Genomic DNA, 144,179 nt, shown 5'->3' on the forward strand with positions numbered 1-144,179 from the left:
CAACAAATATAAACAAATTACCGGCAAATCTTATAAAAAAAATACTGGGTTTCGCAAGGAGAATTACTTGAACATTTTTTTTCCTCGTTTACCAAAATGACTATCTTACAGGGAATTAAAATTAGACGATATTATTTGACGATACACAATTACTTTAAAAATAAAAATAACATACATAAATAACATACGATACATGACAGAAATGTTTGCAAAGACATAATCATTTTTAACTTTTTAACTTGTGGTCTCACTGGCTTTTTTATTACAGACACTTAGTTTTATATGTATTGTTGTTATCATATATATTTTTTTTAATTTTCCTTTTCTCAGTCTCTTTAATGTTATACGTGAGAACTGTTATTGGGCTAATAGTTATTAAGTATTTGTTATTTTTGTTTAACAACGGCTGTATGTTCTCCAATTAAATAACTAAATAATTTGACTAGATTAAGAATGTTATCTGTAACAATAACATTTATTTGATTAAAATACTCAACATTTAAACAATAAGAAAACACCAGTCGTCAATTTAAGAGTAAAACATTTAAAAGCTAATATACTTACCAATTGGAATGTGAGAGATCCAGATGATAGGCGAGTGAACTCAGCATTACTTACAGTTATTCCTATTGTGTGTTCAAATAATCTAAACAAAAAAAATATTCTGTCGTATAACCCATAACCTGTCATCATAGCCCATTTTCGTGTTATAATTTTTTTTTGTTGAATAATTATTTTTACAATTTTATAACAATAAAGAAATTTTGGACTAATTGTCATCCAAGATACTTTCCTGAAAATATTTGGACTTGTTAATATTTATAACATTTTGTAATTGACCTCCTAATTGTAATGTCTTTTTTAAACTAGAAAATTGCCAACATGATACTAATTTGCCGATGACTACGTTTGTACAAGACGATGTTTGTGTGGATAGAATACTGATTGCTGGTTCAAAATACGGGTAAGAGTCACGAATTTTTTCAAAGGATAAATTTGTGTTTACAATTGATCACGTGCTTGGTAGAAAAAGTAAATATCGTGAAAATACCTGAATATATTGGAAATAAAATCCGACAAATGTATATCTGCTAATATACAAGGAAGGAATAAATTAAAACAGAAATTTGTAATATAGGCTGTCTGAATCTGGCTGAATTAGTAAAATCAACGTGTCGGACGACAATATTGATCATTTAGATATATATATAAGATTATTGATATCCATAGGTATGCATAAAAAACTTTTTTTATATGACATTGGTATAATGGCAAATGGAACTCATTAGTTCCATCGTAAGTAGTCACCGCGCAATTGGTCTTTAAGAAATATTAACCATTGCAAATATATGTGTAACCCGTTATATAAGAACTGTAGTATTGCTTATATAAGTTCATCTAGTTAAAGCGTAATAAAATGCTGTTTTGCTGTTAGAAAAAAATATATAATTAAAATTAAATTATGGAAAAAATAAGAAAATAAAACGATGACGCCTTGAAACATAATGATGAAACTTTATTTGAAACGAAATAATGCATAATTATTTATTATTAATTTCTACAAGTAAGCAAATAAAATTCACCTATTTATAATATTAGTATAGACTAAATAGGTATATACTATACCACTCCGGAATAACTTAACTTTTCCTTAGTTCTGGAGCTAAAACCGAGTATACAACAATGATTAAGGCAGGTTTTGTCTGACTGATATTTATTTCAAGTAAAATATGTAAACTTTCTCAAACAAAATATACTAATAAAAATGAACAAAATAATGAGAATGAACTTTATTACACACAAAATGAGGAAACAAAGAAAACATCGAAATAATGAAATCGTCCGATTCGCTAAAGAGCAATCTCGTTCAGGCAATCTTGGGACTGATGAGATACTCAAGTGGCGGTAAGTTTTATTCGATACGTTCAAGATATATAGATATTAATCTTATCGCATATGTATGCGTAACTACGTATGTACACGTAACACAAACATGCGTGATAAGATTATGATCAAGTTAAATTTGACTACTGCAAATAAATAAAGATTGAATTAAAGAAAATATTTATATCATAACAAACTTGTGTCTGACATCAACAGTCTCTGACTGCGGCCGGCTAAACCTAGTCTAATTCAACCCACAAAAAGACACAAGTTTGCGGGTTAAAAGCTAAAAAATCACCATTTGTGGTATCTCCACGATTTGAGAACATTCCCATTGCCGTTACAGTTAGTATCGGAATACTTGTCGTTGATGTTTCAAATCGAAGGCAAAACCAAATTGGCATCAAAAAAGATTGGTGTGCTCGGCAAGGCAAAACGGTACTTTACGTCGGACCATCGCCTAAAACTTTACGAGACGCAAATTCGGCCTCACATGGAGTACTGCTCTCACCTCTGGATGGGTGCTCTCTAGTACCAGCTTCTTCTATTTGACCGTATTCAATGTAGAGCTGCTCGAAATATCGACGATCAAGCCCTAACCGATTGATCCTTTGACATGGCGTAGATATGTTGGATACCTCTGCATCTTCTAACGCATTTTTCAAGGGAAATGTTTTAGTTAATCCCTGCTGCTGAATTTCACCGGTGAACATCTCGTCAAAATTCCAAGTTCCATCCGAACCATCTAGCTCTCCGAATATCCACAACAATGCGATTTCTAAGGCAATTTCTACCTTGCACATTCACTCTTTAGAACCAGCTTTCGCCGGTGGTTTTTTCTAACTGATACGACGTGGGAACCTTCAAAAAAAATAGTCTATGCCTTCCTTAAAGGCGGCAACTCATCTGCAATCCACTGGTGTTGCAGATGTCCAGGTAGAATGGTAAATATTTCTTACAGCGCCAATATTTATTAGACGATCATGACCCTTTACCATCAGATGGCAATGTCCGTCCACAAACCTATTTCATTCTATGTACTTATGTATTTAAAACTCCTAAAAGTACGAAGCAACTTACCACAAATGGCGAGATACAAACTCAAGTGCGTTTTAATTGACAACGAATGTAATTTATTGTTATACAATAAATATGAAAAATTTTAGAATTACACTATTTTAAAAAATATAGCTTACTAATTGACACCCACGGCTTTACTCCAGTTTTAGATTTTGGTCGTCAAGTGGTAAGTATCAAAAAGTAACCTAAGTAATTCTTTGGGTTTTAAGCTGTCTTCATATAAAATTTTATCGTATTCGATCCAGTTCAGCGGTTTGGCGATGAAAGCGTATTAGGCGTATGCCTAAATGTTTGTATAAACAGAAACATTATAGATTTTACATATTATACAAATAATTGTAGATTATTGTTAAATATTAATACAAAAAAGTATGATAACTATCATTAATGACAATTCCGACTGTTACCTAACTTCAACCAAAGGTCATCTATAAGAGAAAAAGTCGCCGTGCGAAAAAATGTATTTACCTATTTACTCTATTGTAATATTTTCTTTGTATTATATTTAGACAATAAATAATTGAAATACATTTTTCAATAGCCGAGATGGCCCAGTGGTTAGAACGCGTTCATCTTAACCGATGACTTCGGGTTCAAACCCAGGCAGGCACCACTGAATTTTCATGTGCTTAATTTGTGTTTATAATTCATTTCGTGCTCGGCGGTGAAGGAAAACATCGTGAGGAAACCTGCATGTGTCTAATTTCAACGAAATTTTGCCACATGTGTATTCCGCCAACCCGCATTGGAGCAGCGTGGTGGAATATGCTCCAAACCTTCTCCTCAAAGGGAGAGGAGGCCTTTAGCCCAGCAGTGGAAAAATTTACAGGCTGCTAATGCTAATGCTAAATTTTTCATAGATACACCAAACACCCACACACACTATATATTATTTAATATACTCGAAATCAAGAATCCCCGAAGAACGTACATTTTTACATTTGTTCCATATTCACGCCCCCAAGTAATGATCTGACTCGCTATGAATATCTCATAAAAGAATTCCCTTACAAAAGAATACATTTTAAGGATTGTCGAGCTCCATTTACAAGAACTTCGTTGTAAGATGAGGTGGAATCTTATTCGATACGCCTAAGATTAAATTCCAAACTACGCAAACGGTAAAGCCTTACCGAGTAATTAAAATTTCTATTGCAGGTTGATGATCACTTAGAATTGGGTCCAGAATAAAATCATACTACCGTTGAAAATTAATTAAAATATTTTATAAATAAAAGTTTAAACAATACGAAAAATTGTAGCAAGAAAATTAAAACTTTATTAACACAACGGGAAGGTCTCCGACGATGAGGACGAGGTCGGACTTCTAATAAAAATGTTAAAATATACTTTCATAAATTTTATTTCGTTCGACTGCCCTCTGGGGGGGTATTAATGCTTTTTGTAAGTTTTTATTAAAACCATTAGCGTGAAAGTTGATCTTTCTACTTCATCTGTTGAAAAAAATATTGTTGATAACATTTTGCGTTCCCACGTCTGCAATTTTCTTTTGAAAATATATATATTTTTTTATATCAACAATCAAAGCATGCACGTGAAGGATTCGGCATATTTTTCTGCTAAGCACTAAATTAATTACGAGCACATGTATGGTCCAGTGGTTAGATGATTACGCGTTCAAACCCAGGCCAGCACCACTAAATTTTCATGTGCTTAAAATGTGTTTATAATTCATCTCGAGCTAGGCAGTGAAGGAAAACATCGTGATGAAACCTGTATGTGTCTAATTTCAACGAAATTCTGTCACGTGTGAATCGACCAACCCGCATTGGAGCAGCGTGGTGGAATATGACCTTAATCTTCTTCTCAAAGGGAGAGGAGGCCTTAGCTCAGCAGTGGGAAATTTACAGGTCGTCACTATATACATGTATAGTCAGTGAAGCTCCCCGAATTAGAACCTACGACCTTCTTTAAATATCTATTAAGCTAATATATTATATTAAATATTATTCTATCATTTAATATTTCAATAAAAATAAACACTTATTTCTATATTTCCGAGTTTTGATCATTTACAGAAAATGTTAATATGTTACCGGAAACTGGGAGCCAAAATATATTTTTATTGAAAATGTTTCTTACGAGAAAATGATCACAACATAAAATTTCCTTCTTAAGTCCCCAGATTAATATTTTTAGTGCCTAATAGACTTAAAACCCTGTCATATTGACTCGATTAAATTTAACACTGCGTTTGTAACGTTTAAAAAATACTTTTATCGGTAGGCGGACGAGCAAATGGGCCACCTGATCGTAAGTGGTCACCACCGTCCATAGATAATGGCGCTATAAGAAATATTAACCATTCCTTACATCACCAATGCGTGGACAACCTTGGGAACTCAGATGTTATATCCCTTGTGCTTGTAGTTACACTGGCTCACTCACCCTTCGAACCGGACAACACCAATACTGAGTACTGCTGCTTGGAAGAGTATCTGATGAGTGGGTTGTACGTACCCAGACGGGCTTGCATAAAGCCCTACCACCAAGTATTTCCTGGTTCCCGTATTATCCGTATGCGACTGGTTGTTTGATTTATTTCCTTGCTTTTATTCTCCTCTATCCTGAGTTTTCCACTGGCCACCACATTAACTATACGCTAGCTTTATATTTTTGTTGAGTTAAAATGTGGTCAATTTTGCAATTAACCTACCACCAAAAAATTTGGAAAGTATGTCTATTTTATAACGTTATAAACATTCGTTAAAAAGGGATTTTTGGTTAATGCTACTCACTGCTTTCAATATGAGAAGTAATAAAATAGGTATAGATATCACAAACACGATTCGAATCGCCTTTAGAATTTGAAATTCGAAAGTAACTCAAACAATGTCAATTTACACCGATTATCACCAAAGGTAATTAAAAAAAAAAATTCAACCCTCTACAGTCAGATTTCTATAAGATGTTTATTACCGACCTATTAAATCTGTAGAGTCTGTCTATACACTCATGTTTTTTTATGACAATATAAATATTCGTTTTATGACTCACTGACATCAGTGTTACCATTTTTGAAATTTTATCTATTTGTCCGTCTGTATGTACCGCTATAACTCAAGAACGGTTGAACCGATCTTTATAAAAATTGGTACACAATAAGAAAATGTGATTGCGCGAATAATACCTATAATTTTAAATAAATTTTAAAACGCCTAGCTATGCGGGCAGGTGTAAACTAGGTATATTATATTAAGGCAGAATCAACGATTACAATTATTGGCACTATAAGAAATATTGATTATTCCTTAAATCACTATCGCACCACCAACACTGGGAGCCAAGATTTTATGCTCCTTGTGCCTGTAGTTACTCAGCCTGACTCACAATTCTTATATTATTATATTTATTATTCATACGACACTTTCTTATTGATAATCAAAATTCGGAAAAAATAACTCAAACCTAAGAAGAACCGCCGGACGAAACTCAGCGGGATACATTTTTTGTCACATATTCAAATCACAATCATAAAATTATTTATTTTTGAAACGGCCGAACTGAACGATACTAATAAGTACTACAGTTAAACAATAGAATATACACGATTGCACAAAGCCCTACCACTAATTCAATGTCCCATAAGACTTTATTACATATCTCATTCGTATCGCATCTAAATTAAAATTCGTTCCTGTAGCATATGTTCAAATATGGAAAACTGACGTTCTGAATTCAAAATACTTACTAAACAACGGAAATAAAAGAAAACAAAGTTTGATTTGTAAATGTTTTATTATAAAATTCTTATATCACAATATTACATTAGTAATCTTCATAGATTCAACACACTCGCGCGTCCAAGCGATTGAAGAATCATTTGTAAAGTAACACCCATACTAGTCGGGACTCAGCGAAGCAGTCGCGCGAGTGTGTCGCAATCCTCAGTAACCGTACAGTCAACAAAAGCACCGATATGTAATTTTTATTTAATTAATAATAAATATTACAACTGAACTATTGTAAATCTAACATGTAAATCTAATTTAATATCTCTACATCTATATTACTTACATATTTTAAATCAAGGCACACAAATAAAATATAACATAATTTTTTTTTTATTACAAACATCAATATTTAAATTTGATATAATATCAAAATTTAATAATCCAACACGAATCTACCAATTATATATAAGTGCATTATTTTTATTTTACAATTTCGAAGTGCTTATATAGGATTCGTTATATATATTAAATAATTTTTAGATTTAATTATACCTGATGTGAACGAGAACTCGAAGTAACTTTTCACTTAGAATCGTATTGAAATGAAATTCTTAGGCGAACTTTTCTAAATAACGTGAAGAACACAACCAATTTAAATTTCCACAATGTATAAAACACAATAACAATTTCACGAGTTTGTACATATTGCTTGCTTGAAGTTAGTGATATTGTTACGAAGATTGTAATACTTTCTCGAATGTACGAGAACATTCTAGAAAGCGATATGTTTTGATGTATTTCGTTATGGTAATAAGACGTAACCGAAGGCAACGCTTAATTGTTTGCCGTTCTCAGAATTATTCATTCTTAAAAATACAAGAGCAGGGCTAAAATTAGTAATTTTGAACTTAAGCCGCGTAGCGTTAGGAATACAAAATGAAGAATGACTTCGTGCCAAGTCTTCAATTGTTAAATGAGCTCTGCTCAAAGATTTATATTACACTAATTCCTCACATAAACTGCTTTTCGATTGCAGAATAAACATTCGCAAGATGCAATTGTACTTGGCCTGCTATCAAAGTCTTGATACAAGTAGCGAAGAACAAATAAGTCCTAATATAATGTAAAACAATAAAATATAAAAAAAATAACAATATTTTATTTTGTTTCTAACTGTACAATTAATCTGATTAGTAAAATTTTAAAATGGCTGATTGTCATATCACCTGAACCGGTGCAATTAACAGGATGATATTTTGCACAGGAATTGGTAATTAAACATTAGTGGGCACTGATGAAGGATTTTTCACAATTTACCTCCAAGGGGGGTAATAGAAGATAAATTTTGTATGGAAATTTCTTATAAGTATCAGATGTTAGAATTATGAAGATTGGTTCGTATTTAAATATAAACCGTTCGGAATATGGTGAGCAAAAACTTCTGTATAAATTCTATTAATAGAATTATTATAAGAGATATGTAGAGAATATATTACAACTATTATTTTAATTTATTACATTAAAAAATAAAACTCTTTTTAAAACATATTTGTTGACCAAGTTACAGAACTAATTTTATTAATGTCCATGTCACTGTTCTCTCTGGTCATACTCAAATGTTTGGCATAATGTTATCGTAAAAAAAAATACTTAGATATAACATAACTAGTGTCCAGACTTCGTATGGATTAAATAAGAATTTATATACTTTGTTTGTTTGTTAAAAAATAACCTGGTATCGCTGCGCCACCTATCGGGTTCAATCTAATTCAAGTACCAGGAAACCAATTAACCACACATACATATATACATACGTACCACTGGGTCAATTAGACCCTGGCCCACTTGGACAAAACTACCGTTAGAAGCTACCGTTGAGGAGGAAGACCTCGAGGCCCGTACGCGGCTTGACCAGCAGGACAAGCAGGAAGAACTCACTCTCTTTTTCTCAATCATACACAAAAAAAAACATGAAAATCTGTCCGTCCATTTAGAAGTTCAGTGTCATACAACATAAGAATTGTATATATGAAAATAAGAAACTAGTATGTTAAAAAGAAAAATGCATAAAATGTATATCAAAACATTGCTGCGTTACCGAGCTTTAATTCAAAATGTCCGTCATACACGTTGCGAGATTTTATATCCAACAAGTGAAATAAAAAAGCAATAAAGTTCTTAACGTGCATTCATTGCAGGGCGATATTCTGAAATATATATTTATCTCTTTCTATCATACTAGAATTGGTATCTTATTATAAATGTCAGATTTGAATGTCATTTTATTTGAACATATTATCTTTTACATTTAACATGACATTGAATTTTCATTGCAATAGATGTAATTTTTAAAGAGTGTTCGATGAAATGTACATTTTTACGTGTTCATGGATGTAATGTCTGATATGTTATATTACACACGACTGATTTTGTCAATATTCTTATTTACAGACTTAAGTCCAGTTAATACGAATGATATGTTTCGAATGAAATATATAGATCATCCTTTTAAACTTACTGGTGGTAAGGAAGATGGTAGGGGGGCAATGTAGTCACGGATTTGAGAAGCGAAGAGACTAGTGGACAGACTACGCAGAAATGGATTATACTTAATGGGTTGGCGCATCAGAGTGGAAGGATATTTATATCCAGGGCGGCCATTCAAATAACATATAATGGCTATGGTAAGTTCGACTATTCCTCACAGAAATAAAACTCATTTAAATCTTAACTGGTGGCCAATTCTACTTATTTATATCGTTAATAACACGATGCCGATCATATTACGATCAAACTTCGACCTATCTAGGATAAAGTGATAATTTTTTAATAGAATTGGCACCCTAGAACTGGCTGCTAATCCCGACTTCAGTCGGATTTATTACAGATTCTGTCATAGACGATTTCCTCCGTTTTTGCAACATTGTTCATTGATACTCTACTCTTATGGGTTCTTCCTTCTTCCTCGATAAATGACCTATCTAACAATGAAACGTTCTTTAAAATCGGACCAGAAGTTTCTGAATAAAGCTCGTACCTATACCTGACAACCACCCCTAAAACGCAAGCAAAACCGCGAACGAAAAGTAGTAAAACATAATTACCTTAACCCTAACATTAAATACCTTAAATTCCATGGTTGTATGTATCGACGATGAAAAGCCTGATTTCGAACATAATGGTCAATTTACTAATCTAATCAAATTTAAATAAATTTAAAAAATAATAAGTAATTTTTTCAACATCCTTCTTTATAACAAAGTATAAAAATGTATATACGTTTTCATTATTAGATTTCTCTTTTGTTTTATTTTAACAAAACCCCAAAGGATATTTGTTGTACTAAAATAAACAGCCTTTGTAAGCAGCTCAGCGAAATTCAGATCAAAAATTAAATTATATGTGCCTCGCCTAGGACGTGTGTGTCATGTATTAACTCGGCTTGGCTTGTCTTCAATAACACAGCCCAAATCGAATTAACACAGTTTCACAAAATGTTATCTTACTTAAAATAATGTTATCAATATCTTTGTTACTAATAAACTTAAGGTGTATTTTTAAATTGGGTGGATTATTTATTTTCAATCATCAAGTAAAACCAACCTATTATAATTTGATGAAGATTTCTTATAATTATTGATTATGTGTGTTTCTGTTACTTAAACAAAAATGATATCAAGTTCTATAAATATAAGACAAATAATTTTATCTAAAGAAATATTTATAACCATTTTTTAATTTAACAAGTATGATATGCGAGTTTATTTAATTACAATTTAACATTACAATTGATATTTTTCTAATAAATCTTTTCTAAATACATAACAATGTAAGATATTATACATTTAACTTCTAGTTTAAATTTTAAAAGCATTTATTTAACTTCGTGTAAGTTAAGATAAGAAGTGATATTATTACACAGCATTTGATAAATGAAGGGAGATATCTACTTAAAATATTTTTATACAAAATACTTCACTAGCGATATGCTAGAACTGTACAATTTTTACAATTTCAATTCAAGGTCCTTGGACGGTAAGCCGGTAACGGCTTTCTAAGGATCATTACTTCTGAAACACTGGACAAGCGAATCTCTTATAATTTTTTTATTCATAATAAATTTTGGTAAATCTAGATTTTATATTCGTAACTTATATTAATAAAAACATTTATATTTAGCTCAATAACAGAAACGTATTTGAAAATAAAAGCGAGAAAAGTAACCTCTTTGAATTTGTATACCTACTTCCGTACTCTTTATATAAATTAACAAATTTCATTAAAGTTTTAAAAGCCGAGATGGTCTAAAAAGCCGATGTGGCCACTGAATGTTCATGTACTTAATTTATGTTTGTAAGTCATTTCGTGCTTGGCGGCGAAGGAAAACATCTTTGATGTGTCTACTTTCAAACTCTGCCACTTGTCTATCCAACGTGCATTGGAACAGCGTGGTAATAGATTCCAAATCTGCTCCTCAAAAGGGAGAGTTACTTATTACTTTATTAAAATTTTCGTTAAAAGTTAATACGTCACTATTACGTCACAAGTGTATTAGTTACATCGTCAAAGTAAACATGCGAAGGGTCGTTCAAACTCCACAGCCTCGAAGTTAGCCACTTTATGTGTTTACATTTACCTCACCAACCTAATTAACTACTGCATTTTAATTATAGGTTTACTAACAAATTTTCCCACGTAATTAAATTTCATTAATTTAATAAACGACAAGATAAAGTCTGAAAACAAAACTTTATCCAAATAAGAACAAAAATGCAAGGTCGAATTTGAGTGCAGGGTAAAATGTGTTGCTTTTAAGTAGAACTCTTTTGCTAATAAGGTTTATAATTGTTTAAAAATGTCTCAACTTTTTCGACTAATTCATTCTGTTTCTATGTAATGTAATAGCGAGATCTAAATAACTAAATAATTAAGCCATTTTATTTGGAATATCAAGTGTAGTCATTATCTTTCTTCTTGGATACCCGGATTATCCTTTAAGACAATAATATCTAAATCCCTCAACAAAACATCATAATTACGTCTTTATATAAATATCAAAAAGAAAAATGTTTCGTAATAAAAGAGGTCTTAATTCTTAAAACTAGACGAATAACAAAAATAAAAAAAATCTCGTTTATAATTTTAGTTGAAATTACTTATATACTTTTGAATTGTTGCGAATAAGTATTTTTTAAATACGTCTATTTAAATGATTTATATTACAAAGATAAATGCTTAAGCCTTTATTTAACTTCGTCTAAGTTGTATTCGTAGATCAGATATACGACGTTTTAGAAATTATCATACGTTATAATAATTCAAGTATTTTGCTTTGCTACAAATGCTTTTCTGTATTTGAACCCGCGATATCCGTTCGTCCTTTATCCAATATGGTTCATTGGACCTCTAACAAATGCGAAATATAACGAACACATATTCCAATTTCACTGTTAATTAAATATTATCAATTCTGATAATAGTATTCATAGTTGAATAAGTAAGAATTATTTCATTGTATCCAATAAAGCCTTATTCCATATATTTTAATAAAATAATATTTTACAATTTACTATTGCACAACATTGGCTTCGTATTTAATAAAACAGAAATTAAAAAAAAAACAAAAGTTTTCTGAACAAAAGTATCCGATTATGTTCTCAATTTAATATTCTAAGAGCGTCCAAACTTGAACCATCAAGTGGCGCCCATGAAAATATTCATTAAAACTTCAAATGACCTCCATTTGATAAATTTGCCGTCATTCGGTATTGTTTATAATACTAATATTTCGTTCATCAAGCTGAAATATGATCGTCAGAATAAATTTCGACGACGCTTTATTAATATTAATTTGTTCCCAAAGAAATTCTTGCGTTATCCAGCCTTTCTTAATTGTGTGTCCGATCTAAGGAGGTCACCTTACGTCACCGTGCCAAGTTCCGAGGATGAAAAGAAGGGATGTGAAGAGGAGACTCATGTAGCTTGTCGTGGTTTTAACTCCGCTCTGCAGCTCCGCAAGACTTGACCCTGTGTGACAAAATTAAGGTATCTTAGTGTTTTGTTATAGTCATTTAATTGTTAAAAACTTTTTTATATGTAAACGTACTTTATGTACGTATTATTATCTCGTAACTTTTATGTGATACTCACGAAACTTTATATATATATCACTATATATGATTTCACCATTTTGTAGTATACATATATATATATATATCAACGTAAAATTAAATAAATACCGTTAGGTTATAATCTATATATCTATCTTCAACTTACAATAAAACATATACAATTTTATTAGTTCATAATATTTCGGTTAGACAATCGATAAATAATGCATTAAATTATAAACACTATGTTACGGTTCACAATATTTCGACATGAAAGAAAGTTACATGTATATACTATCAGTCATGGCATCATAAAAGTCGGATATACGTAGTAGACCTCACTCGATTGGGCGTTAGCGATAAATATGTCACGCGGAAAACTCACACACCCCGTATGTTGTAATCGAGGTGTAAAGTGTCAGAGGTTCATTAAGCATAGTGTCTCTTCTCGCTCTAAATTATAAGGTTCTTATTGTGTTAATTAATATTCCGATTGTTAATAAAAAAGCCTTAAAAGATAAATTTATGTAAGTTGCTTATTTATTTCCATTAATTTTAACTATTTAGAAGTGAAGAAGAAATTGTACATGGCAACATTTTTAAAAAGATTTTTCTGTAATTATTACTGAGAAAAAAGGAGGCAACGTAACAGTACGTAACGTATTTTGCTAATTGACATAGATAAACACTATTAATAGTATTGAAATTGTTTTGCTTGAAACACCACGCAAACGATTCAATATAAATAAGGAACCGATATTATAATATACAAAAGGGTGTGTGGTATAAAAACGTTCCGTATGACAAAGTACATACACAAGTTTCAACATCTAAAATGTGTAGAAATCTATGAATTTCAACAGATTTACCAACAATCATTTTAATCTTATTAAATGTGGTCATTGCTTAATTCTTATAAATTTACTAGTTTTCGCCCGTGGCTTTTTCTATAGGAGTACATCAGGTATTAGGCTTAAAAAGTAGCAAATATCCTTTCCATGATTAAAGCTTTTATCATAGCAAACTTCATAAAATTCGGTTCATTAGTTTGGCCGTGAAAGAGAAACAGGCAGACACTACAGAACATACTTAATTTATTTGTCAACCCTATTTTACCCCCTTGAGGAGCGAATAAAAAAAAAGAACTTATGTCACTATCGAGACTCAAACCATACGAAATTTTATCTAAGTTGTTTTACCGGCTTAAATGTGAAGAGGTATTCCATTTTTTTTTCTTATTCTTAAATTAAAAAAATCTTCGAGCAGATGTTTTTTTTAAAATTCCTTAACTCCAACAGAACTTAACATTTAAGATTTGTACAGCATCGTCTCGAAGCTTAAAGTTTAGTCTCGCCTTGTTTTCTACTTCTCTAATCTTAAACTTAACATATTTGGTTCATCCTGTTTACAGTCCAGCTTGTTCTGTATCTCGAATAGCAAGTTTGAGTCGACTATTTAGAATTTGCTTGGTGTATCTTAATGACATTTAGATTAGCTAGTTTATATGTAACGTTATAATGGAGTACCCTATTTAGTTTAGCTTCATCAACATCGAATTTAGGTTGATCATATTGTGCACATATAGTTATATAAGAATCTCTATTGTATGCTTAGAATTTTCATTTCCTGTATATATATCTATACATAGACAATTTTTCTTAATATGTATTTTTTTAATTTCGATATAGTTTTAGGACAATTATAATAAAAATGTTAAATATTTTTAAAGATCGTATTCTATTAAATTCTTTTCTCACCATTGTGAGATCACTTATATATTTTAAAGTTCAAAGGAAAATTGGGAAAGTAATACATTTCCTACTAACATTTGTCAAATTAAAAAAAAAAAAAGAAAAAAAAATATCCATCCTATACAATTTTTCTTTCTACTTGAATAAAGGTAAAAGTCCCATTGAATATGAAACTTTTATAAATTATTGTTATTAGCTTGCTCGAGGCTCTACTAACTTTACCCGACAAAATCGTGGGATACTTGAGACGCTCACATTTGCATGGCTTTAAATTTTGCCTCGCTTGTCATATTATAACATTTAATTACAAAATAGCACGAAGACCTACCAAGTAAATATGTACTTGGTTGGTCTGTGTGCTAGCCACCCTGGTTTGATACTAGAGGTGTTAAGATCATCCGCAAATGCGGAATATTCGCATTGATTTAGCTATCTTCATCCGGATTTACAGTTACATTAAATTAATGCAAAGTTTTGACGAATGCAACAATGAAAAGTAGTTAGATATTTAAAGACAGCGATTCGTTCGCAATGATCAGTCAAGATAACAGTCATCAGCAGACAGCCTACACAAAAATTTCAAGTTTCTTCAAACGATTTTCTACTAAATTTCAAGCGATTTCAATTTCTACAGTTTTGTAATACTGTCCACCATACTGAAAATTAAAATTATAGCCCAAAAATAAAGTCTCATGTTTCAATCTTAAAAAATGACGGACCTTTATACAAACTTTCAACCTCTATTTCACACCCTTAGGGGTAGAGTTTACCAAATTTTGCCCCAACTTTAATAGTTTACGCTCGGCGATGATGAATCAATCAGTCAGGATTTGTTATTTTATAATTATAGAAAGATTGAATTAAATTAATATTTTTATCATTGGAAACAAATGCTTGTTAAAAAGTTTCATGAATGTTATGAACCGTTTCTTTTTTTTTGTCAATCACGCGTGATGCGCGGTAATCATTATTGGTACCGTTCTTGATTATGGCAACTTCCTCCCGAAACAAGTAAAGTATATCTCAAAAGGTTATTTTTTTTAATTCAGTCATAAAAAAATCTGTAACACCGAGTTGATTAAGCATAAATATTCCTTTATGTTTCAGATTTTACGATTCAATGCTATTTCCAGTGACAACTAAATATTTAATGAACCCGGCCGTTCCGAATGAATTGACTGCAAAATACGAAGTTACAAAAAATAAAATTCCATTAGAAAGATATTTTTTTTTAATTATAGTTAAATACACGTCCCGGCACGTCGCACGGGTAGGATAAAATGAATAACGATTAAAAAAGAAAAAGATTAATTCTAGTTTTTTGGGCAGTATCCTCCCTAAGACACGATATAGGTAGTCGGACGAGCCACCTGTTGGTAAGTGGTCACAGCCGCCCATATATAATAGCGCTGTAAGAAATATTAACCATTGTTTACATAGCCAATTCACCAACAACCATAACGCATTCAGCAATGCATAACGCATTCCATATACCAAGATTATGTCCGTAGTTATACTGGCTCCGTGACCCTACGAATCGGAAATACTGCTTTTTGGCGGTTGAATTTCCGATGTGTGGATGGTATCTACCCAGAACAATAAAATCAATCAAACCAGAATAATCAAACACGTATTTAATTTATGTTTTAAAATTTCAACTCAGACTTTAACAAAGTTATTATTTATTGTAACGGAATTCCTACTGTCACTTTTATTGTTATTTTCTATTTGTTTTATTATTTTAATATACCCTGTACAAGTTAGCTTGATCTTTTTGACAGATGTAAATTTTTCCGATCGACATAACTTTGCAATGACGAACATATTATTTTAATGATTTTAAAAATTGTAAAAATATTTAAAAAAATACATATAATGCAAAAATTCCTAAAGATTCAAGCGTTATCCGAAAAATTTAAGACTTTTTCTATTATATATTATTGCTTCAAAGTAAAATTTAAATAGAAACACTGAAAATAACAGACGTTTGTACAATGTTATATCGGTCGGACGGTAGGGACGCGACAGGCAGTAACTGCTACAAATATCGATTACAAAAATCCATATTAAAGATCATTGTATAGTTATTGTTACGAACGGGGGTCCTTTTGGTTGGGGTCTCTTTGGCTAGTGGTAGGGGCCTCTAAAAAATTGAACTCTAATTTGAATTAAGCATTCCATCGTTCCCTCGGCTGTTATATATGTTATATTTTCTGTTTCTCATCACTGGCCTGTCTGTCAAAAATATCAAGTTAACTTGAACAAGGTATGATGCGTTTTTTCCTAAGTATATATATATGTGTATACATACATATCCGTGGAAAAGTTTTTGTATTTTTTATGTGATGTTGTTATTTAGGAATTGGGTAACTTGACTTTGAGACAAACAAACAGACAGAGTTACTTTCGCATTTATAACATTAGAATTGATGATAATAAATAATAAATATAAAATAATTAAGCTTTTGTAATGCCTTCTATTGAAATGAGTATTTTATGATATAATTCGACAATGATAGGCTTGTGTATCTAACTTGAGGGTTACACACGCTTTAATGCTGATTTTTTGGAGGAAACATTATATGTAGTTTTTGGTATTATTAAAGCCTCTTACTTTTCATGATTTGCTTGTTTTCATTGCTGTTCCTCGATTTTTTATTTTTCACTTAATTTTATTGTCATCTTAATTAATTTTAATTTTCTTTTTTATAAAGTATTAATATAAAAAATATATATATTAATTTTAATTTATATGTTGATATGCCGTAAGTATATTCTAAATCGCACTCACGTTGTAAACGACATTTAAAAACACTTTTTGTCTTTAAATATACCCTATATTTGTAATATATTTATAATGTTTTTAAGTAGCTTTATAGTATGTATATTAATATATATGTATTTACGTATATGTATTATATAATATAGGCCTGTGTGTTTATGTTTTGTGATCTAATCGATACTGTGGAGTCCTTTAGGCAAAGGTCGTCTGGGAGAGATTGTTTTATCAGCGATATGACCGTCCATGACGCTTTGTGCTTTGTGCTTAAACTTGATTTAAATATGGTATAAAATTGATAGACTAGTTAAGTCAATTTTGAAATATAGAATATGATTGGTAATAAGAAATTTATTTTATAGCCTCCGGTCCTCCCGGAAAAGAAGGACGTTTTTACGATTAAGGCAGATGCCTTATGAATTTTAAATATTACTTCAAAGAGTATCTAGTGTCTAATATCTTAAACACGTCTTGTATCCCAGATACCTTTTAATATGGTATCTTGTACATAGCCGAGCCGTTAAAACTAATACTGCCTCATTATATAGTTTTATTTCAGATGTAATATTTATCATAATGAAACTTAACAAAAGAATACTCAGCATCGTTAACGAAGCGAACACAGTCACAGTGCATAAATGTACGATCCAATTGTAACAAGTTTCATGAAATTCATATCGGTAACTTCATTTAAATAACATGCAGATTTCAAGCTACTTGCAGCGCTGCAATAATTGTTGATCCTTGATATTGTATAAACGATGTAATTTATGCAGCGTTAAATCGTGTGTCGAATGATATCGTGAGACAATATCCATCGCTATCAATAAACAGAATTTTCGATTGTATTCCATTTTTAAATTTTTTATTTTAATACTAACCAAATTTTACTTTAAAAAATATAATCTTTAGCACAAAGCGTAAAGCGATCTAGTCTTAATATAGATTTTTTATTGGTAAACTTCTATTAAAATCAAAGTATCTTCCGGATGAAGACTGACCTAATTTCGTTCATAATAAACTTCAAAAACTAGCTAACTACAAATAGACATATTATATTGCTAAGAAAATTATGCTACGAAATTATTCCTAATGTAAATTTAAAGGAAAAAATATCAGCCACTAGACCAGATACTACTTAACTGCTGTCTTCGAATAGGTAAATATTGCTAGAATTTTTGACTCAGAATTTACATGCTAAGTAGTAATACGGCAAATACATGTATTTAGTTTTATTACTTCCTTTAAATAATTGTAAACAAGTAGAGACTATATTAAATTACATTACATTAGCATCCTGTAAATTTCCCACTGCTGGGCTTAAACCTCCTCTCCCTTTGAGGAGACTATATACATAAGCAGCCCGTAAATGTCCCACTGCTGGGATAAAGGCCTCCTCTCCCTTTGAGGAGAAGGTTTGGAGCATATTCCACCACGCTGCTCCAATGCGGGTTGGCGGAATACACATGTGGCTGAATTTCGTTGAAATTAGACACATGCAGGTTTCCTCACGATGTTTTCCTTCACCGCCGAGCACGAGATGAATTATAAACACAAATTAAGCATATGAAATTTCAGTGGTGCCTGCCTGGGTTTGAACCCGAAATCATCGGTTAAGATATATAACAAAGAGTAATTGATGATGTTAAGGAAAAATTGTGCAAACCTTGTAAAACATGAACTCTCGCGACTGTCCTTATCGATAAAGGTGCTTCCAGAGCGCAGGTGTAGTTACCCGCATCTTCTACTTTAAGATGTGCCACCTGCGAAAAGGAATACATTTAAAATGTTGCTCGCCATGAATTTATAATGATGATAGGAACTGAATCAATCATGTCATATTATCGATTAATCAGCACGTGGTGTTCCAATTTTATTTAGAAAATTTTCTTACTACAATAAATATAATTTTAGAAACAGTTGTTTTTAAAGAACCAATATATATGTTACTTTAAAAGTTCGAACTAAGGTAAATCTTAAAATTTTCCAGTAAAACCTAAGATTTACCGACATGAGTTGGTTAATGTAAGTATTTATTATAAAAGGACGACTTTTTCTAATTTTTACCATTCCAATTCAGTACATGCTATAGTAATTAAATAACTAACCTATTTAAATTATTTTCATTTCGCATATTACTTTATAACACGTTATGACATGATTTTTTTCAACGTTTACCGTGCATTAAATGTAAATCCAAAGATTTTACTAAGTGAATGGTGGCAAAAGTTCGAATCGCAAACCGTTTTGGGCATTTACCGTTAAGAATTGGTAAATCTTAGGTTTTACTGGAAAATCTTAAGATTTACCGTAGTTTAAGCTTTTACAGTAACATATACACTTTCAAATTACTTAAATTTAGTATTAAAATGGGTACGATAACAAAATCAAATACGGTAACAGCCATTCACCAGCCATCAGATCGCTGCAAGCGACTCGTTTTTCTTTGTAGAGACACATTACTCACCAGTACGACACCAAACATCAATACGTTTTACTGTTGTATTTCGATTTAAATGCTGAGTGAGTTTTAACGGCAGACACAGATTCACATCTTAGATTGCAGTACAGTGATAATGTAACTGGTCTGCTCGCGCTACCAATGTCTATAGGCACGTATTGTCTGTCTACCTTCTCACCATTCCTAATATTGATTAGGAATAGAAAGATTAAAGGTAAAAGATTTTTTTCTCTTTCATCTTTAGTATAATGCCTCGTTTTAATGCCTCTGGTGATTAGAGATATAGTTAATTTTTTGCTCAAATCGAAGTTGTGATTCAACGGGGAAATGCTGTTAGCATTCTTGCCACCAATTCACATGGTCATGATTTGTACCGTAACTGTTTTTTTATTTTTATTTTTATTTGTATATATTATGTAATTAAAGCCTTAATATTAATTCAATGAAATACTTTATAAATCAAATTAAGTGGAAATAAGTAAAATAAGTGAATTTTTGTTATGTTTTGTAATGTTATTGATATTTTCAATTCATAATTAAGACCTAAATGTAATTAATTCTTTTGTAAAATATATTCTTATTTATAATATTTTCTTATATATAATATCTAAGTAATAGATAAAAATAATAGAAGATATGTCAAATTCATGTTAAACATAAATTAAACTTCTATAAGTTGCAAAACAAATCGGAAACTTTTGTGACCAAGAGAGTTGGTAATAAAAATGTCTTTAATCGTCAAAATGACCAACACACTTTGAAAAATTGTTGGTGATTTTCTAAACAACACATCGCAAATATGGTATTATGATTTTGATTTAATCTTGAGTGGCAACATCTAACAATAACTAAGTCTCAAATAAAGTCGAGTGTTAGCTCCAGTTAATAATGATTAAGAAAGAGACTGATTAAGGCAATCAGTACACCTCGGTTGAAAATGTTCATTGCACCTGTGCGGAGAGGTTCAGCATAATATTGTATAAAAAAATTCACCCACAGCCGAATAAATTTCAGTAATTTCGAAGCTCGTTCTTAGTATTTTTTGTCTACGACACTTATGTTTTATACATTCACGCATTCAATTTAGTCAGCGAAATGAGACGTAAGAAAATTTTATCCTTACACCGCAGGAAGTTTCATAATCGGTATTATGTATAAATTTTGTTAACCATGTCTAAATTTTCGTCCAATAAGTATAAGAAAATCCAATTCTGTGTCAGGATTATATGGTAAATTTACTTTATTAATTTAAAGGCAGATAATAGTAATAATTAATACTAGTTGTGGTCTGAGACTTCGCTGTCGTTTTATGGGTTGACTGTTTAGTGTTAGGCATAAAAAATAGCTTAGTTTTAGTTTTCATCATACCAAATGTTTTAGATTGGGATTTGTTACTTAGCTATGAACGAGCAACAGACAGACAGAGTTACTTTCGCATTTATAATATTAGAATAGATTATGTGACTGCCTTATAAAACCTCGCATTGGAGCGGCGTGGTGGAATATGTTCCAAAACTTCTTCTCAAAGGGAGAGGATACCTTGGTCCAGCAGCAGGAAATTAACAGGCTGTTAATGTATGTGTAGTGAAAGCATCTTCGTTACATTTGGGTGTTCTACGACACCAGTCGTTTTTTCTTTTACAACTGAGAGATATTGAACCATATTAGGGTTCCATGGTAGACCACATATTTGGGCGTGATACACCATTGATACGTTCTATTGGACATAGTAATCCCGTGCTTTTTTCCGTACCTGACAAGTTCATGGCACAGTCATGGTACGAGACTGTAGTGAGCATACTTTAATCATATATCTTGTAGTCTAGTTCCATTTCACTTTAAATCTTTCATAAAATAATGATTTTTACAAAACAAACAACCGGTGTATGATATTTTTTAGAGTATCTTCATCATGATACTACATGCCTTAATATAAAAAAAATCTAAATTTGCGTCTGTAGAAATAGTGACCATTAGTATGTTGAATTCTCAATTCTCTAGTATCCGAGTAGGAACTGATATATCAAATGCTAAGCGTTTCGAATGAAATGGTCGAATGTCGCTGCATTTGAATATTCTTAAGATATATTCTCATATAAATGTTATCTGTTCATTTTACAAGAATCATATTTAAAATGAGATTCAATTGCTTTTAACACTACGTAATATATATAAGTTACTGCATGTAATCTTTAAAAAACCGCTGGAATGTTGGTAAGAACATATGAATATAATAATAGGCCAAGATAAAAATACCCGTGGAATCGTAGTACAGAAATGAATACAGTGCTAGGAAGGACGTATTAGTTAACTTTGCGAAATTAGGTGTTAAGTTTATCTTTATTGAGTTGTGCTGCTGTGTTAGTCTTCTTGGGATACTAGATTCCTCAGCTGGTCTGGATGGTATTTATTCAGTTTAGCCTCAATTCCAAAATTCCAAAATAGCGATCTATAATTAAAATGACCAGATTTCAATTATAGATCACCATTTTGGAATGTCAATGATCTCCTTAGAGCTTGCTTGCCAGATTTCGATATCGCAATCTCACATACAAAGTCACTTCAGTTCTGGTCAACAATTTGTTTGGTTCAACTAGTGGCTCCCCAAGGCATGATCTTATCATATCATTGGATAGGAAGAAAAGCGTAAGCGCCAATGTTATTAATTTTTGAAACAAATTGCCGAAATGGCGAAGCATAATTATATTTCGTCCGCTTGTCATCGCCTCATGTTTTATTCATTGCTTGTCCGAATATCCGACGGCACCTTCGTAATTTTCGTCTCGCAGAGTTCGACGGCTCTCGAGAAAAATAGACGTTAATGAGCGAATGACTCTGCAATGTTATGGAAATTGTTCAAGAACTTCGCGGAAATTATTTAATTTCGCGGGATTCTCGAAGCGGTCAACTAATAAAAATACTTTTGGGTTTTTTTAATAGGAAAACTACTAAAGCAATGAATCAAACGCAGCTCCAATACGGGTAGGTAAATAGGATACTCATTGAAATTAGACACATGCAGGTGTCCTAAGGATGTTTTCCTTCACCGCCGAGCACGAGATGAATTATAAACACTAATTAAACACATGAAAATTCAGTGATGCTGGGTTAGGTTTGAACCGGCAATCATCGGATAAGATGCACGCGTTTTAACCACTGGGCAATCTCGGCTTCAACTAAGAATAGAGCACGTGAAAATTGTATGAAACGTTTCCCCCAAAATCCCCCCGATTCCCAATGGATATCAGTCTGGTAATAAGTTTAGTTGTTAGTTTCTGAGGTAAAATATAACAATAAAACAATTGTAATCATCCTTCTTTTTGGAAGTCGGTTATGAAAAAGTTAATTCGACTTCCCATCGTATCTCATCTGAGGAAATGACTCGTGTTAGATTTTGTATTCGCTTTTGTTGCTAAACAATAATATTGCCTGTTGTTATAAACTCTGAGTACTTACGGTGATTTGCTATTATGATGCATGGTACACGCTGAATATTAACTATGGTTAATGTTGCATTATGACAATTTTTGGGTTCCGTAACCAACCGTACAGGGTAAAACGATACCCTGTTACCAAGACTCCACAGTCAGTCCGTCTGTCACTAAGCTGTATCTCATGAACCGTGCTAAGTAAGACAGATGAAATTTCACAGATGATGTATTTGTGTTGCCGCTATAATAAACAATAAAATAGGGGTGTTTTTTTGTTTATTATTGCTCGATATTGATAGCGGCAGCAGAGAGACGCTTGAAATATTCACAAAATATTTAGTTACATTTTCACTTTAAAAATAAATAGTTAAAATAAAACAAATATTTAAGTGGGGCTCCCATTCAGATTTTTTTCCGTTTTTATAGATAATGGTACGGAAACCATCGTGCGCGAGTCCGACTCGTACTTGACAGGCTTTCTGGTACAACGAGAACGGGTTTTTAGTATAGAACAAACTCGAAACTCAAAATAGAATCAGTAGAGTCACCAGTTATTACCAGCCCGTTAAATGATTTACAGTTGTTCTGTTTTTTTATTAAATCAAAATTAAACTCTCTTCATCATCAGTTTCGTCAAACATATCACGCTTAAATAAAAGGACTATTCTCTGAACAAAAATATTTCAACATTGGTATTATTAATCACTAACCAACTGACAATATTTCATACAACAGGTCTAAAAATAAAAACATATACCTCTATACCGTACAAATTTGTTAGTCTAACATAATTTATTTCGCAGTTCCTTAGGGATCATTAATTATAATTAAAAACCTTTCATTGACGTCACTACGTTCACCGTTGGTTTTTTGTGTATTTACGTAATGAACAGTTACGAATCATTTTTATAATATACGTAAGTGGACGAGCGAATGGGTCCGGATGGGTAACGATCATCACCGGTCATTGACATTGGCGCTGTAAGAAATATAGAACTAAGATGTTGTGTCCCTTGCGCCTGTAGTTCAACTGGCTCACACACCCTTCATCTCAACAATATTGAGTACTGCTGTTTAATGGTAGAATATCTGATGAGTAGGTGGTACCGACCCAGATGGGTTTGCACAATGCCCTACCACCAAGTAAAATTTTAATTTTTTTTTAATTAAAAAAATATGACAACCATGAATTTATGAATGGATTCATTTATAGCCAATGTCACTCGGGATGATAAGGATTGTAACGATACGACTTATGACCTGAACATCAAATCTGTTCAGATCACCAACCTTGGGACCTCAGATGTTATGTTCCTTATGCCTGTAGTTACACTGGTTCAGTTAACCTTGAATACAACAATTCTAAGTATTACTGTTACACACCAGTGCCCAGAACGTCTAGTGCACCCTAGTACACCGGAATACCCACTAAAAAACCAGCAGTTGCTCTCCGTCTTTCCGGAGGCATCACGGGCTTGCACAGAGCAACATAAAAAATTGCATAGTTTTTCATTTATTTCGTCTATATTAATAATTTATCACGTCTTTTGTATTTGTATTTAAAAAATAAAATATTCGAATACATTAATGGTATACAATAATTGAATTAACTCGCTAAAAGCGAGTTTTAACAAACAAACAATAGGGGCGACTGCCAGTGACGTTGCACTGACAGTTTATTTTTTATATTTTTAAAGTGAAACAAAGGCGCACGTTACTTCAGTATATTTCATTCGATGTCATTTGTCGCTTATGTTTATTTAGAACTAGCTGAAACTGCGGCTTTTCTTGTGCTATAAATATAAATTTCCATTGCACACAAATCATAATCCCTATTTTACCTCCTCAAGAGTTGAAGCTGAGCTGCTTACTTTCGCATTTCTAATATTACACTCTCGTAAAAAGATGGGAAGGCAAATCCGATCCAACTGGAAAAAGTTCAGGAGCATGACCAACGGCATTACGTGCTTTCCGAGGCACGGGACTGTATAACCTCCAGGTTGTTACTGATATTTTTTGAAAACCCAAAAAATGTTTTTATAGGTATCTCATATCTAGCCACTAGACCAAAGAGGCAGTCAAAGCAGGAAAGGACATAAGGTACCTACGTACACTCCCTCATATGTGTGTGAAGTCACAGGCGGAACTAGTGGTTTCCTATTTTGATTTATAATAGTAATGTCTATATTAAATAATTTGAGCCGTTAATTAGGGCAGGTTCGATAATCGTGGGTGGATATTCGTTTATTAGATACAAATAGATTAATAATAAATTACCGCGCTTGCTGGTTACGAATGTAAAATTACATTCGTAACCAGCAAGCGCAGTATATAATTAATTTGATAATTTAAAGATAATTGTTATAACTATTTATAGTTTTCTCTGAAGTAAACACAAGTAATTTTAATTTTTTTAATGTTATATCGTCAATGTTGTTTTTTTTTGCAAAAGGAACTATCAGAAAAAACTTACAAAGTATAACAAGATTTTTAGTTCGAACAAAACCTCTATACAACCCGTTTAAATAACTATTGCCAAACTTCTAAAAAAGTGATAGAGGTGACGCCCAGTGACACTGCACTGACATTTTAATTTTTACTATATTCTCAAATTAAAGCAAAGGCCTATCGTCAAAAGCAACGACAAAAACAATCTGTAGAAAATTAATAGATTTTTTTAAACGTGTTCTTTGTCTAGGAAATCAGGCAATTGAAGTAACAAGTTTATACTTGTTCCTAGTATTAATGTTTGTACGTCACAATTTCTGAAAAAAAATGCATAACATTATAAAAAACAATTAAGAATTATCAGTTTTTTTTTTTTTCAATTAAATCTTAACGAATCTTTTGGCCTAAGGTTATAGACTGCACGAATAACCCTTTTCTGCAATACAAAAATTGTATTAATATCGGCTTCATTTCCCCAGAGTAGAATGCCATAAGACATTATACTGTGGAAATAACTAAAACAGTCGAGTCGCGTCAACATCAGTCAATAGTCAAATTTTTTTTCAGCTTCAGAGCTGAGTCTATTCGCCAATCTATTCATATGGGGACCCCACAGGGCAGTCTATGTTAAGCTATTCTGTAGTTTATAGAACATATTAGCATTAAAATAGATTCTACGGAGTATATTATGCTTAAATTATGACGTTTGGTTTAGTAGTTGCGAAACGTTGGTTTTTTTGTGTCGCGATTGGTGCATTTAAACGAAAGTGTATTTCAGGCTGTTTTTCAAAGGCGGCCAATCTTCAAGACCAGACGATTCTTAACTGTGCACGATCTATAAAGGTGCACCAGTGTACGTCTGTATATTTATTTTTAATGTTTCATAGTCAGCCACGACTAAAAAATTGCCCGAGATTATAGCTTGACGAAATTGTACCCGGAAAACAGACGGACAAATTGGTTATTTGATAAGGGTCTGACGCCGCTCATATTGGCACTGTGAAAAATATTAACCATCCCTTACACCGTCAATGCGATGCCAGTGTCGTGGGAACAAAAATATTATTTCCCATGAGCCTGCAATAACAGTGACTCGGCCTTCAACACACACGACAATACCAAGTTAATTTATTTTTTATTTCTAGTTAGCGGTAGACGTGGTGATGAGTGATCTTACAAGGGTTCAAAGTTTTATATTGTTTTTGATGAGTTCTTTTTTTTTTTTTTTTTAATCTATTGTTTAATGTTTTTAGGGTTCCGTACCTTCAAAGAAAAAAGGGAACCCTATAAGATCACACCGTTATCCGAAACTGTTTTTTTTTGTTTCATTAGTGTCTGTTTATATCTGTCTGGTGGTAAAGAACCCTCAGTACTCGAGTCAAAATTGCCTCGTTTTTATTTTTATTTAATTGGCATGAATCCATTGTAATGTTTCACTGTTACATGTGTTCAAGAAAATATTTAAGTCACCACATACGGTTTACCGCCATAATATATTACGGCAATTTGGAAGGAACAGAGCTAAATTACAAAGCCTAGGGTAGATAAGGTATGGTTCATGTGCGAGCGGAACGAAAATTAACCAAGAATATTTATTTAATTTGTACTTTACTGTATTAACAATAAATTTTAAAAAGTGCAGTCATCGTGAATTGGGATTGCATATCCGATGAGACGCGACACTCTTGCCCTCAGAGTAAGTACGAACAATGAACAAAAACTCTATAACGGTCTATTGATTTGCTCCGGGTTTTAAGGTTGCGGCTCTGATTAATACTGGCTGCCTGTATGGATTTCAAATTGTATATAAATAAGCCCTAATAATATAGGGCATATTTACAATTATTAAATGCACCATTGCAAAAAGGAAAAAAAAGGTCTAAGGTCTTCTGTCTCTTTGAGGAGAAGGTTAGAGCTAATTCCGCCTTGCTCCAAAGCGAGTTAGTGAATTCCGATGTTGCAGAATTTCTTTGAAATCAGGCACACGCGGGTTTCCTCACGAGATTTGCCTTCACCACTGAATACGAGATGAATTATAAACACAAATTAAGCACATGAAAATTCATTGGTGCTTGCCTGGGTTTGAACCCGCAATCATCAGTTAAGATGCGTTCTGGGCCATCATGGCTTAAAATATTAAACAAATATGTTATTTTGGACTAAGCGTTATTTCCGCCTGTACACAGACTACCCTAAGTTAATACATCTTACGGTACTCGCCACGCCTTTTTTCTCATGGGTCCTGTAAGAGTCTTTTAATATCCACGAAACTAATGGTCTAAATACTAAAAACTAAATGGTCTTTTATTATGATGGGGGTTAATGATGCTCAAGGAAAAGTAATGGATTTGTTACTTAATACATGTGATGTAACCGAAATGTTACATTGGATGTAAACGGCTTTACATATAAATGTTGTGTAGAGGTTGATTGGTGAAACAATGCTCTGTCTTCTTCTTTCGAATATCAAATGAATGATGGAAGAATGAGAGAGATACATGCTTAAACAATGTTTATAAGTTGGATCGACTGAGTACAATTCGACATTGAATATTACCTGGTGGTAGGGTTTTGTGCAAGGTACCACCCAATCATTAGATGTTCTACCGAGAAATAGCAGTATTGTTGTACTGTTGAAACACAACAATTTGACGGAACGTTTTGATGGGTGAGTGAGCCAATGTAGCTACGGGCACAAGAGACGTCACATCCTAGTTCCTAAGGTTGATGTGGCGATGTAAGGAATGATTAATATTTCATACAGCGCCATTGTCTATGTGTGGTGGTGACCACTTACCATCAGCTGGCCCATTCGCTCGCCTACCTTTATCATAAAAAAAAATTATTTATCTACTACAGAAATATATCTCTTAAAGATAAATCACAGTACATTAAAATTGTCATACGGAACTTTAGTAAATAAATCATAGTTTTGTTAGTTAAATACACCCAGCCCGAATGCAACATGAATATTATTTAAGGTAAAATATAGCAAATGGATTCTACGTGTCACTATCCATAGACCTGCTTCAAATATCACTTACATTTTATACTAGGAAAGAAAACAGTTAGCACTTTACCGCGGTGCTTCAATGCTTGCACTGCTAACGCAAGGCCGGCTTAATGGTCTAATCGTTACGCGTGTTAGTTTTGTCTCTATCCCCATTTCTCTGTAACGTAAACTATTATTACGAACGTAATTACTAGTTAACTTGACTGTATAATAAGCAAAATCCAACAGTAAATGTTTATTGAGTTGTTGGCCGCGGCGTCACTCTTGTTCCAGAGGCTTGTCAAACATAAAAAGTAGCCTTTGTAATGAATCGGGGCTCAAACATGCTTCATTCCAAATTTCATCAAATTCTTTTTAGAGGTTTGGCTGTGAAAGAGACAGACAGACAGAGTTACTTTCGAATTTATACTATTGGTATAGATGAAATATTTTCATACAAAACCATGTCGACTTTTTAAAAAGTTATGGTTAATTTTTTTTTTTAAATATAAATATATTTTTTTTTAAATATTGGACAACATCACATACATTACTCTGATCCCAATGTAAGTAGCTAAAGCACTTGTGTTATGGAAATCAGAAGTAACGACGGTACCACAGACACACAGACCCAAGACAACATAGAAAACTAATGAACTTTTTCTACATCGACTCGGCCGGGAATCGAACCCGGGACCTCAGAGTGGCGTACCCATGAAAACCGGTGTACACACTACTCGACCACGGAGGTATTTTCATTAATCATTATTTTATTTTTATTTAATCATTTATTTATACAGGACAAGAGACATTTGTATAAAAGTCGTCAACTGATGCAGTTTTTAGGCGGTTTGCTCTCCTAAAGTAAAGATTTACTTCAAATTAACTTTCAGTGAATAATCTTGAAATAAAGTCACTTAAGTGTCCCTTGTTTAAGAAAGATATCCTCGAAGACACCTTGATTGGGGGTCCATGGTTATTTCAATAACAGCATATCATTAAAAGAAATAATGTAACAATAGTAGACTTACCATCAGGTGTCATATAAAGAATGTGCTACCTGATGGTAAGTGGTCACCACTGTCTTTAGACATTGTTACTGTAAGAAATATTTTCTGCATTTCATTCATATGCTACCAATCTTGTGAAGATTTTTGTTCTTAAGTTTATATCTCTGGCTTATGAACTCTTCAAATCGGAACAGAATAATACAAATGATTGCTGTTTAGTAGAATATATTAAGATGAATGAGTGGTACCTATCCGGATGAGATTGCACTATGTCCTACCACCAAGTATTCAAGCCCCACTGTTATTTATATAATTTAACAGGATTGCAAACAAAAACGTACATTTAGGTTTATCTTAATCAACCTTGGGCTATATATTAGAGAGGAGAATTAAAGTTAGTAATCTATGGATTGGAATGACAAAAGTTTTGAGCAGTGGAGGTTATGAGTGCCCACGTTCATAGTTATCTCGCCCGAGGTGATATCCCAACTATTTGAACAATGACGTGTCGAAATATGAAATAAATTCCTGATTAAATTTTGCATTCTGCTAATGACATACCCCGCTTTACAAATGGTCATTGGTCATTGGTTATCCACAGATTATAAATATTTTATATATTTAAATTTTCAGTATAAACATTTAAATAAAAAGGTTTGTGGTCTGTGAACATTGTCCGAATAATTTCACATTTGTATTCGTTGTGATAGACCGCTAACATAACTAGGACAACCTCATACTGATAATATAAATATAATAATAATAACCACAGTTGTCCCGGCTTAACCCGGTCTACCTAAAAAAAATATCAGGTTTACTTTTGTTAGTTCAAGCCTAAAAAGGTAACCCAAATCAATTTCAAAATAAGTCTAATAGAGATCTGCTAATGTATTAGTTATTTTAATAGTGCATTAATGTTTGAAATACTTTTGTCTAGTTCAATGATGCTTAAAATATCGATATTGAATTGGTTTCTATTACAAATTAAGTTATCGATCGTTTTTATAACGAATTTATCGATAGTCGACTAATTAGCCTTTCAGGTCTTATATTCATACAAATAAATTTAATGAAATAATATGTTCATTGGCAGACATAATATTAAATAAGTCAGGAATATCGGAAATACTACGGAACAGAATTAAACGATATAACCGTTTTCAAATCAAGCGTAATATAAATAACCTCATAACGGTCTTTGAATAAGGGTTCCTTTACTTAAGTCTAACAATTAATGTAGATACGTATGACTCGTAATATGTTCACAATAAGAGTGAAATTACAATAACAATATTTCTTTTTGTATAAAAATCTGAACCAGTTTATAGACTCATTGATTTTAATGCTTACTTATGTAATTGGACGAAAAGAAAATGGGATATTATTTATAGTACAATCTTTTGTAGTCCAGGATCAATTGGGCCTTATGATACCAATTCTTGTGACTTAAAAGATACCAACGGATAAGTCGGGAAGCTCGCTTTATTTGATCGTATACCATTTAACTTTGATTGTTATCTGATTTTTGGGATTCCGTTTTATTAAAAATAATAATAATCTAATAATAAATGAATTAAAATTAAAAGCGTTTATTTAACTAAATAAAAAGCGTTTGATACTAATAATTAAATGATGTTCAATTAATTTATATATCTTGTATTACTAAATACCAAATTACGTTAGTGATAAAAAAGCGTGGTCTTTGTATTTGTTGATTTCTAGTAAGTATATATATATATATATATATATATATATATATATATAACTGTAATTTATTGACATACTCTGTATTTAAGACTGTGGAAAAGAGTACCTAATTACTGAGGCTTTATTCCGATTCTTCTCGGTAGAATTTACTTTCCAAATTTTCCAAACAGTGTTAGCTTTACCTTTAATTCAACAGTGTAACATAGCGATTCAATACTGCTTTTCAGAGTCTACTTGAATAAAGAATATTTTGGTTTTAATTATTATATATGAATAATAGAACCGATAATCTGTCTATCTTGTTTTGATATGACTACCATTTGCCAAGGATTTGGATTATAACGTTAAGGAACATCGTTCAGGCACAAGGGTCAAAACATTTCGGTGACCAAGATTGGTGACGCATTGATATTTGGGATGATGAATATTTTTTACAATGCAGAAGTGACCACTCATAATCTGATTCTAAAAGAAATCTTTGAATAATAAAAAGTAGTGATTGACATAAGTGAAACGTCCGAAGCGACAACCCTGGAATTAGTTATCACGTCCAATGAAGTTTCACTTAATGACGTCATTAACTGAGTCCATTTAATTTAACGTTCTAAAATTAAATATGTCATAAAACAATTTTTTTTAAGCTTTATCTTCTTTTTTAATAGTATTCGTGTTTCGAATTTAAATTCGTTTCTTTATAAATGTAATAAAATATGCTACGTACGTCTTAGTTAGGGAACGTAACGGAAACGTGATCACGTTTATAAGATTAGTCTGACAAAGGATTCAATTAGGTACGAAAACGTATAGAGATATTTATTTTTTTCTTACAAGAAAAATATTGTTAGTATGAAAAATATTATATTATATTGAACCCGCGGCATAGCTTCCTTAAAACTTTGCAGTACACACACTTTCGTCTCACATTTTGTAGTAACCTGTCCTTCTTCATCTAAATCGGTTCAGTCTTAACGAAGCATAACAGAATAAGTTACTTTCACACTTATAACATTAGTAGGTATTACTACTGAGTATTGTCGTGTCGTATTGACGACTGAGCCATTGGAACAAGAAGCACAAGATAACATCTTAGTTTCTATGGTTGGTAGCGCGTCGAGAGTGTATGAGATTTCTATTATTTCTATCAATAAATGTCATTTATTAATGATCATTTATTTCTAATAGGCGGTGAACAGGTGGCCCAGTTCCCTTATTTAAAAAGATATGTATATATATTCGAAGCGACTGCTCCTTTATTATCAGAACTGGCTTTTTGAAATATATCAGGCATTCCTTTCCGAACCAAGAGGGCCCACTGGTCAGAATATATGAATCATAGCTGATGATTTTGGATTTATATTCAAATCAAAAAATATAATATATCCCGTCCCGTATATCTATAAATTCTGCCCTATGTAAAAAGTATCCTCCTCCCTGTTTGAGGAGAGGGTATGAAGCATATTCCACTTAATATAGGCATGTGGGAGAATTTCATCAGATACATATACGTATACCACCAAAAGAAATAAAACTTGTATAGGATAAGCGTTGGGATTAAAAAAATTCAGATGAAAAATTTGCGATCATATTAAAATTTGACTCTCTTTCAACGAAGTTTCACTTTTAAAAAAAGGTCGGTATGTTTTAATTTACGCCTTACGAAGCGAGCGGGTAGGAGCTGGTGAACAATACATTCTTGAACTATTTTTTTTTTTTACAACGTTTTGTTTTAATTATGCGCTCATTTCGTTTATAGCTCTTTTAGTATATTTGTTAGTGGAATATTATTATTGCTTTTACAAAATTTCTCATATAGAGTTACGTTTTTTATGCTTTCGGGTGTATTGAATTCATATTGTGTCGAGCCTAGATGGTACAGTCGTTAGAAATGTCTTTGAATCAAACATTGCAAGCTTACTTGGTGATAGGGCTTTGTACGTGCCCAGCTCGGTAGATACTTACTGATCACAGATTCGAATCACAAGGAGTAATTTTTAGTATTGTTGTGTTTCAGTTTGAAGAGTGAGCAAGCCAGAGTTACTATATAAGGGACCAAATATATTAGAGTCCAAGGTTGGCGGCGTATTGGCGATGTAAGGAATGGTTAATATTTCTTAAAGCGCCAATATCCTACCCCATCCCTACCCATCAATCCCGATGCCTACTATCACACACACCATTTACCATCAGATGGTACATTTGCTCGTCCGCCTATACATTATTGGGAACCGAGGTGGCCCACTTGTTAGAACACATACGTCATGTTAACTGAAGATAGCAGGTTCGAATCAAATTGTATGTGCTTAATTTGTGTTTTTAATTTATCTCACGGTGAAGGAAATCAATGTGAGGAAACTTGGAGTTGTCTAATTACTTAATGGAGTTACGCTACATGTGTCTCCAGCAAACCCAAAAAAGCATGGCCGAAGCAGTCGGCCTTCTCCTCAAAAAGAGAGGCATTTGTCCAACACGAGGTCATATAAAGAATGTTCATTTTTACTATATACTAAAAAATTAACTCCGGACAAGCTCTACTTAGTTTTAACCCTGTCCTGACAAATATGATTCGTGCTTATTATTTAAATATTGTCTCGGCTATTTTGACAAGGAATCTGTCAGTTTGCTTCAATTGTATATATAAACTTATTTGATGCACTGAATTTATTACTAATATCGTCTGAAAAAATACAATTTAGAAAAGGAAATAAGATTTTCTATCCCTTTCTTGGCTCGTAGTGTTGCCTTATTAGGTATTGTATAAACGGTTGTTGATGGGACCGCGAGTCGGAATTTACGCCAATTACCTCGATAGACGGCTTGTATACGGTTGTGCATATATATTGTCACAGCCCGTCACAACCACACAGGGTACCATTGAAAATCAGCGTTGGGTTCTTGAACCCAACTTGGAAGCCAAATGGTACACCTTTAGGACACGTTAACTGTCATTGTTTTGTTGTTGTTTTTTTTTGTAGATTGTTTGGAACGTAGTTATAATTAGTTAATATGTTTTTTTTTTTTTAATTTTTATGCTTTTTATAATTGCGTCCTGTCCTAATAAACATTTCTTTTTTTCTTTCATATAACTTCATGATATCTCAATTAATTAAAAAATATATAATTCATTCGATAGCTACGAAAACACTAAAACTTTTTTTTTATCATGTCGATAGCTCACTGTTCATAGACTTTGGGATTTTATGAAATTTTAATCATTTTTTAAACTGAGATGTTATGCGGCACATCCATGCTAAGTATAACTGCTTGGTAGTGGGTGGTATATACTTAGATGGCCTTGCATAAAGCCCACCAAATAATATGATCAGGCTACCGTGGAATACAGAGGATATTTTATACGAGGATATCATATTAAAAGAATATGATTATAATACGTTATGTTTGTGGACACTAGGTCTGTCTGAATACACGTCGAAACTCACGGATACATTTTGTTATATTGGGGAGATTTGTAAAGCACTAAATATATATATATATTAATTTAAATTACACGCTGTACCTATATTAAATGCACAATTTATTTAAGGTACTTAATTGGATAAGGATTAACGCTGTTTTAAATCGCTTCGATTCGAAAATAAGCCAATATTTCTCGTAAAAAGTTAAGGATATAAATGGTTGTTATGCGCTATCCGTAAGATATAGACATTTACCATTGCGGACTTTTTTGAAGACCTTTTTAAGTTGTACAATATTGTACCACATTATTTTCATCTATCTCGTTGGGTTCAGCCAGTGTTTGCGATGTAAGCGCTATAAAAGTGTTTATTTACGAAATCACTTTAGAAACCTCTAAAATTATCACTGTTTCTCTACTATATTGTGTATATATTATACATATAAACCTTCCTTTTCATTCAATCTATCTAATAACAAAAACCACATCAAAATCTGTTGAAAGATCTAAGCACAGGGACAGACAGCGGTAAGCGACTTTGATTTATACTATGTAATTATGAACGACTTTAAGAAGAAAGTCGACTATAAGAAAAAGGTTGACTATCTTGGTTGACTGTCATTGACTATCTTAAGTGAGATACGAAGTGAATTCTTACAGAATCGCACTGCTAGATCCTGTGATCTTATATAATGAATTAATTGAATCACGTTGAATTTAATTTAATTTTTGTAAATATATCTATCTATTTAATTTTCAGTAATTAAATTCACACTTCGAACAAACGTAATTAAAACGAGCCAGTACGTTTTATAGAATTTTTCAATTTAGTTTATTTACAGTATGAATCAACTCTGAGCGAAATCTATCAAAATGAAAATAGTTTTTTTATTCTATATTTCGAAACTCGTATATTATTTTGATGTTTAATTTGATTGTATTAATTATCATTGTCAAAAATTATTATAATTATATTTAATAGTTAGTTTATTAAAAAAAAATCATATACATACTATAGATAGACCACGCGGGAACGCCGGGAAATGTTATTGTATTGATTTTGTATTCGCCTCTTGTTTTATGATCAGACCATTTTGTGACAAAAAGTCTTGTTCAGTTATTTTTAAAAATGACATATTCAAGTCAATTTAAATTATATAGAATTGTCCTTTATTCATTATGGGGAAGCACTCTGGTATGGAGGTTGTTGGACTGCTAGGTAAACATGTAATCCTACGACACGAACGTCTGGTAAGTCGCCGTCATGTCAATATTAATTAGTGTTTTTCCAACGTTGAAAGAAGATATCGCGGGAAAGCCTGCGTGTCTAAGTACTCTAAGATGTGTGAAGTTTGCGTTCGGAAACTTTTACCCTCGTCATCGCATATACAACTTTATGTTAACCCCTTATATTGGGGAGAAGTAGACAGCTTGTATTCAACAGTCCAGCAACTTTAAAACGGGGCTGATAATATCATAAAAGGTATCGCTTTTGCATTCGACTTTGTCTAAGTGCACATTTAAGTTTTAATTCAGAAGAATATATAAAGTGTGTGTGTATATATAATGATAAAAAAGTATAAAATTATTGGTATTTTCCAGTTCTTCTCAGGTCCGCGTTTAATTCCGAACAGGTTGTGGAGTTTTAACATTCAATAAGCAAGTTTAACGCTTCTATAATATATAAAGATTTTGACTTTTTAATTTGTTTTTGATAAAACTTCGTTTTGATGTTAAAAACTTCCCTCTAAAGATTTTGAAAACCATATTCACGCACGACCGATGATATCGGTTGGGTACTCTTTAGGATTCAGTTTCACGAAGGGACGGGTCTTATGGTATCAAATAATTATATAACATAAAAGAATAGAATAATAGTATTAAAATGTTCCATGAGGAATTACAAATATTCATATTGACCCTTAAGAATAAAGCTTGTGCAAGGTGTGAGTTAGGATCGAATCTTCGACATTTTACATCGCTAAGAGACCTGTAAACCATTGCGCTATTGACGCTCCAAATATTATATTATTTAAATTTCAATTCATTGCGTTTAGTAAATATATTTCACAGGGAAATTTTACGTAATTTGTCTAATGAAATTATCCTTTAAAGAAATTGAGTTTCATAAATCTAAATGGAAAAGTAAATCCTCTGTAAACGACGGAAGTCGTATTGTTTTCCGATGCTAATACAATTCCAGCGAGTTTCCGTAGCGCATAAATACTATAATTTTGCATATAGAAAAGCCGAGCGAAGATGCCGGAGTGGATAGAAATCTTAATCGAGAATTGCAGTTTCTAGATCTATAAAGCTCTATATTTTTAACTGACTTAAAAAATAATTAGGTTATCAATTCAGTTGTATTTATTATCCTTGTTACTTCAGAAGCGATTGGGAAAGTTTCTTGTTGGAACGAAGTTCTTTTACGCGGGTTACAGTGGAGTGAACTAGCAGATATCTTCACGTAAGGAGGGTGATGCCCTTTCCATACTCTCTTTCTCTCTTTTTGTCTTTGTCTCTTTCTGTGTAATGTACTGCTTAAAATAATATTATATACATAACCCACGAGGGATTTCCAGTAACAATTTTATTTCTTATCATTGAATTATTCGCAAGCATTTATTAAATTAATTGTGTCTGTCGTTTAATAAATAATAATTATTGAAATCAACTTCGTTCCAACCGGTTGTCCCACGACACCTCTTTTTTATGCCTTTAATCTCATTGAAAAATTTTAAAGTCACTTTTTTTCTGAACATTTTATATTATCGCGTGCCTAAGTAAGTAAGTAAGTAGTAAGTTCTAGTTGTGCCAGCCAGAGAGCTTTCTACTCAAAAAAAGAGGCCCCACAGGGAAACATAAATTGTTACTTTTTTACTTGACTATAGCTTCATTGAAAAGCTTTATAATATTTTTTGTTGTTGTTTTGTAGAGTTGGTAGGTGGGCGAGTGAAACGGGTACGTGATGGTAAGCGGTGACTAGCGCGTAACAAATGTTTACATCGCCCATTCGTCACCAACCTTCTGAGCTGAAATTTAATTGCCATTGTGCCTGTAGTTTCACTGCCATACATATCAAATTAAAACACAACAATACTAAGTGTTGGTTCGGTGTTAAAATATCTCCAAGAACCTTAATAATCGTCGTTACAACTGTATGAAACTCTTAAAAAAAAAATAGAAAAAAAGCAAGCAATTTTTTTTAATCATAATTTATACGTAAATATATTTATTTTCGACATATTTTCTATTTGAAGTAGTTTGTACCTACATAACATCACACAAATACAGGCATCCAGATCACAAAACTCGAAACGAATATTTGTCATTAACGGGAATCCATCCCACATGGCAATTTGCTTCAGTCACAGCGCTAATGAACCCGATATAAAATAAAAAAGTATTAACACGCATTATAAAAAAAAAAACATTGATATTCACATTGAAATTTAATTTAAAGCGAAACTACGTCATGTTATTATTTAGTGATGAGCTTTTATGATGTATTCAATCGAATCCCAAATCTGTATTAAATATAATATTCAAATCAAAATATACTCAATTAAGTAAGCGCTAATGATCAAAATTGCACGTCCATTTTTGATCATTTCGCATACAGGATTGTGTTAAATGTAAAAACTACTGGGAAGCACCGACCAGAAATTCAGTAGTAACTATTTTTTTTTTTTTTTATTATTCTTTATTGTACAAATAAAACATGTACAGAGGGCGGACTTAACGCTATAACAGCATTTTCTGCCAGCCAACCCAGAATAGTGTAGGAGAGTAGTCAGTAGGGTGTGCACAGAAGTTAAAGAATAATTTAAAAAAATATATACATAGCAATACATGCCTATAAATATATATAATAATAATACAGTACATTTCGATATTATACATAATATATAATACATAAATATACATATACATAATATACATAAATATGCACAAACATATACATATATAAGTACATAAATATTTAACATATATACATAAATAAAGTTAACATGAAAAATACGAAATGCATTAAATGGAGTGAGCCAAACTAGATCTGTCTAATTGCATGATTAGTTAACCAATAATTGCGATGTACGGTGTTGCAAGTTAGTAGAGCAACAAATGTTTAATAATTTAAAATCGATATTTTTAAAAGACCTATAGATACATTGTACATTAAATTGGCTTCCTATTCAGTAAAATACAATTGAAATAAATCTAATAATAATTTACTCTAAGTGTATTTACCGGAGAAGCTGCATTAATAAGTAAATAAATATTGGACAACATCACATACATTACTCTGATCCCAATGTAAGTAGCTAAAGCATTTGGGTTATGTCAAATAAGAAGTAACGACGGTACCACAAACACCCAGACCCAAGACGACATAGAAAACTAATGAACGTTTTGTACATCGACTCGGCCGGGAATCGAACCCGAGACCTCACAGTGGAGTACTTACCCATGAAAACCGGTGTACACACTAGTCGATCACGGAGGTCGTCATTAGACCATTCAAGGGATATCAGTGCCTATGTCTACAAAAATCCAGATGCAATCTGATCTAAGGAAGATCAGGCACAGGACCGAAATCATTACACGTTTTCCGTGCGGGATTGTAACACTCTCCTAACTCAGGTCAATTGTTGCCAGAATAACTCAATAATCGTTAGTAACCTGACTTTGAATCCGAATACCGGATCCTATGATCTACAGAAGTAGAAGCTAGTCAATAGAATAAGATTAAGTTAGTAAATTCAATTAGTCAGCGTCAGGAGACTGTTGGATATCAAGTAGAAATGAATTGTTTTTTAATTATACGAAACTAAGTTTTTCGGAAATGAATAATCAGTTTTCCCAAATCAATCCTTCCTTTTTTATAGTTTAAGTAGACAGACAAGCAAATGTAGAGCCCGTAGAGCATTTCTTGGCTCACTCACTCAAACCGGAACACAACAACACTAAGTTGTACTGTTTGCCAGTCGAATATCTGATTAATGGATGATATCTACACAGACTGGTCTGCATAAAACTCTACCACCAAGTGATATAATATTTAAAAGTAATATTGTATATAATGGAACTTGAAAAATGTTTTATAATATTATGTATAATGAAACTCTAAGAAAGTAAGGTAGGGTAAGTGAAAACTCGTTTTAATGACATTGCTATCGATATAAAAGAGTTTGAAACGGGTCTTGAACTTAGTAAATAATTGAAAGAAAATATTTTCGTTAAAAGCGTTTCGCTTGAAAGTATATTCTCAAATATAACCTTAAAAATAATCTCATCGGTCCTATAGAAGTTACGCTTCAAGAAACAAAACAATTTCTACCTTTTTTTTTTGTTAGGTATAGGTTGGCGGACGAGCGTTGGCCACCTGATGGTAAGCGGTCACCACTGCCTATAGACAATAGCGCTGTAAGAAATATTAAACATTCCTTACATCGCGAATGCGCCACCCACCTTGGGAACTAACATGTTATGTCCTTTTTGGCTCTAGTTACACTGACTCACTCACCCTTCAAGCCGGAACACAACAATAGTGCATACTATTTAGCGGTAGAATATCTGATGAGTAACCTACCCAGGCGGGCTTGAACATAGTCCTACAGCCAAGTATATAATCTGTATATATATAGTTTTAAATAAACCTTCATCATATATACAAGCTTATATATTTATTTGCTTATATAATTATAATAGAAACATTTTACTCATAAAAATCTTAGAATTCTTAAAGGGTAATCATACAAAGTTTCTCCATATAACGGTTGAAAGTAATTAAGTAACAAAGAATAACAAAAGTAGGAAAATGAAAGACGAAAATTCATTTCAGGATGGCTCCATCGGGTTTTTAATAACATTTCTTTTACAGTTTCTGTCACAGCGCAATTCTCAAAGCTAATCATTATTAAAAAATAATATTTCATACCAAACGTATTCTTCGAGAAAATTAATACCTTCTGTCAGTCATAATTATTGTATTTTTTTTTTAAATAATTACGCGGAAAATGTTATAAGTAAAGGACTTTAAGCTTCTCGAAAACTTGGCATAAGTGTTAGAAACGTAAATAAAGTTTTTTTTTTAGAGATTTAGATCTTGAGATTTTATTGAAATCGGTGATATTTAATTGACCAATCTACGTCACAATAAAAAAATAAGTCAAAAACACACACACTGAGTACATCTACAGATCTAAATAATAGTATCATACTTTACATAGTGCCGCATACAGCTGTTATTTTTAACAAATGTCTGAACTCGATTTTATTGCCTAATTTATTAATATGTAATAAAGTCATACCAATACTTATAATTTTTATCAGGAGTAATATTAGTAAAAATATTATTTTAAGCCTATTAATATACATCACAGTATCGCTCTAAAATAGGCGTTCCAATAGGATGTATTTTAGGTACAATTCTTTTTTTAGTATATATAACTGATCTCCAACTCGATGTGACTAGTATGTGAGATGATAATTCAATGATAAAAATTACTAATACAAATTGGGTTAATACAAGTAATTTGGTTTCGAATTATAATAAAACTATAACTTTTTTAAACCTTTGATTATTTATATGCTTAGATAGACACTTAAAGTTGAGATCAGGTTAAAAAAAATGTGGCGGATTGGTGGCCACTAAGTTTAAGCACACTCGTAAAGTGGTATGTAAGTAAGTATATATATATATATGTAAGTAGTATGTTTGGAGTGTTAAGTGTTTGTTACAATTATTTATACGGTTACAACAGGAACCGTAGAGATGGTTCCTGTCAATATCAATAATATAACAATATGTGTTAAACGAACATCTATGATGAATCCGATCTTATGATCTTTATGACTATATTTTTTTTATTTTGATGCTCGAAAGCATCAACTTTTTGATTGTGTTGATTTAGATCAGAATTAAGTTTTGCTTGTTGTATGATTATATTTCTTTCATTCTGAGCTGGACTCATGTCTCATTAATCATCATAATTAAGGGCTTTCTTAAAATAAATTAAATCTTCAAATTTCAAATGTATCAATTAGTTTGGACTGAACGTTGGCTTAGTGAATAATTAGTCAGTCTGGATATATTTTCTGGATATAATGTAATATAATACCCAAAATTACAAGCGAAAATAAGAATTTTTCCAGTGAATTTTTAAAAATGAGACAATTGAAAATGTTTGCTAACCGTCTGCTCTGTGCTAATGCATCGCTCACGCCCTTCGTATTTTACACGCGTTTACTTAAGTATCTCGTGTTCTTTTTTTAAACTAATTGCTCCAATTGCAAATTATAAGAAATAATGTTTATTTGCAGAAATATGTATTAATACTTTGTGTCTTTGTATAAATTAATATAAAGTTGATATTTTTTTCCCATTTTACACAAAATCGTTATTGATTGGATATTATTTTTTAGAATAAATATATTATATTGTCACTTTTTTGCTCAGATATGCTCTTTTTCTCTTCCAAATATTGTTATAAATAAATTACCAACCTCATCATTTTGCGAGCGTCTATTATAGTCCTATTTGGACAATGTGCCTATAGGAGTTTCTTTTGTATTAATAATATTTGAAAAATTTAATTACATACCTTAAATTATTTAAATTTTTTATTGTTCCGAGAAGTATTTCCAAAACTTATTTTGAATCTTAATAATTCACGGATAAACATCGTTTTCATTTAAAAGCAATTCCTATATTAAATTGCAAATAAAATAAAATACAAATTTATTTGGTTAACTTACTTGAAGGTGGCTTGTAAGGGTTAAGAGGTCTGTTTCAACGAGCACTCCTCCCCGAATCTCATCAAGAGGCGTAGTATTGTTGCCTCTATACCAGTGCAATTCCGGCGTTATATCACCGGGACTTAAATGCAATACCGCGCATTTAAGCGATAGAGTTTCTCCGCTTTCAAGAAAAGCCTCTTTGTTCATTTTCATTTCTGGCGCTGGAAAAAACACGCTGTATAATATACAAATAATATTTCACAATATAAAAGGATTGTGTTATAGGGCTTAGTTTTGTTTTTTATCATTCAAGATATTGTATGATATTTTGTTTAGTCTTAGATCTCAGATAGAAGATTATAGTATGACGAATTTTTTTGGAAAGTCAGATTAAGTTAAACGAATTTCTTTATCTAGAACGGTATAAATAATTATAATAACATTTGTATATTTTTCTACGTAATAGCCTAGTGATTTCAATACATGAATCTTAACGAGTTAGCGGATTCAAACCAGGGTAAGTACCTCTGAATTTTCATTTGCTTAGTTAGCGTTTCTAATTAATCCCGGCAAGAGGATACCTGCATATGTAACGTGATAATTCCATGGTGCCTGTTCTAGTACGAAGCCAGTACGAACTATTCTGCCATCTCGGCCATTTAATTGAATACTCCTTCAAAGGCTTACAATAACGCTATTTTGTATTATAATTAAGGGTACTTACCATTATACTCGTTACATTACATTGCATACATTAACAGCCTGTAAATTTCCCTAAGGGCTAAGGCCTCCTCTCCATTTGAGGAGAAGGTTTGGAGCATATTCCACCACGCTGCTCCAATTCAGATTGGTGCATACACGTGTGGCAGAATTTCGTTGAAATTAGAAACATGCAGGTTTCCTCGCGATGTTTTACACGCCGCCGAGCACGAGATGAATTATAAACACTAATTAAGCACATGAAAATTCAGTGGTGCTTGCCTGGGTTTGAACCCGCAATCATTGGTTAAAACGCACGCGTTCTGACCACTGGGCTCGTTAGTGTAAGATAATTTTATCAAATTCCAGATAAAATGTAGTTTAGTTTAAATATATTTACTTACGATGAACTTCTAGCTGAAATCGTTTCAGCATTGGAGGGTGAGTGGACACGTGGCACCCGTACATACCGGAGTCCTGCACTTTGGCATCTGACAGCGTAAGCTTCCAAGTTTCACCTGCCACGTCTACTTTGTACCTGAATGGGTAAGTTGAGATGAGCTTAACTGTAGGATGTCGTAAACTAACTAGGAACTCAGTTGAGCCACTTAGTTCGTCTGGAGACAAATTAATTTGGTTTTTTAACCGACTTGAAAAACAGGAAGGTTCTATGGTCAATTTTTAGAAAGTGCGTTATTGGTTTTTATTATGATAAATAAATTAAAGTAATTAAATAAATACAAAGTATTCTTAGTAAGAGGAAAAATATACAAAAATAATTATGAAACTATGAAGTCAGAGTCTATATATTTTATATAATGTGAGAGTATTACTACTCGTATATTAGATATTAAAATATTAATATAATCTTTTACGATTCTTCCTTTTTTTATTATCGGTAAAGTTCCTTGTACAACTAATTAACAAAGGTTCTCAATACAACAAAAATTACTAAAGTTAATAATCCATTGGAACTATTACGCTATTTATAATATAAAATTAATATCACCTCGAGTCAGCTTTGTGAGTTTCCAAGTCTACTGTAAGCAATTCCAGATTATCACCATCAGACACTCTGAGCCAGGATACCTGAGAACAAATATTAAAATAAAATATTATCTATACAATAATACAAGAAGAATCATATTTTTATAATATAATTTATTGAGCCACTTCATATTGTATTTCGGCTCATAACATTAATATTACAGAAAGCGTGATGTTTTTTATCCATTTTATCGTAATAGTTAAAACGTTGTTCATAATATATAACTATTTTTGTGAAAGAAAATCTTGTAAAAATGTTGAAATTTTTATTTTTATTTTGGATCATATTTAAAAAAGATTATAAGCAGTGAGCAATGGAAATATATAAAAATAAAAGATGAATAATTCATACAATCCATTTATTTATTTTTCTACATGAATATATGTAGAACGTAAGCAAGCGTTAAAAATAATGATAGAAATTTATATAGAAATGATAACGATTTCAAATATTTTTGACGCAACGCATAACTTTCAAGGTCATCAAGAAACACAAACTACGATTCCGTCACGATCAAGTTTACAAAACTATTAAACAAATAATATAAATGAACTCAATACAGAGTGGATACAAAATACTAAATTCTTAAGTTTATGAGATTAACAAAACGAACAAGACGTCAACTTTGTATCGAATAATAGCAAGAGCGAACAATGGAGTAGAAGGCATTACAGTTTACTGTGACATGGTATTACTTGCAAACATTAATATATTATACATTATCCTTTATCACACTAACCGTTTTATCTCTCAATGAGGATACTCTGCAATCAAATAAAACAGTTGCACCTGTGTCCGCATCTATAGAAGCGTCTGAATTCAAGTCGCCTTCAAACGATGGCGCTTTAAACCTGCAACAATGTACACAAACGTTATATTTTGTAATATCAAAGGATATTTTACGTCACAACACGCTGTTGTCGAAGCAACTTTGATTACTTTACGTTCAAAAATATAACTCAATTTCCTTCGTAATTTAAATTATGAATATGCGTCAGAATATAATGCTGGTTAACAATTTAACGTGACCCAGCCTAGCGAAGACTTATTCTTATGTTTATTCCAAGCCACAGCTCTATTGTTGATTGGATATGTGTTTGGTAAAATATCATACGCCACAAACTGGTACTCTTGTACTTGAAAACTCTTCTACTAGCTAGAATTTGACCTTGGTAATTTCTGTAAGGTTCATATCTTCTGTGCATTAAACTATATTGATTCATACATAGCGCCCACCATTTTGTAGGTATAGATTGAATACATGAAAGATCATATAATATTTCGTATATTGTCAGTATTATTTTTATCTAAAATAGAATGTGGTTGCATGACCAAATTCTAAATTCAAATTCTAGTTAATTAATTCAATGCAGCAGCATAACATCTACTTATTGGAAGTCAAAGTTATTTAAAGTAAAATTCCTTTCGGAAATGTAATTACTCTGACCTGAGAAAAATACAGGAAGGTTTTTTGTAAAGGCTTACAATTTTCTATATTATAAAGAAGTAGCAAAGAGGCAATCATTTCATTCCCAAGGTTTGCTATTATCCATGAACTCACTAATTATAATATACCTTTGTGCACGCAGATATTCCTTTACAATTTTATTAAATACAACAGAGTTGGTATAAACTCTTTCCAGGAATAATTACTTATTATCGGTAAAAAGTTATTAGGTCTTAACATAAAAGTCTCTGAATATCCAGAGTAAAGACTCCGGAAATTTTAATTGCAAATGATGAATTAATTCTGTCTCATTAACATCAGTCTTATTACAGTGGTTCTAATGGATATTGGAACGGCGGGCGAGCGACTCAATTCTAAGTGGTCATCCCGTCTGTGGCACTTGCGCCTGACTAGCAAATATTACTTAAATATTAGAATATTTACGTATGCTAAGTCTCTCAAACTCTCTTGCCTCATGGTAGACATCGTGTGAGATAAGATTTTAAATTAACATGGTTATTTTTATTACTAACAGTATTTAAAACGGGATATTTACCATGTTTTTTATTTTTATTTGTTGGAGCTCGATATTTCGACATTATCTACGAATGTCTTGTTCACGAGACTGACGTTTGCGGGTAGATGTTGACGGCATTAGAAGTGTCCATATCGGACTACCTCCTTTCTCGTACGTTTGCTGCGTAAACACTGATTACCACTACCACTGTCACTTTCACCCTTACTATATGTTTTATTTGCACTCGAAACTCGATCCCATGTTTTACAAACGAAACTCACCGTATCGATTCGCGAATTTTTTATATTATTATTCAAGGGTTTGCATAACTTTAACACTGGATTCCATACTTTCGACAGTTGAAACCCATCTTCCCTATTGAAATTACTATATTTAGTAATTTCAATGGCTTCTCGTACCAGTCGGGGTATATAATGGCGTTCTGTCGCGAGTATCTGAGCATTATGAAACTCGATCCAATGGTTCGGCCCGGCTTCCAGAAGATGTTCCGCGATGGCTGATTTCTTGATATCATTGTTTTTTACCGCCTTGATATGTTCGTTGATACGACAAGATACCTTACGCTTCGTCTGTCCAACATAGGATTTACCACAACTACAATCGATTTTATAAACTCCGGGTTTTTCCAAGGGAAAGCTATCTTTAGGTGAACGCAACATTTGCCCTATCTTCTTGAAAGGAGTGAAGATAGTCTTCACCGCATATTTGCTCAGGACTCTAGCTATCTTATCTGTCACTCCTTTAACATATGGCATAAATGCTGGTTGTCTTTCAACCCTGTACTGCCGCAGTAACTTATGATCCCGTGTAGCTGTGTTTCCCACTTTATATCCATTCCGCTGTAGGACCTTTTTAACGTGTGCTAGTTCAGGTTGTAAGTGGTCTTCATCACAAAGGTCGTAGGCGCGATTGGTCAATGATGTTACTACAGCGTTTAAGTGTCGAGGATGGTGGTGTGAGTTAGCATGAAGATATCGGTCGGTATGTGTTGTTTTTCTGTAGACAGTATGGCTCACAGAGCCGTCCGTACGTACTCCAATTTCAACATCAAGGAATGCTATTTTTCTGGACTTCTCCATTTCACAGGTGAATTTAATTTTGCTGTGGATGCTGTTTAAGTGATTTAAGCAATTCGTTGCACTATCACTGTCCCCCTTTATGATGGCAAATACGTCATCTACATACCTCTTCCACAGTTTAATTGTAGGTACAGCCTTTGCCGTTGACATGGCTATCTCCTCGAAATGTTCCATCCAGATGTTGGCGACTAGAGGAGCGACTGGACTCCCCATTGCCACACCATCTATCTGCAAGTAGTACTCGCCTTGGTAAACAAAGTAACTGGTCTCTAGGCAATGGTGTAGCAATTTCGTATATTCAGTCGGTATGTTATTTCGCTGTAATTTCACCTTTATAACATCCATACATTCAGAGACCGGCACATTTGTGAATAATGACTCGACGTCAAAACTGACCATCAAGTCGTCAGGTTCAACCGTAGTCGAACGCAAGATGTCAACAAATTGTCTGGAGTCCTTGACATGAGATTTTGTCTGGCCTGCTAACGGTTGTAGTACTTTAGATACATGTTTTGCCAATTCGTAGGTGGGCGAGTCAATCTGACTTACTATCGGCCTCAGCGGAACATTTGGCTTATGTATTTTAGGTAGTCCATATAATTTAGGTGGTTGCATGTTTCTCGGCCGGAGTAAATATTTTGTTGTCTCATGTCCAATAGCATCCCTATAGGTTTTGATTAAAGTGGTCGTAGCCCGGTTTGTTCTTGCCGTAGGGTCATAGGAGACTTTTCGGTAAGTATTTACGTCACTCAGTAGATGTCGTATTTTTCTGTCATAGTCTGTGACATCCATAACCACAGTAGCATTCCCTTTATCCGCTCTAAGGACTATTAGGTCTTCATCCTTCTGTAGTTCTCGTAAAGCGGACAATTGATCCGACGTAATATTAGGTTTAGGGGGTTTTGATTGACGTAATATAAGGGCGGCATCTTGTCTTAATATGTCTGCCTCAAAAGTAGGTATATTATTACGTTGAATCACTTCCTCAACACTACCAATTACGTCTTCATAAGGAATGCATTTTGGAGTAGGAGCAAAGTTCAAATCTTTTTCGAGTACCTCCCGAGCGCCTTGCGTCAACTCTTTCTTCGACAAATTTATCACTGTACGAGTATCATTCGAGTTTTCAGAGTTAAAGCCAGTTGGTTTTTGCCATTTTACTAGACAACATATATCATATAACATAACATCATTGACCAATCGCGCCTACGACCTTTGTGATGAAGACCACTTACAACCTGAACTAGCACACGTTAAAAAAGTCCTACAGCGGAATGGATATAAAGTGGGAAACACAGCTACACGGGATCATAAGTTACTGCGGCAGTACAGGGTTGAAAGACAACCAGCATTTATGCCATATGTTAAAGGAGTGACAGATAAGATAGCTAGAGTCCTGAGCAAATATGCGTTGAAGACTATCTTCACTCCTTTCAAGAAGATAGGGCAAATGTTGCGTTCACCTAAAGATAGCTTTCCCTTGGAAAAACCCGGAGTTTATAAAATCGATTGTAGTTGTGGTAAATCCTATGTTGGACAGACGAAGCGTAAGGTATCTTGTCGTATCAACGAACATATCAAGGCGGTAAAAAACAATGATATCAAGAAATCAGCCATCGCGGAACATCTTCTGGAAGCCGGGCCGAACCATTGGATCGTGTTTCATAATGCTCAGATACTCGCGACAGAACGCCATTATATACCCCGACTGGTACGAGAAGCCATTGAAATTACTAAATATAGTAATTTCAATAGGGAAGATGGGTTTCAACTGTCGAAAGTATGGAATCCAGTGTTAAAGTTATGCAAACCCTTGAATAATAATATAAAAAATTCGCGAATCGATACGGTGAGTTTCGTTTGTAAAACATGGGATCGAGTTTCGAGTGCAAATAAAACATATAGTAAGGGTGAAAGTGACAGTGGTAGTGGTAATCAGTGTTTACGCAGCAAACGTACGAGAAAGGAGGTAGTCCGATATGGACACTTCTAATGCCGTCAACATCTACCCGCAAACGTCAGTCTCGTGAACAAGACATTCGTAGATAATGTCGAAATATCGAGCTCCAACAAATAAAAATAAAAAACATCGTGTGAGATATTATATTAAACGTTTAAATATAATAACTCAATGGCAGTTTATATAATCTAATTTTATTTTAGAATTTTTTAATTTAATTTTGCAGATATAACGAGTTTTTTTTTATTTTATTAACCAGTTTAAGTCAATGGATAATCCATATTTTACTTAGCGTGTCGAATTATTATGGCGACATAATTGGAAGTACAATTAAATTAATAATGTTAAAACAAACTTGAAACCCAGCGACGCTATTTACGTTGAAAGAATTGTTTTCGTTTCTCGAAAAGTCTTATCTCTATTGCAGTAACTAAAATGATAAAAGTCTATCCTTTACAAAAAAAAAACGTAAGTGTCTCGGGACAGAAGTGACAACTTAAACTAATCTAATCACTGCCATATGCGTAAAAGAAAGGGAAGCCAGACAGACTGGCGCCGTAACGCGTTACGTAACGGAGCAGTTTACCCTTCCATAAGAGGTTATCCCTTCAAAATGTGACAGTATCGTTGAACTCCTCCTACTACACAAGTGTATGGTATAAGAAGAGATTTTCCAGTTACTTTGGACTTGCCTCCTGACGCAACGGGGAAGAATGAAGGCAGATAATTCAACAAATGTACGTGCTTGACAAGGCAGGGACAAGGGAGTGTAAACACTAGGGCTGACAAAGAGAATTTATCGTCAGAAAAATAGTCTGTGAAGAATTAGTCGTCAGAAAGTAGCTTGAAACTTGAACCAATAACATCGGGATCTGTAACCTTATAATTTACTCTCTTGACCAATAAGGTAGTCAAACAAGGTACGACCTTTGTCAGATTGAATAAAGACCTTAACTAGTATTTTCCTTTAGAAATAATGTTTTATCATAAAAAGGAGATTAGGACTAAATTAGACAATAAATATTATTATTCATAAAAATAATATTTTTTGAAAAAAAAGACGTCTGTTTTATGCCCGGGTTCGACGGACGATTACAGGACTGATTGAACAATAATTGCGAATTCTAACATAAATTATACATGATTTAAATCGGTCTGTGTTTAGTTAGAGCAAAGTTATACCGTTAAGCGAATACAAATTTTTATATAAAATTGAACGAGCACATTAATTATGTCCTGGAACTCATAAAAACCTACCGTAACGTTATGAATTAGCATTAATTTTCAATACTGTGAAATACTTTAAAAATATTCTTTAAGTTCGTATAAATTCTGGAAATAGCAAAAATTTTCAAGGTTCAATAGTGTATAGTTTAGCTTTTAATTACCGACTAGCGTGACTAATAATCGTGGAGTCGCTTACTTTACGGTGTGTTTCCAAACATTTCCATTTATTTTGTCGGAGTTAATATTTGTAGTAGAATTTCAGGAATTTCAATTATTAATTACTTATTCTTACTTGGTATTTTACTCGATATTTTTATTTATGTAGATTTTTTATTTGTTGGGCAAAGTATGAACCAACAAATGTCCAACTATTGGACGAATTTCTCCTCGCAAGTTTGGAACTTATTTCACGAAAACGTTCTCTAATGCGGCTTGATGGATACACACATGGTAAAGTTTCACCTGAAAAATATTGGTTTCTTCAAGATGTTACCCTTTAGAGCTGAGAACGATATAATTATAAACACAAATAGTTAAGCACATCAAATCATAATGTTGCTTCGGCCAGCGGCTTATCTCGGATACTCTTTTTAGGGTTTCGTAACCAAATGACAAAAAAGGGAACCGTAATGGAATCGTCATGTATGTCACTCTGTCTGCCTGTACGTAAATCGCATCCACTTTTTTTGAAACTATTAGAACTATACTGTTGAAATTTGGTAAGTAACACAACAATATAGTCTAGTTGATTTGGGGTGGAATATGTTTTTTTTTATGATATCGGTAGGCGGACGAGCCAATGGGCCACCTGATGGTAAGTGGTCACCACCGCCCATAGACATTGGGCTTGTAAGAAATATTAACCATTCCTTACATCACCAATGTGCTACCAACCTTGGGTACTAGGATGTTACGTCCCTTGTGCCTGTAGTTACACTGGCTCACTCACCCTTCAAACCGGAACACAACAATACTGAGTACTGCTGTTGGCGGTAGAATATCTGTTGAGTGGGTGGTACCTACCCAGACGGGCTTGCATAAGCCCCGCCAAGTATATGAACTTCAATTAAATTGCAAAAACAAAAATTGAATTAAATGTGGCCTTGGCCGAAGAAAAATTCTTTTAGTTTGTAATAAACAGACGACTGTATAATTCAACTGTTAAGGGAGGAAATATTTTAATATGAGAACGTATTTTTTGTTACTTTCATGAATTTAACATGTATTACATAGCTTTTCAAATGCAAAAATAATTTTAGACGTGAATATAATAACAAAATATTTAATTGAAATAAGTTAATACTCGTAAAAAAGGTAAAAATATATATATATTTTTTTAGATGTGATAGTTTTCAAACGCATAGTAATTTTGTATTCAATTTGAAAAAATATAATATAATTTATTTGATTACTTTTATGTAGAAAGTTAAATTAATCGATTTTATGAATTACTTTTTTTTTATATGCATTCATAACTCAATGTTTTTTAATATTTTTAGATGATTTTTTAGGGCTCAAGCTTAATTCACACCAAGTTTCATCAAAATCAGTTTAGTGTTTTAGCCGTGAAAGAATAACCGATAGTTTACTTTCGCATTTATAACAGTAATACAGATTGTTACATTAATTCAAAAATAGAATATCCGTTTTTTTTTCAGTGTGGACTAGACTTTACTTCACAAGAGTACATTTACAGAACGTGTGGTTCGCTCGTAATGTAATATTATAAAAGAACTAATAACGAAAAAGAATTGCGCGTTGCGCTAAAATGTTTTTGAGGGTACTTTTATTTATCATAGAGTTACGTGGACTGGCGAATAGGCCACCTGATAGTAACTGGTCATTATCACCCGTAGACTTTGAACGACACTGTAAGACATATGAATATCTCCTTACAAATAATAATAAGGACCGGACCTCAAATTACCTATGTGCCAAAAACCTTGGGAACTAAAATGTTATTTCGCTTGTGCCTGTATTATCACTGGCTTACTAATCCTTCAAACTGGAAAACAGCAAAACGAGGCCTACGGCGAGTGGCTGGGACTGGGACAAATTATTATTTAAATACTAAATATCGTATTATATTTAAATATATAAGTATTATTTTTAAACATACTACATTTACTGCATAATGCTTAAAATGGCAATAATATTAATGATAGCACATACTTATTTTACACTATGATACACACTGACAATAAATTTGTTTAACTTTTTGTAAAGTGCCAAGCCACATGTATATAGAGTACTTAGCTATTAAAAATATTTCATTATAGTCACACATATTTTGTAACATATTTATAAGCTATTTTTTGTAAGATTAGTATTTGTGCCAATAAATGATTATTATTACTCTGTAAAATTTTAACGATTTTAAGTCGATCTCTTTCGAGCGTTTTAAGGGTTACTTAACAATTTCGAAACACATCGCAGAATTATCGTTAAATTTCTGAAAATTATACTTGATCTTGAACATAATCATTATGAATAGATTTAAATATTATTAGTTTAATTTACTTGGTTGCAGGGATTTGTGCAAGCCTGGGTAAGAACTACTTACTAATCACGTGTTCTACCACTATACGCTTATTGTTGTGTTTGTGAGCCAGTTTAATTACAGACACGATGTTGGTGGCATGTTGGTATTGTGAGGAATGATTAAAATTAATTACAGTAATAATATCTATGAGCGGTTACTTCGAGTTGTAGTATTGAGTAAAAATCGGAACTTTAGATATATACGATTGCACGTGCGCACCAGATATCCGCTCATCGCTTACTACAGCAAGTCTGACAGCGGCTTTATATAATTCCATGAGAAACGGTAACGCAATAAATACACTACTAACTTTGAACACTTTACGGCTACTTAAAGGGAAAAGTTTTGTAACTTTTATTATTGAATAAACAATATATTACTCTAGTCAATTTTGAAAACTTGTGTAGTTTGAACAAATATTATTTTCGAAATAAAAATAACGCTACCGAAAGTATCACAGACGTATGTAAACTGTGTGCTAAAGACTTAAAATAAAAATTTGTGCGTGTCGTCCCGTCAGAAGTGATAACTTAAACTGTCCGAATATGACTAGCACTGTGGGTTAAAGTGTGAGAGGAAGAGCCTGCCTACCGTTGCTGTATGCGTAAGAGAAGGGGAAGCCAGACAGACTGGCGCCGTAACGCGTTACGTAACGATGCGGTTTACCCTCCCATAATAAGTTATCACTTCAAAAATACGCTAACAAGAATCCCTTTTTTTAGACAATCGATTGACAGCCTGACAAATGGGCAACCTTATAAAGTTATAGGGTAAGTGGTCATCACCGTCCATAGACATAGGCTCGTTAGAAATATTAGGCACCTCTTAAATCGCCATTATGGCACCCACCTTGGGACCTATGATGTTTTGTTCCATGTGACTGTAATTGCACGGGCAAAGAATTTATGGAAAGAAGATATTTTACGCGAATTACATGGAGTGAATTGACAGAAATCGTCACATGAGGAAAATACGTAATGTTTGCACGAGTGCTTGCAATCACAACACTTTCAATATCTAAAAGGACGGCAGATACGAAACGACCAGAAAAAATCAGATTCAGAACTAACAACTTCATGTGATTTCGAAGGCAAGAGCACACACTTTCAACTCGAGGAAAAGAGGAGTCGTTAGAAATCCGGTTGGATATACCCGGTTGCTCTGTACTACAATAAATTAACAACGTTTGAGAATAATTTAATGACAAGATTTCTTTTTTTAAATGAATTAATACAATAACAAAAAAAAAGCCTAAATAAATTTTATATAAAACACTATATTACAGAGAAAAATAAAGATAAAGAGAGGGAAAGGTCGCCTCGCTTACTCTACTGCATGTCGCGTAAAAGAACTTCGATCCAAAAAAACTTCTAAAAATCGTATCAAAACATTTGCTTAAATCTCATTATACAATAAAAATAAAAAAATTAAAACTACGATTTTTCGTACAAGGACCGTATACCATAATAATATAATCCAATATAGTTATAAGTTTGATGTTTTCTGTTATTTTAAAATTTAAAACAAAACACGAAAGCTGTTCGTCGAAAATCTTTTATGTTAAAATATAATTACGGTAAGTTTCAATTCTCGTTTGCGTAAAACTTTTGTTAGCGAATTCGAGTTCTCAACTACAATGTAGCAGCTTCTTATGAAAGTTACTTCAAAGGATTATTATTTTAACATATTCGTGTTTTCGCCTTCAACGCGTTGTATGAAATGCATTCAAATTCACTTTGTCACCAATTTATCTATCTATGTTGCACACGTGTATTACATTGTTTTCTGACTGACCTTGTGAATATTGTGAATATGGATAAGTGGAATCTTTATAAGAGGAAGTAATCTTCGTTTTATAATACCAACACCCATTAAGAAATGATTTTGCATGATTTTGAAATTACGGTATATGTTACAACATGGTACCGCTAATGTACCGATAGATGGCGCTAATTCAAGAGCTCAAGATTCTGAATCGCGCATGCTAGATGTTTTCAGGCGATGTCGTCCTGTTCGATTTCGACCATGACGACATCTCAAGAGAGATCAGAATCAGTGTCTTTATTCCCTCACTCTGATAATCTGATGTGACGGCAAAATCGACTTGACCGATTTTACATACTTCCAACTCCCAGACTCCGGACTATTACTGAGAATTTTTCAATAGCACCCAATAACTGTTATCGCCCAAAGCTGGGGTTTGAACCCTTAAGGACCCGTAGGGATCTTCGGCCTTATATAGCCAGTAGCCCGACGAAGTTTTTTTTTATATTACCTACTGTGTATACAGAGTCCAAAGCAATATTTTAAAACTACTCCAATTTGTTGAAGTAATATGAACATTGGAAAGCACTTACATTGTTTTCAAAATACTTGAGGTATAAAAATGTTGAGTTATAGTTCCACCCTTCGATTTTCAAATCGAACCGATCCAAGAGTCAATTTTCTTGGCCAACAAAGAGACACAAATATATTTGTATACGTTTAGGTTAGATAAACATGTCGCTTTGAAATACACACATTACGTATGTGCCATTATTATTGATGTAAGACTTAAGGTCTTATGGAACATACATTAGTTTTTTCCCTGTATGATGTAGCGCTGTTGGCCCTATTGGCCTTTACAGCGTCACCGGATGTTTCATATATTAGTATGAATATATTTTATATAGTAGTATAATGGAAATATTTAGCCGGCGCGATTCAGAATTTAGAACTCTTGAATTAGTGCCATCTGTCGATTCCGGGTTGTAGCTTAGGCTTTAATATATCTTAATTTCAAAATTAGGCTAAATCTAAATATTTTTTTTGTAAATAAATATAATAAAAGAAAAGGTTATTTATTAATAAGATCTTTTATTTATTATAAAATATATTTTATTCTTAGTTAAAATTCTTGAATATGTGCATTTTAATTTTGTGTATGTACATGATTAGTATAATTATTGCCTGCCTACCGCTTCCGTATGCGCAAGAGTAAGGGATGCCAGACAGACTGGTGCCGTAACGCGTTACGTAACAAAGCGGTTAACCATCCATAATAAGTTACCACTGCAATAAAAATCTTTTGTATGTTAAATTTCCGTGAACTAAGCCATTTCCAGTGTCTAGTATTACAAATATAAATAGTATTTCAAAAGCTATTTTCTTCGTGTAAATATGCATGAAGTATGTTTATCTTTTCATAGCGGAAATTGAATTCGACCAAGGGAATGAAATCTCAATTGTGAGAATATTTTCGTAGTTCCAAAGTTCGAATCTATATTCAATTTCTAGTACTTGTCTGACGCCAATCCTTTTTAGATTTGCTAGTGGATTAGTCTATCTTCTACCATGCGGCTTGGTGCTAAGCGCTGATAGTATTGATCGATGCGCTCAACAAAGAAAATGACGTGGAGAATATGCATATGTCTTACGACACCCAAGGATTGCAATGACTTAAGTTCTACTCTGTGAGAAATCATACAGCGATCATAATTAATTAATGACTTATTATTGTTAAACGAAAACTGATTGACGCGCTCAAGGAATTGACGTCACCGGTTAGACGAAGAAAAAGGAAGGGTGTATAAATTGAACTGTCAGTTGCGTTCTTGACGAATTTAATTTTTTAAAAATTTAAAAAAAAAAAATAGTTTAATATCCGTCATATTTTATCTATATGTTTCACTGAATAGTTGATTATACTATAAAAATTATAAATTTTATTTGCATATGCGTCATGGGATACCCGGTTCGATCAAAGTTGCTTCTTCTATATTATATTATGTATTAAACAACAGACACGATTAAATAAATGAAATTTTCCGTAGAAACATTTATGATAAAAAGAGACAGAGGTAGAGAGAGAGACAGGGAAAGGTAGCTTGAAGGACATAACGCTTATTCCTCACGTGACGATTTCTGCCAGTTCCCTACTGTAAGCCGCGTTAAAAAACTTCGTTTCAAAAGAGTAATATTATATAAAGCAAGATATAAGAGATTTAAATCATATTTATGTAGGCAGGTTTAAAGTATTATTTACATTATAGTCATTTAATTGTAGTTTATAGATTATTATGGACGTTAAGCCGTGCTGCACCTGATAAAGAATCAATCTCATGAATGGGAATCAGATTTCTGTATCATTGGATTATGAGCGTGAAAAAACAAAGAATGTACTTACACGTACACACTACAAACCAACAGTACCAAAAAGTTGTTTTACTGCTGGCTTACATCCAAATAAAATTACAAGCATGGAATGTGAAGTACGTTATAGATTCCCTACTATTCCAAATATAAAAAAATATTCATTGTTGTGTTATAGGGCTTTATGCAAGCCCGTTTGGATAGGTATCACTAACTCATCAGATATTCTACGGCCAATCAGCAGTACTTAGCACTGCTGTTGTCCGGGTTGAAAGGTGAGTGAGCCAGTGTACAGACACAAGAAACATAATAAACTCGTTCCAGAAGGTAGTGGCGCATTGGAAACGTAAGGAATGATTACAATTTCTTATGCTACCCATGTCCACCATTTACCATCAGGTGATCCATTACATAAAACCTAGCTTTGTCTGTCCCAGTTGATAGAAAGTTTGGATCTCAATCGAAGATCACCATTTCGAATTCAGTCAAACACCGCTGAGTTTTTACAAATATATTTCCGAAATTTGTAGGTATTAATTTTCTAGACGTTTAAAGAAAACCTAGGGAAAGCTTAAAGGGAAATTGCTTGTAAATTAAAAGCTGTTTATGCAACAGTTCTTAGAAGAATAAATTCCGTTCTTATATAAAGTTTTTTATGGAGCCGAGATGGCCCAGTGGTTAGAACGCGTTCATCTTAACCGATAATTTCGGGTTCAAACCCAGGCAGGCACCACTGAATTTTCATGTGCTTAATTTGTGTTTATAATTCATCTCGTGCTCGGCGGCGAAGGAAAACATCGTGAGGAAACCTGCATGTGTCTAATTTCAAAGAAATTCGGCCACATGTGTATTCCACCAACCCGCATTCGAGCATCGTGGTGGAATATGCTCCAAACCTTCTCCTCAAGGGAAAGGAGGCCTTTAGCCCAGCAGTGGGAAATTTACAGGCTGCTAATGCTAATGCTAAAATAAAGTTTTACTATAAAATTTAATATGTTATGGTCTAGTTCAAATATATATGTGATTGAATAAATAAAAATCGCTTTAAAAGAAAAATCTTCCCGTTTTAGGTATATAAGAAAAAAATATACAAGATAAAAAGGTAAATATATCTTCTACTACTCCGCAGGGTGTTTGGAATTGTTCGCTATTAGAGCGTGAAATGGAACTCGTGAGTTAGTATTAGCTGGAATTACTCGTAATTATACTTTAAACACACCCTTTTGTGTAACATACATTACAACTAAAGTTTGAAATTCTTATTTATACAATAAAAGTAAATTGAAATTAGCCTGAACTATGTTTAAATAGTCTTAAATAATGCTGTTAGGTTAAATAACGAATATGGTTGGTACCAATCCAGACGACCAAGCACAAAGCCTTACCACAAAATAAACGATTAAATGCCTGCGGATTACGATGTTTCGGTTTGAAGGGTGCGTCTGTTTAATAACACGCAAGGGCATAATAGTTCCCAAGGTTGGTGAATTGGCGATGTCAGAAATGGTTTATATTTCTCACAGCACCAATGTATTTGCGTAGTGGTGACTTATTATCTTCAACTGACCCATTTGCAGATATACCGCCTACCTATAGGAAAAAAGCCAAACTAACAATAAAGAAAAAATATCATAATTTTCACCAACGAGCAAACGTAATTAGGATTCTATGTAATCGATGATATTTATACACAATATAAACCTGTTCACTTACGAACGCGCCCATGTTAAATTTATCAGCTTGCTTTAACAAATATAATGTAAATTGTATTTTGCTGTCTTTATTCGAACATTAATTTCACGCACACTAAGACTTGTTGGCATGAGCGTCACTAATACTAATGCACAGCGATAATTTAATTACCGCGGTTTCGCCAGTGAATAACCAATAAATCTCAACGAGATGACATAATAGAGATACAAAAAAAAAACACGTAATGGTATAATAGGCAAGCTTGATCCCGAAGCGTGGTTTGACCAAAGAGATTTTATACAAGTTCTAGAAGAATTTTCGTCGTAAGCTGAATTTAAATTGCTTGAAGTCGCTGGTTCATCAGCTATTTTGAAGTATTAAGCGGCGTGGTTGATTAATCTTCTTAGAAGGCGACCTTTCCCTAGAAGGACATAGTTACGAGCTTCATAAAATATTATTAATGTCACGAGTACCTACATATTATTTTTTGATACACAAATATTTTATTAACGAAAAGCTTAAATTGAAAACGTTTCATTGTTTTTACGTATAAAATATATAAAAGTAACAACTATATTCAGTTTAGTAAAAAAACGATGATTTTTACACAGCGACATAGTCCATGGAATTGTGAGTTGAAAAGCGAATGATTTAATATCGGGTTTTATGTTACACGGATAGACCTACTATAGAACAGCGAATGAATTTATTTTTATTTCATTAAAATGTACCAATCAGGTTCCTGTATATGTTTGATGTTAACAAAATTTTGTTACAAAGGATTTTTTTTTTTATAATTTAAAATAGGTAGACAAGGAGAGTTCCTAGGAAATGGGGAGCCTGGTGGTATTTGGTCACCGTCGCCCACACTACAAATATTATAATTGAATGAATTATTTGCCATTATTTAAATCTTAAATGCACCATCCACCAAAATCAAAAACTTAATTCAAGTGGATTTTACAGACACCTTTGAAGCGTCATTTTACAAGGACGATTTTAATATCAAGCTACCACCGGTTCGGAATGTAGATTCAACCGAGAAGAACCCGCAAGAGGATCAGTCGTTATTTTTTTTCAATCAAAAACGACTTGAAGGTAATCATCGTTTATAATTATATTTACAAATGTACCCAGTATGACCGTCAACGAATATTAACACCAAGCATTTCTATCATTTGTATAATCTTGTAACATGCCTAATTTTTTATTTTATTTTTAGTATAAGTTGTAAATATAGCTTTATTTATCCACATTTTTCAAATTAAAATTAAAAGTATAAAAGGGCTTCAAAGATATAATAAAGTTAGGTCATCGTTATGCTGCTCGAAGCAAACATTAGCTTTGACTTTTGTATTCAAATAAAAGTGATTTAATTATGTAATAAAAAAAAAATGTTTGATAGTTAATATAGTGTTTAAATTATAAAGGCCACCCTCGGAGGACGTAATTTTATTATTATAAATATACGTCTCTCGACGAATATCAGGAAAAAGTACTTTTATTAAGTTGAATTTTTGGTGTTACAAGTATAAATTTACTTCGTAACCTGAGGTATTCGATATCGCCAATGCCAATAGAATACGTAGATTATGTATATCTTGCCCATATAATTTCATTCAGACCATGCACAGAGAAAAAAATAGAACGAAGAATAAAATTACTTGGAACAAATACTGGTCAATCTAGGAAGTATTTAAAGGAAATAAACCAACAAAACTCAAAACTAGAGCCATGAACATCTGCCTATTACCCTGTCTCACATATAGATACGCAACTTGGCCGCTCAAAAAATCCTATCTAAATAAAATAAAGTCGTGCCAAAAGAGCGTAGAAAGATGTTACATGGGTTAAAGGATAAGATAAGAAGCTCATAAATTAGAATAAGACAAAGGCTAAAGATGCAGTCAAACAGATATCGACACTTAAGTGGATATGGGTTGACCATATTCAAAGAATAACAGACGGAAGATGGTCGAAAACTGTGACAAATTGGTGCCTGATTTACAAAAAGAAAAAACAAGGTAGACCATTCAAAAGATGGAGTGATAACATTGCAGATGTAGCTGAAGCGCTTTGGATGAGACTGGCGAGAGACAGAGATAGCAACATGGCTAACAACATTTGGAGGAGGCTTTTACTGCAAAAGTAATTTATATTCTATGTAAGGACCCCCCTTACATAGAATATAAAATATACACAAGAGAGAAAAAACAAGACAAAAATAGAATAAATTAATAAATATACAATAATTTCTTGGTGTTATGGTTTTGTGCAAGCCCGTCTAGGTAGGTACCACCCACTCATCAGATATTCTACCGCCAAATAACAGTACACTGTATTTTTGTGTTCTGGTTAGAAGGGTGATTGAGCCAGTGTAATCACAGGAACAATGGACATAACATCTTAGTTCCCAAGGTTGGAGGCGCATAGGTGATATAAGGAATGGTTAATATTTCTTAAAGCGCCTTTGTCTATGGGCGGTGGTGACCACTTACCATCAGGTGACCCATATGCTCGTCCGCCAAACAATGCCATAAAAAAAATAATAATTAAAAAACAACATACTAAAATACTTACACATAAACGATGTAACTGTTATATATGTATAACTAATACGGGAAATAAAGCTTCATTATTATTATTATAACCTGACTAACTAAGAATTATGCCCCTTTATCTTGTAATAACACTGATTCACTCGCCTTTCGAACCGAACAATAATACTAATGATTTTATTGTTATGATAGAATAATTAGTCGATGGTACTCAGCCAGACGGACTTGCAAAGAGTACCAGGAAGTATTTATTATTTCCAAAATCGAGTTGAGGAAGTTTCAGTGACATTTATTTAATTATACTGATGTAATTATAGGCAAAATAATAAATTACATTACAGATCTTTACATTTAAAAACAAAAATAAAAAAGTTTTTAATACCGATATCGTTAAACATAAAGTTATAAAATATGTAAATAATTTAGTCTCTACAGAAAGCAAAATTCAAATTATTCAGAATATTGTCTTACTTTTATTGAAAATACAAATATTTTTTTACGGTTTCACGCAATAGATATTTAATTTTCGTTTATGAAATCAAATATTTGTGTTTGGTAGCCTTCCCTATTTCTAAACATAGCAAATCATAACGGACTTTTTTAGGGTTTCGTATATCCAATGAAAAACGGACACTTCTATCTCTGTCCATCTGAAAGACTGTTTTCTCCGAATTTACCCTGAATATAATTATGTATGAATAATTATATATATGTATTTTTATTGTATTTTTATTGAATACAAAATATATGTAAAATTAAGGAAGATGGCTTAATCCTAAAAGTGTATTCCATCAGTAAACCCTAGAAAGAACCCTAGAATTCAGTATCGAATTTTTGCAGGTGTGCTTAATAAAAATAATTAGAAATATTAATTACTATAAAGAAAATAGGTTTAATTATACTCCTACATGCTGTTTTTATTCGTACATTCAATTAGTACATTCAGTTCATACTCATTAAGACTTGTCAGCAGAAGCGTCACTAATACTAATTCATAGCGATAGTTTAGGGTGGGGGGACGTTCCTTCGAATGAAAAGATCAACCCAATACCACCAAAAATACAACACAAAGTTTTATACGAATATATATTATATAACGTAAAATATGAAAGATGTGACGTAGCTATTTGTTACGAAATATAGATCTAAAGATTGTCAGAGAACACACTAAAAACTTGAAAGACTGTTTTAGAATTTTTGATATAAAATCGTAGATTTTTTTTTTACTTATGTGAGTTCTATAGTGCTGCTGGGGTATTAGTTGGTTTACATATAAGTGTAGACTTTGGCTTATAAATCGAGCTAGGTCTATAAATCCCCATGGGAACGTAATAGTACAGAACCTTTACCAAGCGAGACCGACTCGCAGTTGACCGTATTTTTATTACTTGTTTGTTGTTTTGACAGTTTAAGTTACCGGCAGGTATGGTCTGTTTCTATAATTTGAATTTGTATCTAAGTGAGATATAAAAAAATACTGTCCTAATGACGTCGTTTTTCAAAGTTTTAAGGTATCTATTGCTTTATTAAGTGTTTTCGTTTATTATTTGTGAAAACCACACAATTTCAAAGTAAATTATTATTGTGATCATTAACTTTTGACTAATTTTCGTCATGGCCATCGAGGCCGTCTAGGATATGCACGTCTCGGGGTCCTTTTACTCTTTACTAACTTCCTAGTAAATATATTTTTATTACAATGCAATGTTATTAATAATTTCGTATTTTACTACAGTCATATCGACGATATGCCATAATTATATTCAAAATTGGAAAGACGTACCTATTAACTATGCAATTTTCCATGGGAATTACTTAATTTTTAACCTGACTAGGGGCCTCTAGTCAGTACTAATAATAGGAATATATTGATAAAAGTTCTCAAGTGTGTGTGCTACAACACAGATGTACCTTCTATTATTTTACTGCTATGACCTAATAGAACTGAAAGGACGTAAAGTCCAACGGCTTAACGTCCTTTCCAAGGCACAGAACAATACTAACAACTACCAAGCACACAAACTTTAATCTTCGGGCTGCTAATATGAAATTCATAACAGTGGAATTCAATACATTTTGATTGGTCCGAACCGGGGTTCATCCCAGTACCTCAGGATTTGCATATTTACATGATAGCTATTTCACGTTGGTGAACGGTAGACAATAAAATAGTTTGTTTATGATTAGACAATTTAAATACAGTGTTGCTATATTCAATTCCTGGCATATATTCTATTTTGTCGTGAATAAAATGTCAAAGAGAATGAAAATTGCGTTTTAATTTACTTTTTAATGTAATGTCAATTTCCCAGTGCTGGGCTAAGGCCTCATCTTCCTTTGAGGAGAAGGTTAGAAGCGTTTTCCACCACGCTACTCCAATGCAATAAAATAATGGTGGATTGGGAATGGTGGTAGAATTTCGTTGAAATTAGACACATGCTGGTTTCCCCACGATGTTTTTCTTCACTGCCGAGCACGAGATGAATTATAAACACAAATTAAGTACTTGAAAATTCAGTGGTGCTAGCCTAGATTTAAACCCGCAATTATTGGTTAAGATGTACTCGTAACCAATAATTGCGGGTTTAAATTAAACTGGGCCCTCTCAGCCTAGTAACCGACTATAAAAAAAAACAATTGAACAATTGTTTTCATGTTATTGAGCCATTTTGGATTTTTTTAAGTATACCTTGTTTATGATTGGTTCCATCTAAATTTAAAGAAACTAATGAATATTTTGACCGATTTTGGCCACGGTTGTTAATCTTAAGGGAGACTAATGCGCAGGATATGTTATAGGATTTCCGCAGTACGCACCAGTGTGTGCGTAAGTACAGGTGCACTCTCAAACTGTGAAGTTTACTTGAATAAATTGATTTGAAACTAATGAGATGGCAAATCCTACGCAACTGGAAAGAGTTCAGACGTAGGACCAACTGCTCTACATACTTTACGATTGGTTTGTCTGGGGTTTGGACTGTACACAATTCCTGACTCACACCTGACTGAACTGAACTGAGAATTTTTCGACTGAAAAACCGACTTTGGATTTAAATCCAGAACCTTGGACATTACTGCCTTTTATGTAGGCACAAGAAGAATAGAGATGTGCTTGAATTTTTATAATTTAATTTCTCAGTACTAATATTATTCGAAGTCGATTTAATTTTTTTTATTTTATCATATTGCAGTTTGACAAAAGAGGTTTGAATGCAAATAAAACCTCGTCATGTAAAGGTCTTTCAATGAGGTTTGACTTTATAGGTGAAAACACATCGAGTCTCCTTCACGCCATTTCAAATGAAAATATTATTGTGTTTTTCAATTATAGATAAATAAGGCGACATCTTCGTTAAGTCATTTCAGGCTTGAAATTTTCGTTTCCTGAGTTGCTAGACTGTACTGAATAAATATTTCGCCTTTGACTTATGTAGTTCGTTTTCTTCAGTACCCTTTAGCAAATTCAGTATAATATTTATTTATGGCACTACCAATACGTAATAAAAATACATACTTCATAAAACTTAAGCTGTTCGAAGTTTCACTGACAGTTAGTTTATTATTATATAAAATAAATAAAATTTAATTTAATAATATAATTTAATAATAATAAAATATATTAAAAAATTATAAGTTATTATTTTTTTAAATTGTAATCGAGATTAAAGAACATTTATTGTATTACTAAAATAATAAATCTTTCGTAATCAAATAAAAAAAGTATAATTCTGCGAAATATTTAAAAACGTGTAAGTATTTAATGAGCATTAGAATTAGCAGCCCGTAAATGTCCCACTGCTGGGATAAAGGCCTCCTCTCCCTTTGAGGAGAAGGTTTTGGAGCATATTCCACCACGCTGCTCCAATGCGGGTTGGCGGAATACACATGTGGTAGAATTTCGTTGAAATTAGACACATGCAGGTTTCCTCACAATGTTTTCCTTCACCGCCGAGCACGAGATGAATTATAAACACAAATTAAGAACATGAAATTTCAGTGGTGCCTGCCTGGGTTTGAATCCGAAATCATCGGTTAAGATGCACGCGTTCTAGCCACTGGGCCATCTCGGCTCACATTTATATGAGCAGTAAAAGCAAATGGTTCTCTTGACCGAAACGTGTCTTCCAATAATGGTAATTAATTTAAACCTACTATATCAATAACTCGATACTTCTGAGAAATTATTTACAAAATATCCGATAACTTGTACGGACCTGAACGGGCATTTGAAGTCAGCACCTCGATATCTATACAGTCATACTTTATAATGAGGTGAGATGAGGTGACACTTGATTTATAATAATAGCCCGTGAATGTATCACACACAAATACACTCCCTGTAGAACAGGGCGTTCTTTAGGGAGTGTATTTGTGGGTTCCTTGAGAGCAGACTCGTTCTAGAATTTTATTAAAAACCTGGGTGACCCCAAGCTTCGCCTTTTGGAGTTAGTCGTCGGGTGCTAGGAATAAAAAAGTAGCCTCCCTTGGAGTTCAAGCTTGCTTAATTTAATTGTGTTTTTCAACAAACAGATAGACAAAAATACTCGTAAAGATGGAGAAAGGAAACTTCAAATGTAAGATTTGTATTGACAAAGTCATTTGAATGTCCTATCAAATCCATTGTCATTGCAGTAACAAAGCTTGTATGTACACATGAAAGAATTACTTACTTGTCATGAAAGTGCTTATTGCTAGTGGCGTATGAGTCAAATATGTAATTCAACATCGGGGAATCCGCCTTGCCTCGTCTGACCGACACCCGACGAGGCGACATTGGCACACTGAATACCGTTGGTGGCATTGTACTCGTCCCCAGATATGTTGAGTCAGAGGCCGGCGCTGAAACAACGGGAGGATTATGATATGAATATTAATGGTAACTGAAATTCGTTGAAATAGTTGTCGGTCATATGAGGGTTGGAAGATTGAATATAATAAGTCTTGAATAGTTTTAGACAGCTATCGTGGGCGTAGAATTTGCCGATACAATTTTATTACTTCCACTGGGATTCCTTTAGTGAAGTTATATGGCATTCAACCCATTTTATAATATATACTAGTATTGAAGTAGTGATATGTGAACCACCTATTAGATAAAATATGTAAAATATATAAACAGTTTAAGTTAAATTGGTAGCTAACGCTCACTCGTTACGTGTAAGTGGGGGGCGACCGCCCTCGAGAGCAGCGCCATTAGCAGCACGATGAGGTGCATGCCGCTGCATCCTACCCGCTCAGCAGGCTATCTGCAACAAAAACGGTATATTTTACTACAATTTAAATATAAAAGAATATATTCTCCAAAAACAAATGAATCCTTTGTCAGAAACGTGGAACGTGTAACGTGCAGCCAAATGCGTTGAAATTATTCTCTGTCAGACTAAAGTGATAATTTTTGTATCATAAATGTTGTATTCAAATTCTACCTCGAAATTTCACTCATCATATCCATAGGAACTTTACTCTAAGAAGATTTTGTCAAACTACTAACTATGATAACTAGTAGACTATTTATATATAACTCGATGTAACCCGCGGATTTGCGTTTTAGGGGTTAATTGTCAGGTTTTAGTTTTAAGAAGTAGCCTGTATGTCCTCTCTTAAGGTTCAACGTTGCTTCATATCAAATTTAATCAAATTCGATTCACTGGTTTGGCCTTGAAAGTAACACACAGACAGATATATAGTTACGATCGCATTTATAAAATTAATATAAATTTTTGTTTATGAATTATTGTTTGCAATAAAGAATGCTATTTTTTTTTCATAAATAATTGTATTGTACTTTCTTCGACTGACCTTGGGGTAAATAGTCCAAAGAACTACCATGAGTGTTCATCTATCCACCCTGTTCTGGACGAATATTTGATCACGCATTTCCTAATATCCATCTTAGACTGGCTGTTTTATAGTGCACAACCAAAAAAAATTTGGACCTTCAAATTTTATGAACTCTAACACGACTATCGATGAAACAATAAAATAATTTTACAAATCAAATAATAAGAGATGATGATGTTGTCGTCTGCACCAATTTCTGCCAATCTCAAGGGAGACCAGCCAAATACACAGGAGATATTATAGTGCAAAAGTTTGTGAGAAAAAACACAGTCTTTGTTTCCTCACTCTCAAAGTCAATCGGACGGCAAATCGACCCTACTGGAAAGAGGCGCTTCAGACGCAGGACGAACGGCTTTTACGTGATTTCCGAGGTACGGGAGTGTACACACATCCGACTTCCAGACACCGGGCAGTTACTGGGAATCTTTCAATAGAAAGCCCAATAAAATTAGAAAAGCCTATAAAATATAAATATAAAAATTGGCATCAAAAAAGCTGGGTATGCTCAGCAAGGCAAGATAGTATTTCACGTCGGCCCTTCGCTTAATCGATTTTTAAGACATTTTCTGCCTCGCGCAACCACTCTGTGGAACCAGCTTTCGCCAGCGGTTTTTCGACTTAGGAACCTTCAAAAAAAGAGCGTACTCCTTCCTAAAAGGCCGGCAACGCACCTGCAACCCCTCTGTAGATGTCCATGGGCGGTGGTAATCACTTTCCATCAGGTGAGCCTCCTGCTCGTTTGCCCCCTAAAACATAAAAAAAAAAACTTTGTTTCGACCAAACTTGGGGTTTAAACCCAGGGCCTCGGGATATATGTCCTAAATGGAACAACATTACATAAAGTACTGGCAAAACGGCGCGTACATCTTATGGTACCATAATAAATGAGCTTCGAGGTGAATTTTTTTATTGGTTTATAAAAATAGTTAAAATGTTTAAATATTCAATAACATTTATCAACTCATATTTAAATAAAAATAAGGCGCAACCTTTTCGATATGAACACAGCATGTGTAAATATCACTTGGTGTACAGTCAATTTAAATAAAGAAAGTTACTTAGAGTAGACATGCTATTAATAGTTCGAATCGATTATCGTAATTTTCTTTTTTTATACTCGAGCGACCTATCTTCAAATAAGCCAACTTAAAATATAATACGCTATATTTATTCTAAATATGTTTTGGATTTTTTAATTTCTTTATTAAATTTCAACATCCATAAGATCTGACATTAAAATAAGTTAAAATAGCTCCAGATTCTTGTTAAGGCATACGTGTAATGCATGTTAGCAAAGATCATTAACATACGAGAAGTCTATGGCAGCACTAAGAGACGTCTAAGTTTAAGACAAAACTTTTGAAACTGGATCTAGCTCTGTGGCTGAACACATTAGTGCTTCTCGATGTGATAGAGCTTTTAGTATTCCTTACTAATTAATATTATCAAACGATTTCATTAATTTAAATATATAATACAACTATAGCTTACTTATAGGAAAATTGGAAACATATAAATTATCAATTGTTGATTAGAAAAAATAACAATGTTTGATTTAATATCGGAAATAACTGGAAAAAAAATGGTGTTCGTTTCATTTGGGCTTGTTGTGTTCCAGTTTGAAGGATGAGTTAGCCAGTGTAACAGGCATAAAGAACATAATCTTTGTTTCCAAGGATGATGTGATATAACAAATTATATATATATATTGGACGAAGACAACTCTAGGTTAAAAAATATAGGTACTTTAATATCAACAGTGTTCGTTTTTTTTAAATTTAAATATCGCTACTCTACAATTTGTTACCAATTAATATGTATGCGTAATAAATAATATTCAATTTTTGATTAATGGACTCGACGCTGATAGTTTTGACAACTTAAATAAATTACTTAAAAAGCGTAGCTGGTCCTCTCCATATGAAAAGAATTATATTTGTATTCCAAATAACAACAAGAATCTTCTTAATAACCTTTTTCAAAATTAAAAAGTATTTTACAGTTACAATTAATTTTCCCAAAAATATATATTAGTCATATAGTATAATACAATAGTCTTAAAAAAATGTATCAGCCATTGATATGGTTGGTGTGATGTAAGTCGACACTACTTTTACAAATTCCTTAAAATAATTAAATCTAACATTATATTATAAGGTGTACATTGAATGTAAAGCAAAGGGCTTCTCCAGTTTTTAAGACAAATATTTTGATATTTCCCTTTTCATAAGAATAATAAACCGAAACAATTAATGTATTTTTGCGAAGGCGAAATATGAATCACTCAAGTTTTATGTGAAAATCTATGAAAAAAATTTATCTTATTTAGCCTTCTCTCAGATCAAGACAAAAGGTGTGTTCTAGTGCAATTGAAGGATAGTTTGTGCAAACAAAATATTATTGAGAACCGGTAGTAGGACGCGTGTTCTCTGTATTGAGCTAAAGGCATCAAACACTTTTCTGATCAGCTTGCTGGTCTAAGGTACCAAAAACATAAGCTTGATCGAAATATTGCTAAGTTTTCTACTTTGTGACAGTCAGGGATTTTATAATTGATACTTTAAAAAAAATAGTACAATAAGAGTAGATACAATTAATTTGGAAAATTAATTTAGAGTTGTTTTCTATTTTAGTTTAGTATTGTTCCAAATCATAACTAGTTGTATTAATATTCAGTGGCCTATAGTTCCAAGTAAGATTAAATTTGGAAATCGTTATCATAAAAATAGTAGAAGATAAACGCTGTAATGTATCATTAATAAGAATTAAAAATAAAACGGGGGATATGATACCACCCTGTGGAACACCTACGTTACCATTGACAAATCAGAATAATTCTGAACTCATATTCGCTGTCTACTACCATGAAGGTGACAATGAAATCAGTTAAATGTAGAAGGTATATTTTATTCAGAATAGCTAGTACAAGAATTTAATAACGTTCGAACTGTTTCTAGTAGATTGTCCATTGCTATCTTGATATCATCAATAATTCCAATAAAAGCAGTAGCTAAACTATAACCTGTTTGGAATCCTCGCTGGAGAATATTTATACATTTTAAAAAAAGGACCAAAAATATTGCTCAACAAATTCCATATTCAAACTCTATGGACGTTAATCCATAATCTTTATATAAAGAAAAATCCAATCATTGGACCAGAAATGTTGAAATATTTTTTGGCAAACAGTAGTAAAATGAAATATTTTATTTAGATATCGTCAAAAGCTAGTGAAAACTAGTCTAGAGATATTATATTCAAGTTCAAACTGAGTGATAGCCAATTTATTACATCACACTATTGTGTAAGATTAAACTGTTAAAAGATTATACACATACTATATAGATTTTAGCCACCGAGATGGCCCATTGGTTAGAACGCGTGCATCTTAACCGATGATTGCGGGTTCAAACCACTGAATTTTCATGTGCTTATTTGTTATTTATAATTCATCTCGTGCTCGGCGGTGAAGGAAAACATCGTGAGGAAACCTGCATGTGTCTAATTTCAACGAAATTCTGCCACATGTGTATCCAAACCAACCAACCCGCATTGAAGCAGCGTGGTGGAATATGCTCCAAACCTTCTCCTCAAAGGTAGATGAGGCCTTAGCCCAGCCGTGGGAAATTTACAGGCTGTTAATGTAGACTTTAACTGTATTTGTTTTTCTTGATAATTAATGATTTTATTTAAGCTTTATGAAGCTATTTTTTACAATCTTGTTTTTATAGGCGAAATGGCAAATGAGCTACCTGTTGGCAAGAGCTGGCAACTACCCACGGATGTTTGTACTGTAGGAAAAATTAATCATCCCTATTATGACCACTGCAGTAATTTACAATTATTGTTCAACTAGCGACCCGCCCCGGCTTCGTATGTCTTTATACACAACGTTCACCGTTTTTCAGTCATTATAAACCGCTATGTTCCTGCGTTTTAAATCTGTAATTTCTTCGAATATATTTTTTTAAATGACATACCGTAAAGAGTCATATTGATCTATATTAAATGCCCAATGTATTTAAGGTATTTTATTGGATAAGGATTAATGCAGTATTGGGTAAAATCGCTTTGAAAATAAGCTAATATTTTTCGTAAAAAGTAAAGGATAAAAATGGTTGTTGTGGGCTATCCATAAGAGATAGATATAGGTATACATATACCACTGTAGACTTTTTGAAGACCTTTTTAAGGTGTACAATGATGTGGTACATTATTTTGATCTATCTTGTAGGGTTCAGCCAGCGTTTGCCATGTAAGCGCAAAAAATAGTGTTTATTAAGACATCACTTTAGAAACCTCTAAAATTATCAGTGTTTCTTTACTATATTGTGCATGTATTATACATATAAACTTCCTCGTGAATTAATCTATCTAGTAAAAGATACCGCATTACAATTTTAAAATATAACGCATCACAGTGACATACAGACAGCGGTAAGCGACTTTGTTATATACTATGTAATCAAGCCCTTCCACAAATTTTCATTGAGTTGTATAATAGATATTTTATTTATAATGTCCAATAAATACATTTTGTTACATTATTTCTTTTATAAAAACTAAAATGGCAAATTAATTACAAAGTTTTCAAACTATTCCTTTCCTGCCTTTTAACTCGCCGTGTTACAGTTTCGTTCAAATATATCAAATACTACTTTTAAACTTTGCGAGCACAAGCGAAATATCTATTTTAATACTTTCCATACGAGAATATTATGGCCGTTTCGGGTTTAAATTTTTATCACGTGTCGGATAATTTAATTGTTTTTCTAAGCTTAGGAATGAAATTATACCGCTGCAATAATTTGTGTAAGGAAATTAAAAATAACCTTAAAAATACTTAAAATATTACATAATTTTTGATTATAGTATTATTTTTTAATTCAATATATTTATCTGATAACCTTTTAACTCTTTAGTTTATTACCAATCAACGCGTAATAAATATACAATTTTTCCAAGCAATTTTTATTGTATGCAATATTATTGATTATTATTCAATATAAATAATTATTGACTACCTCCGTGGTCGAGTAGTGGGTACACCGGTTTTCATGGGTACGCTGCGAGGCCCCGGGTCCGAGTCGATATAGAAAAAGTTCATTAGTTTTCTATGTTGTCTTGGGTCTGGGTGTTTGTGGTACCGTCGCTACTTCTGATTTTCCATAACACAAGTGCTTTAGCTACATTGGGATTAGAGTAATGTATGTGATGTTGTCTAATGTAAAAAATAAATAATTATACAAGTATCAATTATGCTCGAAATTCGAGAGGTGCTCTGCTGAACCACGAATGAAGCTCTACATGGAATGGGCAATAAATGTGTCATATTAACATGATCCCGCAGTCTCTCTAATCTTTGCTGAAATCGGGAAACTCAGTGATTTTAGTGGGTAGGAATATCACTTAGAAATATCCCCGAGGGAGGCTAACCTTTCTGAAGATTAAACTGGTTGGCAAAAAATATTATGACACATATTTTCTACAATACCAAAACCTACGTTATATACGACTATTTTATATTCATAGCGCGTCGTGTGAGCTTGCAATGTTTAATCACTGAATACTACGGTCTATCTGTATATATACGGTCTTACTAGTTTAATGCAAAGTGCTATTGATTGTACTTCTCAAGCCTTGTTAATTAAATTTGTTAAAGTAGCATAAACTCACAAGTTTTTAATAGTAGTGTAATAAATGGATAGAGGTTCCATTTCTGATTGCCTTTGACGAATGAAGTTCTTCAGCAGGTTGAGTGAGCAAATGATAGAACCGATTAAGCGTCAATAGCGCAATGGTTTACGGGCCGCCTAGCGATGTAAAAAGTCGCAGGGTCGATCCTAACCCCTTGGGCTGTTGTCGTACCCACTCCTGACACAAGTGATAAGCTTATAAGGAGGTGTAAATAGGAATATTAGTAATTCCTTACTTATTTCGGGGCATTGCTAGTATTCTTTAAAAAAAATAAATTGACAGGGAACCAATCCACCATTAAAGCATTACCAAGAAGTTGTAAATATTAACGTTTAGATTTTATATTTTACTGGCAAATATTAAAGTCAAAATAAGTTAGGCGCTGAGTGCAAAGTTTTTAAGTGGAATACTTCAGAACGAAACGGTTCTGACGCTCTTTTACAGCCTGTCTGCTTAATCACATATCAAGTCTTTCAAAAAAAAAAAACATTTATAATAAAATAAAACAATAATAGAGAAATTAATACAAAATATGTTTGAAAGAATTCATAATGGAAATGGGTTAGGGCGTTAAGTTCAATATATTCACAAAATGGCTGTAGACGGCGAGATCGCTTGGCGCAAAATTCCTATGAGTCATTAAAATATTTTTATGTCACTATATTATAAAGACTATTATAGTCAGACTATTAAACGTCAAAACGTCCTAGAAAATAAACCAAGAAACACATAACTAATGTTCTAGATTTTTCACGTTTATTTATTATACCTACTGCTCTAAAGTATCACCGATTTGTAACGTTGTCGTACGACCGAATTTGTAGCTGCAGCATAACGAGTGAGCTGTAGAGTTCAAAGGTACGATATCATACAATATAGCAACATTCAGCGGACGTCAGAGGTCTGGTATCCCTAGTCGAACCGCTCAGTGTAGGTGACACTTTAAAACAGCGGGAGCAGTCTAGAGCTCTGGTGATATGATACCATGGATTTGGTCAATATCGCAATCTTTTAATACCGGTCTTTGAAGCCGGGATAAGACCCCTAAGTAACCCCTCTGATTCGTTTCGATGACAACAATCGCAGTCCTTAAGAAGGTAAAAAGTGGTTAGTTTTACCAACGGAGGTCACTTGACATGAAACTATACAGTTGACAGTGTTAAGCACTTGAAGCACGAAAACGCAATACAAACCAAAGATATTTGAAGTTTTTGAGAGATGTATGTATTACCATTTTTTCTGGATTGTTTTCATTATTGCCATTATGTTGTACTTTAAGCTTCTAAGTTGTTTTATTGTCTTAAAAGATTTTTTAGATATTATTAGTATATTAAGTATATTTAAGTGTTTTTAGTTATAAATAATTCAAACGTATAATATAAGTTGTTTTTTTTTATAAGAAATTCAACTGTTCTAAGTGTTGAGTTTGCTTTATTTTCACATATACTGATTATAGAATACTATCATCGTATATATTCTTATACTGACTTTACAATCAGCTATAATTCAAAAAGAATGTATTTTGGCTTTTTAACTTTTCTAACTCTGATCAGAATCACAATTAGCGATCCCAAAAACCCTAAATACACGTATGATTTAAAAAAAAAATATCAATAAAAAAAATCCCACTCAAAAGCTTTTAATATAGTTTATTATCTCAAAATAATATTGCAATAGGTTACAAGTGTTGAAATTTTATTAAACCACTTATTCCAATAAATACATTCTGTTAAATTTCAATACTTGAATTAAAATCATCATTAATCACGAACAAAGCAAAATTATTACAATTGGCAACATCATGTAATCGCTACAATATTTTTTTTTTTTTTGTATTGATAAATAATTTCGTATGACAAAGGCTATGAATATACGTAATGGCGCTATTGTTCTGCGTTTCAATTTACGTACAAAAATGTTACATTCCATAGATATACTTTTATACTATTTCTTTAAAAATAGTTTTTATATATATATATATTTTTTTAATGGGATAGAGCAGTAAGTATAATGGGATTGAGTGTTAAAGAAACGATTTTCATTTTTGACACTTGATTGGCGGGAAATTTTGAAAATGTTGCGTTTCTAAAAACATAAATTTTTTTTTTTTTATTTTTCTCCGTCAAACTATTTTGATCTCATGAACTAACGGGATTATAATAATAAGTTTTTATTATTATACTCTTGTTAGTTCCCGAAGTTGTCGATTTTTTTTTTTATTCTAATGCACTTTTTCATGCGCATCACGAGTCGTCCAATAAGATTGTGTAACGATTGAATTCGATTAATATAATTTCATGTCTTCCTTTTAATTTTTTAATTGTAAGCAAGACATTGGAATAACATGATCACACGAATAAACATATCGAAACTCGTCCTGACTATAAGAGTTCATAACATAATAATGGCCTTAAATAACAGAAACATTGTGGTTTTTAGGAAGCTGACTGAAACACTAAAATAATTATGGTACTCCGCAGCATGGTACCCACGACATTTAATATAAAGACACAAAGTAAAAACAGTAAAAATATTATAATAGTATTAAAGTAAAGTACGTAAATGATATCGCAAATAACAGACAATCAAATTAAGTTAAATATAATTTGCGTAATTAGAAATGAAACTTATACCTGCTATATTTTTTTACTCGACGATACTTTCCATTTGCCTCGGACAGACATTAGGGTCCGTTCCCATTATTATCAACGCCGGTGAAAATTTTTGATGTTAATGAAATTATTACATAATATATAACATAGGATGAGCAAATTGGCCACTTGATGGTAAGTGGTAACAACCCCCAAAGGCATTGGCGCCGTAATAGATATTTATAATTCTTGAGCCTGTAGTTATACTCACATGATAATTTAAGCCGGAATACAAGCGTTTTGAGAATTGCTGTTTGGCGGTAGAATATGTATTGAGTGCATGGTATTTACCCAGAGAGGCTTGCAGAAAGACCTCATAAGTAAGCAGCTACTTAAGTTAAAATACTTACAAAACTTTAAACAGCACCTTTTTCTTTATTTAGATTCTAGCGAAAGAACCTTAGTAGCTACTGTGTCATTAACCATATACGTCATAATTTTGTGTTTTGTGTATTAAAATCAAAGAATATTTGAAGCTCTCATAGGGTCTCCTTGTAGGGTATATCTCGACCTCCGTGTCGAGTAGTGTGTACACCGGTTTTCACGGGTACGCTACTCCAAAGTTCCTGTTTCAATTTCCTGTCGAGTCGATGTAGAAAAAGTTCTAAATCTCTCACTCAATTGCTTTAGCTACTTACATTGGGATCAGAGTAATGTATGTGATGTTGTCCAATATTTATTTAAATTTATTTAATCTTGTACATTATAATAGGCCTTATTTATAAATACTTTCTTAACTTGATCCTTGAATATACTCTTTGGTACACCTAAAATAGTCTCATTACTATTAATATCAACAGATATATAATGTAACTAATGATTGATGTGAACGAGTCTTTAGTGAATTCGTAAGGGTGTGATACGCTGTAATAATATAATTCACGATGTCTATTTCATCGCGGTATTACATGTGTAATTGTTACACTCGGCCTGGGATCGTGCAGGTAAAGGGCGCGGTGGAAAACGCTATTAGGCTAATGTGTTATTTGTAAGTCGAATTCAAAGATGTATAGGCTGCGATCGTAAAGCGTACGATTGTATGCTATATCATAATATAAATATATTTTTTGTTTATCTTGGAACGTGTATCATACGTTTATGTGTGTTTGTTTGTATATTATCTACTAGATACAATCTGTATCTATACATACATACATACATATATAAATAAAATTAAAGTGTCAGTTTGTAATATTAAAATAACCGCTTTTTTCTAAATGCATATATGTATACGCGGTACAATTACCAAGTCTGTCTGTTTGTTCCGGCTAATCTCTGAAACGGCTGGACCGATTTATTAACTACAACAATGCATTTTTTGTTAAATTCAAACGCAAACGAAGTCGCGGGCACAGCTTGTCGCCAAGCTGGACATACATATGTATATACAAGTCAAAATAAAAAAGAGCTACTTCACAATTCATGATTGCTTGAAAGAGTGGCAGGAATGCTATAAGCATTTTCTCGTTGAATCACGATTCTAATTCTCTGGGGGGGATTGAAGCAGTCCTCATATCATCAACAAGATTGGAAATAAAACGGAGTGTTGTATACGTTTTATTATTTTTGCCACCGTTACTTCAAGAGCTTCAAGAGCAAGGTATATATGTGTATATGTAAAACATATTATAAATGGAATGTTTGTAGTGTGATGTATTTTATTTCAAAAATAGATGACTGTGTTTTTTCCTGTCTAATCTATACACATAAAAGCGAAATACCACTCACTGTTTAATCACGAAATCTCAGAAACTACACTTAAAATCTTGAAATTTGGTAGGTAGGTTCCTTATAGGGTGTAGAGATCCGTTAAGAAAACGGATTTTACGAAACTCCACTCACGGTGACAAAACGGGGTTTGGAAGTTTGTAATTTATAAAATACGCGCGGGTCGAGTCGCGGGTTCAGCTAGTCTTTAAAATGTCAATCCAAAATAACTTAATAAGAACCTTCTTGAATAAAATATATATGAATATAGATTTTAAATAAAAATAGCCTCCATAATGTAAGTACGATTACCTCTTAACTAAACATTAGTGATTTCCATAATTTGTCCAATACAAAAACGAGCCTGGTCATACGCTATTCCTTATAATTTGTACTGCATCGAAAAGTTTTGGCAGACTTAGCCAGGTGTAGCAAATCACAGAGCGAAGTAAAGTAGCCTAAGCACTGGAGGCAAGAGGAACCGCTAACCGCTAACCTTCGAACAGCGGACACTTACTCTCACTCAGCTAGGTTTTGTTTCGAGCGTTCAAACGATGTGCAACGCTTTGGTTTATAGATTCTGAGCTTCAATTGCTTTGTATCTAAGAATAATAAAATTGGTAATCACATGATATTTTTTTAATTTTTTTATTGTATAGGTAGCTCATGTATAGTGGTCACCAATTCCGAAAGTCATTGGCGCTGTAAGAAATATAAACCATTCCCTAGTTCTCCAATGCGCCATCACCCTGAGGAGGCATACTCGACCTTCAACCTGAACACAAGTAAGTATTGCTGCTTGGCGGTAGAATATAAGACGAGTAGGTGGTACCTACACAGACGTGTATGGTGCACAAAACAATACTACAGGCTAATAAATAACACAGGGAGAAATATGTGGATAATTATTTCGTTTTAATATTAGCATCAATAATGCCTGTATTTTATTATTTGAGCGATGTCAATATTCCTGAGTGCGATCTTAACCAAAGAGGGTCAAACCTTTATGTCATACTTTTCAGCGTTTTACTATGTAGCAATTCTGTATAGTATATAAACAAGTTATAACATATAGTATTTCCATTCAACGTGCTCGTATATAGTTCAAAACTCGCTTGCACTGAAACCGCAACTTGTTCTAATTTGTGGCACGTTCTGTAATTTAACGAATTTGTTGAGTACCGCTAGTTCGTGTCTATAGAATTTAAATCACTTATATTCGAAACAACTCACTTCGTCAATTACAACGCAACAAGTATAAAGGTAGATTGAATTTCCAAATATTAACTAGAGTTTAAGCGGAGAATTTGTAAATTACTAATATCTGTGTTAATATTTTTCATTAGTTTATTACATGAACTTACAAAGAGTAGAGCCAAGTGCTCTAATAATTTGGCATGTATTTTTTATAATTCAACATAATGTTTATATGCGAGAGCATCTAAATGATGATTAGTTATTTATATTTGTCATTTAATACTTTTTAATGTCACTGTTTGCTTTCCTAATAAAATAAAATAAAATAAGGATATATTCAGAATATACAAGAAATAGTCAGGTAGAAAGTAATGAAAAAATATTTTAATTTGGTGATATAGAGGTATAATACGAACAAAAGTGACAATTAATTAAACCTCCTTAAACAATATATTAAAAAAAATTACATAGCCTTATTAATGTATTTTAATTAAGCACAATATATATACATATATATCATCATATTATATATGTTGGTATTCAACACCGTTCGAACAAACACCAAGAAAATTCAATGAGTAATTATTATTTAATACACGTTGTTATTACTCGCCACTAGATGGCGACTAATATATATAAAATAACAAAATGTCCTCCTGGCCGATGAAACAACAGCAGCTATTAAATTGACTCATTCTCATAGCCAATGGGCTACCTTCCCATTGGGGAAGGGAGCACAATATGACAAGAGAGATCAGGGCTCAGAATCATGGTATGGTAATACAGCAAACTTCAAACATCGTACTACTAACGATAGATTCAAACTCTGGACCAAACAATTTACAACCATACCAGCTAGCCACTACATTGGTATTCGTTTACAAAAATTCTATGCTAAATTATATATCCAATTAAAAGCCGCTACGCTTTAATGGATGAATTGTTGGACGTTGTAATCCCCGTGACATTTAAATTATAAACCCTGACGCTTACCTTTTATTTGTACTTTTTTTTTATTTTTATTTTTCTGTACAAGGCCGTCATTATAGGTTATCACATATATTCGTCACATATTAATACTTAGTATTATTGAGGTTGAGTGAGCTAGTATAATAAAAGTACTGGTATAAAGAACATAAAATATTAATTCCTAAGGTGGAGAACAGTGTTAATATCTCCTTATCTATGTATAAAATTATTTAAAATTTATTTAACATTTTTGCATAAGCTATCCATCTAAATAACTTGTCAGCTTATTTATAGTGAACGCTTTTCTACAGATAAAACAATTATATTATGCAAATATTTGATGTCTTTATTAAAGTTTCATAGTTAATTGAAAATATTTGTTTAAAAAATTACGATTTCCATATATAACGACTTATATTACTTGAATCTAAATCAAAATTAAAATCAAAGTATTCTTTATTCAAAAAGGCTCTACAATTATTATTATTATTTGAATTTAATATCATTTAAATATAATATAATTGAATAAATTCAATTATAAAAAAGGCAATCCAGGATACTCTGACCTTCATAACTCATCTGACCTTAACCTGTACAAAATTCGTAAACTTTGATTCTATGGAAATTGCATTGTGCAAAACCTCAAAGCATTGGGTCATGTTTGGAAACCCTCTCTTGGGAGCTGAACCCTTTCACGTTCGCTCATCAGATTTGAAACTTCCGTCTCGAAGGAAAAAGTTATTTTGAATGACAGTACGTTTCATTCATATGAAACCGTTTACATCATACAATTTTTCCAAACTTTTCTTATCGAATACAATTGAATTGTTATATGGGAATTCAAATATGGAACGTATTTGTACAACTGAAAATATGTTATTGATTAAGTTGTTTTTGAATTTTTTTTTTTTATGGCATTGATTGGCGGACTAGCATATGGGCCACCTGATGGTAAGTGGTCTACCGTCCATAGACAAAGACACTGTAAGAAATATTAACCATTCCTTGCATCTGTGATTACATTGGCTCACTCACTCTTCTAACCGGAACACAACAATACAGAGTAATGTTGTTTGGCGGTAGAATAACTGATGAGTGTGTACCTACCCAGACGGGCTAGCACAAAGCCCTACCACCAAGTATAGTACTACTTCTCTTCTCTCTAAAAAAAATTAAAGGAAATATTTGTCCTCCATGCGTTTCTGCACCATTGATCTGATAGTTAATAAATAAAAAATCTAGGCGATCTTTCCCTCTCTTTTTTTTTCTCTCGATCTCTTACTATTATATGTACGTAGTTTGTTTTTTCTTTGGATTTTAATAGAATATTGTTTATTTATTTCATTGTGTGTGTTATTTTATGAGCCGAGATGGCCCAGTGGTTAGAACACGTGCATCTTAACCGATGATTTGGGGTTCAAACCCAGGCAAGCACCACTGAACTTTCATGTGCTTAATTTGTGTTTATAATTCATCTTGTGCTCGGCGGTGAAGGAAAACATCGTGAGGAAACCTGCATGTGTCTAATTTCAACGAAATTCTGCCACATGTGTATTCCGCCAACCCGCATTGGAGCAGCGTGGTGGAATATGCTCCAAACCTTCTCCTCAAAGGGAGAGGAGGCCTTTATCCCAGCAGTGGGACATTTACGGGCTGCTAATGCTAATGCTTCTCCTCGAAGGGAGAGGAGGCCTTAGCCCATCAGTGGGAGATTTACAGACTGTTAATGTAATGTATGTATGTGTGTTATTTATACGTAATGTATAGCGAAATCAATTTTTTTCCAACCGAGTGTCGCACGACATTTCTCATTTTTCTTTATAATGTTTGTCCTTAATATAAACTAGTAGAGAGTTTTTGATAAATATTACGATCACAATTTAGGTGAGCTGGTGTTAACGAGTCTGCAGCTTCGTGCAACATACCATTTTTAATTAACGGTAGTATTTCTCGTGTTATCTTACATAAGGACTATTTGGCACGTCAACGTATAAAATAATTATGTACACGCCATAATATAATTTGATAATTAATACTTTTACATATAGCATTATGTTTTTACATACATATTTTCTAAATTATTCGATCTACCAACAAATATTGGCGCTAATGTTAGAAATAATAACATCACCAATACACCGTCAACTTATCGCTGTAAGAAATAATAACAAAAGTAAAGTAAAAAAAAAGTAAAAAGTATGTTTTATTTAACAAGTTTGTACTTAAATATAAAGTTGTTGGAGTCTCCTTTTAAGCATATGAAAAGCCTGTGCCAGGAAACTCCGCTCTTCCATATCACGAATTAGGTACAAGTATACAAGATATTTAAAGTACAACAATAATAAAGAAACAATATAAAAAAGTAATAATAAGAGAAGTAATTACCAAAAAGGAAGCAAATGTGGGATTAAAATGTATGTGTGTGTGTGTGTGTGTGTGTGTGTGTGTGTGTGTGTGTGTGTGTGTGTGTGTGTGTGTGTGTGTGTGTGTGTGTTGTATGTGCATGTTGGTGTGAGTAGGATATGAATGCTAGTTCCTATATTCTAAAAAATTTTCCGTTTCTTGAAAACTTAAAGATTTTATCCATTTTATTATTTTAATTTTACACTCTTTACAAGTTTTTGAATATATATCAACGTATTTATTTATTTTATTATATAAATAGGCAGATCTATTATCATACTGAATACTAGCGAAGACTGTTTTAGTAGCAGGGATAGATATAACATTATATGCTATACGTTTATTGAGTAACGATATATCGTAGGTTAAACAATTCGCTACATCGCCAATACGCCGCCAACTTTATGAACCAAGATGTTATGTCCCTTGTGGCTGTAATTAGACTTGCTCACTCACTCTTCAAACCGGAACACAACATTACTAAGTATTTCTGGTTGGCGGTAGAATATGTCACGAGTGAGAGTGTTTGCCAGATGTGCTTGCACAAAGTCTTAACCACCAAGTAAACATAATACCTTTTAGTTATAAGTCTGCACGTCTCGAGTACCGGATTCAAAATCTGAGTCCGAACTATAAAACATTTTTTGGTTGTTTTTATGTCAATTTTTCATTAACTGACTGACTGACTCATTTCTAGACGTACAGATTAATAAGAAAAAAAGTTTACTTGGTGTTAAGGCTATACTAGGAAGTGAAGCTAAGCTGTTAAGTTGGTACTATGCCTTATCTCTCTAAGATCATATTTAATTTCCATCTCACTGTGTGCAACAGGGTGCAACTGTGTTTGTTCATATTTGTATGTAATAATCTCCTGTGAAATCCTTGGAAGTAGGGACAGGAGAATATTTATATACAGCGTAACGATTATAAAATCTAGATAAATCTAAAGAAATCTTTACTACCAAAAGTGGTTTTAGAGGAGTTCTATATGCTTCACGTGACGTGGAGTTCAAGTCATATCCAAAATGGTGCGTGATCAATTCTTGTCTCCGAGTGTTTTCGGGTTTCGATTATGACCAAGTTTCTTGATGTTGAACACGTTAATCGTCACAGAACTGGCTATTGACATAGATAAAAATATTAGGTCACTTTGCTATTACCGTATTAAGACTAAGAGCATTAAGACTCAATCGATTAAAATACAATGAAACAGTAGACACTTATTCAACGAAGTGCAGTGGGTTATCGGTTCTAAACGAAATCTGTTTCGATATTTATATCGCGTTAAATTAAATTAAATTAGAAATTTTTAAATTGAAATAATTTTGGTTATGTTTAATCACGAAAAATTTGAAATAGAAATGCACTACGAGGATATATTAAAAAAAAAAACATTAATTAAATATATGAATTAAAATGTGCGTATTAATTTTGTATGTTATTTAAGTGATCTTTAATTTATTTTCTTTAATATTGCACACACACTAAAAAAAGGATGCAAAGGGTGGTTATCACTAAAGTCCTGATCTCATCCAGACAACCCCACAAAAGGATGCAAGTGATTTTTGAGACACAACACTACTGAGATTCGTGTTAATTTTTCTCAGTAGTTTTATATTTAATCGATTGAGTCGATCTAAAAGTACTTATAACCTACTTGAACAGAAGATAATATTGACGACTAGTGTACTATGTAAAATCATATTTTTTTAATTTTAAAAATTAGGCTGAGCGTTAAATATGCCCCCTAGTGGTAGTGGTAGATAGACAATGGCAAGCGTAAGAAATATTAAACGTCCCATACATTAAAGGTTGGTAGCATACCTTACCATACTTTGGGAACTAATGTTATGTCCCTTGTGCTTGTTGCCCTGGCTCACTCACCCTTCAAACTTAAACAAACTGTATTAAGTATTGGTGCTTCGCGACAGAATTTCGAAGGGTGTGTGCTACCTACCCAGACGGGTTCGCAGAAAGTTCTACCACAAAAATATAAAATCAAATATCAAAGAAGAATCATCGCTATATTAACAATAATTATTATGGATAAGGTGTAATTAATAAATCGCATGGCGTTAGCATTATAATGTCTATCAAAAGCAGACTATTTCATTGTTATCATTTATTATTGTTCCTGTAAGAATTTCCTATTTCGTCCAAGATTATATTTCGTTCCATCATAAAAGCACCTTCAGATAAAAGACTCTCGAATTACATATTTCCAAAGACAATAGACGGGATGGGCAGGTTATGTACAATATTGATATTTTCGTCTGAATATAATCTATACATAATGAATTTGGAACGACGCTGTATCTGGACACGAAGGAATAATAATATTCATAATTAAATATTTTTATTATTAATAATAATGTTATGGCCTTGAATATAATTTAAAAAAATATATATTTTGTGAAGATGCTTTAGTAAAAGAATTATTTAATGTTGGAAAGCACTGATCCCTGACAGGTTCAGGTTTCTGTTCTGTCCAAGTTTGATAAACGAATACAATGTTCATAGACATAGTTCATAGCCGTGCCGTTTTAATGGATTAAGACATTGACACCAATGTGATCTCAGTATTAATCCTGATGTAAAGGAAATTCTGATATAGCATTATTTTTCCTTAATTTTCCTCGTTTTACCTGGATACTGGAATCCGAGAATGGATTGAATTATGTAATATTGAGTTTTACAAATAAATATTGATTTAGTATCGGCGTATGCTACCTATGGAGTCTAGGGTCTAGATGCCTAGTTTTTACGGGTATAAATCCCTTGGTTTCATATTCAGACAGTTTTTTTTGTACAATAAAGGTACGCAAACAGGCAAATAGGCCATCTGATGAGTAATACTCACCACTATCCACTTACACTGTAAATAATTATCATTCCTTTTATCGCCAATGTACCACCAACCTTGAGAGCTAAGACGTTATATCCCTTGTGCCTGTATATGGGCTTGCACCAAGTAAATGGCCGAAGGAATAAAATGTAACAAGTTTTCAGTAGTTACGTTCTACGCCTCACCTATTTCCTGTCAATTGCTATTCCCTTAAATTATGGAAGAGTGACGTCATTTTTAACCTTGAACACTATCTCATACACCATCAGCTACTCTTATACCTTGACTAAAATCAGTCAAGAAGATATAAATTACGGTCTATTTCAATTCACAAAAAACAGAAAACGATTGAAGTTAACAATGCAAATGTACTCTGTATTTACTCAATGAATTTGTTCACAAGCCTTAAATGTTTCATGGAAGAATTTTCTTTGGATTTAAAGCTCATCTGATGGAAAGTAACCAGTGCCCATGGACATCTGCAACATCGGAGGACGCGCACGTTGCCGGCCAAGTTATATCGGTTCGGAAAGATCGCCAGTTCAATTTCTACTTTAAAAAAGGTTATATTTATTTTAATTACGTAACGACGCCCGAAGATATGGAACATTGAAATTGAGGGCAATTATATAAATGTATAAGAAAAAGTAAGAGAAAACAAATGAAGCAATATGTGTCGTAGTAAATAATCACAGAACGAATAATACCATATACAATATAAATATCCCACTACTTTGAGAAAAATCGATGAGATGATTTGTTTGATATACAACACGAGTTATTTAATACAATCCATCGCTTCTTGAAGGTAAGACCGACCCGTATGCCGTCACGGCGAACGCCATGACGTTATCTAATCTCTTCAAGCTTCCTCTTCTTCGCTGTTTTCTTGGTTGTGAATGGCGCGTATGCCCAATCATAAAGTTTGCTTTGATAATAAATTGTAAGAAGCACAGTCCGAAAGTTCAAATAACTCACTACTGGGTTAAAATCTTCTCTACTTTTGTGGATAACGTCAAATGGTCTATATAATTGTAAGTGGTCACCACCATAGACAATGTTGCTGTAAATATAAGCCATTAGTTGCATCGCCAATTTACTAGCAACCTTAGGAACTAAGATGTTATGTCCCTTAAGCCTTTCTTTATATTGACTCACTCACCCCTCAAACCGGAAGAACAACATTACTATTGACATTGGCAGTAGAATATAATATAATTTTAATTATTTAATTTACTTCATGTAATGCGTGTTAATTGTTGTCAAGCTACACACACACATACATAGAGTATAGTATAAAGACACGTTCAGACATGAAATTTAAAGTTCTTAAATGTCCAAGCAAAGAATAACTTTAAATTAGGGTCAAAGTTTCAAATGAGGAACGTGCTACAGAACATTAATACTGCACAAAACTATACCTTACCTATTTCTCTCTTATAAACTGACGTAATCTCTCTACTCATTGGATGTAGGACTTTAATAAGAGTCCGTGTCGTGTGGGGGACGATATAGACAAAGTTAAAATGGTGTTCAAAAGTCAACCTTATTTTAATAAACATAAGAATAAAAATACAATGGATTTAGTACAATAAAATAACCGGTCACATAAAGATGGTTCTTAGAACTATGACATTAAAGATCAAAATGCTATCAACGTAAATTTTTATGATAACGCGATACGCAGTTCATAAGACGTTGAATATATAAGTTATAATGTTAAGAAGTCGAACGTGGTGCAGATATTGTTTCTTATATTGGGATCGTTGTGCAAAATAAACATGGGGTTTTGTTGTATATTTTTACTCTGTAGAAATACATGCTATACGCCAGTCAATCTTATTCTTCTGAAAAATGGACATATTTATGTTTTTCATCTGTGTCGTTCCAACTATTTAACCGATAGCGACCTGTGTTTGTAAATGGAATGGATTCTATGAAAGTAATAAAACGTTAAAGAAATTAAAATATTATTATTTATACGTAATATTTTTATTTTATCTTTAAATTAATATGTAAACTTTTTAATTGTGCACTGTTTTTAGTTAGTAAATGTTATGTACACTTGTCATTGACGTACATATCTAATGTTTAATATAGTCACTTTAACTGTAAATGTTCAATATGTATGTTGTAAGTGTGCTTGATATAAATAAATAAATAAATAAATAATGTCAACATGAAAAAAAAAAAAAACAAAAAAAAAAGAAAAGAAAAAAAATGATATAGGGAGAAAATATTTTATTTATAAACTTTTAATTTAAATTATTAATTAGCGTAGCTCCGCGTGATATTACAAAGGTTGGCTGAAAGATGTATTATTGGGATAAATTAGTACTACCCTTCAAGAAATAATTTCGTAATATTCTATAAATAACTTTAATTAAAAAAACTTTTGTTATCGTTAACGACATAATTTGTTTTCGTTATAATTATATATTATTATCATACAATAAGGAGTAAGACATTCAAACGTACAAAATAAACATATATACTTATAAATAATAATCGTTATACGATGCTATATAAAGGATAGTTCGAACATCTGCTGTTCGTATTATTGACCGTAGGAAATGATGTCGAATACTACTCTAACTGTTAAAGTTGTCACGTACATATTCCAAGCAAAATAAAGTGCCGAAATAAACTACAAAGAAAACTTGAGAGTTTTCTCTTCGTTCGTGTTTGATTCGATAGGAAATATCTGAAATATTTATCGAGATCCAAACAGTTATGCGACAAAATCGACACCTTCGTTAGTATTTAAATTATACTTCTGCTTTTAGTTTTGTCTGTCATTTTACACTAAAATACAGCTTAATGGCGTTAAAGTTTTGTTACGCGGCTTATAGTGGAGGAAGTAAGTTTATCTTGGTGGTCTGGGTAGGTACCACCCATTTATCAGATATCCTACCGCCAAACAACAGTACTCAATATTGTTGTGTTCCGGTTTGAAGGGTGAGTGAGCCAGTGTAACTACAGGCACAAGGGACCTAATATCTTAGTTCCCAAGGTTGGTGGCGCATTAGCGGTATAAGGAATGTAAGGAACGCCATTGTTTGTGGGCGGTGATGACCATTTACCATCAGGTGGCCCATATGCTCGTCCGCCAACGTACACCTTAAAAAAAATCTGTAGTAACCGTCTTGGAAAGAAAAAGCGTTATGCTTAAATTCAATTCATTGTATCTCTTTCTCTTTCCCTTGTTTTTCTTGTTATTTAAAATAATTTACTTGTAGTTTTATTGATCTAAAACGTTGTTAATTAATTTTAATCTGTCCGTTATTTAATACAAAATAAACAATGAAAGCAACTTCGATACAACCGGGTGTCACACGATACCTTCCATATTTTTATGTATATCTAGATAGAGTTAAAACTGGTGGTCATACTACTTTACTAATGTGCGAATAGGGCAACTTTTGACCACTATTCGTTTCAATGCATTCTCAAATTTGACAGTCTATTTAGACATAATAATTAAAATACACCAAATCATTCGGTTAAGAACAAACGAATTCGTCTTTTGAACCCTTATCAAAGTTACCATTTCGTTTGAGTATTATGTAATTCCAAATTTAAATTATCTTATTTACACGAAATTAAATATTCAAAGTGAATTGAAGTGAAAAAAATGTAAAGCGTAATAAAATGAATTAATAACGGTTGGCTGGTTACGAGTGTTGAGATTAAGCTGTATTTATTTGCATATATTGTCATTCGGATTTAGAAAGAAATACTTTATTAGGTAAATAATCGTAAATCATACTTATATATATGTCGGAAATGAAGTCAAAATCGAAACTATTGGGACCACAGACAGGGTCTACGTGGTGGCAGTCCGGGCTGAGCTAAGTTCTGCTCGGTCAGGCGGACAGTTCACTTCTAGAAGTGAAGTGTTATGAATAAAGAAGTTAGACTCGGTGTTGTGGTTTTGTAATTAAGTGCTGAGTAATTCTAATTAATTGTATCCGTCACGTTCGTCAAATAAAATCTTTGATTGTCAATTGTTTATTATTTGAACCAACACTTCTCATAAAGCCCACAGTATATAATACGAGAAATATTATGGATCAGACTACCGAAAATAGAGATAATCCGACATATATATTATAATCGACAATTCACTAAAACCTTTAAAATAAATATCGTCGGACACTGATTAACTAAGTTTCAGTTATATATCAACAAAATATTATGAAATTCATCAAGAATGCAACTGATTACAAACTTGTTACCACCATGACAACCCAAGATGGATGCCCCTTTCTTTTACTACGTCTCAAAGGTGACGTCACTTTCTTGACCACATCAGTTTTCGTTCTACAATAATATGTTTATAGAACAGTTCCTCAATACCTATTATATGTTGATCAATTGTGTTGGATAGGTTTTATCGGACCGTGATACTCTAAAACTTCGATGAGTGTTTGAGACCGAAATTGTGGTCCATTATGACCTAGTTTACTACGATATAAATATGTTAATCTCTAGTAGTAATTAATTTTAATTGTTTTAAAGGTCCGATACCACTGGCTCACAATATTATGCGTTTATGGTACAAAGTTGAATTATTTACAAAAGCCAATTAAGCCGGATGTTTATCAGCGAGCTGTAACTGTAACTTCTTTGATACAGTAATGAGGTTCTCGTGTGTATGCGGCTAGTGAATACGCGGCTTAACAATGCTCAAGTTTTAAATTAATAAAAAAAACTATAAATGAATATAATACCAAGAAAACAATGGTAAGTGAACACTTTATAAATGGCTGAACTTGCGGCTATAACCGCGCGTTTGTAAAACTTTACTTATAGCACATAAACCGTCAGCTCGCACTTTACTCCCTCGAAAGGTGAATTAAAAAAAAATTGCCTACATCCTTCCTCGGTATTTAAACTATCTCCATACGAAAAATTTCATCTAAATCGATTCAGAAGTTTAAGCGTTAAGAGGTAACAGACAGTTACTTTTGCATTAATAATATTAGTCATCATCATCCTCCTGCCCTTATCCCAATTTACTCGGGGTCGGCGCAGCATGTCTTCTTCTGCCAAACTTCTATATCTGACGTCATCTCATAAGTAACATTATTTCCAGCCAGATCATCTTCCTCACAATCCATACATCTTTTCATTGGTCGTCCCCTTCCTCTATATCCATCCACGTTCATGAAAAAGCCTTCAATAATCATTTATTTTCTCGAAACTTCTTTATATAAATATTGACAAGAATTTTATCGAAATTAAGAGATATTTTCGAATTTATAATATAAGTATAGATTTATAAAATATATAAGATATGTTACGGCAAACGATATGCAATGGAATTTTGTTTTACTATGTGTATTTTAGCATTAGCAGCCTGTAAATTTCCCACTGCTGGGCCTCCTCTCCTTTTGAGGAGAAGGTTTGGAGCATATTCCACCACGCTGCTCCAATGCGGGTTGGTGCAATACACATGTGGCAGAATTTCGTTGAAATTAGACACATTCAAGTTTCCTCGCTTTCCGTCACCGCCGAGCACGAGATGAATTATAAACACAAATTAAGCACATGAAAATTCAGTGGTGCCTGCCTGGGCTTGAACCCGAAATCATTGGCTAAGATGCACGCGTTCTAACCTGGGCCATCTCGGCTCTACTATGTGTACATGTATAAAAACCACTATATGTTTAATTTGTTTTTCGCATCAACGGTGAAGGAAATAATCGTGACGAATATGTAAATACAAAAACAAAACAAAGATTGTTATGTCTCTAGGGCCTGTTGTTCCACTGACTCACCCCTAAAACCAGAAAAAAATATACATATACATACTGACAGTAAAATATATTTTGAGCGGGGTGTCATAGACTTGCACAAAGTCCCTCTACCGAGTTAAAACATTCGTAAACAAAGAATTTAGATTTTAAATTTAACTTACTACGTTAATTAAAAACATTGTCAATGAACAGTCAAAGTTTCGGTACGGGTAAATTATCGTACCGTAAATTAAGACATCCAATCGCATTATGCATCCAATTAATTATAAAATCAAGTGGCTCAGTTCGAGCCCTTAATTTGCATATTTTATGAGCCATATGAATGTTCGGTCGTGTGAGCTTGTTAATTAATAAACTTAACTTATGATTTTAGTATATAATAGTGAAAATTGTGAGGAATACTGTTATTAAAAAACACAGCTTTTTAACAAGGACCAAGTAGCAGCAAAAAATATAGATTTAAGTTTAGTCTCTGTATAGCAAATAATTTTTTTTTTGTAATTCTTTTCTCATACAAATTATTAAATTCAAAAAAGGGTTTCGATTTTTAAATTTAGAATCGAACAGATAGCATTGACTTCGATAAACGACTTTATATATTGAGGTTTTATTTAAATGACTGTTAATTATAATTCAGAAACATGTGATAAGCCAATGATGGACAGTTAAGCCCAGTTGAGCTTATAACGAAGCTTACATAATTAGTCAGAACATCAAATTATATACGCATTCCAATTATTATATCAAAACATATGCTATTTAAAATAATCTATACATTATATAACTATATAATAAAGGTTTTACATAAATATAAAGAGTTTAATTAATCACATTTTGAAATACATGACCGCATGTATGTACGATACATGACCTAAGCCGATGAGTTTTACAAGATGATGACCTCCGTGGTCGAGTAGTGTGTACACCGGTTTTCATGGGTACGCCACGCCCGGGTTCAATTCCCGGCCGAGTCGATGTTGAAAAAGTTTAGTTTTTTATGTTGGCTTGGGTCTGTGTATATGTGGTACCGTCGCTACTTCTGATTTTCCATAACACAAGTGCTTTAGCTACTTATGTTGGGATCAGAGTAATGTATGTGATGCTGTCCAATATTTATTTATTTACAAGATTTGAGAAATTTGCACAGAACGAAGGCCAGCACTACAAAATACACAATTACTCGTCTAAGGACATTAAATAGAGGAAGTCGATTCTGATGTTAGAAATATAAAAATTGTTATTAAGTTAATGAGTTAAAAGGTGAAATTCAGAATGAAGGTCTGTATTGAATTTCCTCATTTTTGAAAATAAGTAAGTAAATATAAATTTCTGTATTGAGGCATGCGTTCATGAGTAAAAGCCGGTCGTTGTACCGCTTTTAAAGAATCATACTATAAGTTAAAATTGAGGATCAATCAGTTTCCGATGAGAAATCTAATCTGGTACACGAATTGTAAATAAATAAAAAAGAAACGAAACAAAAAATACTTTTTGTATCAATATCCGAAAGAAAAGAAAAAATGTTTTCATAAAAAAAACATACGACTAAACAAAGAAAAATATATTTCAACGTCTGCCTCCGTGATATGTGTCAAATAGTTACGAGTGTATATAATAATAACGTAACATTCAGCTTTTCTTTTAGGAATGAAAAAACTGAATTTGATATATTTTGTGGTTGTGACGGATCATGGAAAAATATGTTACGGATATTTATATACAAAAAAAAAAAAAACTGCTCAAGACCCATTTCCCCGTTACCATTGAACTGTTAATATTTTTAACTGAACTTGATACAACAACATTAATATATTGATAATTCACGGCTTCGCCAGCGTTAAGTTCGAAGTTTTTAGGTATAAATGAATGAAAAGAATGTTTAAATCGAAACCACCTGAAGACAAACCTTTGACAGGTTTGCAATCATACAAACAAGTAATTTGTTTTATAATTCGTGAAATGGCCATACCACATATTTTGAATAAGGTATAGAGTTTGTGCAGTTAGGCCTTGTAGAGTTTGAAGCTTGGCTTTACATGATAACTATTGAAACGCTCGAGTTTTAGAGGATAGTTACCAGGCCTTAAGTGTAAAAAGCCTTTGTCCTTCCTTGGAGTTCAAGCTTGCTTCAAATCAAATGTCAATCAATTCGGTTGAGTTATTTGGCGTGAAAGAGCAACAGACAGACAGGGTTCCTTTCGCATAATAATAAAAATAACAATCCACAAATGTTCCACTGCTGGGCGTAGAGTAAAGGTGTGAAGCTAATTCCTCAGTTCTTTTAAGGTTGGTCCTTTAAATATATCTTTATGTAATCATTCGTAACTTCGCCCGCGTGTTAGACATAAGCAGCGGGCAGCTGCATCTGTTAGGATAAAAAGGATCCTATGTGCTATACTAGACTATCTATCTCTGAGCAAAATTTCATATCAATTCAGCCGTTATAGCGTGATTGAGTTACAAACATCTATTCATACAAACTTCCGCATTTTTAATATTAGTAAGATTACTGCTTCCCTAAAATGTTCCGCCCTCTCTATCTGCCTTTTATTTTATAAATCTTAGTTATTTATTATACGTGGTGAGAAATGTAATTTAAAACGGATTGTGCTATAGAAATAAATCAATGAGAAGCTACAAATTAATATTCAGGATGTTGCGTCATTAATTCGTACAGCGTTAGTTGACACACAATCAAATTACCTCTTTTTATTCGTCCAAAACTTCTACTGAATTGTTTATGATCTCCCAGAAATTAGTCTTGCGTCGGTATCATCATTTATATTCTAGGGACGAAGTATGGTGACCAAACTTTACCAAGTATTATCGTAGAATCCAGTTACATAAATTACAAAAACTCAATCAATAGTTTTGAATTAGTCGACTTCATAGAGAGCAATTATTTTGTATGTCAATGTATACGATTACACTATAATCCCAGGAAGAGTCAAAAATGCATTGTTTATATAAATAAAGGTACATTTGCGTGCATATTATACTAATAAGGAATTCATAGACGATGGACTACAAATTAAAAATTGCCTCTTAGCGATTATCAATAAATAATGCATGTATAATGTTTTTTTAGCATTAGCAGCCTGTAAATTTTCCACTGCTAGGCTAAAGCCTCCTCTTCCTTTGAGGAGATTTTTTGCAGTATATTCCAACACGCTGCACCAATGCGGGTTGGTGGAATACACATGTGGCAAAATTTCGTTGAAATTAGACACATGCAGGTTTCCTCACGATGTTTTCCTTCACCGCCGAGCACGAGATGAATTATAAACACAAATTAAGCACATGAAATTTCAGTTGTGCCTGCCTGGGTTTGAACCCGAAATCATCGGTTAAGATGCACGCGTTCTAATCACTAGGTCATCCGGCTCATGTATATTATACATTATTATTATTATGTATAATGTATATTTAAAAAAAAATAATTTTAATCAGGCCGATCCGAGTTATTTCGAAATCAAGGTGTTATTATTGCATACGATCATTATACCCAATCAATCACATGCTTGAAGGCGTATTATATGCACTATAAAGGAAATCACTATATTGTACGTAGTTAGTGGAATTGAAAGGATATTATGATGAATCGACGGGGTGCAAAGTTGTTATAATGAATTGAGTTCCCGTGTAATAAGTTTTTATTATACATACAAAGCGATACTTGTAGTTCATACGCTCACTCAACGAGTAAAGGGCCGATATAGTTCTGTTTCAGATTGAATGATGAGTGAGTCAATACGACTAAAGGCACAAGGGACATCTATACATATAATAAAATTGGAGTGTCTGTTTGACATATTAAAATAACCTATTTTTACTAAATGCATGTGTATGTATGCATGGTACATATACCAAAATAACATTTTTTACAATTTTTGTCTGTCTGTCTGTCTGCCTGCTTGTTCCTATCCTCTGGAACGGCTGAACCGATTTCGACGGGACTTTCACTGGCAGATAGCGGATGTAATAAGGAGTAAATTAGGCTACTTTTATTTTAGAATTATATATAGAATAAAAATAAAATCAACAAAAATAACTTAAATTAAAACAACGCGCATGAAGTCGCAGGCACAGCTAGCAATAAATAAGAATTGAGTTTCCAAGGTTGGTGATCAACTTTTTTGGAACAGATTGTTGGGCTGGTAAATAACCACCAAAGTGGTCACATCGCCAATGCGCCAGAAACCTTGGGAACTGATTCACTCATCTTTTTTTTTTTTTTTTTTATTGCCCGGGAGGGCAAATGACTCTGCTCCACCTGATGGTAAGTGGTAGTAGAGTCCAAACGCGACGACGGCTAGTGCAGTTGGGAAAGGTGACACTCATCTTAAGTATTCCTGCATGGCGGTAGAATATATAATTAGTGTGTGCCAACTACCAAGACCGGTTAACACAAATCACTACCAGCAACTATTTACGTAAGGGTTAGTTAGTTCATTTGTTTCTATATCTCCACAGAAGTTCCGTTCTTGCCTTTATTGTATTTTGTTTATAGTTTGATTTACGTTACAGTAATGGCTCTGCTTGTGTTTATTGCCAGAGAGTATTACAATCTAAATGATGATTGGAATTTTATAAAAACATAGTGTTCATATGCTAATAATATTAGTTTTTATTGGACTATGACCGACTTCATAGATTCGGAATGTGAGCCAGTTGCTTTTCTTGATTCTATTGATCGTTGTAGGCAGTTATTGGGTATAGTCGGTATTGTAGCGATTTAGGAGACTTCATAAAGTTGTTTTTAGGATAGAACAATTAATGTATAAGTGGTAGCACTGATCAAATCAGACAATGATTTGTCTTTGATGGGGCTTTGCATCGAATACCGCATATTAACTAACATACATACATCGCTATATTTTATAATATAGTGTGCTCCCACTCAGTCTGGACGTGATAAACTCAAAAAACTAGCAAACAAAATTTTATACAGTTTTCACTACATAATGGATGGAGTGATTAATGAGGAAGGTTTATGTGTATAATTCATTATGTTTTCGGGTAAATTGTCTGAAACATAACGATGATCGTTGAAGTTGCCTGTAAAAATAATGCTGACAAATAGAGATGTACATTATGATAATAACGTTTTATCTAGACTAATTCTAACCGAGAGAAATCGGTACGGGCTGTCAGTAAAAAATATAAATAAAATCGTAAATGATATTTTTAAAGTTTCTCAAAGTTTTCCTCCAAGAATGATGTTGTACTATTTGACTTCTGACAGTTGCAAAACTCTCAGAGAATAAATTCGTTCGTTTAAAGTACAGCTGTGACCGAAGATCTCGTCTTATTTATGTATAAAATTTCAACTCTAGTATTATTTATTATATATAAATATATACCAGTTATCGTAAAGCTAAATTAAACAGGATATATATTATTCTAAATTATGAAAAAATGTTTCTTAAAAGAAACTGTTTCTTATAGTGCAGAATGTTTATTTTATTTGTTGTTAATCTAGTTTTATAATAAGCGGCAATGGCTAAGCCTTAGAACATGACTCTTAACTGATCACCGGGTTGATCTTTCAATTTTAAATAAAAATAATAATAATAAAGGAAAGCATCGTGAGGAAAGTGTAAGAAGAATCAATCTTTCATTATATTACCTATGCGTCACCCATCTTGGGAATAAAAAAAACATAAGATAATGGCATATGGGTAAAATATAATACGATGAGTGAGTGGTATCTACCTAGAGGAGTTTACGCGAAGCGCTACCAAGAATAATAATATTACATTTCCGATTTAAATATAAATTTCATAGAACACCGTAATTAAATGTTCAAAAATAATATTTTGATTAAAAAATGTAAAAAAAGATCTATTTAAAACATTATAACGCTTTAGAAGAAAACCTAGCCAGTACCAGGTCTGATCTTTAAATATTCTTAAGATCCGCATTAAAGTATTTGTCCCTTTAATGTTTTAACTAAAAAGAAAAGGTTCTGGATTCAAATATATATCTCGGTGATATAAGACCTTTATAAAACACACATCCGATTCTATGATATAGATAAACAGTATATTAGAGAACACATCCAATCCATCTCAGAAGATTAAGGGAACTCGGTGTGTTAAGCGCATCTATTAATACTAACATTAGCACTTAGCATTTCAACTATCACTAGCAAATCCTAAGACCCTCCGTGCCTTCAGGCAGACAGTCTGGCAATATATTTTACGAAAGCTTAACGCACTACGGAAATTAAATAAATGCAAGTGAATAATTGATAAAAATGAAAATAACACATTCCATTGTTATATTAAAAAATTATGTGTTTTTTTTTATCTACGATTTTAAGATTATTTTAAATCTCGTATCAGTTAATTACCACATTTTAAAAGTAGTTTTCGGCCGCGATTTCGCTCGCCTGTAAGGAGGGAGATCGTAAGTTTTAGTTATAAAAAAGTAGTCTATGCCCTTCCTGGGTGCCTAACCTTGATACAAGCAAGACTTTCATCAAATTCTGTAGTTTAACCGTTAAAGCGTAACAAATAGACAGAGCTACTTCTAAATTTATATATTGGTATACATTTAATCAAAATCTGAGTTTTTGTGATACGTTAAATTATACCAGTATTATAACTGTCTTCTAACGAGGAAGACCTCAAATGAAATTAACAGCAGACGATTACACACAATAACTTTACACAGTTATAAGACATAGTATTTTAAATACACAGTCAATTTATGAGGTGAAGGCATTTTAAAAATATTTTGATACATATGAAGCGCTTTGGTACCCAAATATATCCACTGCTTTGGTTTTATTAAATAGACTAAAAAAATACACCCTTCTCGAAGTCATCCAGACCACTTCCTCGCTTGATTAGATATGTTAAGTTTATTCGGAGCGTGTTATGAAAGATATTGGGGTTCGTATATTAAATTACGTGTCATTTTTAGTATACGTTTTATTTTGATTTATTTTGCCATTGAACTATTAACTGAACTTGATAAAATAATATTAATATGTATATAAATAATTCGTGTTAGGGTCGAGATTTTTAGGTATAAATGAATGAAAGGAATGTTTAAATCGAAACCACCTGAAGACAAACCTTTGACAGATTTGTAATCATATGAATAAGTCATTAGTTTTATAATCTGGGCGAAATGGCCAAGACATATATTTTGACTAAGGTGTAGAGTGCGTCCAGTTAGGCCTTGTTGAGAAGGCATGTAGAGTTAGAAACTTGGCTCTACATGAGATTTGATAACTATTGACAGTTTTTAGGGTTCCGTAGCCAAATGGCAAAAACGGAACTCTTATAGATTCGTCATGTCTGTCTATCTGTCCATCCGTCCGTATGTCACAGTCACTTTTTTTTTGGTTGGATATATTTTAACAAAAAAAAAACATTCGTTTTTAACCTTAAAATAAAAATAGCTGTCTAAATCATGTTCGGCTAGTGGCAAGAATATTAGCAGCATTTCCGGTTGAATGACAATTTCGTTTCACTGAGCGATAAATAAAACGATAACTTAACTATTCCATATTTCCTATCAGTTGATCTGTCACCGCATCAAATATATATCGTAATGTTTGAACGATAAAATTTAATGAATAATTGAATTAATAGCTAGGACATATAGTATTTGAAAATCAGTCGAACTGCAATACACTTTAGTTTTTTCTAGGCGATATATATATTAAAATTAAATATTAAAAAAAATATATATGTTAATATGTTTCTTAAGCAGTTGCCACCAATATATAATATCGGTTTAGGCTAAAAGTTAGGACATAGAATGCCTTAATATATCACTTTTTTAGGCTTAGCAGGAGTAGCCTCCCTCATGTTTGCAAACCTGGTGCAAAGCTGGAGGAAAGTGACTATTACACCCATGGTCATTTGTGACACCGGATGGTGCATTGCCGACCTTTAAGAAATGTGTACGCATAAAATGAGAATAATGCATTTGTTATTAAATATAGATATAAAAAAAGATTTTTAGTAGTAATTTTTGTAACATATTGTTATATATTAAAGGAATAAACATATATTGAGATACTTCATTTAGTATAATTGATAAATAAATTGAAAATATTTTGTTAATATTTCAATTATTCTAACCAAAATAATAGTTTGTCTTGGACAATACAAACCTAGATATTTTCTTATATAAACAGATGATTATTATAGTTTATATTAAAGACTGAACTTATCTTTATAAGAAAAATGATATTTTCCGTTAGTGAGAATTTTCTAGACCGAATTTTTTCAACTTTTAATATAGCACACCTTTTTTAACACCGCCAACTATTTCAGGCGCTTTTTGCGTCAAATAATGGTCGAGCGATAAAAAATATATCCGAAACTCGGTATCGGATATTTGTGAATCTAAAAATCCAGAATATCCATTGCGTAATATAGATAATATTATCTTAAGAATATATTACGTATTAAATCATGAAATAAATTAATAACAAAAATATTTTTGTATTAAAATCCCATGTGAATTAATAGTAACTAAAAGAAAGAGACAGAAGAGAGGGAAGAAGAGAGAGAGTAAGGTCGCCTGCAGAGACATAATGCATTTTCCTGACGCGACGATTCCTGCTAGTCCACTCTACTGCAAGTCGGAGGTACTTCGTTTCAAAAAACTTATATATGTATGCATATACAATAATATATACAAACTGTTCACAATTAGAATTTCTAATATTATTGATAGTGTATTATTTCAAAATAAACCGTGAATTCTCTTAAATTTAAGTAATAAAGCATTTAGCAAAGCATTAGCAGCCTGTAAATTTTCCCACTGCTGGGCTAAAGGCCTCCTCTCCCTTTGAGGAGAAGGTTTTGGAGCATATTTCACCATGCTGCTCCAATGCGGGTTGGCGGAATACACATGTGGCAGAATTTCATTGAAATTAGACACATAAAGGTTTCCTCACGATGTTTTCCTTCACCGCCGAGCACGAGATGAATTATAAACACAAATTAAGCACATGAAAATTCAGTGGTGCCTGCCTGGGTTTGAACCCGAAATCATCGCTTAAGATGCACGCGTTCTAACCACTGGGCCATCTCAACAAAGAAAATCCTCAATGAAACAGATATCTTTGAAACTTTATTGTTCCACAAGAACATTTCCCAGAATGTTTCTTAACAGAATACCCATCGAGGAGCGTCAAGATTACATTGTTCACGATTCTGTCAATTTGGCGTGTAAAACGAAAGAGGTTGTTCGAGTACATGGCGAGTCCGATATACAACGTACCTAAGCCTGCGGAGAAGCGGTACGATTCGACGTTTCGTTTATCGGAAAACTTCAATAGTCTTTCGGGTTATGAAAATATTTAAAAGGACAACGTTAGAAGTAATTTGTTCGAAGTTTGAAACATCTTATTTTATACTAGGATACAAATAATATAAGAAAAAATATATTCGAGTAAGTCCAATATTTCGTAAATATTATTACGATAATTATTTTATTTTATAAAATAATTTTATTCAAAAAACTGAAACAATGCTTCTCTACTTAATTTTTTTTTTTTTTATATTCAACCTTATTTTAAATAAAATGTATGTACATAGATTTTATGAGACAAAAAATGACGGTATTTGAAACGAATTTTATTTGATTAGGATTGTTGATTCTGCGAGTATATAAACAAAGGAGGTTTACAATGTCTAACCGAAATAACCATTAAACTAATATACATAAAACGTATACCAGACGTAACGCGTTTCCGAGAAGGTTATAGTATCTTATAATTTTATTACTTAAGTAGCTGATCCTCGCTGTTTCATATACTTTTTAGACTATTAAAGTGACGAACGATATATTTAGCGTTTAAACTAATATAGCATAGCTTTAAAACATTGTAACGCCCACGCGATGTTTTGATTTGAAACTTTTAAATCACAAATCAGTAATTCAATATGTATTATACATTTCTTGTGAATAATTTGAATCGTCTAACATATATATTTAAATTATAAATGCGAAAGCAACTCTATGACTATCTGTCTGTCTGTTCATCTTTCACGACTGAACCGAATTTTATGAAATTTGATATGAAGCAAGCTTGGACAGAGTCGAGATGGCCCAGTGGTTAGAACGCGTCCATCTTAACCGATGATTAATTTGTGTTTATAATTCATCTCGTGCTCGGCGGTGAAGGAAAACATCGTGAGGAAACCTGCATGTGTCTAATTTCAACGAAATTCTGCCACATGTGTATTCCACCAACCCGCATTGGAGCAGCATGGTGGAATATGCTCCATACCTTCTCCTCAAAAGAAGAGGAGGCCTTAGCCCAGCAGTGGGATATTTACAGGCTGTTATTGTAAAAAAAAAACTGACCAGACGACTGACCCCTAAAATGCAAGCGTAGCTGTGGACGACTACTAGTATAAATAAATGTTAAGACGCTGTGTTAGTAAGACATAAGAAAGTAAAGTAATCGCTCCTTAATGACCCCTAGCTAGATAAAGGCTATCCAATTAAGGAGTACGAGATTCATTTTATTTCGCCACACTGTTCCGCTGTATGTGGATATATTATGACATATTTTATTACGATATATGTATTTTAAATATTAAATATTAGACAACATCACATACATTACTCTGATCCCAATGCAAGAAGGTAAAGCACTTGTGTTATGGAAAATCAGAAGTAACGACGGTACCACATACACCCATACCCAAGACAACATAGAAAACTAATTAATTTTTCTACATCGAATCGGCCGGGAATCGAACTCAGGACCTCGGAGAGGCGTACCCATGACCGGTGTATACACTACTCGACCACGGAGGTCGTCAGTTACGTATATACTGTATTGTTAAATATTTTAATTGATTGTCTTTAATGAACGATAAAAAGGCTTAATTAAATGTTATTGGTTGCTTGATTTTTTTAAGGCACGATAGACGGGTGGAAAATGGTCACCATTGGCGTAAATATTGGTGCTGAAAACTATTCTTTATATCGAAAATACGCCACCAAAATTGGGAGCTTAGATATTATTTAGTTACATTGGCTCACTCATACTTTAAACCAAAACACAACAATACTGAGTATCGCTCTTAGTACAAAGCCCTACCACCAAGTGAATGTTTTATAAGCACCCAGTTTTTATGTTCTAGTAACAATTATTTTTTCATTTGTTTATAAACTAGCCACTAGACCAATGAGGCAGTTAGTTCCATTGCTGGGCTGAGGCTTCCTTTACTCTCGCGGACCAATTTTTTAAGGCTATTCCACCATGTGTCAATGCAAATTGCTAAATAAAGATATAGTAAACCTTTAAACGATACAAGCGTGTTGACATACGATGTTTTTATTTTACCACCGAAAATATTATATAAAATTGTAACAAAAAAAAAACGAACTTAAAATAAATAAAACACAAGCCCATGTAAAATTACATTCCGTATGTTTTCATTATTAAGAGTGTAATTTTTTATCAAAGGGGACCAAACGGGTAGCATATCCTCCCGAACAAAAAACATACATAAGTACGTTACAAATACCTTCGCAAAGGACGGAGTTCTGAGGTAACAAACTAAAAAAATGACAACAGCTCTGTTATACTCTGAGAACCTTTTTGTGAAGCCGGTTAAAAAAAATATTATAGACACAAATTAAACACATGAAAACGAAACAAATACATTTCAATCATAGTTCACTTTACCGTAACAACTGTCTGTCTGTGACGACAATATAAAATTCAATTCCATTGTTAAGCTACAAAGAAAAATACACTTCGTTTATCACCAACGAGAGACTCAAATTTCAATCCTATTTTCCCATTTATATATTTACTATACACATACTTTGAATATTCCCTCTTTAAAAAGTATTTTTGATACTTTCAATCATTTATTAATTTAATTCGAATGTAGTACTTTGTAAATATGTAGAACTAAACAGCACTACTTGCCGAGCCGAGATGGCCCGGTGGTTAGAACGCGTGCATCTTAACCGATGATTTCGGGTTCAAACCCAGGCAAGCACCACTAAATTTTCATGCGCTTAATTTGTTTTTTAAATTGCTCGGTGATGAAGGAAAACATCGTGAGGAAACCTGCATGTGTCAAATTTTAACGAAATTCTGCCACATGTATGTTCAGCAGCATCATTGGAGCAGCGTGGTGGAATATGTTTCAAACCTTCTCCTCAAAGGGAGAGGCCTCAGCCCAGCTGTGGGACATTCACAGGCTGTTAATGTTAAACAGCACTACTTGGCGTTATGTTCCTGTGTGTTGGGCGAATGAGCCTATGTATAATAATGTACGAGAGATATAACTCCTTAGCTCCCAAGGTTGGTGACTCATTATTAAAGGTTCATATTTCTTAGAGCACCAACGTCCAGGTTAATGACCTGACTGTAGAATGTATCAGGTATGTTATCCACTTTCGATAGTGTGGTGTGTTGCCAGTCTATAAATAATAAATTAAAAAAATAATAATAAGCCGCTTAGTTAATATATAATGTATTAATATTAATGGAAGTTAATTATTATGAGAAATATGTAAGTATGTTGAGTAAACGAAAAAGAGATAAGTTATAATATTAAGATAGGCGCGTTCAATATAAAAGCAATCGTCAAGAGAAAGTTCTAGATCGCATCTACTGACATTGAAGGAAACCGGGCTTCAGATGATAAGCCGAAAGAAAACTCGATAGTTTTCACCTAAAAAATATATCTACGTCACTTTGGACTCAGTTTTCGATAGTGGCACTATTGCCCTATTTTGTATAAAAAGTACTAACTATATTATTTTATAAAAAGGTTTTTTATGAACTACAGAACAAAACTAAAATATATTTAATTTTTACACAAGAGCAGATGCATTTTTTCGCTGATTAAGCTTTTACACGTCCCTACATAAAGCGGGGTATATGGGATTGGTGTCTTATCATGAGATTACCATTTGTGCGTCCGTACCCGTCTTATAAAAACCAACAGTTAAAATCTTTATTCAATATAAATGAGTTACAGTTGCTCATTGATCGTCAAATATTTAACACTATTTACACAGAGATGGTTGGTGTGGCTAGAACGCGTGCCTTTTAATCGATGATTACGGATTCAAACCCAAGCAAGCACCACTGAATTTTCATGTGCATAATTTGTGTTTATAATTCATCTCGTGCTCGGCGGTGAAGGAAGACATCGTGAGGAAACCTGCATGTTTCTAATTTCAATAAAATTCTGCCACATGTGTATCCCCCAACCCGCTTTGTAAAAGCGTGGTAGAATAAGCTCCTAACCTTCTCCTCATAGAGAGAGGAGGCTTTAGCCCAGCAGTGGGAAATCTACAGGCTGATACTGTTATTGTGTATACAGGTTTGGAAAGATGCCTACTACCTGCGATGAACTACTGACTCTTTTTTTTTATAATGGTACGAAAAAAAATTGAGCAGAAACAAATTCGAATTCCCATTATTTTTTGTCTGGTAGACGGAGTTCAACTGACACTCATTCAATTTATCAGTCATGTTTTATTTTTCTAGAATTCGAATAGTTCCGAAGCATCGTTGTTGTGGCTGGTTGTTGCGTAGCTTCGTTTCATATAGTTTCGATAGGTATATTCATTTGAGCTTTTATTCAAAGTAGAAATACATTATATCTAACAGCTGACACACAAACAGCCGATGGACGGTCAAAATTTTGCACAGTAATTCCTTATGGACTAAGAGTGACATTTCAGATCCACAATTCGTCATTTCGGATGTTACAAAAATCGAAATCAGTATTTATGCTTATATTTTTGATTAAGACAAGATTGGTCGTTGTGGCGATCTTTGGGCTCTCCCATGGCCTATGTCCTAGTATGTAGGTCCTAGTATGTAGGCCTATGTCCAGCAGTGGACTACGGCTGACATGAATGATTTTTTTTATGTTATCGTTAGTCGGACGAGCAAATGGGTCACCTGATGGTAGGTGGTCACCACCGTCCATAGACAATGGCGCTGTAAGAAATATTAACCATTCCTTATATCACCAATGCGCCACCAACCTTGGGAACTAAGATGTTATATCCCTTGTGCATGTAGTTACACTAGCTCACTCACCCTTCAAACCGGAACATTATAATACTGAGTACTGCTGTTTGGCGGTAGAATATCTGATGAGTGGGTGGTACCTACCTAGACGGGCTTGCACAAAACCCTACCACCAAGAAAAAAATGATTAAAAGACATCTGTTCCCGAAAACTGATCACCTAGGAATGATGAAATTGAGTAGGAAAATTTGTATCGAAGTTTCCCTTTTATCAATATTTGCGGAATGGGTATTTAGGCTTCAATTTCTGAATAAAATACAGCTGTTAAAGCGTTTTTAAAAAAATATCCTTAAAGGGACGAAACTGAGTTATTATAAGTTACATGTAAGAAATCTTTGTTTCAACCTCTGTTTATGATTAAAAGGCACCTATTACGGAATTTGTGAAAATTTATCACCCAAGAGGGTGAAATTAGGTAGGGTGTATCGAAGTTCTTTTTTTAATGTTGGTTTTTATTTTGGGTTTGTATTTGAACGTATGATGAATGATTGTTTATAAATAAAGATTAGTCGTTAAAACATTGTCGAACTCGTCCCTTAAGTTTTTATGAAAGTTCGGTCGATATTTTATAATCATATGAAAATATATAGTAGCTTGGGTTTAAAGCTTGAAGACCCACAGGGGCGTTTCGGTTTAATTAATAGATAATTAATTAACAAAATAACTAGTATACGTGGTAACGTCAACCTTTTTAATCCCAGGTAACTGCATCTTGGTAATTAACCAGTTTTATATACATAGTATAAAGTATGTGTTCTTTTACAAATAAAATAATATTGTGGTCCAGAGCATCTATATAAAAATCAGAAATTGATGAAGTTTTCAGAACAAAAAAAACATCTAGACGTTATCTTTATAAGTAAAATAAAAGTTGCCATGTTCTTTGAGCTTTGGGAATATACATTTATTAAAGAACTTTAATAAAATTAAAATAAAAGTTCGTTTATGTGTTTATTATATTTTTTGTTAGAAATTAATAACAAATTTCAACATATGAACGACCACCAGTATATCTCATAACAAAGAAAGCTTAAGTCGATTGAATTGTTGTGATTTTTTCTAAATACCTTTATACTATCTGTATATACCAAGCTCGTGAAGGTAACCCAGCAATTTCAATTAAAAGGTAGAAAGGAATTCGAACGCTTGAGTTTTTAATTTTCTACGTCACTAACCGTAACGGCGTTTTTATTGTTGCACGTTATTTTAATGTAAAACTAAAATTAATAAAAAAAAGAGATTATGAAAGTCTGTACAATTTATAAAAAAAATTAAGATACGATTCATTTAAACAATAGAATATATTTGAGTTTATACAAACAGTTGTCGCCCTCGGCTCGCTTTTAGGGCTAGGTTAGGTGTTAGCTATAAATAGTGGTCTATGTCCTTCCTTGGAGTTCCAACTTGCTTCATATCAAAATTTTATCAAATTCTGTTAAGTGGTTTGGCAATGAAAGAGACACAGCTTGTTTGTTTGTTTCTATTATTTTATAGGTGGACGGTGGTAAATAACAACGCCCAAAGAAATTGTAAGAAATACTAACCATTTTCTACATCGTCAATATACAATATATCGTCCATGTACCACTAACCTTCAGAATTAAGATATTAGATACCTTGTGCCTGTAGCTAAACCAGAAAAAAAAAACTAAGTAATTCTTTTTGGTTGTTATGATGAGAGTACCTACACAGACGGTATTCCACAAAGCCCTGCCAACGAATAAAATCTTAGATAAAAATTAAATATATTTTCGTCATCCTTGAGTAAGCTCCGTAATGTTTTGAATGAATGTTAGTGGTATAATCAGAACAAACACAGCTCTACATCCCATTAGAAAGAGCAAACTTTATAAGAATCTTAACTGGCCATATGAAACTCCAAAAAAAAAACCAATTACCATTTATATTAAATAAAACTATATTAATACGTATTTTTTTTTAAATAAATGACCGTGAAAGACTACATTTAAAATACATGTAAAATAGATGATTTTAATCAAAAATTGTCGTTATACAGCAATTTTAATTTATTATTATAAAAAAAATGTTGTGGTACATCCAGTTGGAACGAATTTAAATTCGCTGCGCTATATATTATGGTTTAAATGACAGGCGTAATAAAACATGACAAGAAAAAAAATTGTTATCATTTTTATAGAAAATTTAATTTAGTTATGGAAATAAAAATCCCCCCTGAATTAATGAAAAAAAAATACAAAAAAGTTTTTAAAATATTATTTTAAAAAGTGTGTGACAGGAAGGGAGGAACATCACATGGAGTGGGCATAACGCTTTATCCGCGTTTCAGTTGATGTAGCTTCGTTCGTCAAAAAATTCCCAAGATTTAACGAGAAAAAATACTCGTTCCTAATTCAAAAATCAACTACGATTCAGTAATAGAGTTTTGATAGTGCTAACGATGCAAATGTTGTTAGTATTCAGAGCTAGGGAGTCACTTGTTCGGTATTTATGATAACAAGTCTTAGAATTGCAAAGGAAGCCTGATCAGTTGTCGGAAGAGCTGCATTTATCCGTTGAATAGGTGTTCGATATTTAAAAGCCGTAACAAGAATATTATTCATTGATATTTGAATTTGGAAGGAAAAATTTCACTATTCAACTTATTAAGACCAGTTGAAGATACTTTTTGTAGTATTTTGTATTTCAGTTCAAATCTATGTAAATTTATGGATTAATTGAAGATTGTAGGACAAAATATGGACAAGGACCGGAGACTCGCTTAATTTATCTCGTGTTCAGCGGTGAAGGACTTCGTGTTGCAATCTACGAGTGAAGTTCTGCCACATACATCTCCACTAACAGTTCTGGAATAGCTTTGTGGAATAAGTATTCACCTATTTGTAACTATGTCCGTCTGTACATATTTTAGGCATATGGGTCTTAATCGAAGATCAAAGGCTCAACCAACGCCACTTCGCGTGGTAAATTAATCTTTATAATTCATCTCCTGTTCGTTACAGGAAAACATCGTGTGGAATCAAATAGCAATTGAATATTCTCCTAGCCTTCTTCTCATTGTCATTTCTCCACTGCTGGTATATTTTCAAAACTAACTGAAATTTTATTAAAATCTGAACTAATAAAAAATACACGAAAACTTAAACTTTTATTTTAATAGCGAATGTTGCAATAAATATTTTCTTAATCTTTACACACCCTGTATAAACATAAATATTAACCTAATAGTATAAAAGGCCTTAATATTGAAAACCATTTCTGTACAACCTCAATAAAGCGACAACATCGATGTATACGGTTTAACGGTTGCTATGAAGTTTAGGTAAATTTGATATTTCGACAGAATCGTTAAGTTGTAGCTAGACCCAATATTAACTTACCTATATAACATACACGAATACATATACTATACTGAGCTAACCACCATAACTGAAGCTTTTACATTGATATTCGAAAATAACATCTATGACCAAATTCACTTGGTGATATAGTTTTGTATTTTATATACTACCGCTAAACAGCAATGCTTAGTATTTTGCGGTCTGGTTTAAAGGATGAGTGAGCCGGTGTAACAAGCATACGTGACAAATCATCTTATTTCTTAAGGTTACTGGCGTATCGATTATATAAGGAATGGTTAATTTTTTTAACAATGCTCCTGTGTCAATTTAACATCAGTCCCATATTTCAACCCTTTAGGGGTTGAATTGGAAAAAATCGCTCCTTAATGGGTGTCATGATATGTTAGTTTATAAGTGTACAGCTTAAAATATAAGTTTTATCCTTCTAGTTCTAAAAATGTCAATCAAACTTTAAACTTTTCAACCCTTTACAGCACTTTTTTCCAAATAAAAGCCTATGTCATTTCTCAGGCTCTAGACTATTTGTGTGTGTGACTATTTGTGTGACTATTTGTTATTACCAAATTTCATTTAAATCGGCCCAGTAGTTTTAGCGTGAAAGCGAGACAGACAGACAGACAGAGTTACTTTCGCATTTATAATATTATATAGTATGGATATACAGTTCATTATAGCTACAATTCATTTTAGCGATAGATTCTGCCAATCTATTAATATACTACATATATAAAACCAAGTATAATAAAACGCGAAAATTTCCCTCCGCTTAGAATAAAATAAAGTGTCTATTTAATTCTAGTTCCCATTTATTTAAGAGAACTGTTGTATACGCTTAATGGTAATGAGAAATAATCCAGAGTGATATCTGCCCACACTTTTATAAACCACTTGGTGGTAAGGCTTTGTGTCCGTCTTAAAATCAAACCATTTCTCATTTAAGTAGCTTCAGATGGTACCAAGAAGACTGGCAAGAAACTCATTAGCTATTATTTTCCACCAATTTACATAAGTAATCAATCTATACTAATATTATAAATGCGAAAGTGAGTTCGTCTGTCTGTCTCTATGTTACGATTTCATTAGCAAACCACTGAACCGAGATTGAAGTAATTTAAACTCCAAAGAAGGATATAACTTTTTAAATCGAACACTTGACGATCACTTAAAACCAAACCGCGTCCACAGCCCAGCAGTGGGATATTTACTGGCTGATAATATATAAAAAATGATTTGACTAAAAGTATAAATTAAATAATTATTGTACGAGTTACCCCAGTATTGAAAACCGTAGCTTTAACTAAAGTTTATATGAATTTTTAATTAAATTATCTACTATACGAGAGATTTTATTATTCTAGGTATAATGTACATTACCCCTAGCGTTGCAATAAAATTGTTCAAACGGCCGTCCCATAGATAATGTCGCGTATTAATGGATAGGGCGTAGGTTCGTACGAACGTTAATATAGTTTTATCGATGTTCGATAACTGCAGTTTATTTGTAGTGATAAATGAAATTGCCAGTATAAATGAGGCTTACAGAGATTTTATTATACAGGATGATTACGCGTGTACATAAAAACTACATGCAATACTATAATTGTGTTGATTTAATGTACAAATTGTTTGTTCACGAGTTTGAATGGAATTTTTATTTTATTTTGTAGTACATGCTCATCCTAACTTCTTATGGACGGAATAAGTTTCTTTTTTAAATCCAAAAAAAGTCCTATCCTATCTATCTATCATTATCAGCGAATTCAATCTAAGCCGTATAAAGTACTAAAATACACAAAAATTATAAAAATCGGCCATTTAAGTGGAGTTCAGTGAAAATATATACACTGATGTACTTCTTATATTAACTCTCATCTCAAATTTTAGCTTCTCAAGGGATGATAATTCAATAAGACTATTCCGACTATTTTTACTCGTATTTATTAATACATATATAAAGATATATATGATGTATATAACATACCACTTTACTAAACTACCCACCAACATTTTTTTTATTATAATGAACTTCTATATCTCATCCCTAATTTTAGCTCCTCAAGGGATGATAATTCAATGAGACTATACCGATTATATCTTTTACCCGTATGTATTGCTAGACACCAATTTTATTATATCAATAATTGAAAATATGCGAAGTTTTATACAAATTTTTAATCCTAATTTCACATTTTAAACATTTTCAAACACAATTCCTGATCTCAGAATCACTGGTATTAGTAATAAGTAGATATTAATGAAGAAAAAGTTTTAATATTCCCATAAGAGTTTACTTGGTGGCAGAGCTTTATGCAAGCTCGACTAGGTAGGTACCACCTTTTCATCATTTAGCCTACCACCAAGCAGTAATACGTAGTATTGTTGTGTTCCAGTTTGAATGATAAGCTAGCCAGTGTAACAGGCACAATGTCCCATAACATCTTAGTGCCGAAGGTGCTTTGACGCGTAGGCTATGGTTAATATTTCTTACCAAACAATACCAAAGTCTATGAGCGGTGACCACTTTAAATTAGGTGGTCCATTTGCTCGTCGACCTACCTATTATATAACATACATAACATTAACAGCCTCTAGATTCCCACTGCTGGGCTAAAGCCTCCTCTCCCTTTGAGGAGAAGTTTTAGAGGAGAAATTAAACACATGCAGGTTACCTCACGATGTTTTCCTTCACCGCCGAGCCCGAGATGAATTATAAACACAAATTAAGCATATGAAAATTCAGTGGTGCTTGCCCGGGTTTGAACCCGCAATCATCGGTTAAGATGCACACGTCCTAACCACTGGGCTATCTCGGCTCTATTACATAAACAGAAGTTAAAATGTTACTGCTCAAAGTAAACTCTGTAAATTTCATGGTTATCTAATAATCGCGTAGATTTTTGTATTATGACCACCAACACAAAACGGTATAATCGTAGTATAACTAAAGTATTTCTTCAGTATCACAGATTAAGTTGGAATAAGAAATAATTCAGTCTTAGGAAAAACCGATTGACGGAGCTGGATTATCAAAAAGTTTTTGTCATCTTTGCGTTTACGAGCAAATGAGTAATACTGTATTTTTACATGAAATCATTTAAGGATTATTATATTCCCATTGTGAGTCATCTCGTAAGATTCGTTAGCCGTGTAATAAACGTTCCCTTTAAAAGTTTTTATTATTTTTTAATATAGAAAACCTTTTAAAATTTTCTGAGATTCTTATTAAAACATTTACATTGCCCCGTATTAAAATAATGACGAATGTACGATTACATAAACTGAGTTTTAAAATATACTTTATATACGTAAATACTTATCATTGATAAACATGATATTAAGAAAATATTTATTCAACACAAATAAATTACGATAATTATTGATTATACATTGTTCAAGTTAGCTTGATCTTTTTGATAGAGGGTCTAGTGATGAGAAACAGAAAATATAACCTATATAACAGTCGATGGAACGATGGAATTTGTAACTTATTTTTCTAAAAAGAGCTAAAGAGTTCCCAACCAAAAGGACCCCCGTTAGTAAAAATAACTTAACAGTGATCTTTAATAAGGATTTTCGTAATCGATATTTGTAACAGTTACTGCCTTCGCGTCCCTACCATCCGACCGATGTAACATTGTACAAGCGTCTATTATTTTCAGTGTTTTTTATTATTTACATCTGTCAAAAAGATCAAGCTATCTTGTACAGGGTATAGACCTCTTGAGCCATTTCCACGACGCTTCTTAAAGAACACTAGAGAACTACGAAGGCTATACTATAGTGCACAATATTACTTTTGTTATTTACACGTCTTTGTAATGTTATATATTCCAAATAATTAATTAAAATCTGACTATACAGTCAGTTTGCTACTGAACTAAAGCGTCAGACAATATACCATGTATTGATAAATACGTCGTCCGTAGTCAGTTTGTTAATCGATCCTGATTAACAAACTTTTCAACGAATTTCTCGCAGAAGATTATTTTCTATTTGAAGTCGAATATTTGATTAATGAAACAAGGAAAAGGACAGCAATGACTCAGTGGATTGAAAATGTAATGATTGTATTTGAATTCGGGAAGTAATAAATAGTATCGGAATAGTTAATGTCTAAGAGTTTTTAGCTAATCTAGAACTTAGCAGCTAAACGTCAGCGTTGATTCTGATGATATTTTGCCGTACATATGTTTATCATAGACTGGAGCAACATAGAAGTAAACTTGGTTGTATAATATGAAAATTAGATGAACGCTAGCGTTACTTTGTGTAGTAAACACATAAAATTTATTATTAATTGTCTCCTTACAATATTTGAATTTATTGTTAAACCTGTTCGTTTATACTAAGCGAGGATCATTACCACATAAATTTAAAAAAAAATAGTGTACAAGGAATTAATATTTCTTGTTAAGTTATTATTTTAATATTCTTAAAATACGTAAGTCTACAAGTTAAGTCAAATGTGACATTTATACACGTGTTAGGTCACGAAACTCACTCATTATATCAAAATGTCAAGTAATTGTGACATGACTGTATAATTGTAACGTTTTAGTATAAAGCGCGTCTTCGTGACCGTTAATTGAACCGTGATTTATTTTCTTTTGTTTAACTTAACAATGTATTTCAAAAAAATATAATTTAAGTACTTCTACCACGAGTATCAAGATTTATGTTTTTATTCAGAGAAAAACACCAATAGTAAGTCGAAGGCCCAATGTCAACCGAAGATTACAGGTTCATATCGGGATAAACACCACATGAATATCTTGTAATTGTTTTGTGTTTATAATGGTTAAAGGATACATCGTGAGGTTTCAAACACCCTGCTTGTGCCAAATGATTTTTTTCTTAATATTGTTGGTATGGTAGATGAATCACCTGATGGTAAGTGATCACCAATGTCCATAGAAATTGGCGAGAAATATATTTCAACCACTCCTTACATCGCCAACGTTAAACCGTGGTACATACCCAGACATGCTTGCACAAACTACCACCAAATATGCACTATCTCGCTAATATTCTCAGCAAGAAAGAACATTCTAACCCTACAAGACATTTATAGAATGTTACACTTCCTAAAATTGTATAAATGAGATGTCATATCAAATAAAATTCCCTTATTCAATATAGAAGCTTTACACATACTTATTGACAAATTAAACACTAACTGTTGCTATTCGGAAATGAAAATAACTCGACCTAAGCTGAAGAACGGGCTAAAGAAACTCAGATTTTTTTTGGGATTTTTTTGTCGTCTATGAATATTTAATATCAAAAAGATATGGCATGTACCTACATGCACATGCACATGCACTCTATTACGAAACAAATATCACTCTTTATATCAAAACAACAATCCTTTTTATATTGTGTACAATCGCTGCCGTTGTCGTATATAGAAGTGACATGTGCTTTGTAACAAAAAACACGAATGGTTCTATAGCTAGTCTGGTCCCTTATACAGATTGTGTCATATGTCAGAAAGAATAGGATATATTTAAATAAAATATTATACAGCGTAAAGGAGAACCACTTAGCTGTATTTATATATAACCGGTATATAAAACAAAAACGAAATAAATGTCATATTCAGACATCCTACGTACACTGGAATAGTTAAGTTACAATATTCAGCCAAGTTTTAGCAAGCAAAATTTATACATTTACAAAGAAATAATTAATTATAAAAATATGTTAATGTTTAAGGCTTATTACGAACGATAAGAGAGCTTGGTATTAGTTTCTTATGTACAGGATACATAAATATAATTTTTATTATATGTAATATACAAGTACGTTTTGATTGGTGTAAAAGAGTAACTACAGCTAGTTTCTTATTGGTTATTTTCTGTACAATCTACATTTAAAAAATCAAAATATACTTTATTCAAGTAGGCTTTTACAAGCAGTTTAAATTTTCATTTTACAAACTATACTAAGTGAAGCTACCACTGGGTCGGAATGTAGATTCTACCGAGAAGAACCGGCAAGAAACTCAGTAGTTACTCTTTTTCAACATTTACGAACGGTTAAACAGTCAATGACTATGGAAATAGGTGATTCAAAAGAACAAGAAAATTAATAACCAAAGTCTAAAAATTTTGATATCAATAAATTTACATTTAACTTTAAGCTGACAAATGATACAATGTACTCGCCACTTAAATGTAAACGACTTGTAGCTACATGGTTAGCTTATAATATCTTTGATCCAATTTTAGATACTATAATTAAAAATAATATACCCTTGATTAGTAGTTGTGCTACTAATAATAATAAATTAAAAAAACCTAGGTAATAAGACAACGGATAAGCACTCTAAATATATTATTAATTTTGTACACCTAAATATACAGAGCTTATTCAGCAAAGAAAACGAAATAGTACTATTCTATCTTTAAAGTATTTTAACGTTGACATATTTTGTACAACAGAACATTGGATCCTGTTAAATCAACTACCACCCAGTATTAACAATTATAAATTTTCAAGTGCGTTCTTTAGAAAAGCAACCTGAATAGAAAACGTGTTTTGTAATAATTGTGAAAACGTTAATAAGAAAATCTTGCCAAACCTAACATCGGATCATTTTGGGCAAATGGTGTCAATAGGTATAAAAGAAAAACAAAAGAAACGGAAAATCACTTGTAGGCCAATTCCTGTAAAAGACTTAATTAACTTCAATAATGCTTTACAATGTTACTTTCAAAAATTGAATTTTAGCTCAAATCATCCCAACTTTTTATGTAATTCTCTTTTAAAATTAATTGAAAACGAATTCAATAAAATATTCTAGTTCAAATCCTTTTATCAAAATAATCAAATACAGTTCTCACTCTAGCACTCTACCGGTATCTACATATATAAGTAGAAATGAGCTTAAGGAATATAGCCGTATTTTTTTCAATTTTTTATAAAATATTATAAGTTATTTAAACAAGTTTGTCAAACAGCTCGTTCGTTGCGTATTAAGAATAGAATAGAATATTAAAATCTAAAAATAAAATGAAAACTACTCGGGATGTTATAGGTTTGGAGATAGGCGGAATGAACTTTGATGCAGGTATCCCTTAAAATAAAAGGGAATATTGTAGGTGAAGATTTAAATGTGGCCAACCAATTCGAAGAATATTTTTCTAATATTCCTGTGAATACCAAAGGACTTAATGCGTCACCTAATGATGCCTTAGTCTTACTTAAGTGTTACTGAATAAGGTAGAATTGTCTTATGAAAGTATAACTCCGTATGATGTATTAAAATATTTTAAATCTAAAATAAACCAGTGATCCATGGGATCTATCAGTTACAATTATTAACAACATAATTGTCGACTTGGCACCTTATTTAGCTGTCATCTCTAATAAATATTATGTACAATCTGGTATTTTTCCTGATCTATTAAACTTAAGTTAAGTTTTCCCATTTTTTAAGGTCAGTGATAAAAATGAACCAAACAATTATAGACCTTTCTCTATTTTGCCAGTATTAAGTAAAATTTTTGAAAAAATCATGCTTTTTCAATTTTTATTACACTTTAACTCTAATAAGCTATTGCGTTCTCAACAGTTCGGTTTCACTAAAGATCGCTCGATTGATATGATGCTTGGGAGAAGTCACAAAATGCTATTAGAGTTTTTTGTGACTTATCAAAAGCTTTCGATTGAGTTAGGCATTTTCTTCTAGAAAAACTTAAATATCATGGAGTCAAGGGCCCTGCATTGAAATTCATTTCCTCCTCCCTTAATGAAAGAGTTTTGAAGGTTGTTTGTTGACTGTGCAAAATCAAATGGCGGTCTGGCGCAAATGGGAGTACCACAGGGTTCAATTTTAGGACCTCTCCTGTTCTTAATATATGTAAATGATTAACCTTATTTCGTAAATAAGACTTGCGACATTGTACTGTTTGCAGATGATACATACCTTATTTTTAAACTTGACAGAAAAATGAAATGAAAAACTATGACGTTGTAAGTAGTGCTCTGTCACGGGGTCTTGATTGGTTTGACATAAATAATTTGGTACTAAATGCAAAAAAGACTAAATGTATTTTGTTTTCCCTATCAAATGTCAAGTCCAATTCTTCTGCGGTCATTTTGAATAATAAAAGACTTGAGTTTGTTGAGTCCGAGGTTTTTTTAGGAATAACTCTTGACTCCAAACTTCAGTGGGGCACCCATTTGTATGCCCTAGTAGCGAAACGAAGTAGTGCCATTTATGCAATAAAAATAATTAGGAAAACTCACGGACATAAGTACTGAACTGAACTATTTGTAATATTAGCCCTAGGACAATAGGCTGCTTCAAAATATATTTATGATAATATAATGTTTATACAGAAGAATATTCGTACATCATACAAAAATATTCCATAAAAACTTACTTATGTATACATACTTTTAATACAAGAAATAAGAATAAACTTGTAACCGTTACTTTGCATACGGTACAGAGAACGTTTTTGGGCAATATTACAAACACATATAATAAGATACCGGGAAATATAATCAATTTACCATTTACTAAATTTAAAAATTATTTAGTTATTAAGGCTAAATTAATAAATAAATCTTATTATTCATTAAAAGAACACTTTTAAGAAAAAAACGCCAGGATTTAGGCTCGGGTTCCAACACAGTAAACTAATTATTGTAGAAAAATACCATTGTAAATCTGATCATTTGAAAAGAGCAACTATGCGAGTTTCCTGTCGTTTCGTCTCGCTGGAGGCTGCTTTCGGAATGGTGGTAGTATTTAAATATCGACGATCCAAAAACGCTTCACTGTGAAGTTATCTTGAGTAAAATTGATTTGATTTACCATTCTTTAACCCATTTGCTTATCTGACTTTATGTAAATAAATATATATATCAAGTAGTTTATGTTTTAGGTCAATGATTGCGATGTTGATCACGGACGATGGAGAAATTCTTCATAGAATTTCATAATGTTAACCGACGTGTTATCTGCCATAGTTTTTCTGGGGAATAGAAATATACTTTGGTCACGCACAGATACGCAAATGTCTCGCTGAAGGCAAATGTTATCTGGATAATATATTCGAGACATGTCGAAATCGTTAGCTTTTTAAATGTTCGTTGAATATTCTTTCTCTTAAGAGAGATCGTTCGAGCAGTCATATAATTTACATAGTACCTACGTAGTCAGCTAGAAAGATGATCATATGATAGCACTTAAGAAAATTACCTACCAGACGAAGAAAGGTTAAAAAAAATATGGAAATTCGGCTTAAGATTTTTTTGATGTCTTGTATAAAAGTAATGAAGTAAAATCATAGTTATTCCATGATACTGCTAAGTACACGATAAAAAATATTATTGACACAAATTACGCAGATTACTTAGTGGTAAGGATGCAAGCACATCTGTGTAAGTACCATCACATATACCACCACCAAACTGTAATTGTTATGTTCCGGTTTGATAAGTCAGCCAATGTGACAGGCACAAGGGATATGACATCTTCTTTCCCAACGCAATTGAATCTGAGATGGGTGGTACTTACCCAAGCTCATCTTCACAATGCTCTCCCAAGTAATCTGTATATTTAATAATAATATGATGATTGCTATAATTATATTTATAGTTCCACAACATGTTACACCAGAGAATTAACACGAACATAATATTAGTATGTTTTCAGCTCAACACATTAAGAATTTTAACCGATTATGTATGTATTTATGTCTATTTGTCTAGATGTGCTAAAACGAATGAACAGCTATACGATTCCATTAACAATTCGTGTATTCCATAATTTAGGATCGTGTTCTGCGTTGAGTTTCGAGTTTACTCATACAGGTTCTAATGGCCGATTAGATGAAGCTGAAATTAAAAGTGTTACCGATTAATTTCAAATTTCGAATTTCAAATGTACAGAAAAACATATAGAGAGCGCTGTTTTTTTTTTTAATTTCAGCCTTTTTCAGACGGTGTTAGTGGCGAGTGTTTTATTCAGAACGTATATGACCGCACCCTCTAATGATTCATAATTTTCACTTCAAACTCTTTATTAATAATTGCGTATTATGTATTTTAGTTAGGTAATTATTTTGTATGTATTAATATTTTATAAACGAAGATATTTAATTATAATAGTCAATTATAGTATTAACGTTGTACCAATGTTTCTTTTAAGCCGAATAAATAAGTTGATTTTCCTTATTTTGTAGACTGTCAGATTTATATTGTAGATATAAAAAAAATGATGAAAAATATTCAATACAATAAAAGTTTAAGTTATATTTTAATAGTAGACTTTCGTTTGGATCGTTCTTTTTAAATTTAAATTTATGATTGGAAGCGAAAACATCAACTAATGTTTTCATTATATTGATACAAAAATAATTGATAATTAAATTTATACAATTTATATATGTATAAATATACATTTATATAACTTAATAAATTACAAGGGAAGTTAAATTATTCCCAAAAGATTTATAATTATAAAAAAACGAGCTTAGTAAATATTATCGATCTTACTTGGAAAGGTATTTATTTAAATATTGATAAATAAATATTTTATTATCTCTTTCATCATTGATGACAAATTTATTAGAAAATTAATACTGTTCAATGAATCATCCCCTTAAAAAAATAACAGTTCAAATCATTAGCGTTAAAATAAAACTAAAATTTTAACTCTATTTTGTATTTAAACTATTCAACCTACTTTTCACATCCGTTGCATTGGCGAAAACTAAAATACCCATAATCACTAATTACTGTTTTTACAATTAGCACGTTTCAAACACGCAACACTCGTAAGTACTGTCCGAAGCAATTATTTTAATTAAATTCCACTACGGATGTACTAATCGCGCCCACACAATATTTCGCGTAACGTATTTTATAAACGAAAGTTTGAAGGACGAAATCGCCTTCATACCACGGCCGTCTGCCCAGCTCGAAAGCTGAAACTTCACTGAAGTGACTACCGTTTTCATGGAAGCGAGAACAAACCATTCCGTTTGAAAATTAGCTATCTTTTCACATACATTGACGGTTTTGGTTGTGGTTTTGTTGTTATTCAGCAATAAAACGAGCAATGAACGTAGCTCGATTAAGATTGTTACCAAATATGAATTCGTTTTAGATAAAATATATCCTAGTTGATATAAATTGCTGGGCACTTAGGTGAATATTCATTCGTTCCGCGAAATATTTAACTTTAATTGATTTTGAGAACATTAAAATGTAAATCAAGCTGTTTATATTGAGATTAAAAGACTGGTTTCGAAAAAAGATATATATTTTTTTTTTATTTATTTCGAAAGATGACCTTAACGTATTACACAAATGTAATCTCCTTACGAATTACGTCTTAAGATATATCTTCGAATTTTTATGTACATAATATTACGTATAACAATATAAATAACCATCCTCCTTGTTATTGTTAACATTACATTATATACATACATACTATTATATTATATGTAATTATATTTGAAATTAATGACGTTCTCCAGACCTAATTCTAATTACGCCATTCCAGAGAATAGCCAACTGCGCGGGAGATATTATAGTGTTCAGATGTGTGCGCTTAACACAGATGCACAGTTTATTAATTCATCGCACACACAATCTCATGGGATGGCAATCCTTCATGAGAGTTCAAGCGTAGTCGTCTGTGCTTGCTTTACGAGGCACAAAACTGAAAATCACAATAAAAGTATACTTTAATCAAGTATCCATTTTTGAATCGTCCTTTTACAGACCTTTATTAAAAGTAGAGCTACCACCGGTTCGGAATGTAGTTTCTACCGACAAGAACCGGCGATAGTTCAGTAGTTACTCTTTTCCAACATTTCAAATACTTTATGTCAGCTATGAAAGTCAACAAGTATTAGTTTCACGCTTTTTTATCATGTATATAATCTTGTATTGAATAATATGCCTCAATTATTATTGTTTTTTAACAAACGATTTGTATTTATGAATCGGTAAAGTTAAAAATATAGTTATAATGTAAAGGTGTAAGTGCAAAAGAGAGTCTACTCACTATACTGTCTTATACCATAACCGTAAGAAAACGTGTCAGATAAAAAAAAATATTCTTTGCCTTGACAACTATGTCATTCACTTGGTAGTAGGGCTTTGTGCAAGCCCGTCTGGGTAGGTATCACCCACTCATCAGATATTCTACTGCCAAACAGCATTGTTAGTATTGTTGTGTTCCGATTTGAAAGGTGAGTGAGCCAGTGTAACTACAGACACAAGGGACATAACATGTTAGTTCCCAAAGTTGGTGGCGCATTGGTGATGTAAGGAATAGTTAATATTTCTTACAGCGCCATTGTTTATGGGTGGTGGTGACCACTTACCATCAGGTGGCCCATTTGCTCGTCCACCTACCGATAACATAAAAAAATCAACTGTTAGATTTTTAACTCAGTGAAAAACGAAGACACAGGCCTTGTACGGTTAACAATCGTCTACGAAAATATCGCCAGTACGGATACGGCCCGTTGATAAGTTCTAGAGGTTAAACTAGAGTCCTCATCGTAGTCAAAGTATGAGATGGTTTAATGAATAGACTCCTTAATATTGTAAGCTTCATAGAACCGAACTCTTTTTTCTACTACTGTATATATTTTGATCAAAAATTAGATAAATATAATTCTAAACTAGAACCTGACGTTTAACCGTGATATACTAGACATTTAGTTTAATAAGGGTATTTTAAAATCAAGAGCGAATTGGTATCTTCTAAACAAGCGTCCCCAATCTTAGGGTGTGATCAATTTACATCAGATGGGTGTGTTGTGTGCTACCCTATATATGAAAGATATATTCAAATATTTAAACGCGACTAATTTAGGTTGATACCATATGAGGTGTGTTTCAATGTACAATGACAGCTTTTAATTTAGTTAGCTTGGATACATTTAAAATTATTTCATTAGACAAATTATGAGCGTTACAAATCCTGTTATAAAGAAAACGTCGTCAGCTTCTCGAAATACGAAAATACTTTTATTTTAACGTTTAACAAATTTAAGATGTTTAAAATATGGATTTCATTGTTATTCAATAAAAAAAAAACAACACAAATATTTTAACTTTGCCTATTAATAAATATTGCATTTTAAAGATAATACAAAATTTATAGATGGTAATAAAGAGTGTAATTTATATTTGTTTCCATAAAAGACATGAAACGTGTGACTACGTATGTTTTTAATTTGTAGTAACTACTGAAGTTCTTGTTGAAGGTTCTCGGTAGTATCTCCATTACTAATCGGTGATACATCCAATTCAGACCATGAGTAGTATTATATAATATAATACCCATTTATATATTAATAGTAGTAGTATTGATAACTTTGATAAAATCAATGATGGTCACTGCATGTGCACAAGAAGTAAGGATAAGCTTATAACGCCAAGTTTCCGACTCCGCAAAGTCAATAAATCATTCTTGGGGCAAGGTATCCGTTTCTATAATAAAATTCCGCAGACATTTTTAACTATGCCGTTTCATAGATTCAAGTCATTTGTATAAAATACATGGGTAAAGAAGGCATATTATTCGATACAAGATTATATAGATGATAAAAAAGCGTGGAGTTAATGCTTGTTCACTTCCACGCAGGAGATATAACATAGATATATAATTATATTTAACTAACATGACTGTATTTTTAGATGTTGAAAAAGAGTAGCTACTGAGTTTCTTGCCGGTTTTTCTCGGTAGAATCTACATTCCGACCCGGTGGTAGTTTTAATTAAAATAGTTTGATAAACGACGATTTAAAATCGCCTGTAAAAGCCTACTTGAATAAAGTATATTTTGATTTTGAATAAATACAGGCTTAATGGTGGTGACCACTTACCACCAGTTGGTCTATTTACATTTTTTTTTTATGGCATTTGTTGGCGGACGAGCATAATTATGGGCCACCTGATGGTAAGTGGTCACCACAGCCCATAGACAAAGGCGCTGTAAGAAATATTAACCATTCCTTACATCACCTACGCGCCACGAACCTTGGGAACTAAGATGTTATGTCCCTTGTGCCTGTGATTACACTGGCTCACTCACTCTTCTAACCGGAACACAACAATACAGTGTACTGTTATTAGGCGGTAGAATATCTGATGAGTGGGTGGTACCTACCCAGACGGGCTTGCACAAAGCCCTACCACCAAGTAATTTACATATCTATATGATAGAAAACATTAGTACAGTTTCGAATTGCAATAAGCGAATAATGTGTTTAAAGCAAGTAGGAATTGTAATCTTAAATTATTTTTTATATAGCGATCTAAAAACGCACGACATCAATAATTAGCCCACAAATCAAGTAAACCCTTTTATTAATTTTTATTAGATGGAAAAACGTTGTCTCTGTTTTTTTTTAATTGTGGCTAATTACTGCTGGTCGGACCGTGACCCACCTAACAAAGAACTGATAAATTAGGGACTGACCTCTTGTTTTTTGAAGAAAAGGATCAATAGAAGAATGAAAGGATTCATTTGTTTCCTATTATTTGTCAGCGACTTTAATTTTAGTCTCTTAATTACAATGTGTTTTTAACCAATAAACTTTGGTATTTAATTTTTATTTAAATCAAAGCAATATAGGTAAGGTCTACCAAATGTTTGATCGCGACTCTACATTGGCATGTGACCTATACTTTTGTAAATGTTGGTAAAAAATATCTTAATTTGTCAAATTATATATCTAAGAACAATTTCTATAAAATACAATCAATTGTTCCTCTTACGTAGAGTTGAAAAATATACATATATGTATAATTAAATATATCTTCACGAACAATTTATACGTATGGATTTATAGGGACTAGGTTTTCTAGAAGGTTAATTGACATTGACGTATTGCGGTCCCTCCCTTGCTGTCTTCTGATTTAATCAACTAAAACGAAGTCCATCAGATTATTTAAATACCCGAAGCCTTAAGCTATTATTGACTATATGAAGACAAAGGATCACCTCTTCAGGTCGGGTGAAAAGGTACAGCTATTAGCATAAATACTGACCCTCCTCAAATATCTTTATTTGGTGGTTCAATAACAAACAAAGCCAGAAGCTTAAAGTTTTGTTTTTACGACGGACCCAAAAAGCTTGATTGACTGAGATTAACATATAAAATGAGATGTTTATGTGTTTGTTTAAACACTAAAATGGGTATAATTTTTTAATCTTGGATCATCTCTACATATACAACAAAGTCATCTTTGGGAGAAAACTCAAAAACTAACGAACAGGTTTTCATACGGTTTTATTTAACCAATGGATAGAATGATTCATTCTATCCATTGGTTAAATGGTCATTCAGGAACGTTTAAATGTCATAATTGATAAAGGTTTTGTGTTAATTGCTTGAGTTATTCCGATGATTGTTGAAGATCACTCCAAACCACGTCACTGGGAGTTTTACTAGTGCGCGCCGGGTAAACCAAAAAATCTGTATGTATTACGATTTAAACGTTTTATAAAGACGCAAAAAAATCTTGTTATTTCACCTACGAACGGACGCCACAATAAATAATTATTAACTTCTATTTTCAAAAGTCAGAACTAGCATTCTTCGCAGTTCTTAGTAATTCGTTTAAGTTGGAAGAACTTTAATGTTTTAAAGTATTTTACGTCTAAATGTGGAAACAGACGACAGAATAAGGACGTGTGCTTTAGTGCCTGACAGGTCTACTTTAGTACCAAGTTTGTGGCTGAAATCGTGTAGTGCTGTACATGGGCACAAAAGTTTTCGATAAAAATCATCTAAAGCGCAAATGTATACGAATTCTCCTCAAATGTTGGTAACTGTTTTATTAAAATTATTTATTAAATCATTTTAAAGACCTAACTCTTTAGAACTGCTTTAATAAATCGGCCTGAGCCTTTTTTCTTGGTGGCTCGTTCAAGCCCATCTGTTTTTTTTTTGTTATAAGTAACGCTACATCCCCGGGGTCACTGTTATCAGTGCCATTTTTATAGTTTATCGCATTCATTTTACAATAACGTTATCAAGAAAAGAGACTACACGTTTCTTAAAGGCCTGCAACGCACCTGCAAGCCCCCTAGTGTTCCATGGGCGTCGGTAGTGACTTTAAATCAGGCGAGCCTCCTGCCCGTTTGCCACTTACAGCATATATATTTTTTTTAATCTTTATAATTCCTAACTAAGGTGTAGGTCGTTACAATTATAATAAGAGACCAAACATCAGCAGGTCCTCGCTGGATTTGGATCTCTCCGTCCTTATTAAAAAACTTGGTTCACACATTTATTTTATAACATCTGATGGATTAATGGGTAGGTATCTACCGTAAAACAGCAAGACAACAATTCGTAGTATTGTTCTGATATGAAGGGTATGTGAGCCAGTGTAACTACAGGTAAAAGGGACATAATATCTTAGCTACCATAAGTGGCGTATCGGCGATGCAGGGTACGATTAATATTTTTTACAGCACCATTGACTATGGCCGGTGGTGTAAACTTATCATCAAGTATATTATTAAAAAACTCAATTATAAACTTAACGATATTTAATTAAAATTTATATTTTCTACTTGGCCACTATATAGTATATACCTACTTTGCTTACAAAAACTATGCACAGCGCAATTTTTGTTATCTTAGCGAATTATGAGTGGCTTTGTCCATATAGTACTTTGCATACCCTGCGGACGCCACAACATCAAAAAGCGAACCGTAATGAAATTTATAGTGGCTACATTCTCGAATCGCAAATTTCGAGAATGTAGTTATCATTCGAGAATGTCGTTTTCATAAGGCGGGAACTTCGTTCGTTTTATGTCACTTTTAGTTTCTATTTGTTGTGTAACTTTAGTAACTGGCTATATCCTATTAGCCTCTGACCCACATACGGTGTACGCCACGTAACTTTTAACTGACTACCGATGAAAGTGTTTTTGTTAAAAAAAAAAAAAAGAAATTTCAGAAACATAGTACAGCGACGTCGTAGCAAAAAAAACCGTACAAACAACTCACCTGCACCGGTTCATATTTACCAATTAAAACACTCGTTTGCTTATCAGAGTGTATTTTAATTTTTCGCCATATTTGTTTTAGTAATTACATAAAATTTTAAAATTATTGAGTTTCAACAGCTTCTATAATAACCTTTTCTGTGGAGAAGTTTTGAGATTTATTACACGAACAATGTTCTAATGTGCGTTGGTGGATACATATATAGGCAATTTTCATTTAACACGTGAAGGTTTACGATGTTTTCCTGATGTTATCTCTGCTAAGTGCGAGATGACTGAAATACAAATTCAGTGGTGCTTGCTTGGGTTTGAACCATGAATCAAAAATAAAGTTCAACGTCCTCTAAGTATTGGTTGTCTCGAGATTTCAAAGCTTATAACAAAATTCTGTGAACTAATGTGACGATATCATTTTACCACTATTCATAATTATATTTTCATCATCATCACTCCTTTTACATGTTAACTAATATTAAGGTTGAAAATTAACACTAATTGTTAAGTATAGTTTTTTTTTTCAAAGTAATCATAAAAAAAAACATAGAATTAATTTACATTTGTTTTATTGTATACCAATAGTTAAAAACAAATACAATGAACCTGTGAGACGTCATGTCCCTTAATGTGTTATTAATTTGTCATGTCCCTAGTTAAAGGTTATAGATGCGATAGTAACTGTCTGTTGTCCCTTCACACTTAAACCACTGAACCGATTTGGATAAAATTTGATAAGGAGATTTGAGTAGGGGAAGGACATAGGCTACTTTTTTTAACTCACCCCTCGAGGGGGTAAAATGGGATACGGTTTGTGGGCTATAGGTAAAGTTTATCAAATAAATATGATAATATTCTAATTTCTTCGCACAGGTTCTTTTAATCAGAAAATAAGTTCAATCTGTGCTAATATTTTAAAGAAGTAAAATTTGTTTATTTTAAACAATGATCCATCTCCTTTTTCATTGCTAGAACTCTACATTATTTTGAGTACTATAGCGTATAAATTATATTGATATCCATACATTTATTACCCATTCGGAGCTGAGGCGGGTCGCTAGTTCAAAAATCATTATGCTTTAGTAGCCACATAATTCCAACATAGTCGAATAAAAATGTATTTCTCCAGGAGAAGTCTCGCTATACCAAACCATTAATCCACGCGTATAGCGGAAAATCATTCCATTAGCTTAACTTAATACTAATATCAGATCAAGTTAAACAAATAAATCTAATATTCAATTAGATTAAAATTTCAAACGACCAATGATAATAATAATGGTCAAGAATCAAACATAGAAGGATTATAGAATCGCCCGATTGTTCGCGGCTAGGCTACGTGCGACGGCGTATGCCTAGGGGATTTCCTTTAAAGATTATCACTCACAATGACGCTGTGCTGAAAGTTTTATTACGAGCAAGCTGTTATCCGTTAGCTTTTCTTTACGTATATTTTTTTATTATTTAGTATTCCAAGACATCGACGAAAAAAATTGTACTAATGATAATTAAAAATGATACAACGCGATGCTCATATATAACTTTACTTTTTTTCACTTGGTGGTAGGGCTTTGTGCAAGCCCGTCTGGGTAGGTACCGCCCACTCATCAGATATTCTACCGCCAAATAACAGTTGTGTTCCGGTTAGAAGGGTGAGTGAGCCAGTGTAATCACAGGCACAAGGGACATAACATCTTAGTTCCCAAGGTTGATGGTGCATAAGTGATGTAAGGAATGGTAAATATTTCTTACAGCGCCTTTGTCTTTGGGCTCTGTTGACCAGTTACCATCAGGTGGCCCATATGCTCGTCCGCCAACCAATGGAATAAAAAGAAAAAAACTTTTGACTCCTTATATGCTCCTCTCCTTATATCCTATTTCACATAGACAAGCTTATAGAAATTGGTTAACAGTTTTATAGAATCACCTTTCTTATTGTATAATATATAATTTAACTTACCACGATTTTTTTCTAGATATAAGCCGATATTTAAGCCGATTTGTAAAACGAAAAGTACTAATAATATCTTCTTAAACCGTAGCTGCCAAAATTATAATAAATTAAATTCAGATGTTGATATTTTATTCGAAAAATTGTATACTTTTAAAAATAAAGTAAATGAGATAAATTTATGTATCAATTTATAAAAATATGTATTGCAGTGAATAAATATTTAGTTTGTTATTAATTAGCCTTTACTGCCTTCTATGTATTTGGTCCTAATATTTAATTGTAATGTTATTTATTTTATATATGTATGTATTAAATTTTATTCACAATTATATAAACTTTCCGTTTATGTTTACGTGTACGTGTACGTTACGTCTTTTACTTTAGTATACGTTTATTGATCTCATTAATTGTATAATGTTACTCATTACTTTTTATGTGTTAGTCTTTGTTTAATTTTAATAATTGTGTCATTAGTATGTGTGGAAACTTAGCTGATGTATGTAATTTTGTATATTATTATGTCATAAGTGACATCTCATTGTTTGTTACCCTAGAATAAAATAAAAAAATGTAATTGTTTTACTTGTAATCAGACCATTCGAACCCAATCGTTTTTCAGTCCCGAAAATTTCGCTATTAAATTTAACCAAGTTCGATTTTCGGGATTGACAAAAATGAAAGAATTTTTTTGATAAACATTTGCATAAAAGAAAGAACTCATCATGCATCTGTTATGTCCCTTAGATTTTATTTTCGCAAAAATAAATAAGTCAATATTAATTAGAGATCAATTCAAACTCAATAATGTCTATAGCCATAATTGAGTTTGAATTGATCTCTCATTTGATTTTATAACGTTTAACCTCTTAATGTTTATTGTTATTTATTAACACGTAGTTTATTTTAAGAATAATTTTAGTCGCAATAGAATCATTTAATTTTGACATTCAATGAATTTTGTAACGAATCTTGTCTTAATCAGTACTGACCTCTGTACGCGTATGATAATAAGGTAAAAAAATAATTCTGAGTTAAATTTTACTACTAAAATTTTAACAAAAGTATTTTGTCGAAGTTTAACTTCCTAAAAGTGATTATTTTATCAATATTCAGATTCTGATTGTGATTCATAATAATATACTCTGTTTTCTTTATTTTCTGACTATAATCCCGGGACTGTCCCGGGATCTTGGGATTGTGTTTAACCAATCCTTATATCCCGGGATTAGAAAAAAGGGTCGGGATTGAATTTTTTACTCATAATGAATTAGCTAAAGAATTTAATGTATTTAATAACAACACAATAAATACCTTAAATTTATAATGTATTTTATTTATCTTATAACAATCAATGGACCACCTGATGGTAAGTGGTCACCACATTGGCGCCGTAAAAAAGATAAGGATTCCATACATCGCCAAAGCTCTATCAACATTGGGAGGGGAGTGGTTATGTCTCTTGTTCTCGTAGTTACACTTGTTCTCTCGTTCTTCAGACCAGAATACCTAAGTATTGCTGTGTGGTGGTAGAATATTCTACCGCATATGCTAAAAAGGTGGTACTTACCAAACGGGCTTGCACAAAGCCCTCCCACCAATTAATATAAGTATGCCTGACTGATGTACAACACCATAAGCCAGTTGGTCTAACAGGATAAAATTTTTACATGAATTCCTTTTGGAACATAGGGCGAGTACTAAAAAATTATTTTATAAAATATATCTCCTAATTGGCTTAAATACGCGACGAACGTTTGCAAGAAAAGTCGTAATTTCTGATTTTGTATTTAGGCTTTTCTTTTCTTTATAGTAAAGGAAACGTGTTTTTAAATCGTGACCTAGGGGAGAGAAATTGAGGATGAAATTTTGTATGGACGTTAGTCATTTTTCAATCTAGAGACATGAAAATCTTTGTTTTGTCTTTTGTTTTTATATTAGGTAATATCAACGTTATGGGGTTGATCAATGAAATAACTCATCACATACACGGCTTGTTTTAATAAAAAAAAAAAACAAATGAGATATCACATGTCTCTTTCATGTGTGGTTTTTAAATAAATCTTTGAAATTAGTACAATTGTTAGAAACCAGATTGAGCACTGTTTTGGCATACATATCAACACGATATTGTAATTTGTCTCAGAGCTTCATATTATTATCTATACCTTATCTATTTTAAATAGATAGGTAGATAGTATGTGATAAAATAAGATATTTAAGTTAAATATTTAATGTTAAACCTCCTTATTAGTTGATTTATTTTTTATAAAGATGTTATACTGGACAGTTGTCAGGGAATGTAAGACGTGTTAATTGAAAATCGGAAATTATTAAAGAAATTTTAATTTTTAAGGCGTTTCACTCACAATAATCCTACATATATATAATAACAATTATATAACTTTATTTAATAATTACTCAAAAAGGCTATGTGTGTTTTAAGAAAGTACTTAACTGATATTATATAATGTTTCTCAAATATAAATGAAATTAAAAATAAAATAGTATAATTACACGTGAGTACAAATAGAATAATTTATTTCTATTCTAATTAAAGGTCAGGAGGTCGATTTAAGTACAAGCTTATACTTACCTTCAGCCTTCGGATATTAATTTGTGTGACCGATACAAAGAGTTCTAAGAAAAACCACTATGACTGAAAATAATTTATTCTTATTGTTGCCCATTAAATAAAATTAAGCTCCGATTCCTTCTACTTAATAGAAGGTTATACAATTGTAGAATATTTTTAATATAATTCAAGGTAATTTTTTAACGTTCGCTTTATTTGTTATCTTCACGTTGACGTTAGTTAAGGGTTTTTTGTATGTATAAATTTACTGAAGTTACAAGTTATTATTTATTAAAATTGGCTTTTGCAAAACTCGGTCCTCAAGAGAAATTCGAAGTCATCGTAATACAATATTATTATATTAAATAAAATAGTATCTTCAAAATGCAGATTAAGCTCGAAACTCCTATCAAGAGAATTAGTAACTGCTCTTTTCCATAAATAAAATGTTGCAATTTACTTGAATTTTAATTAATATTTTAGTAAAGCTTACAAATTATATTTTATTATTTCGAGAGATCCCTGAGTGTGGTAGTGGTCATCTTATGGTAGATAAGATAAAGGTTACATTCAGCAAAGACTACGTAGGCGTTATCATAGCTAAGATTGCACATCTCGCAGTCCTGGCTTCAATCCCCTGTCTGGCCAATGAAAGTTTTTTAAAAGTTAAACTAAATTAAGTACATTTATAAGAAAATTGATTTTTTTTTTTTTTTTAATAAAATGAAAACTATTTTATGTGAACAAGGTTGGTTTTAGCATTGCGTACTCTATTTGACCATCATTCTTCGAAATATTAAATTAGTAAAAAATTGAAAATAAAGCTTAATAATAATTTCGTTACGACAGTACAATCATTGTATCAAAAATTCACAAAGATTATTATCAACAAATGAAAAATACATTAAAAAAATAACGGTAAAATAAATTGCATTGTTGATGACGTTTATAACATAGCATTTTATATTATGAGGTATAATGTTGTTCTTAAATAAACACAGATTGAACATTCCTATACACACACAGTTGGAATGCACGGGTCGATTGAGCCCCGTAATCAGAATGGGATCGAAAGCTTAACGTGAAGTAAATAGCAGCTGTAATTGTACTGCAATAGCTTTTGGGTTCGCTCTTCGATCGAGGATGTAGCTCTCGCTTGAGGCTTAGCGGATTAAGACAGCTTTTTCTATTTCATTTCAAGATTGTATAAATGAAATTGTTTTTCTTAGAGCACGAGAAGTTCCTTTAAGTATTTGTTGAGTTGTTCGAATCTTTTCTGGAAATATTTTTAAGTTGGTATTTAAGGCTTTTTGTAACTGACTGCGGAGGATATATGCAGTTTTAAGGTTGCCTGAAGCCAAAGTCAATTTAATCGGTTATATCTTTTATCACATATATATTACCACAATTTTCAGCTGAATCCGAAGCCGAAACTTAAAAAAAAAAAACAATATTTTTTTAAGCCTGTAGTTGACTGTATAAAAATATATATATGACGGCGACTACGATATATCAACGGCAGGCTCGTCATCAGTTCGGATCTTTTGGTACAGGGTTCATGTTCACGATACAATATGACAGTTCTTGTACTTTATGTAGGTAATCAGTAATCACAAATTATAAAGTAGGTATATTATAACTATTCGAGTTTCGTGAACCAACGGTCCCGTTTGGAAGGCCCGAACTTTATCGCTCTCTATCATAAAGTTAAGAGCGATGAGTCGGTAGATATTCCGACTCATCGCTCTCCAAAGAATTCAAAATGTGTCAGTTGTACCTTCAAACGTTTCCGATCACGTGACTCATTATGTCACGGCGTTCACACCCCACAGATACAACAAAATCATCTAAGTTAATAATTATTCATAATCGACGACATATTGATATATATTTACATAAAATTAATTTAAAAATTTCAGTTGTAAACGATCCTTAGAGCTAAGTGTATGTCGAAATAAATAAGTTAACATACATATATAAAAAAAATACACTACAAAAATAACGACGACAATTTTCATTTTTACAAAATTGAATAAAAAAAACACTCGTAACTTTATTTAAATTACTTCGTCGCATAGTATTAATCCTTAACAGAATAAATGTCACTCGAATTATTATTGACGTTTTACGTTTGTAAATTGGACCAGTATTTTGTAAATGGTTTATACTACGATCTATCTAGGTATATGAATGTTTTAAAAAAAGACATGAGACTACTTCAAATTTTACTTGTGAAATATATTGAAAGCTATCCTATGATAATACGCTTACTATTTATAATTACTATCGTTTAACTCAGGCCCATCTTAACCCAGGGTGCAGAAGGTTCGGCGGGAGTAGGTGGGTATCTCTGCAGCCCGTAAAGGTCCACCCTTATGGCGCCATGGTAGCATAACAGAGTGAGTACCGCTTGACTTGACGTGGTGAGCTAACCCTTATATATAAATCGAGCCGAGATCGCCCAGTGGTTAGAACCGTGCATCTTAACCGATGATTTCGGGTTCAAACCCAGGCAGGCACCACTGAATTATCATGTTCTTAATTTGTGTTTATAATTCATCTCGTGCTCGGCGGTGAAGGAAAACATCGTGAGGAAACCTGCATGTGTCTAATTTCAACGAAAATCTGCCACATGTGTATTCCGCCAACCCGTATTGGAGCAGCGTGGTGGAAGGAGGTCTCCTCAAAGGGAGAGGAGGCCTTTAGCGCAGCAGTGGGAAATTTACAGGCTGCTTATATATATAAATCACCTAAACGCTATAAGTAATTATAAGGTACCGTATCAAAATGAAATATAAAAAAGTATTTAAAATTTCATGCTTTATTTAACATACATTATATAACTGCTCCTAATTACACGCTCCAATAATTCCGACGCCCACATTTTATATTGAAACTGGCGCTCTACACGTCAACTTAATCCGAATGATATTTTACGTGATACCATTATCGTGGTAAGGGTATAAATCAGATTTTACGGTAAAGACTTTGCATTTCCCCTATATACATATTATGTATGTTAATTAATATTATAGAGCGTATATAATTGAAAGTGCTCACTTCAAATACTGAGCTGATTTGATTTGAATAATTATTTCAGCGACCATAATTCCTGTCGTTGTTTCATCCGTTTAAGATAGTCTGTTTAATATGGTATCGTGACTATGGAACGGATCAGCGATTATTTAACTGTCAGTACGAATAAAGCATTTATATAAAGCGGATGAAACTGCCATTTGAGCTATATATCACATGTTTGTAGGAAATTGAATGCATCGTGATGCTAGAAAGAGTGAGAGTTGATGTCTATATCCATCACCATCTTGAATAATTTTCTTTACATAGTTAATTTATTAAGAAAGTGTTCATTCATTCCGATAAATGAAAACTTTATTACAAGGCTCTTAAATAAAAAAGGACAAGTACCCGTACAAGGCTCTTAAATAAAAAAAAATGTCCAATAATTATTTAAAAAGAACACCATTCAATTCATTCAAACGTTGGCACGAATACCTCTAATTATATAGACTCAGTTTGAGGTGGATAAACCCAAATTTCGTAGAAAGTTCTTTTAATAATTTAATAATACCGACGAATAAAGACCTAGTGTTTAAAGTCGCAAATACATTGTCATCAGATAAGAGTCAGTATTTGCAGCGCTTGAGTAGAACAGCTACAGTGGTCTCGCTAGCTTGCAGAACGTGATCTGGATATGAGATGCTATCACGTGTCCACACAAGTTGCAACCCACACACGAACACGTCTCATCGACCACATCGCTTTTGTTATGAGAATACTTTTTAAAATACAATCAATTCAAGGTCAATGTTTATGTCAACTGGAATCGAATACACATTTGCGCTACGTAGAAAATGGCCGTATAAACAAAAATAAAACACAGCCTTTAGGCTCTAGCAAGCTTGCAAAATATTTAACCTTACCAATTTTGGTTTTGAATTTAATCTCTTCCGTGATATAGCAAGATAATCAGTAGTGCTCGTTTCCCGTCACGGTAGCATACGAAAGTGATCCTGTGGCGCCCGCTGAAAAGACGGAGAGGGTAACGCTGGTTTTTTAGTGGGTGTTCCGGTATAATTAACGCAGTCTTGGGCACCGGCGAGTCCCATATTACTGGGGGAAACGCGTAATGCGTTTTTCCAGCGAGAGAAAAAAAAACAAAAAGTGGTGCTCCTTTCCGAAAATTTAATTTTATAAGTGCAATTCTATTCTGATTTATCTTGCATTCAAATTTAACTCCCAACATTTTATTGTTTATGTAAACTTTAATACACACACACACACGCACACACAAAGACAGACACACACAAGTAAAAGATATAGACTTAGGAAAAATCACTTATAATATTTGTAGATCAATAATAAATATAACATTAATACTTTATAAAGGAAAAATAATTTTAAAGTATCTTATAATATATAGAAAGAACAAAAGATATATTTTCATTTTTTAAATATACATATTTAAAAAAAAAAAGTGTAAGTTTTTTCTAATCATGAGTTATAAGATAAACCAATGCCAGATATTTGTTTAATGTGTATTTTTATCAATAATATTCTTAACAGTGTGACATTTAAATTAAAGCTACGAGCTTGATTATACACACGGCCTTAAACTTCACGTTTGGTTAAACATTGACAATAGAAGAAATGTTTGCTTCGATTCCAATATATCAGATGGGACATTCGATAATGAAATGGCATATTTAGGTCTGTATATTCAGTTGGGCCTTGAAATGAATATTTAAATGGGAGAAAAATCCAATCACTAAGAAAAGGGTATGTCATAGGATACCCGGTTGGAAGGAAGTTGCTATATTATATTATATATTCAATAAGAGACACAATTAAATAAATTAACTACGTATGAGAATAAATAAATAAAAAGAAAAAAAATCTTAATAGTAAAAATTTAACAAAAAACAAAGAATTAAAACAATAACAAAAAATAAAACCGTACAAAATAGAAAGAGACAGCGAGGAAGAGAAAGAGAGGTAAAGGTGGCTTAGGGGCATAACGCTTTCCTTACGTGACGGTATCCAACAGTTCACTCTTCATACGCCCTCGTAAGAGAACTTAATTCGAAAATTGCATTAAAATACAGCAACAATCGACTTACATAATATCACTTCTCATGAACACGTTTCACAAATACGTACATTTTAGTTACTGCCAGTCAATATGAAAATGTCCCAGTTAATATTGAGTTTATTTGGTAGTCGTGTTACAAAAGACAACATTTCAAACCCACAATCGGATATATTTGAACATAATGATTGGATATTCATAACATAATATTTTGGACAAGAGGAATATTAAATTAACAATGAGTTTATGTTTATTGTGAAACGAGTATTGTTAGGAACTTGTTAAATAATGTGGATCCCTTGGGATCAACTAATTTAAGCAATGTATTCGCCTGATTCTCAATCGTATTGTTTATTTATTAACATTATTTCATTGTGTTCATTTGATTTATTATACACCTAGGATTTATTCGTGTTATGGAATGATGATTTCTTTTAAGTTAACGCTGAATATAGAAATATCAGTTCATTTCAATATTTAATTTAACCTTGAAAATTTTGCTCGGTTGGTAGATCTTAAGATTGCGGGTTCGTTCATCAAATCACAAAGAATTCATTTGAAAATATTGTTAAGGTCCATATCTAAAAAATATAACGAAAGTGTTCTTCATGTGCTTGACCTTGTCAGTGTAAAATTGTCACGTCGACGGCGTCCTAAGCCGAGGCCTGGCATCAAACTCCTTCAAAGGGCGCCCAACATCCGGCAGAGGCTACGACTCGCCCACCCGCCCGCTGACGCTGTAGAGGACAACAGCTAATCAATGCTGTCAATACGAAAAAAGAAGTCATTCCATCGGACTATGAGAGTGAAGGAATAGACATTCGGTCATTCTATCTCGTTCTCACTTTTTCAAAACTCGATCAGGGGGACATTGTATTGGAACAAATTTATTTAATGAGAAAATACCCTTATTAATACGTGTTTAATTAAGAATTTGTCATCGTTATCAAAATTAGGCGTTTTAAGTACCATGAGTTATACCACAGAAGGCAATTAAGGCTCTAATTGGACTTGGCCGTTATACAAGAAAATGTTTCGGGATAATTGTTACAATCGTGTTCAAATTGAAAGCGATGTTGATACGGAAAGTATTTGTAAAATAGATTGTTAATAAAAAAATACTATACGAGGTGATTTTGAATCAATTACTTTCTATTACGATGTGGAAACGATAATAGCCCAAGGGATGAGTATCGGACCAGCAAGTTACGTCATATTTAAGCTTGTTTAGTTTTAATAGCACTTTCTGTTTTTTTGCTAAATACATTTAGAATCTTCTTGCAAAGACTTGCGTTCAAGACACGGTTGGCTTTCTGATATGGTTCCTGCATTGAAATTTTATAGCTATAGGAAACATGATTCATGAAATTATTTATAATTTTTTTTTTGAATCAAATCACCTAATGGATGAAGAAACGAAATCTTAGGAAAATAAATTGTCAGAATGCGTATTCCCTGAAAGGCAACCGTACAAAATGTATCAAATATTGAAATTTATCCAATTCCTCGGAATCCCCGGATTTATCATTTCAAAGCGAATATCCTTTGTAATCCCACATAAGCTATTTTTTTTTAACGAATCTCAATTTATTGTTTTAATTTCGAATCGTGAGGAAATATCTTAAGATTATTTTGCATCGTCCCTCGCACCTTTTCTAGTGGAGGAAACTGTAGATATAGGTACGAGTAGTTTGAATTACGTTTAGGAAAATAATAATGATATTTTTCTTTGAAATCCACATTTTTTATATTCATAATTTGTGACAACCCTTAACACTGTAATGACAAGTATGAATGTCGTAAACATTAAAATGAAGACTAGTGTTAAACCCACTTAATAAAAGTAGGAATCAAATCTTTCGTCGATATATTTGTATAGTTATATGTATATATACATACGTATGTTTGCTTGTAATTTATTTATCTACAAAATATTATTTCTGTTATGTTTATTTCATTTGAAGAATACAATCAGATATTTTTTAAGTTATTTTCTATTACTATTTTTATTAAAAAAGAATTAATATTTTTACTAAAAATATACAAAATATTATTTTCAGTTTTTAATTGTTCTTTGTTCTTTGATGCTTGGTGGTAGAATATATTTTAATAAGTGGGTGGTAACTCCCTTACTTGGCTTGCACAAAGTAAACTTAGCTAAATAAAAACATGTGTATATATTTTATAGATATACACTTTAAATTTTATATTTGTATACGTATATATATAATTAAAGTTTCGATTAAAGTATCCCAACGTTCACGAACTTACGTCAAGTCATTGCAATTTGTAAGGCTGCGTTTACAATGGTAAATATAGATTCAAATTTATAAATTTTAAGTAAGTAGCCCAGTTGCTGGAACATCTGAATCTTAATTGAATCTTGGTTGCGGATTAGAACCCGGCAAATCATGAGTTTTGACGCGCTTAATTTGGGTGCATAATAATTAATTTCGTGCTTCGTGTTTTAGTTGACCATTCGATTTGAATTAAATAATCGACTACATTATATAAAAACTTCAAATCCAAATTCATACATTCAAAATATCTTAAATTGTTTATGAGAATCGAACGAAGTAATTACGATAATCTCGAATGAACTGTATATACACCGGAAAGCGCATCCCTGATTTGTATGCTGAGTCTTCCATCAGTTTTTTATTGTATTTGGATTGTTTAATTTCGTTTCATTCTACTGTTATTATGTATTTATTTGTTATGATATTATTATTTGGCGGACGAGCAAATGATCTGAACGATTAATGGTAAGTGGCCACTATCGCCCATAGACAATGGCGCTTTAAGAAATAGTAACCATTACAATACAAAAGCGCTACCAACCTTGGGAACTAAGATGTTATGTCCCTTGTGCCTGTGATTACTCACCCTTCTAACCGGAACACAACGATACAGAGTACTGTTATTTGGCGGTAGAATATCTGATGAGTGGGTGCTACCTACCCAGATGGGCTTGCACAAAGCCCTACCACCAAGTAAAAACTATTGTTTTAAAAATGCACCTATGTTATTAATAGTTTTATTGGCAAAGATTAGTTCCAATGTGAAGTTAGCTTTACTTCTTGAAGCAAAGTCAAAGCGAAATGCCATGTAGGACCTAATAAGCAAGTCTGCTCAAGTATTATTAATGCATCCTTTAATCAAGCTTAGATGCAATCAAATTATTAATTAGAACGTCTTACTAATGGCCTTGCGAAGTTTTTGATATCATTACTTATGTGTGTGTGATTTGAGTATATTGATGTGTTAGAACAATTTTAATCATCACAATTTAGTTTAGTTAGTAATGATAGTGTCACTTGAATTTTATGGTTGAGTGGATTAGAGGGTCGCTCTAATTCACTCAAGCAGAAAAAAATTGTATCGCAGGAGGTATCTCTGAAAGTTATCTAAATATTCTGGAGAGGGTACTGGGGGTCGCTTCGCTATCACCTCTACTCATGGCTTGCATAAAAGGCTATTTGTATTTGGCGGTAAGGATTTGTTTCTGGGTTGTGACTCAATTATTAGTATTACCTTGTAAAAGCATTAGTTTTGCTAGTTTTCCATTGAAAAAGTCTATAGGCAATGGCCACCTACTCTCAAGTGACCCATTTGTCAAATTGGCTTACTATTTTAATATACAGACTTTATTCGTCTTATTACCCGTATTAAATATTAATTTATCCTTACATTAAAAGTTTAATGTTATATCACCATTAATTATAAGAGTCAATACTACAAAGTATAAAAAGAAACAACGAACAATAGTGCTTAATCTTAAATTAGACGTAAATTGTGCTAACGTACGGTTAGTAGTCGTTCAACTTAGGCTATGTTCACATATAAATGTTTTAAATCATTCTATGCTTTCAAATGAAATAATTCATCTCATCTCTAACGAACTAAATAAAATATCATCCCTCATTCATTTTCCAGACGAAGTTATAGTGAAAACTGCCCCATTAAAAATTTCATTTTCAGATGTAAACGTTTCATTCAATTTCATTCAGACGTTTAAAAAATGCCGGGATACATAAAAGACGATCAGCGTCTGTGTACAACTCTCAAACCTAACGCATATAAGCGTAAATCGCTTAACATCGCTTCTATCCAAAAACCCTACGTCTACATGTGCCTGAGTCTTTACAAAACTAGTATAAAGCGGATTAGGCTGGCCGTCTACTGGATTCTAGGCTAACATAACTTATTTTTATCGATAGTAACTTTCTTGTTAACCTCATATAAACTAATGACCGTTGAGAAATAAATTTTGTAAGATAATATATTTAGCAGGCAGCTAAATGTATTTTCATTTCGTTTCATTATAGATTTTGGTATACCAAAATAAATAAAAAGGGATTCTATTTAGAAAATGTATTATATTAGTGTAGATATTAGTGATAAAAAGTGTACTAATATCGCAACAAGAATTTGTAGTTTGTTTTTCTCTGATATATTTAATAACTACTAATCTGATTAAGGCGTAAATATAGGCTTCATTTGATTTAAATTAATGAAAGATATATGTATGTTAATGTACATTATATATAACGTATATTATTCTTCTTAAAAAAACAAAGGAAATATGCAAAGTGCCCTCTGAATTTGTTATTATTCGTTTATTATCTGTCAAAAGATTTTTTTCTTTACATTATAATATAAAGTAAAAGTAAAGTAAGGGAACCTTCGGCCTGTTTTTGCAGATATTATTTATATTTTATATATTCGTATGCAACTTCAAAATTCAACAAGTCGTCAAGTATGACTTGCATAATAAGACAATTAACAAACAATACGAACCTTGTCTCAAAAATTCCCAAAAATTATCCAATAAATATCTTGGAAGACATAAGAATCTAATAAAATGTTTAATTGCAATAAGATTTCATAACCTCTTGTTTATAATAAGCGAACGCGACAATACACTGACAGGGTAGCGGAATTTTATAAGTCTGATTTTATATGCAAAAAAAATTAATAATAAATTCGGAGGGTATTTTCATTTATAATATTTTCATTACTTATAATTTATTTGGAGAAGAAATTCTTTAACTAACATGATATTCCATTTTTAGATTTACACAAACATACATCCATATTATTCTTAACATCACATCACACATATGACATACGGGATTCTAAACGAAGTTTAAATACCATTTATCAATGCATATTATGGTAGCTTAATACATATACGCAAAAATAGATAAACCATACGCGATCAGATTTTTAAAATAATAACTCTTATTGGTGCTCCGGTGAAACGTACACGCGTAAAAAAGTTGTCATTTTCCGTAATATTAGTTGACATCGTTCCCATTGGACGGTCAGTCTAAAGCATGTTTCGGTCCCTGCGACACTAGCAGCCGCTAACGAGTTCCACATTCAGACGTATTCAAATTAAGCCTTTGGCGGTTTTTCGACGTTTTTTAGGACGCCACGCGGTGCATATTATGCCATTGAATTGGATTTTAGGCGTTAAATAAAAAAAATCTTTACAATTTTCAACTCAAATATTAACTATGTTTTTTTTTATTACATAATTCGATTAATACAATTTTACCTAAATAAACAACAGCGTGATTCTTGGAAGTGTGAAAATGTATTAGAAAAGATATTTCATTTGTAAAACAATATGCCGTATACTGGATCAATTACGATGTTGATGAAATCAATTTACTCTACAATAAGGAAGGAGAGTAGGGTCAAATACGTCAGCATTCTCAACAATAACACGCAAAATTCGTAGTCATAATTGTATTTATATTTATATGTCGTCGATTACGAATAATTCAGTTTATTGTATCTGTGGGGTGTGAACGCCGTGACGTAACGAGTCACGTGATCGGAATCGTTTGAAGGGACAACTGTCACAATTTTTAAATTCTTTTGAGAGCGGTGAGTCGGAAGCTAAATTTTATTATAGAGAGCAATACATTTCGGACCTTTAAAATAGGACCGTTGGCTCAGGTAATGATAATTATAATGTACTTAGTTTATAATTTGTGATTGCTGATTACCTACATAAAAAACAAGAATTGTCATACTGTATCGTTGTGGTTAATTGCCTGAGACATACGCCATGAACCCGGTACCAGAAGCTTCTACGGATGAAGGGCGTGCCGCTGATCTATTGTAGTCGCCGTGATATATATTGACTTCACAATTATCTGAATTTTCTGAATTAATTCCGAACCGAAATAACCGTTTTTTTTTTCAAATTCGACTCAAATATTTTTGAATAAATTGTATCAACTTAGCAATTCAAGCAAGGGAAATAAAAGTCTAATTTTAATAAAAATGTTATTGAAAAAGGTATTTCTTTTTATATTAGCAATTGTATGATTTCTCGATTACCAGAACATAATATTTGTTACATGAACCTCATTTCCTTAAACAAATAATAAAACATTGTTCGAGATAAATGTGTCGGCTTAGCAAATCAATTGTAGACGTACTCATTAATATTAAATTCAAATATCTTATTCAATGAAACGAAACCTTTATCTTTAAACGATCCTGTAGACAGTTTGTTTTGTAAACGTCTCATTAATCTTCAGCTTTAATGGTATTACGAATTTGATTGTGTAATAAAATATTCATTTCATTTGTTTCGTTCAAATACACTTTTACAAATTCTCTTTCATCGTAAAGCGGTCAGTTTAAAAATATCAATTTCATAGATAAAAGCCGGCACAGAAATCGGTTACCACTGACGAGAAACCAAAAGAAAAAAAAAAATTACTACAGAAAGAGCTTCATGTATTTTATTACATTCATAATTAATAAAAAAAAAAACTTATTTAATTTAATGACTGCTTTGTCTAACATGCATAATTGTATCCAGTCTCCGCATTCGTTTGTAAAAAATCCAGTTTCATCCAGCTGTCATTATATTAATTTCAATCCAGTTATAACCGGTGCAAACCGAATTTTCATAACTATGCGTATGTAACTAACATATATCTTACTTCGTCTAATGTGTTAACTTAATCTAAATGATATAAGGGTTGACAGGAGTTGTATCCGCAACAATTAGTACCTTAAGCCGATTCACTGACCATTAAACTACCGGGCACTAATGTATGGCTGTAGTCCGGTAATAAATTATGCAGGTAACGTAAAGCGACGCGGTAATATCCTGAGTATGGTATAATATAACGCAGAAACGTTGTCTGGCAAAATGCAAAATGTTGTCTTGAGATACCGTCTAAAGAAAGTTTTTAACGATACGATGATTAAAGTGTCAACATTTTTTTCAGTCAATTTAAAATCTTAAAACGTACATTATTAATTTTAATAACTCAACGTTTCGACAAATTTGTATCTGTCTTAGTCAAAGTCAAAACAAAAGTGAAGCAGGATGCTTGTTAATTAATATAATCTTACAAGAACTACCCCGTCCTCAGCCTGGACCGAGCGGAATCACATAAATACGGAAGAGCGCTTAGTAACGGGTTCAATGTTCGGTTGTCTGTCGGTCGATTAGGTTCGAGTCTGTTCGTATCGGCCCTAGTATTTACTGTTCTTATATACTCATTAACTGTCTTTGTATGTTAATATTCTTATGTAGCTGATTAAAGTTATATAGTGACGGTAATTGTGTTCGATTATAAATAAATAAAGAACTATAGGTATAGGTTAGTCACTCGTGTTATTTTTTTTTTTTATTTAATTAATCATAGGCTTTGTTAGGATAATATAATATAATCGACCATTCACTAAAATATTCAAAATAAACATCGACGGACACTGATTAACTAAGTTTCAGTTATATATCAACAATAGGTATATTATGAAATTCATCAAGAATGCAACTGATTACAAACTTGTTACCACCATGACGTCCTTGATGATATCCTTTTCTTTTACTACGTCTCAAGGGTGACGTCACTTCCTTGACCACCTCACACAGTTTTCGTCCTACAATAATAACATATTATTTTTCACGCTAAAACTACAAAACATCGGTATTATGTAAACTTAGCATAATATAACGTCAGTCATGTCGTGTTAAGTTTTCGAAATATTCTGACATCTGACAAATATTTTGGTGTGCGATGAAAAAACTGTAAGAGTTCTAATATTACTAGGTAAAATAGCATAGGGCAAGTTAGTCATTTTGTTAGTATAACCACTTCTCAGAAAATATTAGAGTATTAAGAAGCAACAGCTCAAATTTTTTATTTTGCTTATTAAACTTAGATTTACTGATTGATATTGGGCACCTAAGGCTTAAGCATCGTATAAAACAAAGTTGTCGTTAAAGTATGATAACTAAACGTCATACTGTGAAAGTAACTGAAATATTTCAGTAGCCACTAAGTCACAGAGGCTACTCACCAAAATATTTATATAGACGTCTATTGCAATTTAGCATTAGAAGTAATGCCAATAAAACTAAATTATTCAAATAAATTCCGCTTCCCTTTGACAAAAACATCTGATTTAACATACATATATATTTTTTTACATTAACTGTGTAGCAACTTTGGTTTTTTTATTGTATCACATAAAATTTAGATTTAGTATTACTTACTAACTTAAGCCTACTTACAATATTAGAGAAATAATTGGTTTGACTTAATATTGTATCTTCTTCGTTAATACTCTTTAATTTAATACGTCATCAAAAGAATATAATAGTTTATTTGCTAGAAGATAGTGAAAGTCATTAGTCAAAATGAGGAACAGAAAAGGCCCAAGGATTGATCCTTGATGGATCAATATTGACTGAGACATATCAGCAGAGAAAATTTACTCGACCCCGTGTTAATTTTTCTATTCAATTATAATTTCTAAAAAAAACAAATAAAAATAGAAATATAGAACCTTTTTTTTGGTATTTAAAGCTTCAGCTACCAGACAGCTGTGACAGTATAATTTTTTTATATATAAAATCTTTTTATGTCATTTTTTTTATCATAATAGGCTGAGAAACGTGCAATATATTTGTATCTAAGTAAACAGAGCCGAGATGGCCCAGGGGAGCCGAGATGGCCCAGTGGTTAGAACGCGTGCATCTTAACCGATGATTTCGGGTTCAAACCCAGGCAGGCACCACTAAAATTTCATGTGCTTAATTTGTGTTTATAATTCATCTCATGCTCGGCGGTGAAGGAAAACATCGTGAGGAAACCTGCATGTGTCTAATTCTGCCACATGTGTATTCCGCCAACCCGCATTGGAGCAGCGTGGTGGAATATGCTCCAAACCTTCTCCTCAAAGGGAGAGGAGGCCTTTATCCCAGCAGTGGGACATTTACGGGCTGCTAATGTAATGTATGTAATGTAAAAACAGAATTTTATTTATAAATAAATCAGTTTTCTCTTAATAATTTCGACTTCCAAATAGATACATTTGCTTCAAATTTAGAACGATGCGAGTAAATCAACTTACTGGCTTGAATCGTGGATTGAATTGCACCTCCAGAGTATTTTCCTTGTTTGTTCCATTTAGCAAATGTTTGCTTACTTTTTCGACGGTTTTTTGCACAAAAGTACCTATCGGTAAACGGTTTAGGTGGATAGAGATATTTTGAAACATGTTGGTTAAATCAATTTGTTTTTTTTTCAATCTGATTTAGTGGTAGATTTAATATTGTTTGTACATTTTTAAATAGTACAATTTTTTAGACTAGCTTAGAACTTG

The 144,179-nt window shown here is 32.5% G+C and overlaps 1 protein-coding gene across 1 annotated transcript; it reads right to left on the reverse strand.

Moving 5' to 3' along the window:
• Nucleotides 1-12,573: 12,573 nt before the first annotated feature.
• LOC125071588 (hemicentin-1-like) lies at nt 12,574-118,641 on the reverse strand. Its single transcript, XM_047681909.1, has 9 exons — nt 118,593-118,641; nt 66,570-66,667; nt 66,092-66,260; nt 44,987-45,098; nt 44,209-44,288; nt 43,604-43,737; nt 42,519-42,721; nt 18,966-19,062; nt 12,574-12,686 (listed from the first exon to the last, which is right to left on the reverse strand). The coding sequence occupies exons 2-9, from the start codon at nt 66,634-66,636 to the stop codon at nt 12,574-12,576; spliced, it is 975 nt and encodes a 324-aa protein (XP_047537865.1). The 5' UTR covers nt 66,637-66,667; nt 118,593-118,641.
• Nucleotides 118,642-144,179: the final 25,538 nt, after the last annotated feature.

This window comes from Vanessa atalanta, chromosome 19, assembly GCF_905147765.1.
Source record: "Vanessa atalanta chromosome 19, ilVanAtal1.2, whole genome shotgun sequence".
Taxonomy (NCBI): domain Eukaryota; kingdom Metazoa; phylum Arthropoda; class Insecta; order Lepidoptera; family Nymphalidae; genus Vanessa; species Vanessa atalanta.

What these genes read in the sequence shown, in the direction of transcription:
- LOC125071588 (XM_047681909.1), bottom strand. Translation starts at nt 66,636, where the DNA reads ATGCACCTCATCGTGCTGCTAATGGCGCTGCTCTCGAGGGCGGTCGCC. An exon ending in CCCCCACTTACACGTAACGA is followed by an intron (nt 66,261 to 66,569) that starts GTGAGCGTTAGC and finishes CCGTTGTTTCAG; the next exon opens with CGCCGGCCTCTGACTCAACA. An exon ending in ACTCACAAAGCTGACTCGAG is followed by an intron (nt 43,738 to 44,208) that starts GTGATATTAATT and finishes TTACCCATTCAG; the next exon opens with GTACAAAGTAGACGTGGCAG.